The sequence below is a fragment of the Gallinula chloropus genome, assembly GCF_964237585.1.
Source record: "Gallinula chloropus genome assembly, chromosome: 12".
NCBI classification, from domain to species: Eukaryota; Metazoa; Chordata; class Aves; order Gruiformes; family Rallidae; genus Gallinula; species Gallinula chloropus.
The window spans coordinates 19,562,321-19,684,331 of record NC_140097.1 but is presented as its reverse complement, the minus strand read 5'-3'; the positions used below and the strand labels follow the sequence as shown (position 1 = coordinate 19,684,331).

Below are 122,011 nucleotides of genomic sequence, written 5' to 3'. Positions count from 1 at the left end.
CTAAAAAAAAAACCTGATTAAATTCAAGGGACTTTCTGAAGTCGATGTTTTAAGTTTTTATGTTTAATCTGCTCTTTTACCCAAACTGGGGTATGTAGTTTGGCGGGGGGGGGAGGGGGGGAGGGGGAGAGGGCAGTGCTGTGCTGCAGGTGAGCTTCGGGGTGGGGGGATTCGGGGCTGGTTGGGGTGGCCAGCGGCCTCCTCCTGCTTCTCGGTTTTGGGGTTGGATCCTTTTTCTATTATCTGTTTTAATCCAGGAAACCCCGTTTTTCTCACGCATCCTCGGCAGCTGCGGGTACCTTTGGCTATGCGGGGGGAGCTGTGGTTGGGGCGGTGGGAGGCCACGCTGAGCCCCCACACCTGGGTGCTGGGCTCGGGTTGCGCTTTTTCAGCAGACCCCCCTCCCCAGAGAGCGTTTTGGGGAGGGGGGCGGGTCTCCCTCCATGGCACCGGGGTGTCTCTGTGCCTGCGCGGTGCCACGACGGCCCCGCCGCGCCCGCTCCGGGCGGCTGTGACGGGAAAGAGGGAGGAACGGGCCGTGGCGAGCCCGGAGGGTGAACGGCTGCGCGCTCGGGTCCCTCTCGCTCTCCCTCCACTGGGTTTTTGGGTCGATTAAAAGCCGCTGAGATCCCCTGGCAGCAGCTCGGGGCCGCCGGCCCCGCTCTCCTCCTGCCCCCGGCAGCGCCCGCCCGGGGCCCCGCGCCGGGCTGCTGGGGGAGCCGCTGCCCCCTCCCCTCCCCGCGCCAGGGGCTGGTAGCGGGCGGGGCTCCCCGGGTGCTCCGTGCTGGCCGGGCCGGAGGCGAGGGGCCGCGGTCCGCGAACCCCGTTCCCAGCCCGGCGGGAGCCCCGGGCTCCTCCCGCCGCTCCACCCGGGAAACGCGTCCCGCCGCCCCCCCGGGCCCGGGGCGGGGTGAGCGGGAGCGCGGCGCCCCCTGGCGGCGGCGCGGGGAGGGGATCCCGCTTCCGGTCGGGTGCGGGGGCGTGACGCCGCTGCGCGCGGGCCGGCCCCGCCCAGGAGGGGCGGCCGCGCGGCGCCGCCATGTCGGGAGCGGCGGGGCCGGGGCAGGGGCCGCCCGCGGGGCCGGGCCGCTCCCCGCTGCCCTGCGCCCCCCGCCCCGCCGCCGCGCTCCAGTTGGGCGGGGGGGCCGAGCCGGCGCGGCCCGGCGTCGTCGTCATCGATCTCCGCTTCCCCCGCGGCGCCGCAGCCGACGTGAGTGCGGCCCGTGCCCGGCCGGGGCGGCGGCTGCGGTACCGGCCTGGGCAGGGGAGGGGCGGGGAAGGGGTGGCGGGGCAGTGCCGGGGCGGCGGGGGGGACGCCGGTGCCGGGGGGATGCCGGGGCAGTGCCGGGGCGGCGGGGGGGACGCCGGTGCCGGCGGGATGCCGGGGCACCACCCGTACGGGTGTGGGCGGGGCGCTGGGGGCGGCCCCGCTGGGGCGGGGAGGGGTGGCAGGGCGGGCCCTGGGGGCGTGGGCGCACGGGGGATGCCGGTGCCGGTACCGGTACCGCTATGGGTATGGGTATGGGGGGGTGGAGCGGTGATGCCAGTGCCGGTACCACTATGGGCAAAGGAGGGATGTCGGTGCCGGTATAGGCGGAGGGGGGATACCGGTACCGGCATAGGTGGAGGGGGGATGTCGGTGCCGGTACCGCTACGGGCAAAGGAGAGATGCCGGTGCCGGTACAGGCGGAGGGGGGATGCCGGTACCGGTACCGGTACCGGTGCGGTGGGGGCTGAGGCCGCCGGTCCCGCAGGTGCAGGAGATCGTCTTCAGGAACTTCTACACGGCTTTCCTGAGCGTGCGGGTGCAGCGCCCCGGGCCCACCGGCTCCCGCCGCTGGGTGACCTGCCTGCGGGACTACCGCCTGATGCCCTGCCCGCACACCGAGGAGGGCTCCCAGGACTACTTCTCCCTCCACCGACACCAGGTCGGCATGGCCAGACGCTGCCCGCGGCTCCGGGACTTGCCCCTCTTTGCCCCCACCCCAGGAGGGTTCCCGGTCCCTGGGGCCCAATGCTGACGCCCCGCCGTACCCCCACTTGCGGCGCCTCTCCCAGTCCCCCTCGCCCTTCTCAGTACTGATGGTGCCTGTGGCGGTCCGGCTCGTGCCCCACTTTGTCCCCACAGCCCCCACGAGGTGACATTTCCCCGGGGCTCCTTTCATCTGGGGTGGGGTTGGGTGTTCCTGAGCAGCGCCGGCCTGGCCAGCCCCTGCGGTACCCCCGGCGGTGACGCCTTCCCCCCATCCCCGTTCCTTGCCCCGGCAGATGCTGTGTGACATGGACCAGGTGACGGCACTCCGGTTCATCCTGCGGCAGCCGTCCCCAGTCTGGCTGCACTTCACCATCGAGGAGCTGCAGATTTTCCCCCCTGGACAGAAGGTGAGCAAGTGCCAGTGCTGCCCAACCTGCCAGGCGCAGGCAGGGGTTCCCCATCCCTGTGCCTGGCATTGCTCCCTGCAGCTCCAAGAGCCTCAGGCACCCTCTAGAGGACACAGGGCTGTGGGTTCAAGTCCTCATCTTTTGCTGGCACATTTGGGGTCCCCTTGTGTGCTGAGGGCTGGGAATGGGACTGCTCTGGTCAGCCCTGGCCTGTATGCCTGAGCAGTGGGATGGAGCTGGAGGTTGCAACACCTAATTCCGGGTTGCTCACACTCACCCTATACACAAAATTCCCTCTGACAATGGTAAAGTGGTATTTATATCTACAGCAATGTAAACACGGGTGGGGTCCAAACCACAGCACAAGGGATGGAGGTGGGGCTGGGGACACCCCTCGTGTGACCCTCAGGATCTGTTTCAGAGCCCCCAGAAGGATTTCCCCTCCTGGCTCTCCCAGCTGACCCCTCCGGAGCAGCCAGCCAGCCTGCATGGGGTGAGTGAGCCCCGCCGAGGTATGACAGGGAAGGAGGGGGGACCTGTGCGAGGTGCTGGATGCAGACACCCTCTGTGAGGCTGTCAGCCCCATTGCTGCCCTGTCAGCTCCAAGCCTTGGGCAGGAATAGCTGTGGAGCCCCAGAAATCCCCCACCTTGTGCTGGGAGGAGTTTGCAGCGTTCAGAAGACAGACATCTCCATAGGGATCTGTGATTTGAGGTGACGGATCTACCTGCCCTCTAGTCTGGGTCCGGGAAGGTCCCTGTGGGAGTGGAGGGTGCTCAGCATTGCTGGCAGGACACATGGGGACGGGGTGGCACGGTGGTCCCCGGCACTTTGCAGAGGATGCACCCTGGGGAGCCATTGCCCAGCCAGAGCAGCATGTGGGCAGAGGGAGGTCGCAGCCACAACACGTGTTTACAGCTTGTGAGCCACATTTGCCCAGCCGGCAGCATTTGGTGAGCAAAGTCCAGGCAGAGCAGGGCAGGGGTGGGCAGCTGGCTCCCCACAGAAACCTGCTGAATCAGCTGCTGGAGCTGCCTGTAGGAGCAAGGCCGCAGAGCCACAGTGCCCAGCGCCTCAGGGGCCGTTCTTGCTCCTGGGCTTTGGAGTTTATGTCACCACTGTGGCAAAGCTTCATCCAGCCCCAGCACATCAGGGAGCTCCGGTCTGGGGAGGACACCCCGGTCCCTTGCTGGTCACTTGGATCGCGTCCCCCTCGGCGAGGGGTGCTTTGAGCTTGGCTGCTCCCAGCATCACCACGAGGCACCCAGCAGTGGCCTGGTGCTGCTGGCGGGGTCAGGCAGGGGAGAAGCGGCACAGAGCTTTGCCCCCGGTCTGAGAGCCGCCGCTGAGCCTGCGAGTCCCGCCTGGCTAAAGGTCCCGGGGTAGGGAGGGGGGAACCGAGTGCTGGCAGTGGGGTTTCCGTCGCCGGGCCCGGGGAGCGCTGTGGAGGGAGGCTGTTGGGAAACTCTGGACTGTGCGATTAGGTTTTTAATCATTAGCCAGCGCTCTGCTGCTCTGTCCATGCCCTGGCTGCCTGCCAGCAGAGATGGGCTATCGGCGCTGCGGCACCAGGGCTCAGGGTCACCCGTCCCCTCGGTTCCGTGTTTTCCTAGAGCGGGGCCCTGCTCGCCCTGTGTTGGGAAACCATCTGCACGTCAGGAGTGTGGGCGCTGTCGTGGTAGTGCCTGGCTCCCCAGGGGCCACAGCCATGGAGCCACACCGCTGCCCAAGCCCAGGGTGATCCAGGCCATCCACAGCACCCTCCATCCCTGCTTCTTTCCAGGAGCTCCCCGACCCAGAGAAGGTGTCAACCGAGGTCCAGCAAATGTGGGTGCTGACGGAGGTGATCCGTGCTCGCCAGGCAGCTGCTCGCATCGGGCGCTTCGATGTGAGTCCCACCACCCAGCGCCTGGGGGCTCTGGCCTTGCTGCATCACTGGAGGGATGGGGGGGCTTTTGGGGAGCCCTGGTAAAGTGATGGACCAACGGTTGCTCTTTTCCAGGTGGATGGCTGCTACGATATCAACCTGCTTTCCTACACATGAGCCCCATCGGAGCCGTCTGGTGGGAGCCAGCACCTCTGTGCTCCTGGGGCTGAAGCAGACGCCTGCGCTCCTGCATGGGCCTTGTCTCTGCAGCCCCGGAGGGGTTCCAGGCCCTCCCCACACCCCTTCCCTGTTCCCTCCTGCGCTGGCTGGCAACGGTGGGCAGAGCCATGGCAACGGTGAGCGGAGCCATGGCCCCGGAGTACCCCCGGGAGCCGCTGCCGGGGCTCTGCCCGTGGCACAGCCCGGCTCGCCGCCCTACCTGTGCCCGGGTGAGCGGCCCTGGCCCTGCCTCGCTGCCCGCGGGACGGGGCTCCGGCGGACAAGGGCGCTGGGGCCGCTGCTGGGGGCCGGGGGCGGGCGGGATGTGCGGCGGGAAGAGCCTCGGTCACGACTAAAAGCTGCTACCGTGTCCTGCCTGTGCCTGTCGGTCTCTCGGGGCTGGGGCGCAGCGGGACGGCCGTGCCCGGGCAGCCCCGCACCCAGCATCCCCCCGGGCCGGCGGCCGGAGGCGGGGGAGGCGGTGCCGGGGCGCGGGGCGGGGCGGGGGCCGGGCGGACTCCATGTCCCAGGGGCCCCGGGGCCGGGCCGAGCCGGGGAGGGAGGAAGGATGCTGCGGGTGGGCTGCCGCGCCGTGCTGCCCCGCCGGCCCCCGGGCTCCGCGCCGCTGAGCGGGGCCGGGGGGCCCGAAGCGGCCTCGGGGGGGCTGAGGCGGACGCCGCTGGACGCCCTGCACCGGTCCCGCGGCGGGCGGATGGTGCCGTTCGCCGGCTGGAGCCTCCCGCTGCACTACGGGCAGGGCCACCTCCAGTCCCACCTGCACACCCGCCGCCGCTGCTCCCTCTTCGACGTCTCCCACATGCTACAGGTAGCCGGGGCGGGCTGGAGGGGTTGTGCAGGGCCGGGGGGGCCACCCACACCGCCTCACACAGGCTCCCGGCCCCTTCCAGACCCGCGTGTACGGCCGGGACCGCGTCAGGTTCATGGAGAGCCTGGTGGTGGGGGACATCGCCGAGCTGAAGCCGGGACAGGTACCGGGCACCGGGGAGGGGTGCGGGGGGGCAGGGGGTGTCCGGTGGGGTCTGAGGGCCCCAGGGGTGCCCCGAGCTCGCAGGGTGGGGCCAGGAAGCCTGGCTGCACCCCCGGGGCTGCGTTCACAGGGCACCCTGACGCTGCTTACCAATGAGAGGGGCGGCATCGTGGATGACCTCATCGTCACCAACACGTCTGAAGATCACCTCTACGTGGTGTCCAACGCTGGCTGTGCCGACAAGGACTTGGCCATCTTGAGGGTACGGGGCTGCCCAGTCCCCACGAGAGGTGGGGACGCATGGCAGGAATGACCCTCCCTGCTATCCCCACGCCTTCTGGTGACGTCCATGGCTGTGGGGTGTGAGGTGGCCACAGCCACGTGATGGGGCTGGCACCAGCCCAGCACCCTGTCACAAGCAGCCCGCTGTCACCCTGGCAGGGCAGAGAGGCAGAGCTGCAGGCTGCCGGGGGTGACATCCACCTGGAAGTGTCAGACAACGCGCTGCTGGCTCTGCAAGGTAGCAGGGGTCCCATGTGGGGGTCTCACCCTCAGCTGGTGCTGAGCTGTGCTCCCCTCTGAGTTCTTGCCCGACAGACTTCTGTGCCCCTTCCCACATCCCCCCCTTCCCCGGACACCACCACCCCCCAGAGCCACCTGCCTCCCCAGGTCCCTCCATGGCCCAGGTGCTGCAGGCAGGGCTGTCCGATGACCTGGCCAAGCTGTCCTTCATGAACAGCATCACCACAACCGTCTTCGGCGTGCAGGGCTGCCGGGTCACGCGCTGCGGCTACACCGGCGAGGATGGAGTAGAGGTACCCTGGGAGCTGTGCCAGCACCCCACCCCCCAAACCACAGTACCCAGGAGAAGGCTGCTCCCCGCTGACCCTGCCCATGTCCCCCTGCAGATCTCGGTGCCCGCAGGGCGGGCAGTGGAGCTGGCGGAGCAGCTGCTGGGTGTCCCCGAGGTGTGGCCGGCAGGGCTGGCAGCCAGGGACAGCCTGCGCCTGGAAGCTGGGCTCTGCCTCTACGGCAATGACATCGACGAGACCACCACGCCTGCTGAGGCTGGGCTGCTGTGGACCTTGGGTAGGTCAGGGCCATGTCTGCCCTGCACCCCCCTCCTCGGGGCGGGCAGAGGGGCGAGGCAGCCACACAGGCCCAACAGGGCCTAAGGGGACCAGATGGGCATCGCTGATGTTTGCCCATCTCTGCCTTGTAGGGAAGCGCCGGCGTGCGGCCATGGACTTCCCCGGCGCGGCCATCATCATGGCACAAGTGAAAGAGAAGCCCAAGCGCAAGCGTGTGGGGCTGACATCGGTGGGACCCCCCATCCGTCCCCAGATGGCCATCCTGGGCCCCGAGGGCACGCCTGTGGGTAGGTGGAGGTAGTGGGGCTGGTGTGGGCACAGCCCCCCAAACTGCGCTCAGGGCAAGGGAGGGGCCTGGGGCTGCCAGCCCCCTGCTCACCTCCCTGCATCCCCATGTGCCCAGGCACGGTGACCAGTGGCTGCCCCTCGCCCTCCCTGGGCAAGAACATCGCCATGGGCTACGTGGAAACGACACACAGCCGCACTGGCACCGCGCTTGATGTTGAGGTGCGGAAGAAGCGGCACCCGGCTCTCATCACCAAGATGCCCTTTGTGCCCACCCAGTACTATGTGGCCAAGTGAGGCCAAGTGTGACCCACCGTGGGCACAGTGCCCTGGCCCCAATAAAAGCAACTGCCCCACTCTCCCTTGCCTCCTCCCTGGTGCCGGTGGTGGGTGCCAAAGACATGGGCAGCAGCCAGGGAACAGAACTTTAATGGTGTGGTCAGTGCCCAGTGGGTCCTGGTGCTTCTCACTCCCGGTGCGTCTTCGCCGGCTCTGCTGCCAGGCCCTCCCTGCAAAAGAGGGGCAGCGTGAGCCGGGCTGGGGGGAGCCCTGTACAGCCCCAGGGCACTGGAGCGGGCACCCACCCACCTGTGCGGGGCAGGCATGGCTGGGGCTGTGCTCCCTGGGATGTGGGGGTCTGAGGGCACGGCTGGGAGGGTGCTCACTGGGGTGCAGGGGTCTGAGGGCACGGCTGGGGCTGTGCTCCCTGGGATGCGGGGGTCTGAGGGCACGGCTTAGGAGGATGCTCACTGGGGTGCGGGGGTCTAGCAGGGGTCGCTCACTGGGGTGCGCCGGCTCGGTGTCACGACCGGTCGGGCGCCCGGGGACACACCGGTCCGGGGGGCACCGGCTGGGGTACGCTGGGCCGGGGGTGCAGCCGGTAGTGCGGGATCCGCCCCGGGACAGGCCGGGACCCGAGCAGGGGAGGCCGGGGCGGGGGAGGAGCGGGGGGGTGGGGGGGAGTAGCGGTTGCGGGCCCGGCAACGGTCGGGACTCACCGGGGCGGGCAGTGCCGCTCCGCGGCGCCGTTGCGTCCGGCCGGGCCGGCGGGGGAGAGGGAGTGTGCGCGGGGCCGGGCGGGCGCGGGGCCGGAGGCGGCGCCGGGGCCCAGGCCGGGACTGGGGGACTGGCGGGCGGAGGTCCCGGTGCGGTAGCAGAGCGTGGCCACCGCCTCGCCGTAGGCGCGCCAGGCCAGGTAGATGCCCAGCAAGCTGAGGCCCAGCCAGAGCAGCAGCAGCTGGCAGAGCGCGGCCCGCATGTCCTGCGCCGCCCACTCGGCCGCCAGCTCCCGGCCCAGCGCGCCCAGGCCCTGCCAGACCGCCGCCATGGCTGCGCCGGCTGGGCGGGGGCCTGCGGGCCGGGCGGGGCTTAACCGGGCCGGGCCGGGGCTCGGGTGGGCGGGGCCTGCGCGGGCGGCGGGGCCTGCGCGGGCGGCGAGGCCATGGCGGGAAGTGTCCCGGAGGAGCTGTATTCGCGGCAGCTGTGAGTGTGCGGCCGGGAGCCGGGGGCCGGGAGCTGGGCGCTGGGCGCCGGGCGCCGGGCGGGGGGCAATTCCCGGGGCCCCGCTGACGGTTCTGCCCCGCAGGTACGTGCTGGGCGACGGCGCGCAGCGTTTGGCCGGGGCGAAGGTGCTGGTGTCGGGGCTGCGCGGGACGGGAGCGCAGGTGGCGGCGGCGCTGGTGCTGGTGGGGGCCGGGCGGGTCGTCCTGCACGACAGCGGCGCCGCCTGCATCGCCGACCGCTCCCACCAGGTACTGGCGAGCGGGCGGAGGCCCGTAACGGGTGCGGCTGAGTGGGCGGGAGGAGGTGCTGGTACGTACAGGTACGGGCAGGGCTCCCGGCAGTGCGGCTGCCGGTACCGGCTGCAAGCGGAGGTCACGGTAAGGGGTGGACGTGCGGCTGGGGTACCCCTGCTCCAGGTACGGATGCGGGGTGGGGGGCTGCCAGTACGGGGTGCCGGCCGGGGGTCCCGGTGAGGGCTGTGGAAGGGGAGATCCCTGTCGCGGCAACGGCCCGGGGTGTCCCCCTTGTCATGGGTGGGGTGTGGCGTGGCGTGGGTGTGGTCCCCAGCAGAGCACCCCACCAGCGCGGGCAGGGCCGTGCAGAGCACCCTGCTGCAGCGGGCAGCACCCCAAACCCAGGGGGTGTCCCACCATGTGCCCACCCCGCAGTTCCTCCTGCGGGAGAGCGATGTGGGCCGGAACCGCGCCGAGGCATCCCAGGAGGCCCTGGCTGAGCTGAACCCCCGGGTGGCCGTGGCAGCTCACACCGGGGAGCTGTCGGAGGCCTTCCTCGCCTCCTTCCAGGTAAGCCCGTGTCCCCACGCCCTGGGGGTCCCCCGGGCCGGTGGCACCAGCTGACAGCCCCGGTACAGGTGGTAGTGCTGACCGAGTCCCCGCTGGAGGAGCAGCTCCGCATCGGGGATTACTGCCATGCCCAGGGAATCTGCTTCATTGTGGCCGACACCAAGGGGCTGGCAGGGTAAGGGGTCTCTGCCGCATTGTTTCCCCCCTGGCTCTGTCACGCCTCGTCCCCGCAGCCCATGTCCCCATCCCACTGGCGGGGCTGCTTGGCCCCTGTGGGACCTGGCAGTGCTTGGGCAGCTTGGCGAGGCAGCTCCTCCAGTAAAACCCCCTTGGGCCTGTCCAGGCAGCTCTTCTGTGACTTTGGGGAGCACTTTGTTGTTGAAGACTCAGCAGAAGGGGACCCGGTGTATGCCACTGTGCAGCACATCTCCCAGGTGGGGGGGCAGACTCAAGAGACTTCCCCAAAAATGCTGCTGCCTCCTCTGATAGTTTTATGCCACCTGGGTCTGGTCCCCTGCCTTTGCTTCTCTTCCTCAGGGCAACCCGGGCGTGGTGACATGCACGGGGGTAGAGAACCTCTTCAGCGACGGTGACCTGGTGACATTTTCCGGCATCCAGGGGATGACAGAGCTGAACGGCCAGGAGCCCATCGCCGTGCGCGTGCTGGGTGAGTCACCCAGGGGGTCAGGGAACTTGCCGGGTCCTTGGCAGTGACATGACTTCTGTCCCCGTCTCATTCCCAGATGCCTCCAGGCTGGAGATTGGGGACACCAGCTCCTTCTCGCCCTACCGCTGCGGGGGCCTGGTCTCGCAGGTTCGGACATCCCAGGTGCACTCCTATGTAAGTCCCTGTCGGCCTCATGGCACTGCCAGCCAGGGCACCTCTGTGCCACGCCGTGCCCATCCCAGCCCTGGGGAAGCGCTCACCCCATGTCCCGGCACCGGCAGGAGCCCCTACGCTGGTCGCTGTTGATGCCCAAGATCCCAGGGAAAAGTGGTGAGGAGCTTTCCCGCAGCCGCAGCCTGCACGCCGCCTTCCAGGCCCTGCATGCATTCCGTGGGGAGCAGGGCCGCCTGCCCCGGCCTCGGGCACCCGTGAGTCCCCGTCCTGCCCCTGTCTGGACCGCCCCAGACCCCTCCGTCCTGCCCAGGGCTGCCCTTGTCTCTCTGCCCGCAGGCGGACGCGGAGCGTGTCCTGGAGCTGGCGCGGAGCCTGGAGGCACAGCAGGGTCCCCTAGACGAGGATGTCGTGCGAGCCTTCGCCAGCGTGAGCGCGGGGTACCTCTGCCCCATGGCCTCTGTCGTCGGGGCCCTGGCAGCCCAGGAGGCGCTGAAGGTGAGTGGGACAGGGGTCCGGGGGTCCCAGCGGGCCGGGATGCCGCTGTCCGGCAGCGTTGGGTGACCACGAGAGGGCACTTGCTACCTGCCTGGGGACACGGGGCCAGGCTGCGCGGGACCTGCCGGCCACGGAGCTGACCGGACCCCTGCTCGCTCCAGGCCATCACTAGAAAGTTCCAGCCCCTGGACCAATGGTTGTACTTCGATGCCCTGGAGTGCCTGGCGCTGGAGGGGGTCGCGCAGCTGACGGAGGAGGACTGTGAGCCGGTGAGAGCGCGGGATGAGCCCTTCCCGGGTGCCGGGGGTGCCGCAGCTGCCCGTGCTCATGCGGCTCCTCCGTCCCGGCAGAGGGGGTCTCGCTACGACAGCCAGATCGCCGTCTTTGGGGACGCCTTCCAGGAGCTGCTGGGCCGCCAGAAGTACTTTGTGGTGAGCTGGGGCGGGCGTGACGGTGCCAGGAGAAGCTGCGGAGCAGCTGGTCAGCGTACAGGGGGCTGCAGCGGCTCTGCCCCGGCAGGTGGGAGCTGGTGCTATCGGCTGCGAGCTGCTGAAGAACTTTGCCATGATGGGGCTGGCAGCAGGGCCAGATGGCAACATCACCGTCACTGACATGGACACCATCGCCCTCTCCAACCTCCATCGGCAGCTCCTCTACCGCTCGGCAGATATATCGGTGAGGCACTGCGAGGTGGGGGCTGAGCTCCCCCTGAAAGGCACCTCTGCCATCCCAGGGGTTTCCCAGGGGATGTGGCGCAGAAGAGAGGTGCCTACCCCCTCTCTGCCCTGGCAGAAGCCAAAGTCGGCGGTGGCCGCGGCAGCCGTGCGGCGCATGAACCCCAGCATCAAGGTGACAGCTCACCAGAACCAGGTGGGACATGACACTGAGCTGCTCTACGGGGACGACTTCTTCCAGCACCTGGATGGCGTTGCCAGTGCCGTGGACACAATGCAGGCCCGTGAGTGCTTGGGAAGGGGAAAGGGGACAAGCCCCTGGACAAGCCCCCAGCACCCCTCACTCCCACAGGCAACTACTTGGAGAGCCGCTGCTGCCGCTTCCTCACACCGCTGCTGGACTCGGGCACAGAGGGGCTGCGGGGGAACGTTTCAGTCATGGTGCCCCCCCTGACCAAGCCACTGGGGCCAGCCAGCACCTCTGAGGATGGCACCTTCCCCCTCTGCACCCTGCGGTACTTCCCCCACGCCATCCAGCACACGCTGCAGGTAGGCTGTGCAGTGCCGGCACCCGGCGAGGAAGCCCTGGCACCGTTGTCTTCCTTTCCTGTTTCCCCTTTCGGCAGCGAGCCACAGGCAGGATACAGCCCCGGCTGCTTCCTGCTGGCAGCCCCAGCCCTGCTGCCCCAGCACAGCCTCTTCCTCCCCCTGGGTTTGGACTGGGGGTCCTGGGAACAAGAAGGGGGGGTCCCAATGCTCAATCCTTGCTCCCCTTCTGCAGTGGGCCCGTGATGAGTTTGAGGGGCTCTTCCAGCTGCCCGCGGAGTACGTCAACCGGTTCATGCAGTGAGTGAGCTTGGTGGAGCAGCACTGGGAGAGCAGCAGCCGTCCCTGCCAGGGCACTGCCCACTGCTGCCAGGGTGGGGGATAGGGGCAGAGTGCTGCATCCCACCTGGGGTGTCCCGTGGGATTGCTTCCAGTCCATCATCATCAGCGCCTGGTTTTGCAGAGACCCAGTTTTCCTGGAGCAGCTGCCATCAGGAAAGGCTCTGGAAGTCCTGGATCAAGTGCGGGCCAGCTTGTGGGAGCAGCCACGGGAGTGGCAGGACTGTGTGCGCTGGGCCCGGCGCCGCTGGCAGAGCTGCTACCATGATGCCATTGTCCAGCTGCTGCACACCTACCCCCCGGAGCACGTGAGCCTGGCACCCACGGGACTGGCACCCTCAGCACCCTCTCCCCTCTGCCAGCTGCCCCACCACAGCAGGGGTGGGTGGCAGCCCTGGGCCTGACTCTGCTTTCCCTGCACCAGGAAACCAGCCCGGGTGTCCCCTTCTGGTCAGGGGACAGGATCTGTCCCCATCCGCTGACGTTCGACCCCGACAATGTGAGCGTGGGGGAGAGCTGCGGGGTGTCCTGCTGGGGACAGGGTGGGCAGGGGGGAGAGTGGAGTCTGTGCTGGGGGGTACGGTGGACACCAAACCCTCCATTGGCCTAACTGGGGCTGCCCGGTGCTGGGCTCAGTCTGTCCCTGTGCCCTGGTCAGCCAGGATGCTGCTGGGGACAGTCCACGCTTGCTCTGCGTGGTGGAGGAGAGGCGCCTCCGTCTCCTCCATGGGGCAGAGTGGGCATCCCGAGGCGCTGTGGGCTCAAGGACCCCCCTGGCTGACCCCTCAGGACACCCACCTGGACTACATCCTGGCTGCTGCCCTCCTCTTCGCCCAAGTGCACAAGGTGCCACCATGCACAGACCGTGCGACCACCCAGACCATCCTCCGCAGCGTGGTCCTGCTGCCCTTCACGCCCCAGGATGGGCTCCAGATCCCCCTCACGGATGAGGCGGCAGCTGTGCAGGCACCTGAGGGTGAGGGTCCCTGGGCCCCCCCGGGTGCATCCCCAGGTCCAGCCTGCTGTTGATGGAGCTGTGGCTCTGCTAGTCCCTGCCCCAGCACCCAGGAGGACCCAGTCTCAGGGCCAGGGTGAGGGAGTATGGAAGGGGGCCATGCTGTGCTCCCTGCAGTGTCGGGGTACCATCCTGGGTGTTTCTGTGTCCCCCAGATGGTGAGCAGCTGGTGCAGCTCACCCAGGCCCTGCTGCAGAAGAAACAGGAGCTGGCAGCAGGGGACGAGGCACAAGTGCCCCTGATGGAGCCCATCCACTTTGAGAAGGTACCCAGGGCTGGAAAGGCAGCCCCACTCAGCTTGGGGGGGCTGACATGCCCATGGGGCCATGACGTTCCCATGTTCTTCCCCCACAGGACGATGACATCCACACTGACTTTATCACAGCAGCGTCCAATCTGCGTGCAGAGAACTACAGCATCCCCCCTGCCAAACGGCTGACAGTGAGAGGGGCAGCCTGTGGGGTCAGGGGTGCCCATCCTGTGTGGGGCAGCCAGTGACCCCCCCCATCCTGTCTTCAGAGCAAGCAGATTGCTGGGCGGATCATACCTGCCATCATCACCACCACCGCAGCCGTGGCGGGGCTGGCATGCCTGGAGGTCTACAAGCTGGTGTGGGGGTGCCAGGACCACAGCTGCTACCGCCACAGCAACCTCTTCCTGTCCAACTGTGTGCTGCTCCGCTTCCAGCCCCAGCCGTCCCACACCTATTGGGTAGGACCTTCTTCCCCAGGGCAGAGCAAGTGGGGGACCCCCTGGGGTTTCAGGGCACCCCAGCTCCTGGTGACAGCCACTGTGGGGGGTGATGCTGGTGACCCGGGAGGTGGCCACGCAGGAGGGGCAGCACTGGCTGTGGGACTCTGGAAATGGATCCCGGTGCTGCAGTGGCCCAAGCGTGGGGCCAGGCAAGGAACCAGCTCCTTCCTGCAGCTGCCCCCCTGGCACTGAGGCCCCACTGCTATCCCACTTACCCCCATCTCGGACCCAGCCGGGCTGCTCTAGGGTGCCTGTGGGGTTGAGACAGCCTGGCTGCCCAACAGCGGGCCCCACGGCAAGCCCCGCAGCCGGAGCATGGGGGCTGCAGCAGCCGTGTACGTCTGGCTTATGGAAACCAGCTGCAGCAGCCGTAGAGCAGCTGGCACCGGGCCGGGAAGGACTGCCTGGGGGGAGCGGGACAGGGGGTCCTAGTGGTGGGGGGCTGAGCCGCGGCCGTTCTGACAGGGAGGGAAGAGCGGGGGCGGGGGCAGGCCCAGATTGGGACCGTCTGGGCGATAGAGGCCCCTTTGTCTGGGGGTTTATGGCGTGCGAGGCAGCCCTTCCGGCATGGCAGGAAGCGCCGATTGGAACCAGATTGGCCTGGGGGGCCCAGGGCCGGGGGCAGGAAGAGGGGGAGGGAGGCGCTTCCACTGCCTTGCGCCGGCTTTGGGCTGCTTGGCTGCTCCACAGGCTCCTCACAGGCTGCCCAGCCCTGTGTCGCCCTGGCTGTGGTGCCCCCAGGTTGGCACTGTCCCCCCACATGCCCTTGGCTCCCCCCAGCATAGCCAGTGCCTCCACATCCTATGACGAGGACATGTCTGGCTGCTTGGCTATGGTGGCAGCATGTGTGCCACAGGCCCACAGGGCATGACCCGCAGGGACCTGGGGAGCAGCCCACCTTGGGGGGCAGCCTTATCCAGGGGGACAGGCGTGCTGGGATGAGCAGTGGCGTCTTCTTGGTGCTGGGTCCATGCCACCCCGGTGAGGATGGGGTTAAAGCCCTTTCCACCCTGGTGGGATCGGTGCAGGGAGCAGAAGGCAGGAGGGGAGAAGGCAGCAGAAGGCAGGAGGGGAGGGCAGCCAGGTGCGAATGTCCTTTCCTGATCGGGGCCGGGGCCAGCGCCGGGCAGGGGCTGGTGCTGCCTGCGGTGAGGGCAGATGGTAGGACAGCCATGCCAGACAGCATGGGGCCACATCCGGCACTCGGCCCCAAGGCCGGCTCTTTGCCGGCCCCCTCAGCCAAGAGCTGGGGTCAGGGGGCCATGGGTGTGAGAAGAGGCGATTGTGCGGGGCTGGGCAGCACTTCAATGGCCCTTTGTGTGCCCTTTCCGGCCTGGGGCTGGGGGCTGCACTGGCTCCACGCTGCCCCTGGACCCCAGCAGTGCCTGGGGGTGGTGGTGCCCTGCATTGGCCCTGGACCACTGTGGTGCCCCCGTTCCCCTGCACCCAGACTGTTCTCTCTCCCTGCCCTGCTGTACCCCAGCCCTTGTGCCCCACCGGTCCCTGCTCCATGGGGCCAGGCTGCTGGGCACCGGTGCCAACTGCTGCACCCTGCTCCCCCTTGCAGTACGGCGGCCGGGAGTGGAGCTGCTGGGACCGGCTGGAAATGCAGGCGGTCAGCGCCGATGGGCAGGAGATGACGGTGCAGGAGGTGCTGGACTGGCTGCAGGTGAGCCTGGCGTGGGCAGCACCCAGCTGGGTCACCCTGGGGGTTGCAGCACCGGATCCTGACACCCACCTCTTGTAGAGGACGTACGGCTGGACTGTGACCATGCTTCTGTGCGGCCATATCACGCTGTATGACTGGAATGAGGACGAAGAGACACGGACCCAGCAGCGGGCACAGAGGTAGGTCCCTGCTTTTGGGGCCTAATCCTGCCCCGAAGGGGTTGCCAGACCCCTCTCCCTCTATCCTGAGCTACTCCAGCTGCAGTGCAGCTCCCAGCCAGCTGCTGGATAAACATCCTGCCGGCAGCGCTTCCCGTGGCAGGACCCCTGCCCGGCCCCTCACAGCCGGCGCCTGTGTCCCCCCAGCCTGGTCGGGCATCCTGGGGGGTGGGGGTGGTGTGTGTAGTGCTTAATGTCCAAGCTAGTGTCCCCAAAGCCCTCTTTCCCCACTACAGGTTATCAGAGAAGCTGCAGAAATCTGGGGGGCCACGACAGCAGGAGCTGGAGCTGTGCTACGTGTGCGAGGAAGAGGATGCTGAGGATGGAGATGACCGTCCCCCTCTCCTCTGCTACCTACCCTGAATGGGGGCCCAGCACCCCCCCACCTTGTGCAATGAAAGATGTGGGATGAGCAACAAAGCATTGACCCTCATTCACAAAAAAACCCTGCCTGCCCCTGCCCAGAGTTGGGGCGCAGGCACCCCCTGTGCCCCCATAAATGCTGCTGCGCCCACACCGTACAAAACCAGGGTTTATTTACAGTGGAGGAGGGGGCAGGCAGGGGCGGGCACGGCTAAATGTAGCCGATAACATCGTTGCAGATGATGGGCTGGCGGCTGCGGCTGTTCATGAGGGCGGTGAAGCGGTGGAAGTCCGTGGCCAGCTGGGCGATGTTGCTGTGGGACTGGTGGAAGCAGGCACCCTTGGGCTGCCCCCCCAGCCCCAGCGGGCAGGAGAAACGCTTGGTGGCTTCGCGATTCCCCGGCCGGCTGCTCTCGGCCGCCCGGGGCCGGGCCATATTGGCCAGTTTACGGCGTACGTTGCCCGAGAGGCTGAGCAGGAAGGCGGGGGGCTTGGCCAGGCGGCGGGAGGGCTCGGTGGGGGTTCGGCGCCGGGGTTCGGCCCCGACCTCGGGCAGGTCCATCCAGTTCTCCACCAGGTCGGCAAAGCAGTTGTCACCCAGCACCAGGGGCTGCCGGTTCCGACTCTGTGACAGCAGTGCCACTGTCCAGTCCCGCGTGTCGGCTGGCTCCAGCACCCGCCACTGCTCCAGGCAGGCGTCCGAGGTGGATTTGGGGCGGGCGCGGCGGGCGGGGGCAGGCGGCGGGGCGGCAGGGCCGGCGGAGAGCCGGTGCGCCCGCTGGCAGGGCGGGGGGTGCCGGCGGCGCACGGGCACCTCTTCTTCCCGCCACGTGCCCCCCGACGCCTCCGAGTACCCCGAGTCAAACTCCAGGCTGCGCTCGCTGGCTGGGGGGGAGCGGGCGGCTGAGCCCCCCCCACCTTCCTCCTCCTCACCCCCCGGGTCCAGGCTGCAGGCCGAGTCCGCTGCCGAGCTGGGACGAGGGGGACATGGGGCCGGCCCCGGCACCCCTCCGGGGTGATGTGACACCTGCCGCGGGCCGTGCATGTGCGCCCGCAGCGCAGCCCCTGCCTCCTGCCGGCACCGCTGTGGAGAAAGGCCAGGTCACCACAGCCATCCCCGCTCCCCACGGCCAACACCCCGAATCCCCACCACCACCACCACCCCCGGCCCTCCTGGCACCCCGCAGCCCCCTGTCCCGGCTCTGGGTGGGGGGGTTTGGCTCACAGGGCCGGGCATGCAGCGAGGTGCGGGGAGTGGGGCGCAGGTCCCAGCCTGCCTGCAGCCCCGGGCCCCGCTTTCCCGCAGCTCCTGCGCGGAGCCAGCCGGCGTGCAGCAGCATGTCGGGTGAGCAAGCAGGCACCCAGCCCTGGCCGTGCCTGCGGGAAATGACACAGGGCCGCGGCACGTAGCAGCCGGGTACCCCTCTGCCCCCCTCCCTCTCACCCCCCCCCCGCCCCATCCCCTCATTTCCCCTTCGCCTCGGTGGGACGGCAGCTGGGACGCCCGGTTGGCGGGACCCTGCTCCGTGGCACGGGGCCGGCTGCGGCCCCAGGGTACCCGCAGGGGCTGGGGTGCGGCGCTCCCCCCACGCGTTGGCGAGGCCACCCCACCCACCCTCTGCCCTCCAGCCGGGGACACCCCGGGTGACGTCAGGGTGCAGCCAGGCCTGTGCTCAGCGCTGGGCCCCCCCAAAGCGCTGGGGAGGGCAGGGTGCTGGGCCAGACGGGGCTGGATGGAACGTGGCTGGGCGGGCGCTGTAGGGGCGGTTGGCTCCCAAAGCCGGGGCCGCTCCTTCGCTCCTGAATTCCTATTGTCTGGACCCAAAAGCAGGGTGTTATGTCCGCTTTCCTTTCCGCGTTACAGCCATGGGAAGCGGAGCGAGCAGGAGGGATCACTCCCCCGCTCCGGCCAGCCCTGACAGCACCACTGGTCAGCCAGTCCCACCCCGGTCCCCAGCCTGCCCCGACCCGGTCCCCGTCCCCGCCGGCCGGGACCCTCTTGTCCCTCTCTGCTGGCGACGTGCCACCGCTTCGAACTGCCCCGTCCCGGCGCCGGCCGGGGACTCCGTGCGGCAGGCCCGGAGAAGCCGGCCGGGCCACCCTGTCATCGCCGGTCCCCGCGGGGCGGCCCAGGGGGCGGCGGAGTGGCAGCTCCGGTGTGGCGGTGCCACCGGCGCCCCGACGGATGGGCACTGCGGCCCCTGGCTCCCCGCAGCCCCTCGCGCCCCCACCGACACCCGCGTCCCAACCGGGCACCCGCGTCCCACCGGATGCCCACGTCCCCCGCGCCGCCTTGGCCTTGTGCGTGATGTCAGGGCACTGGCAGTGACATCAGCGCCCTGATATCACGGCAATGCCCCGGCGGAGCAGCGGGACGTGGGCAGGGTGGTCCCGTCCCGTCCCGGTTCCCGCGGCAGCACTCACCCGCTCGGCGCCGAGCTGGCCCGGGCAGGCGTCCGGGCGGGCGCTGTGCATGCCCGGCCCGGTTCCGCTCCGCTCCCGGCCGCTCTCCCGGTCCCGCCGGTGCCGGCGGCGGAGCAGCAGCGGAGCGGAGCGCGGCGCAGCCCCCGGCCGTTGCCCGCCGCCTCCCGGCCCTGCCTGGGCGGCACCGCCCCGCCCAGCCGCAGCCAATGGGGCCGCCGTAACGTGAGCCCGGTCCGCACCGGCACCGGCACCGCCGCCCCGGGGCCCCGCCCCGCCGCCCCGGGGCCCCGCGTCGGGCACCGCCCGGGTACCGCTGGGCGAGGCGGCACCCGGGGCGCCAAGGGGGAGAACGGGACCCCCGGCGCCCCGGTCGGCAGCGCTCCGGCCCCGCCGGCGCTGGGAGTCCCGGGGCCGGGACGCCGTAGAAGGGGGGAGCGAGCAGCCCCGTTACCGGGCCCCGGCGGAGGCTCCCGCGGCCCCCGGGCTGCCGGGATAAGTTGGAGCACTGGGGGAGGGGAGGTGACCCCGGGCACAGGGGCCAGCGCTTATTAATTAGGAGCTAATAGGGCTTAATAGGGATTCCGGGAGCAGCGGCTCTGGTTTGCAAATGAAGGAGAATACGGCCAAAAAATTACCTCCCAGCTAATTTTCCCGGCTCCCGAGTGTGCAGCGTGGCCCAGGCAGTGAAACCCCCAGAGCATCGCTGCCCGCCTGCCCTGCACTGCCCGGGCACGGCGAGCAGCTGGACCGGACCGGAGGCGTGAGGGACATGGGTGCACGGGGGACGTGCCCGGGGACATGCCCCGTCCCCTCCCTGGGCTGCGGATGGCCTGCGTGACGCTGGGCTGGGGTGGTGCCCAGCACCCCTGGCAACGGGCACCAGCTTGTCCCAAACAGCCGGCCAGCCATGGGCACGCACAGAAGCCTCACCTTCCTCCTCTTCCTCGGCCTCTGTGCCCCAGGTAGGCACGTCAGGCTTGCAGCATCAGGGGCACACTGGGCGGGGGACTGAGGGGAGTGGGACAGGGGTCAGGGTCCCTGCCCTTGTCCCCATGCGCCTGGGGATGGCCCCAGGATGGGCCAGAGGGGCCAGCAGCTTCCTGGCTGAGTTTGGGCAAGGAGGTGATGTTGCTGGGGTATGGCCAGGGCATTGCTAGGGTGTCCTCAGGGCATCACTGGGCCATCCTGGGGGGCATTGCTGGGACATGTCCTGGTATCACAGGGGCATGGCTGGAGCCTCCCCTGGGCATTGCCAAGGTACACCTGGCTGCCTGGGGTGACACTCTCCTCTTTTCAGGGACTTTCATCACAGCAACAGGTAAGAGCGGGGTGCCCTGGGCATCACTGTGCCTGGCAGGGACACCCATGCCCACGTGGGTGCTGGGGTGCAGGAGCGGGGCTCCTGAAGCACGGCTGGGAGAGCTGTGAGTGGCACTGGGGGTGAGGCTGGTCTGGGGGTCTCACACCAGCCTTGCCTGACCTGCCACGTGTGGTGACCCTGAGCGAGGATGCCATGCCGGGCACCCGTGTGGCCGAGGTGACCGTGTCCTGCAGCAATGCGAGTGGCAGCCCCAACGTCACCCTGCAGAGCGCTGAGCCTGGCCACCCCTTCAACCCTATTGCCATCAGCGCTGACCCTACGGACGCCAACACGTTTTTGGCAGAGGTGCTGCTGGGGGATGGGGAGCTAGTGGGGGTAAGGAGCCCACTGGTGTCCCACTGAGTGCCGCATCCCTATGGCAGGTGACACTGCGTGCCGGTGCTGAGCTCAATGCCCACGAGGTGAACCTGTACTCCCTGACCCTGTGGGCTGCCTGTCCCGGTGAGGGGGAGGTGGAGGAGCGGTTCTTTGTCCTGGTGATGGCGGGGCAGGTGCTGCGCTGTGACGCACCCTTTGCCAGCGCAGGTCAGAGCAGGGGGGCCGTGGGTGCAGGGAGGTGGGGGCCACAAGTGCCAGCTGGCACTGGGCTTCAATGGCCATGCTGTGCCGTAGAGGGGGACGTGGTGTCGGTGCTGGCGGACGTGGCGCCTTGGACGCCCTTGTACGTGGTGCTGCCACAGCCGCTTGGTGGGCTGACGGTGAGTGGCATTTGTCCTGGGGTCCCATGGCCCCCACAAGCAGGAGCAGCCTTGGGGATGGCAGGGCCCCAGGCATGAAGGGGGACAGAGAGGTTCCCTCCCTCCTCCCACTGCCATTTTCTGTGCAGTTCAGGCTCCGAAACCACAACACGCCACTCACGCTCACCCAGCGGGGCCTGGTGCTGGCACCTGCCAGCGGCTTTGACCGCAGCAAGGACACCCAGGTGGGCAGCAGTGTCCCCAGGTTGTCACAGCCTGCCTGGGCTTAGCCCCTCGCTAGCACTGGCCCTCCCATCAGGCTCCAGTCCCACCCCTGTTCCCAGCTCCATCCCCTCCTGCATCTCGAGTCCTGTCCCAGTCCTCATCCCTGTTCCTTTTCCCATCCCCTGTCTCCAGCTCATCCCTCCTCCCCATCTCCATCCCTATGCCCACCCCTGCTCCAAGCCCTGTCCTCCCCATTCCTGTCCCCATCCTGCCCTTATTCCTGTCCCCATCCTTGTTAGTATCCTCATCCCCATCCTTACCCATCCGCATCCCTGTCCCTGGTGCCACTTGGGGCTGTCCCACGGCTGCTTGGGCACTGCCCCACAGACATTCAGGCTGGAGATTGAGGTGATGGACCGCCACGGACACAACTGCAGTGGGACTGTGAGGGTGGAGGTGCTGCCACCCCACCGTACCACTGTCACCTTCCTGTGAGTGGGCCAGGGCTGGGTGGGGGGTTCTGGTGACACCAGGCTATGCCATGCTGTGTGTCTGTGCTGCAGCGAGCCGCAGCGGGCCGTGGTAGTGCCAGCGGGCACCCGTCCCTTGGAGGTGATCACACAGGTCTACGCCAGTGGTGACAACGTCCGCTACACCATCCTGGCTCCTACGGCTCCCGCGCTCTTCACCATCAATGAGAGTGAGGAGGGCAGTGGGGGTCCCCGGAGCCACCCCGTGCCCATCCCTGTGCGTGGCACGATGCTGTGCTGTCTCCCACAGTGACGGGTGAGATCCGCAGCACCCGCCAGCTGGAGGTGACCCAGGTGCAGCTCCGTGTCCGGGCTTACAACGCGCTGCGCCCTGCCGACCAGGACATCGCGACACTAAACGTCACTGTGCAGGGCACAGACCAGCGAGCGCCGAGCTGCGTCCCGGCCATCTCCGTGTACAGTTTTGAGGGAAAGAGGGGTGTGGGGACACAGAGAATGGGAGCTGAGCTGACAGCCACCCCACCGCAGGTTCCAGGTGCCTGAGACGATGTCCCCTGGCAGCACCCTGGTGACACTGAGGTGCACCGACCCCGTCAGCACCGAGGGGAACCTGCAGTACAGCCTTGAGGGGCCCCTCGCCTCCCGCTCCCGCTTCCGCATGGAGGGGCCACAGCTGCAGGTAAACGGGGCCACGGGCAGAGCCCCAGATCTGGGGGAGGCCAGCAGGGTGGTGGGGACCTTCCGACATGACCTGTCACAAGGGTCCTGCACTGGGGGTCCCCAGGGATCTCTGCCTGTCCCTGGCCTGCCCATTCTCCCCCCTCACTGCCTCCTGCTCCCCTGGTGTCACAGCTTTTTGGGGTTCCCTGGCTTTGTGGGGTGCCCCAGATCTGCCTGAAACATCCCCCCACCTCCTGCCCTGTCTTGGCAGGTCAACACCACCCTGGACTATGACTCAGAGGCAGCATACGCTGTGGGTTTCCAGTTCACAGCCACCATCGTGGTGACGGCAGGAGGGCAGCCTCCACGGAGCAGTGAGTGCCTGTGTCAGTGGGTGCAACAGGGTAGCTCATAGGCAAGGTGTGAGAAGCCCCTTCCCCACCCCAAAAGTGGCTAGTGACAAGGGATGCATTCAAGGTGCTGGCTGCGAGGGTGGTGCCTCCAGGCCCGTGTCCCCCAGCCTGGCTGGGGGGTGCAGGCCCAGCCAGGCGTGGGCTGAGCCGCCCTGTGCCGCACAGCCCGCGTGCCTGTGCTCGTGTCGGTGACGCCCGTCAATGAATTCACACCGGCGTGCCCCAACGGTGCCGCATTCACCGTGCTGGAGACAGCTTTCGGCAGCGCCGTGGGCCGCGTGGCTGGCACCGACCGTGACTACCCACGGGACAGCCTTGAGTATAGACTGGAGCAGGGGCCTGGCCCCACACAGCCCTTCGCCATCGACACACGCACGGGTGAGAGCCCAGCCCCTTCCCCAACCCCCCCCCACCGCACCCTGTGGGTGCCCACCCAGCAGCTCACACTGCCTCGCAGGCGAGATCCGCGTGGTGGGACCCCTCGAGCCCCAGCAGCGGAAGAGCTACAGGCTGACGGTGCGGCTGACGGACACCCACAACGACCTGGACCCGGAAAAGCGGCGGAGCTGCCTCTGTGATGTGACCGTGCGTCTGCAGGTACAGGTGGAAGCCCGATGGGAGAACCACGGTGGGTGCAAGCACGGTGGGTGCCATACTGCTTCCCCCATCTCCCGGCAGCCCACCCTGGACCAGGCACCGGTGTGTAGCCCAGAAGTGCAGGAGCTGCAGATCAGAGCTGGGTTGGGTGGCCGCCAGCCTGTCACCCGCCTGGCGTGCCAGGGCAGACCCGATGGCGTCATGCTGGCTTACGCCATCGCTGGAGGTGAGGAGTGGCCAAGCTACAGCACAACCCAGCTGTGCACTGCAGGTGACACTGAGCAGACCCTCTTAACCAGGCAATGAGGATGGGCGCTTCCGGCTGGAGGGGAACACCCTCTTCTACCTCCCTGATGACCTATCCGAGCCTAAAACCTTCGTGCTGCTGGTAGAGGTGTGGAGCAGCCCTGCTGTTCCCCGCCGCAGCACCGTGGTGGCATTGGTGGTGCATGTCACTCCCCGGAGCACCCCAGTGCCACCCAGCACCACCACCCAGCGCACGGTAAGCAGAGCCCACTGACCAGGAGTGCTGGAGGGTCTGCCAGGCCCCCCAGCCATTGCGTGCCCTGTCACCCTGCTGCCTCTGCAGACGCTGCTGAAGGAGCCACTGGTTGTCACGCGGACCGAGGCGTCGTGGCGCCCGACAGCCTGGTTTGTGGTTGTGCTGACCGCCTCCGGTGCCCTGCTGCTGGCCACTCTGGGCTGTGTGGCCCGGCGCCTGCTGTGCTGGTAAGACCCGATGCCATGGCCCGGTCTGACATAGCACGGCACAGCACAGCAAGGCCAGGAGCTCATGGCTGCTTCTGCCTCTCCTCCATCCAGGAAAAGAGCCCCTGGCAAGCTGCTTCTGCCCAAGAGGTGGGTGCAGGGTGGCTGGGGAGGTTGTATTGGCATCGAGGGGCAGCTCTGTGTGTTGGCAGAGGCTCCTGTCTCACAGGCAGCTGGGAAGATGCACTGTGTGTGGAGTGCTCGATGTACCCCACATTCAGCTGTGGTCTGGGGATCACTGTACCAGGGACCTGTCTCTGCCCCAGGGCGAGGGGCAGTGCTGCTGGGAGCCGTGGGTGTGGAGAGAGTGACTGGCTGGGGAACAGCTGGGTCAGTGGCTGGGCTGGGGCAGAAACTCTGCCGTGGGCAGGGTGGGATGGCACAGGGTTGGTGCTGCTGCCTGCTGCAGGGCTGGGGCATGGTGCTGGGACTGGGGCCACTGTGCCTGACTGGGGGAGCCCTGATTTGCTGGGGAAGGTGCCCTGGGAGGAGGTGAGGAGGCTACACCACCCCCAAAGATGAAGCAGGGGTGAGAGGTGGCAGAGCGGAGAGCTGGAGGCAACAGTGGAGCTGGCCCAGCCTGCACCAGGCATCTGTGTGGTGAGGAGGAGGAGGCATGGGAGCCTGTGGGGAGGATAACAGCCGCCTCTGGCAGCATAACCACCCCAGGGTGGTGCACAGCTGGGTCCACTGGTGAGGCTGGGGACACGGTGCTTGGTGGCACTGGGACTGTAGTGACCATGAAAGAGAGGAGACTAGGGCTCAGCCCCAGCAGGCAGTGCTGGCATCAGGGGTCTCAGGGGCTGCAGCTCTCCTGGCACAGCATCCTCAGAACATGGGAACGGTTTGCACTGGCACATGGTGAAACAGGCAGGCATGGTGGCCGCCCAGCTTGCTGCTCCCCGGCATTGCTGAAAGCTGGCAGTGCTTGGGGAAACATGGCTCCCTCTGCCATCCCCTTTGGCACCCAGGGCTGTGCCAGGGACACAGGGGCTGGTCAAGGGAATGATCAGGTAGGTGGAACTCAGCTGGGACAACGGGCTTGATCGGGATGCAGCCAGCACTTCAAAGCCTGGCTGGCACTCCCGGCAGCATCCCTCGGGTTAGAGACCTGGGGTCCATCATTGACAGCATGCCCTCCCCTCGCCCTGGCTTCCCTCTGCAGCTCCTGGGATGTGGTGGAGCAGAAGGGCGGCAAGGAGGAGCAGGGCTTCCCCCCAGCAGGCAGCCTGGTAAGTATGTGCAGCAGTGGTGAAGGTGGGGGTGGGCACTTGGGGGGCCCTCAGCACCCTCACCTGTCTGTCCTCCTGCACAGGGGCAGTTTGATGGCCGTGCCCAGGACCCACGTGAGTGTCTGTCCCTCCCACAGCTCCTGCAGCCTTGGGCTGCGTTCCTCAGGGCAGAGTGTCTGGGGGATGGTAGGGATGGGAACCAGACAGGAGCACCCAGACAGCACCCATGGGGCGAGGGCTGAGTGCTGCCTCCCACTGCAGGCACTGGCAGGGACTACCTCTTCAACAGCATCACAGGGGCACGGCGCTGGATCTGAGTGGCTTGACCCAGCAAGAGACTCCCCGCGACCCACAGCTCCCCAGGGCTGCTGGCCCACACCCAGCGTGGCTCTTGGGCTGGAAGGAGGGCAAGATTCCTCCTCCACCCATCGCCCAACATGCTGCCCAGGCAGTGCAGCCAGCCCTGAGCCACCCTGGGGCCAATAAACGCGTGCAGAGGTTGCCCCTGCTGCAGTGGTTGCTGCGAGGAGCGCGGTGGCTGAGCTGTCCCACCGTGGCCACTGGCAGGGATGTGGGTGGTACAACCCAGGACCAGGATGGTGGTTATGGCAGCACCAGTCCTGGGGCTGGGGTCGGGGTCAAGGGCTTGGGTAGGGTCTGCTCGGGTGATGGCAGCACCTCTGCAGGGTGTGACCCAGGCAGGGCAACGCTCCACAGGGTGCGACTTGGGGCCGGGAAACTCAGTCGTGGGGAATTCGGACAAACTTGCACCCTGTGTCCCACGTCCCCCCCGTTTCCCTCGCTGGAGGGGCACTCCCCGGCCAGCAGAAGGGACGCCCCCTTAATCGGGGAGGAGAGTGAATCGCTGCGCTCCGGTGAGCGGGGCAGGCCTGACAGGAGCCAGCGGGGCCCAGCGAGGCGGCCAGAGGGCCGGGAGCGCTCGGAAGGGCTCCGGCAGCGCCGCGGGGCGAGAGACCCGGGGCTTCCAAGGGGAGCAGGCGGCGCGGAGGCCGGAAGAGGCGGGCGGGAGCCAGCCTGGCAATCAGGAGGGGCCGCTCGGCCGGAGGGTCCCCGAGCCCGCGGGGTGCTGAGCCTGGGTGGCACCGGGCCGGTGCGCGCCGCCTGGGGCCGGGCCGCGGGCGGAGGAGCCACGTTCACCCCGGCTGAGCCCCGCCGGCTGCGCCGCACCCGCTCCAGCCCCCGCCGCCCGGCCCCCGCGCTCCCGCTGCGCACCGCCCCGGCCCGTACCCATTGGCCGAGCGCCCCCGCCGCGGGTAGCCAATGAGGCGGCGCAGCCCGCGGGGAGGCGGGGCACTGGGAGGCGTCACGTGTGCCTAACGTGCGCCGGTCTCCGAATGCAGTTCGCTCACGGAGACGGGGCAGGGCGGCGCTGCAGTGGAGTGACGGAGGTTTTGACCTATCAGCGTTTCCAGAGCGCCCCTTGGGGGCGGGACTCGGCTTTGGATTGCCGCAAGCGGCGGCGGGGCGGGCTTTGGACGGCGCGGTTGCTATGACGGCCAGCGCCGGGGCTCCGCCCCTCCGGCCGCCGCCATCTTGTTGTTGATTCGAACGGCGGGCAGCGGGCGGCGGTGCTGTTGGGTGTCGGGGTCGCCAGCCCCTGGCTGGGCAGGCAGGGCCGGCCCCGGTGAGCCATAGCAGGCGAGGGCCCGGGGCAGGCTGCGGGGCGGGCGGGGGCGAGAGGAGGGCAGGGCAGAGCTGGGCACGCCGCTGGAGGGGAGGGAGCGTGAGCCGGGCGCGGCTCCGTGAGGGGAATGGGCGAGGGGAGAGCGCGGCGCGGTCCGAGCGAGGGGTTGGGGGAGAGCCCGGGCCCGGGGCGAGGCACAGGCGCCCTGAGGGGTCGGGGTGAGCTGGAGCACCGAGCGCCGTGCCGGGGGCGGGGGGACAAGGACGGACCCGGGGAGGTGGGGAAGGGAGGGGAGGAGAGGTGAGGGGGGGGGGTCCAGACGCGGTCCCGTGGGGCGGGGAGGGGGGGAGCCGATGGCGTGCGCGGGGGGTGAGCCCCGTGCGAGGCCCGTTTGGGGCAGGGCTGGGGCGGGCGGAAGGAGGGCAGCACCGTGGGCAGCGCGGTGCCGGGGCAGGGCTGCGCTGCCCCTCCCGGGGACCGGCGTGCAGATGGAGCATCCCTCCCTTTGTGCCCTTCCCCTCTGCAGGAGCAGCGCGCAGGAGGGAGCCCGGCGAAGCACGGCGGTAACATGAAGCCGACATGGTGAGGAAGCTCGGTGGGGTTTGTGGTCCGTCGCTGCGTCCCGAGGTGCTGCCAGCCCTGCGGAGGAGGGGGTGTGGGCAGTGCCGGCTGCCCTGATGCTTACCGGATGCCTGGCAGTCCCCGGAGGCGGATGTGCTCGTGGGGCTGCAGATCTGGACCGTAACCAACAACCTTCCCCCGGGTTTCCAAGTGGGACTTGATTAGGAGAGGTGGTAACTGACTCCTGGCTGGGTTCTCAGCCGCTCTGGATTTAAACCGGTGCTGGGCTGAGTGTCCCTCCATCTTAAAGCTCTGCATCAGCAAGGCCCCCATTTTTCTTCCCAGTGATATGCTTTACTGTGTGCTGCCTTTCTCGTTTCAGCCTGCCTTGCTGCCTTTCTGCTCCATCTGCTTTTCCTCCCTTCAGGTTCACCTGGCTTAACTTGGTATTCAGAGCTTCCAAAGCTGAATTCCAAGATTGGCTTTTGCTAACGAAATGCCGAACGGCGCCAGAACGGTGTGGGCTTGGGTCTCTGTTCATTCTTAATGCAATATTTCCATAGTCGGTAGGCATATTTGTGTAAACTTGGTAGCTTGTCTCACAAAATAATCTACTATAATGTCTCATGCAACTCTCCTTGTATTGAGCCATCGTCTACAGCTGATATACTGACATATGGTTAGTTTTTCTGATGGAGAAGAGCCCTGTGTTCTTGTTATGTGTCACTGAACCAAGACTTGGATTTCCTTTTTTATAGAAATTCTGTCAGGAGCTTGTAATTAGTGATGTCAGTTATTAGATGTTGTGGCTGTAACCCTAAATGGGTCTGTCGGGGGCATCCTAATCCTTGTTGTTGGGATTGAGAAATACTTTTCCATGGCTGTGGTAGAGTAGTGCTGACTGAAGGTAAGTGCTTTGTTTTTGGAGCTAGAAGGGAAGTGGTACGTCGTGAAAAGATTAAGGGTGAGATCTGTATATAGTAAGGTGACCTTGGCTTGCTGTTTCAACTGCATAAAACTCTTGTTTTGACAATGTTTTGAATTGTCCTAATGCTAACTTTTCCCCTGCTCACGTCAGGGCGTGTTTCATACCCTCCCCAGCTCTGTCAGCACAACCATTTGCAGGTGTCCAGACGAACAGCCTGTGCCATCCTGGTTAGAGCCACTTAGGTGGGTCTGAAGTGTCCTTTTCATGGCACTGCCTTTCTTTTCTGTCTGATAAGGACTTTTGGCAGAGCAGAAATGATCCTTGGCTCCTTGAGGAGGACATTGATATGTACAAGGTCGTTACTAGGAATCTCTGATGCCCACAGGGGTGGAAAGAGGAGGCAGGGCCTTCTTCTGAATGGTGCATGGCTTTCCTAGGTTAGTTTTTTTCCTTCTGGTTATCTGGTAGGCAGTGGTAGTTCTGTGTGTTTGTTGTATGGAAAAAGAGCAAGTGAGCACAATTCACTGTGGAGATGATAAAGGGGACAGTTTCTGGGATCTGCTTCCAGTCACCAAGAGATTCTTACTGCGCCGCCTTCTATAGCTTCACAGTGACTCCAGGCTCATGTAAGTACAGACAGCAGCCAAGGGGAGGTTCTTGCCCCATCGCTGGTGCCTGCTGGGCTGTTTGTGCAGATGGGAATCAGAGCTCCCTGCCTTACCAACTGATCAAATGTGACTTTTTCTGAGTCCACAGTGTTGTGGGTGCTGGAATGATTTTGTTGGTGCAAGGGCCGTGGTGGGAGCATGGAGCTGGTGGTGGAATAGAGCCTTGTTCAGGGGAACCAGCTCTGACTGTAACACTGCAATGATGTGTTTCTTATATGCTTAGTTATATAAACCCAGAATTTTTAAATACATATTTACATGTAGTTAGAACCTAAATGGCACGGTCGCATCCACGCATCTTTCCTGCTGCATCTGTAAGTAGTATCATCGTGTGCTGCTTTGTCAGCACTGGGCATTTCCCTATAGAGACGTTCTAGGAGGCAGCATTAGATGTGCTTTGGGATCCCCTCTTGTTGTGGAATGTGCCAGTCAACTGACTGGCGAGTTGCTCCGTGTTACATTGCACGTAGTGAGAAGTCAAGGTTAGAATAGTAAGCTCTGAGGTCGAAGAATGCCCAGGCTGACGTAGTACCTGCACACTTAATCAGTTAATTAGCCATCTGAACAAGCATTATGATTTCTTCTTAATCATGTGGTTGCCCACTATTCTCATCCCATCTGAGCTGTGTAGTTTGCTGCTTCTTTCCCTCCCCAATGTGTGGATCTTACTCATTTCATGTAGAATTATCAGACTCTGAAAATGTGACCTCGTTGAGCTTGACCAGCAGGAGACAACCAGCCCTGTACAAGCTTGGAGCTTCTTGTTGACCACCTGCTTAGGGACATGGTCTCCTTGGGTCAATGGATCACTGAGTATCTGATTGCTTGTCGCTTCAGATTTCAGTTTTTAGTTGATTTCTCCGTGTTTAAAGGTTGCAGTGGGTCTGGTGAGTCGTGACTGGCACGCTTGGGGTTTCAGTGGAACGAGGAATGTAGGTGGTTAAGTTTGAAGTTGAATTTGCACAGCTTGTGCTCTAGAGGAGGTACGTTTCCTTCAGATGCTGAAGCTGTAGAAGACCTGACAGAGGCCTCGTTGGGGCCATTGCTTGGGCATGGCGTTGGGACTCAGGCACTTCACTTGCTGCCATCAGATTTCCCTGATCAGCCCGTCAGGGAGTCAGCGTGTGATGTGCTTGAGATGCACGTCGCAGTTGAGTGTTGATGCTGGGATTTGTAGTCCCAGCAGTTAGTAGTGACCAGGAACTGCAGGCTGCTTTTACTCTCATGTGTGACAGTGTTACACCGTCAGACTTGGTGCTGAGCAGGGTTTGGGCTTGAACTTGATTTGCAGAGTGTGTGTGGCAGCTCAGCAGAGCCGTGTCTCTGCACTTGCTCGTTTATATAATGCTCCTTGCCTAGGAACTTGCCTCTCTGATGTGATTTGCCTCACTTTTATTTCCAACCTCTCGCTCTTTGAGAGGGGACTTAGTAAAACCAAACCTAGTGAGTACAGAGGGGTCCCTCATGAGCTCTGAAACTGGTGAGCCAGAGAGGGGGAGTGAAAGGAAAGAAGGAAACACGGCAGAAACCTCTGCAGGAATCGTGTCAAGTATTTGTATTACTCCTGTAAACTGAAGGAAGCCTTCAGATGTATGGAGGCGCAGCAAGCAGTCTCCTTTCGTGTTCCTGATGTGACAGGAATGCAGAGCAGGATGCCGGCCGGTGTTTAATCTCAGGTTTGCTGCTGCTGTCGTAGGGGTGGAAGGAGGAGGAAGAGGAAGTGTTTGTGCATGGCTGCCCTTAGTTTCTGTTTTGCAGGCATCGCCTGCCCTCAGTGCCTGTGCTGTTCTGATGTGGCAGCAGCTGTTATTTTTGGCTTTCCCAGCGTGCCTTTCGGGTAAATGTACTTTCTGATAGATGCAGTTCTCTTAATTGGTGTGTTGGGGTGCTTCCTATACACTCCCCTTTGGTGCAAGCTACGGTGCAAGCTACTCTGCAGATAGCACTGAGGTGCAAGTCACTTGCTTCAGTGTATTTCCATAGGCTTCTCAGTGCTGTTTTTGAGTGGTGATAGCTGCATATAAAGGCCAAGCTTATTTAGGCTTTCTTTGACTTTGCATAACCCCTGTCAGTGTGTGGTCAGTTCTGTTCACAAATGATTTTATCCCCTTCTCTGGGAGTAAATGAATAAGCTTTGCTATTACAGGGTGCCTCTCTCTCTCTGCGTAATGAAACCCACAGCAGTTATTTGTTTCTGTTCAAAAATAACATGGGCGTAGCTGCCATAATGATATTAGTAGGTCTGTGTCAACCAAATCTGATAAAAGCAGTAAAAAAGGTTATGAGACCTAATATGCCTGTCCTGGTAGGATGTTACTGCACGTGGCTGAGATCTCCGTTAGATAAGTTCATTGTGATTTGGCTTTTGTAGCTGGAAAGGTTCTCTCTGCCGTGGGCTGCTTCTGTCCTGCGTCTCTGCCAAACGCTGCCTCCCTGGCGTTAGGGAACGGTGCTTGTTCAGCTGCCACAGGTTAACTTCTTCATTGATACCCATCAGTGTCTTGCAAACCAGGCCAGATGAAGACCAGGCACACATCCCATGCTACCCAGTGGTCAGCAGTCTGTGGCTGAGGGGCAGAGGAGGCAGTTGGGGACAGTGGTCCCCGTAGCATTTGGGAAAGAGCATCTGTCAGGCTGGATGAATGAGTGAGAGTCTCTGCATCCTGGTAGGAGTTTGCTGTTAATTCTGGTCCCAGGCTCGAGGGAAAGCGTGATCGCAGTCGTTGTGAATTGATGAGCAAGTAAAGAGCTAAATAAAAGGTAACGTGGCACTTCCTAACTTGTTTTCATACAACATCTTCCAGGCTGACTTGCTTCTGGCATCCTGCTCCCTCTTGATTGTGAGAGGTTGGCTCCATATTCCACTGACTGCTCAGCAGAGAGAGCTTGGGTGACGTCTCTAAGGTAACTCTTTTCTGTTTTGCCCAGAATACACGAGCAGCCACCCAAAACATTGTCCAGAGAGACACAAGCTGCTTGCTTTTTGCCTCTCACTTTGTAATTTTACTCTTTGAGCATACGTAGATATTGTTTGTGGGAGGTATGCTCTCTCTTTGGAGGATACTACAGGACCATCCAGGTAAGTGCAGCAGCACAGAGTGAAAAGCTCAGTCCTGTTTTGTATTTGTTAACTTTCAACCCAGTTGGTGTCAGCTCTTTGTAATGAGCACTAAGTTTCTGGGATCTGGAGGCTAACTCATGCTCTAGCAATTCTGGCCATTTAGGTAGCTGAATTGGTTGGGTTGTTTTTTTTTTTTTACTTTCTATTCTGACATCAGCTTGCTGAAAGGTGATAGGCTGGATTGATAGCCTTCTGGGCTGAAAGGGTTTAGAAGAACATCTAGCAGGCCTGTTTCCCCCAGTTCTTTGTATTAACAAAGACAGGGCTCGTTATTTCACCTGTGGTACAAGGCGTTTGTCTGCCAGCAGACTTGGATGACCTTGTTTCCGTGAGAGACCGTGAGTTAAATAGCAGCTGTGTTGCAGAGTTCCTTTTCTGGTGGGAAGGCCCCTGGCTTGTGTGACTAATGGTCTTGGGTAGCTTGAAGCACAGCGGGTGCTGAAGGCCCACAGCTACCTTCCTGGCGTAGGGAGAGGAGCAATGCGGTGCCTCCTCTTCAGGGGATGCTCTGGTGTCTTTGTCACATCTGACTTCAGTGCTGATCTGAAGGCATAGCTCGTACTTTCTGCTCTGAGATTGTTCTTGCCCACCCCTCTGCCCAAACATCTAGGCTGAATTGCGTTTTTCCCTGTGTTTCTAAACTGCCAGAGTGGGTTTATAGAAAATATCATGTAATCTTTAGTGGGGATTAGCATTGTCTGCTGTTGGTATCAAAGTATTGCCAAGCATTTCAAAAAGCGACTCCAGAAATCTCAGTGAGGCACAAGAAGATAGGGCTGGCTGTTTGTTCCCTGTCCTTTGACAGTACTGTCTAAGCAGCTTAAGCACGTGTGGGGAGGCAGTCGTGATCTCATTACAGCTAACTATAGGCGATAAGCAGCTTCGAGCACCAAAATCAGTGTGCCAGTGAATGCAGATGTCAGGGAGTTATTTAAAGCAGGAAGGATTTGGGAAGAGAAGCCTGGGGGGTGTTACGTAGTCCTGCGTCTTAGTGGCTGAATCAAACGAAAGAACTTTGGTGAAAACATTGGAGCTGTTGCAGAAGATGAGATAGAATTGTGCTCTTTTCTTGGCTTGAATACTGGTGTGGATTGGAAGTAGAACTGGTCAAGTCCTGAAGCTTTGGAAGGCCCTCACAGCATGTGTGAAATACACACCATGCTGTGGTCTGTGCTAAAGCTGTGTGGCAGTGCTGAGGGCAGTATACCTGGCAAACTCATGGGGATTGATTCTTTCATCCCAGGGGCAAAAAGACCTTCAGACATCTAAGTCTGTCCCAAAGAGATTGCTGAAGGAGCCTGCAGCTCACTTTGTGTTGAAACGCTACATATGCAGGGGGTTTTTTTAGATATTTTCTTAAACACCCCCACACTTCCCACAATAAAACCTACATCAGGTTAATCTTGAATTTGCTTAGATTTGCTTAGATTAAATGTGACCATATACAAAATGATTATGATCCCCTGGCTTTGGCAAATCATGGCATGGTTTGCTTTATTTCCCTTTTGGACCAAATGTGGGTTTTCTTGGGCTGTGCAGGTGGCATTTTCTTTGGTTGGGTACAAATTCTCTTTATGTAATTGAAGTCTTAAATATTTCGCAGTTCTTAACCACAAGTGTTGACCTGAATACACTTATTAAAATTTCAAGGTAAGCTAAATCCGAGCCATAGGCATTACCAGGCACGTTTTATGCATCCTTTATTTTTACAGAGCTGAGAGGAAACCTCTAACACTGTTAGTCAGACCAAGTACTGCTGCTCCGTGCGGTGCGGGATCCGAATAGCTTTCACTCTTTCTTCCTGAGGTGCTACACACACTGGTAGCTGGAGGTTTTTTTGCCTGTAATAGCAGCACTGGGGGTTTCCCTGTTTCCCCTTAATTATTCTTAGCTTTAGTTAAGTAAAATGACAGGTATTTCTGTTCACTAGTCACGTAGCATCCTTAGGACTGACATTTCCGTGTGTGTTTCAGCAGCTGAGAGTACAGTGAGCCTGTTGACAGCTTGGCTTACCAAATAATGATACCCAGTAATCTTAAAAAATGCATTCTGGTTTGTAAATGCAGCTCTGCTCAAATACTCTTCAGTAAGGGCATTGTACCATTCACCAGGCAAAAGTAAAGCAAGCTTTTTACTCGCTGCAGTTAAAACATCTTCCGAAGACATGGCAATTGCAAAGTGCTCTTGTGTATTTTCTTTGTTCTTCATTCTAGTATGGCATGACAACCAGAAGAAAAATCAAAACCCTGTAAAAATTCTGATAAGGTCAGTGTCTTGTAGTGGTGAGCGTGGCAGGTTGACTGTTGTGTCAGGCTTACTATCACTTGCTGTTTTCTTCCCATCTTCCAAGAGAACCGCATGTTGTTTTCTACCTGTGGTGCTTGTTAGTTTATGTCCCTCAGCCTGAGAGGCTTCTGGCTCCTGGTACTGCACCGTGTTGAACTGGAAAAGAAAATTAAAGAGTAAACTTGCTTTCCCTAATTATGTATGGCATGTGATATATTGTATCCCAGATGGCTGTGAGAGTGCATCTGATTTAGCAGACTGATGCTTTGTAGGAGCTACAACATGGTCTTCTAGTATCTTTAGAGGAACTGGAGCAACCAAAAGGTATAGAGGACTTTTACAAGGAGCGACTGAGGGAGCTGGAGATGTTTAGCCTGGAGGAGAGGAGGCTGAAGGGAGATCTTACCTCTCTACAACTAGATGCTAAGGTGTGAAAAGGTAGCTTTTATACATTTGAGACTGACCTGCTATTAAAAGCAAACTTGCTGCAGTCTGTGTGTCTTCTGAATGAATGTGTACTGTGCTTTTTTTAGCATATGGGGCAAAAGAAATTTACTTTATATACACACACATAGACACAGATGCTGCACTTAATAATCACATGCAAGCCAATTTGACTGTAGATCAGGTTTAAGAAATTTCCTTTTTGCTTTGGCTTTACAGCTCTGTTGCTCAACCACTGGGCTCCTTGGTTGTTTTGAGTGGTGCTCTGGAAAGCCTGTTGGAAAGAGCTTTGAGCTCTACTTCAGCAGCTTAACATCTAGATGAGATGTTGGAAATTTGTGGCTTGTAGAGTGTTTACAAGAACTTTCTTGCTACTGCTGCAGTGAATAGGAAGTTAAATATAGGCTTTATTTGTCCAATCCTTCATTTGAGAAGGAGGAGTTTTGTGTTTCGAGCCATCAGAATGGAACTGGCTGGTGTGGTAGAGTATTCCCAGAGGCCTCCTGCCCAGTGTCAGAAAGCAGCAATAAAGACTTGGGAGTATTAAAGGTCCCTTTCCTTTGGAAGTAGATTTAGTAGTACAGTAGGGTGGGTTGTGTTGGGGGACTGCTGCTTTGGCATCTAGAAGCTCCTTTCTCTTTGGGTGTTTCTTTTTTTGCCTAGCCAGAGTTACGTTGGATGCTTTGGAGGTATGTGGTTTGCTAGCAGGTGACACCAAAGGGTGGCAGTGCTGGCTCCTGGGCTGGTAAAATGATGTTGCAGACATTTTTTAAATCCCAAGTTTTGTTCTTTGCCCTTCAGAAAGCATGGCATCTTGCCAAGCTTGAAGAAGCTGTGCCTGGTCGTCCAATTCATGTACCTTCTGAGAAGACAGCCTCTGGTTCAGGTTGCCTTTCCTTTTCACTCAAGTGCCTGGGGATGTCTCTGCTAATTCCTTGCCCTTTACCTTCTGGAGAATACTGCAAACCACAAAGTACCCTGAGGTATTTTAACAGCTTGAAGATTTTCAGTGTGAGAGATTGGGAGTCTTGCAGATTATGCTGATCCCCAGAAGAGTAACAGGATAACAAAGGGCCCAGATCAGAATCCCTTCCGTGTCCCCGAACTGTGTGTCGTGTATGTTCTGCTGTATTGGATTTTCTCAATGTCACAAGGGATCTGAGAGTATCCTGGTATGAAATTCTCTTTAGAATTGTAGCTGGTGCCAAACAAAATCTGCTACCTGAGCTTTAGGGCCATCAGACACTATATAATGTATTTTACTTAAATTATGCACTAGCTTTAGTGCACTGTCTTTGTCTAACATAGATTTGTTGCGACAGGAACTCTCCAGTTATTCACTATTCAGAACCACAAACCCAAAATATCACACTTTATCCCTGTATTTCCAGGGCATTGTCTGGTTTCTTGCAGCACCTGCAAGTTGAATTGTGTGTTTTCATTGTTTCTCTCTTTTATCGTGGAGCTCAGACTTTCCTCTTTCCCCTCCTCCTTTTTGTGTTTGGTTTTGCTTTTTAAAGTTGTTTTTTTTTTTTTTAGTGGGTTGACAGTACAACAAAACACGCCATGTATGAGAATGCACCTTCATTTGGTACTTTCTGATGGAAAAAGCATCACAATGAAGTGTCAGGTTGGGGAGTTGTAACTCACGTTTTCTTGCCTGTGACCCTTAAGGGTCACCTGCTTAGGAAAATTAAACTGATAGCGAGTTGGGGGCATGGATTTGCAACGTGATTATGTGGCTTTAACTCCCTGTGGACGTGCTTATAAGGTCATTTCTGCCACAAATGCTTGGGACAGCTGCATTAATCGGCACGTTCATCCTTGCCCAGTGCAGCTCTGCCAGTGGAATCCTTTAATGTAGATACAGTTACAGGGGCAAAACCACACTTTTAAAATAAATCTTGTTTTGCTGGAGGTATTGAGAAGGTAGACAGTGATGTGAGTGCTTTTTTTGTCACTGTGACTAGCATGTGAGCTGTCAGTGCTTTTTTTCAAGGAAAGAAGGATTAGGTAGAAAAGTAGGGCCCCAAAACATGATTTTTTTTTTTCCAGCTGAATTAATTTTTTTTTAAGTCAGTGGCATAAAAATAGAAGGGGGTGCAGCAGGAGAGGAGGGCATACTCTGTCAGTTGGCCTCAGGAAATATTTTTACCAGTCCCTACAAGCCTTGTTACGTTTTTTCCTGAATGGGTGTCAGCTCCCACTGTTCTGAGTATGGGAAACTGAACTGGGTCCTGAGCATTGATGCAATCTGGGTACTGTACATCTGGCTGCTTTGGGCTTCTTTGCCTCTCAGACCTTTCTCAGATGCATAAGAAGGCCCCAAATTTTGTTTAGTATCAGTGTCTCAGAGCGATGTTAGCAGAAGAAACCACTAGATAACAGCTGCTGCTTGTGCTTTTGGCACAAGAATTTGTTTACCAGGGCGAAGTGAATTTATTTGGATAATCTTGCTTTCATGTTCTCCAGTCTTTCTGTGGAACTGATGTGCTCCTAGATTGTCCTTTTTGGTTTGTCTTTTGAGCAGCAAAGTTGCTAAAGGGGGGGAGGGGGGAATGGTTCTTCAGCCCAACACAGCAGCAAGTTTACTTGAGAAAGGCACTCTAATTTATTCATAAACTCAATTCAAATGTTGATGGACTAGGACACAAATTCTTAAAATCTCAAGAATTTAATTATCAAGTAAGAATTGGAGCACAGTGGGATCAGGGAAAATAAAACAGTCACCAAACTGCAGTCCTGAAATGCCATTTTTTCCATGGCTAAAGTACCCCAGGGCTGAAGGGTTTGACTGAGGTCATCGAAACATTTAATGGAAGCACCCAAACACATAGTAGCTTATTCCTAGTGCTCTTACTTCCATTTAGATGGTAGATTAGGATTATCTAAAGAATCTCTTCACCAAATGAAGTGGGCACTTTGCTGACCTGTGGAACGTCACTGGAGAGGCGTAGGAACTGCTGTATTTCTCTTGGCTTTCAATGTTTTAACAGCACTCAGAGGAAAGCTGGGCTCTCCGGTAAACCCGCGTGATGCCGTTTGGGGCCTGCCAAACCTAAGTGATGTCAGCTTCCCCATGCAGAAGAAAGGCAAATGTAGCTGAAGCAGGAGGTTTGTTCAGCTTTATCTTCACAGTGAGAGAAAGAGAAAGTTCTAATGCACGTGCCCCTCTCTGCTCAGAATCACTCCGGCTGCCGAAATGCCCTGGTGTGTCTCTGCCCACACGTGTGAGATTGAAGCTGGGAAGCTCACTGTCCCCGCCTTGCTGTCTGTGCAGGGCAGGTGGAGCTTGTGCAGACAATGTCTTAAGTCACCGTGTTAATCCTCTGTTCAGAGCTGCTGGTGGTGTATCGCCTCCAGTTTTGGCAGGACTTCCTCAGGTCAGGATGCCCCTCTGACGTGGTCTAGGGGTGATGGGAGGCAGAGGTAGGACCCACACTGTGGCTAAGCATGTGTTTGTTTCTGGCCACAAGCGTGAAGATGGGTGCAGTACTGGTGTTTGGTTGCTGGGATCTTCAGCTCATTCTCACAGCACAAGTTGTGCTGAACGGGCATTGCTACAGATGTCTGTAAGGCAGAGATCCTGTAGTCCTCAGCTCCTTTAAGGGAGCCAAGTGCTTGGAATCCTTTTATCAAACACTGCTCATTTCTATATAATTAATTCTCAGACGGCTCAGCAAAAGGGCAATGTATAGATCTGAGGAGGAGGTGGATCAGAGTGGTGTCACAGCCCACAGCATACTGTAATAATTGTAAAGTTGCTTTACAGCGAGTTTGAAGTGAACCAAATTAAATGCTGCTTTTGCAAGGCCCTAAGGGTGAGATTAGCTTGCTTGTGATGGTTCTTCATGGCAAGTTTGGGTTTGGCTTTGCACAGCTCTCAGACTGGATAGATTTAAATCTAGATGTTGTCCTAATTCCTAGGAAACAAAACATTTGTGCTGCTTCCTGAGTACTGGAGCCAGCGCCTGCTCCTTATACCAGCTGACTTTGCAAAGGGAGGGGAGAGCAGGGAACATGTCTTTGCTCACAATGTGCTCTTTGGATAGAGTTCCTGGATCTCTACCGAGGGGTCAGTCTCCTCAAAATGAGAAACACATCTCTTCACAGACCCTAAATGGCTCCTTAAAGGTAGCTGTGCTCCATTCCTTTGGAAATTCCCTTCCCCTTGTCACAGCTGGGAGTGGTACATGGGGTCTTTTGCTTAGGTTTCTTCCTCAGCAGCCCATAGGAAAAGCCAGAGACAGGGGAAGAGCATTTGAGTATGCTGAAGGTCTCTGAGCAGCAGAGTGTTGCAGGACTGCACTCTGGAGGTGAAGATGAAAGTGCAACTCCTTTGGTCTGCTGTGAAACACGAAAACGCCCAAGGAGCAGTGGAAGGAAGAGGCAAGCAGGGGAATTGTTCTCCTCTGGCCTTGATGCCTGTGTATTTTCTGCATTCAAGATTAAACAGGCAAGGTGGCAAGTCGCTGCAAAGGGATTTTTTTTGCTTAAGTCAGGTCTTAGTCAGCAGCTTAACAGAATGTGGTTTCCGTAACTTGCGGAGGTTTATAAGCGGTTAACACACATTATGCAAGTTTTGCTCTAGTTGCAATATTTTCTTTGTTGTTATTACTTTAATTTGGGGAAGTGAGCTGTGGAGATAGCGGGGTAAAGGACAGGGAGCCTGCATTGCGCATCTGCATCGTGACTCGGGAAACGAATCGGCTTAGTCATAACAGTTGAGCTGTGGTGAATTGTCAGGCTGTTTCCTGGCAGGCGTGAGTTCCTGTCCGTGGGACAGGGTTCAGGTAAAGGAAATCCAGCGTGAGCCTGTCTGTGCTGCTGCAGGAGCTGCGCTTAGTAACACCCGTGTCTTTGCTGGAGGACCTCCTCCTTGAGGTGAAAGCTCTTTCTGGTTTGCTTTTGGTTGTTTACCCAAGCAAACCATTTTATCGCTGGAAAGAGGTGCCCAAGCTTCAAACCCACCTTGTTCCCAGAAGGGGGCAGGGGAGACTTGCAAGACTCTGATAAAATGAACTTGTGTTCCCCTTGCCTTGCCTTCCACGCTGGGTTTTGGACACAGCGGGCACTGCCGTCGCTGTGGCAGCGTGAGCGTGGCACACTGAGATGGCTGCTCAGCGCCAGAAGCCTGCAGCAGTGACCCAGGCAGCGAGTGGTTTGTATCCTTTGGCTCTCTTTTTTCCTGGGGAGCATTAGAACAGCTTCCACTTTCCTCCTACTGTCCCCCCTTGTCTAATAGAGTGAGATACTGTGTGTGTAAAATCTGTGAGAATGTGGAGTCGTCACAAGGCGTCTCCTTTTCTATACCTAGAGCAGTCTGGCTGGTTGGCATCTAACTGGGTAAAAATCTTCAGTCCTTCTCCCAAAACTGAAAAGAAGCTGTTCCATGAAATTTTCTTAGGGATTTTCAGGGTGGCTGTGGTTTGCTTCTCACAGAGCCGAGCCGCCCTTGCTAAATTCACTCAGCCTGGCCGACAGTGAGAGGGAGGCTTTTTTGCCAAACCTTTTAGAAATGGGGTCATGCAACTCTCTAGCAAGTTGTTTTTGCATCCTGCAAAGAGACCTGTGGTTTCTCTGACAACCTGGAATCCAGACAACAAACTCAGCGGTGTTAGCTTGCATTTCAGTCTCTTGAATTGTGGAAACAGCTACTTTCTCTAAGGACAGTGTGTATTACAACATCCCTGATGATTATTGAGGTAGCTTCTACCTCTACATCAGCAGTAAAAGGCTAAACAAAGACTCTTGCTGAATGAGGTAGCCTAATGAGTGATGGCTGGCACAGGCTTGCTTGAGGTATTCAGTGCTTTTTATGCCGAAGTCTGCAGTGGTAAGGTCTCCCAGGCCCCTGTGTTTAGAGCCAGGGTTCAAAGAGGAGACAGCAATCAGAAGCAAATGAAAACAAGGTGAGGGATTACTTGAGAGAATTTGAACCGTGTGAGTCTGTGAGATCTGATGGACTGTACCCAAAGGTGCTGAGCCCACTGTGTCATAGTGATGCCAGTTTGGGTCATCTTTGAAAAGTCAGAGGTGCTGGCAGGTCTCTGATCACTTGTCAAAGGCAAAGGTTGCACTTGTCTTCAAAGTAGGCCTGAAGGATAATCCCACAGACTGGTCATCTTTGCTTCAGTCCTGGGAACAGTCGTGGGTGACGTCCTTTTGGTACACCTTTCTGGGCATGTGAAGTCACTCAGTGTGGATTTACCAAAGGTAAGTTGTGTCTGACATGCCTCATTGTCTTCTGCGAGAAAATAATCGGATTTGTGGGTGAAGAAGAGCACTGGAGGCCATTCAGCTTAAGTTTGCTGGGTGTTTTGATGCTCTCTCCCACAGTATTCCCTTATGCCAGTTGGGACATGATGGTCTGGATGGGTGGAGTGTGAATTCAAGCACATTAGGGAATTTAGAAAAGTAAATGGAGTCAGAGGAGGATGAACTGGTGAGTCAGAGTGAGCTCTTTCCATACAGTGGGATCATGGCTTCTGGAAGTTGGCTCTTCATTGGTCTTTGTTTTCTTCCTGAATGTCATTCTTTGCCACAATGTGATGAGAATGGATGGGAGACAGTATGTAAGAGACTGTGGCTGAAATTTGTCAGGTTTGCTTATTGTTGTAGAAGATTAATCTGTTAGGTTTTTTTCCTTGAAGGGGGTCTGACATGGATGTTCTTCAAGACTACCTTGTTCTGTTTTCCCTCAGCTGTGTGAGGTATGATAGCCACTGGACTGCAGCTAAGCACAAGACGTGGCAGTTTTGGAGATGTTAGTCATACCTGACTTAAACTGCTGTGGGGATTGTGGTTGGAACGCTGGGAGGTTGGTTTGTAAAGAAGAACCATTGCTCAAAACATAAAGTAACTTATTTTTCAGCAGGTTATGGCCTCTCTGGGTTTGACCCACTTTCTGGTATAAAAGGCAGAGGTTTTCTGTCAGTGCAGATCTACTGGGTACTTTGATTTCTCTTCAGTGTTCCTAAAATACTAGGGAGGATCTCATAGTATTTTTTGTGATTATCAGTCTGGAAACAATACTGTTTCTTTAGAGCTGGGCAGGCTCAGGTAGATAAACTTGTGCCCAGGGAACTGCAGTTGCAAATTTCAGTGTGTGATGCTTGCTTTGGGATACCTTTTTCCTTTCCATTATTGCTATTACTGCCTTGCTGCAGCCAGTGGTACACTCTGGCATTAAGTATTCAGTTTAAGCTATTTAGTGTGGTAGCATGCTAAATTAAGGTGCCAGTTATGAGCAAAGAGGTTAATGGTCTTACATAACGTTTGTCTTGAGGTTTTTTGTCACTGCAGAATTAAAAATAGCAATTAGAAATCCTGTTTTTGTCCCAGTTGTGGATTTATTTTTTCTGTTGGAAATCAATTATCTGCACCAACTGGCATTTTTTTAATCAAAGGGGTTTTTTTTTCCTGTTTTAAAAGCATCATAATTCACAAGTTCAGATACTACAAATTCAAGTTCACCACAAGCTGCTTATGTTTGTCTTTCAGTTAGGGATCTCTTGGAAAGCTGTAGATCATTCTTATTTTATCAAAGCTACTTAAGGAATGTAATTTGAACTCCTCTGCAGTTACAGCTTTTGCAATGATTCTTCCTGGGTTCAACTCCTTGTGGCTTTGGGCTCCTGCAGTTAACCCTGTAGCTTCTCTGTACAGGTACAGCTGGTTAAAATGCTCAACTCTTGGCTTCTCTCAGCTGCATAGTCTGAAGCAGCCAGAAATGTGGAGTGTTCTCATAGATGCAGCTGGGTTTTTTCTGTTGGGTTAGCTGCATACTCTTCTCTTTCCTTCTGAGAATGCTTTACCCTTTGTCTGAAATGAGAACTGACTGGAGCCTTTGGGATTAACTCGTCTGCGTGTCCAATCTCATCCTCAGTGCCCGTTCACAGAGATTCTGCATCCCTGCTAGCAGTGTGCTGCTCCTGCCTGTTAAGGTTTCTCTTCAGGCTTGGTCTTTGCATTTTCTGAACTGTGTAATTCCTGATGTGTTTTAGCTTTGATTGCTTTATGGAGGAAGACAGGCAGGTGCTCACCTGCGTGGCAGCACAGGTTGCTTCATGTCTGCACGCTGCTAAGTGGTGAGGGAGATGATTTCCTGGTCACTGCTTGTCTAGGGATCGTTCAGGACTTGCTTCAGAGACTCCATGCACAAATGTCCAAACATTGTCATCATGGAATTTGTGAAAACCAGAAGATGGGGGGAAGAATTGTCCTTAAATTCATGGTGTCTGAGAAAAGCCCCAAAGATTTATGTAACTGAATTTGCTGCAGTCTGCTCCTTGGCTTTCTGTTTGACATGCCAGTGTGTGCTGCTCCTCAAAAAAGCTCCTGGGCTTAGTGCTTGCTGAGACTTCCTCTCTGGTTTGGTACAGTCTGTGCACAGCACGAGCTGTGAACTGCATCCACTAGATTTGGCCTCTTTTTTATAGCATATGTTGCTCTCTGGTTTTTTGTTGCTCCTTGATGAAATGTCTTTTTTCAAGGGTGGTTGCTGGCTGGCATGTGTCAGCAAGCTGACTTGGTCCCACTGAGCAGACCTGGGCTTATGGCAGCTGCAGAACAGGGTCCCCACCAACCACTGCTGACTGCTTGCTTTGCAGGTTCATTTAGCCTGATCCTTGAGTGATGACCTTAGAAATTCTTCCAATACCTCCGCTGCTAAGAGTGAAGAGACAAGACATTGGGCTAATGTGTCCTATCAGTGGGCTCCTGCAGGTGGGATTCATAATCCCCTTACAGGAGAGGAAAGCCAAAGAGGCTTGGAGAGGTCACCTTTTTTGCGAGGTGAGAAACAATCCCTGCGTGAAGCTCTGCCTCTCTGTGATCAGCTTCTCTCCCTGTTTCATGTTCCATCTCACAGCAGTGGCAAATAGCTCGAGGAGAATCCTGCAAGAGTCTTGACCTCTGTAAAACTACTGCCTCAGGTTTGCTTGGGCAGACGCTACCTGCCAGGAGACAGCAGTGTGTGTGCGGGTTGATAATCGTACATGACAGCGTTATGAAGTCCCACACTCTGCAGATACTACTCTGTTACTCGTGAGGCACTTGGGAGTGTGCTTTGATCTAATGGGACCGTGTGTTTCTGCTTCTCTGAGCTTTTACCTTTGCCTTATTTTGTTGCACCTCTATTTTACTTGTGTTGGAGAGGCACGAGAAATGCAGGTCTCTAAATGCAGTGCTAAATGACAGCTTTACTGCATTTTCTTAATGTTTTAACAATCCTTTAATATGTGTATTTGATATTAAAGGAGAACTACTTCCAGTATTAGTGAGTGTCAGCAGTGAAGAATTTAATAATTTAATTTTGCTTCTGATTTATCATATTCCAGAGGTCTGTTGGGACAGAGATGTTGTAGCACTTGCTCATGAACCTTTCTTTGGAAAGACCTACATTTTTTCCCCAAGATTATCCAAATACAGTAGTGTCAGAGTCTTGCTGCATATTCAAGAGGCAGCCATAGCTTCAACTCTGACTTTGAGGAGTGAATTGTCTCTGGAAGTAGCCCAGCCTGTCCTTTGAGTGTGCTACCCTCCCAGGTGGCAGCCAGATGACAAGCAGAAACCGAGTTTGGTGCATCTCAGAGGCAAAGCTCAGCCTTCCAGGAATCCACCATTTGATCAGCGCCGTGTCCGGAGTCGGGCGTTACAAGCAGTGACACGAGCACACAGGGAGCTCTGGTGTACTGATTGACAGCTGCTCTGGGTAGTACCTGGGTTTAACCTGAGCAAGTTACTGCTGAAACCAGTTTGATGTGGGATGTCTTCACGGTAACTGTCGGGGTGGTTTCCTGCATAAAGCCCTTCAGATGCATCAGCTCTTGCTTTCAGAAAAGCTTGGTTGTGCAGGAGCGGTCAGCTTTCTGAAGTGACTTTCTTAGTAGTTTAACTAAGGTAAAGAGAGCCTTGGACATAACCTGGGCAGCAGTTTCTAAGAATCCTTTGTTGTTTTGTGAATCAGTGGTGTTTGTATAATGTTGTTGTCACTGTTCCTCCTGGCTTTGCTCCCCGGTACCGCGTGCCTGTGCTGCTGCTGTTCGTCATGCCCTAGTTAAACACAACAGGCTGTGTCTCTCTCTCTCTCCCCTATAGCTCTGAAAGTAACACTGATAGCAAATAAATAATTTTTTGAGGAAATAGGATTTTTTAAGTATTAACTCTGTGTTGTGGAAAATTAAAAATTAAGAATTTCATTTGCTGAATTTTTTATATGCAGTTTAAATCTTTTGTACACATGGTACATGGTCCTGTTGTGATATTTTCTCTATTTTGAGTAAGAGTTCAGCTTTGCAGTCACTTGAAGCTGAGCTTTAGCCTTTAGTCACAGGTTCTCACCATCTCCCTGCTTTTGAATGCTGGGGGATTGTTGAACCACAAGTCAGATCTGCTAGGGACCCAATGTGACTGAAAACTAAGGGCTTTGTGGTTGTTTTATAAGTTGTTGGTTTAGTTTTCTCCTAGGTCAGGTACTTAATCTAGCTGTCTGGGAAGATGCTGGTGTAAAGGCAACTCAGGAGAGAGGTGAAAAACTTGATAGATCTTTCTGCTGGGAGCAGCAGCTCTGTCTCTCTAGTGAGACTGTTCTCTGAGCACCCGGGTGCCGGACCCCTGAAGCTGAATGGAATTGGCACTGCCACCCTTCTGCCTGCCCTTCCACTGCTGGATGCTGCTCCCCTTTTACTTTCGTTGGGCACTGGCACTAAACCAATTCAGGAAGCCACATTGGCAAAAACAACTTCTTTCCCCCTGGTTTAATGCTTTTTGCCAGGCCAGTTTCCGAGCAGGATCAGGTGAATGCCAGTGCTGACTCAGGGGAGAGGGGATGGCTTTGGAGAGCGCTGACTTAGATTTATTGAATCAGTCATGGAACTAAACCCTGAAATACATGTTAGGGAATGAAGGGTAGGATTTGCCAAGTACCAATTTTGTTACTTTTCCTGCATCCTTGTGGATTGATTCAATGACAAGACAAGGCTGCTGCAATTCCTGCCTTCCAGAGCAGGCATAACAGAAACTGTAGAAATATTGTTTCCTGAAGTGGTTTCATTAGCATGCCTCCTACCCTGTTCCAGAAGTCAAATTCAGCCTTTTGTGCCTTGTTTTCAATGAGAAGGCCTTACATAATGGTGTGTGTCTGATGCAGATACCTGTCAGTAGCTGAAAGCAGAGAACTGAGGACCAGGCGCGTTCGAGCAGGTTGCCAGGCAGCCATCAAATAGGAAGCATTTTCAGTTGGTTTTCTTTCAAACAGTATTTGAGCCAGCAATTTGGGGAAAGAACCTTCAGTCTGTTTGTCTCATGGGCATTTCTAAAGCGTGGTAGCATTTCATCATTGCTTAGTGCTTACTTTCTGTCTGTGTTTTTGTATTTCTGTATTTTAATTCAACTGCAATTGAAGAGTTGGCTAAACTACAGGTAGAGTCCCTGCTCTGTGAATGAGAGTCCTCCAGTCGGTGGGAATCTGTGTGCCACGAAGGCCTGAGGTTTTTTTCAATGGAAGAGCATCACAGTGGTTAATGGTTACGCAATCTCTAGGAGAGTTTTGTTTCAGAGCTTGGCCCAAAGCTGTTCGTTCGCATCAGTGGCTTCGTTAGTCATGTTTGGATGTTTATTTCAGTGTGTGGACTGCAGAAATGACATATAAGTCAGGACAAGCAACAGCTCAAGGGAGCTCAGTAGCTGTGCCTTACTTGTAGGATACTCGTCAGTGTGACCTCATTTTGTCTCATTCGAGAGACCCTCCGTGTGGCTGCGAGCTGCAGCAGTGGAAGGACTCTACGTGTTCAGTTTGGCAAGTAACCCTCCTCTGCAGCAGCCACGAAATATGAGGTGAGCCGGGAACGCAGGCGCTGGCTTTGGGCACCAGGATAACCATCAGCAATTCAGGCACCTCGTGCTGATACAACTGTTTGTACAGCTGCACAATGGATTGGGGATCTGGCCTGGGTTGAAAAGTAATCCTTAAAAAAACCAAAACAAAGCTCTGGTTTATTTTTAACTGCGATCAGTTCCCTAATTTGATTCCCAGTGAGGCTGCAAACAGTTGTAGCGGCACGGCAGAGCCGAGTGGGAGGGTGCTGCTCATGCTGGTGCAGCTGGCAGAGGATTGCCCCTGCAACCATGGGCTGAAGAAATAACTGAAGGAGGAATCAGAAACCGATTAGGCTCGATAAGTGCTAAAAGAAATCTGAACATGGTATTTTTTGCCCCAAGTCAGGCATTTGGAAGGAGTTGGTTTCATTGGGGGGAATCACTTGTAAAGAGCAACCAAGACACGCAGTTGTCTCCACCCCAAAATCTGTCCTGTTTCACCAAACTAGAGAGAATGTAGTATCACAGAATCACTAAGTTGGAAAAGACCTTTGAGATAGAGTCCATATATAAAGTATCAACATGTACTTTGTCCTGGTGCAGACCGAGCTTTTGCTGTATGTTTTTCTTTTGCTGTCGTGTTGTGATGAGAGACCTGGAGGCCCAGCTGTTTTCCTTGGTTTTATTCCTTTTACACATTCCATGGTTTTTATTCATTCTGGAAGCTGAAACAAATGACAGTGTGCAGGTAGATGAAACCTTTTTCCTTGGGGTTTAATTTCAGATAGATTTTGTATTTTGTGTTTCTGGGTAGGTTTTGTTTTTTCTCTTTTGTGTTGCCCATCTGAGGATTTCTTGTGAGATGATGGCAGGTAAGGAGCCAGAAAGCACCCCTTCTTCCTGTGCCAGCCCCATATGAGCTGAGTGGAGTGTACGTGTGCCCTTGCTCTTGAGTCGGGGGAGTTGGCTGCTCTTCCTGTCCCAGAATCCCCGCTTTGGCCTCTGCCTTTCTCTGTGATTTCACTCAGGTTCCTCTGTGTGTGGCAGGCACAAGATATGGAGCACCAACTGTTACTTTCAGTTCCTGTCCTCCACCTTCTCAAGTCTGGAAGCTGGTTTTATTGCTGCACAAGCACTTCCCTTCTCTGGGATTGTGGTGCTTTCACTGGTGGTTCCCTCTTGTTCTCCTAGCTGGGAGGATCTTCTCCCATCTTCCCACCAGCCTTCCAGGTGTCTGTACTGGCTAGGAGCCTGAGGGACATCAGCATAACTGTTCCTGTTGAGGCTGTGTGAAGGTGTGAGTGGGAGCTCAAGCTCCAGAGGTCCTTGCACAAGTGTATGTTGACGTTCTGGGAGCCAGCAGTTGCTCTGCAGGTGATTAGGCCAAACTGATGTCCTTAGCTCTGGCCTTGACACCCCCAAAGGACTTCTGGGGCATGTTTAACCAGGAGGGGATGAGGTAGGAACTTAACCTGTGAGGTGCCATCATTCTTTTTGCCCATGTTGTGACACAGACCTGAGACCACTGCTCACCTGACTGCGGCAGATTCTCATCAGGTGGGGCTGAGCGCTCTGCGTGTCACCGCAAAATTGCACCTTCCCTTCCTCTGCCAGCAGTGCCTCGCTCTGTGGTGTGTTTGTCCTCAGGTTCAGCACAAGCATCACCAGCTCGGACTCATTTTTTGTGCCAGCAGATGAGTGTGGTGCCTTTACCTACCTGTCTGTCCCCCCTCCTGGTGCTGGTGAGGCTGTAGAACGTGTGTGGTGTTCCCGAGCACACGCCTCCTCGCTGAACTCCGTGTCGTTGTTCCATTGTCTTCCTGCCGGGGCCGCTTTGGGTGGAGTTAACCTTGGATGATCCTGCATCCTTCAGGACTTCCTTAGGGATCCGGCCTGCTTGCTGAAGCCTTGCTCTTGGGAAGGAGGCCGAAGGCTGTGACTGAAGAGCAGGTAGGCTCTGTCACCAGCGTTAATGAAAACTCAGCGTAAGGTTTTGAGGCATGTTGTTCCTTCTGCTTATTCAGTCTAGAAGCTGAGTTGCAGATTGTTTCCAAGTCAGTCTTTGAGCAAAACCTCTTCATTGGGACCAATGTGGATTCCTCCTCACGCCTCCCACGAGTGCCAGGACTGCAGTTCTCTGCTAGGAGCCCCTTCACTAGTGTGGACTCAAGAAATGCCTTTTTGTAGAGGGTTAGGTTGGTTCCTTATGGTTTTTGGCTGTTGCAGAAGTGCGTGCCTTCCTGATTGTCAGTTGGATCTGGGAGTTGGGCTGCACAGCAGTGTTTGCATTGGACTAGTTTAAAAGTAACCTGTATCCAGCAGAGACTTTTTTTTTACCTCTTTGTAAATGAGATGAAGAGGAGCCAGAAATTAGTTCACAGAAAGCTCAGCAGTGAGGCCTCAGGAGCATTCATCTTCCCTAAGCTCTTCTCTAGAAAGCATGTGTCATATCCACATCTCCTATAAAATGCAAAGCTGATATTAAATGACCCTGCTCTCCTAGACAGAAGCTTGGAAGAAAATCTTCTGGGCTGGTACTGATAAAGCAACCTTTTGTTAATGTAGGGATTCGATCAGTTCTTGCTGCTATGGAAACTCCAGGTTTGGGCTGAAGCCAGTGCTTCTGAACAGGGAGGGAAGGTGCCCTTTGCTGCTGAGGTGGGGTATGTTTGTGGTGAGATGCGGATGGATTTGGCAGCTCAGCTCCCTCTCGCTCTTCCTCCCTGCCTGCTGGAGAGGAAAGAGTGGTGATGGCCTGACCATGGCTGGACCTTCCTCCATCCTCCCCTTTGCAGTGACACTGATAGCAGTGACAAGGACTGACAGGCCCCCAGGCAGCCTGTGCCCTCCTGCCAACACGCTGCGTTTCTCCAGTGAAGAAGGGGAAGCCTGGAGAAAAGAGCAGTGAGGGAATTAAATCAGCTTCTGTCATCCCTGTTCCATGCTGTCCTCTCCTGCTCCCCAGCCTGGAGTCATCACAGTGGTGCCAGCTCTTCTTTAACCCCACATCTCAGTGCTGGTTTTACCCAGTGGTGTAGGCATTCCAGCCTGTCCTCCTTCAGGAAGAGCTGGAAAGGCTTGGCTTCTGCTCCTTTCTTACAGAGAAGATTCTCGGTCTTGCAGGCAACTGGCAGAAGAGCTGAAGCTTTGTAAGTAGTGTGATACACTCACAGCACAGCCTTCCTTCAGATCTCCAGGAGAAGGATCGGTGAAGGAAGTGTGCTTTCGCTCAGCTGGTGGCACAGGGTGGTACACACCTATTCCTGCCATTGTGGTGGCATTGTTTACTGTGGTTCCTCCACCAGCCTCACTGCTGGGAGTTGTTCCCTCTGCTGCCATTCTTCAGCTTTCCCTAGAGCTTCAGCTTCGCTTTTGATGTGTCCCTAAGGATCGGAGGAGCGGCTCTTGCCTCGGTGAGGGCAGCGTGCCCAAGGAGGGCTGTATTTTGTAGTAGTTTGATCATTGGATAAGAGATAGAGGGGGATGCTCAGGATTCAAAGCTGTGTGCTCAAGCAGGCTGGGGAAGTCTGTAGCTTCCTGGATACCCAGCTGTCCGGATGCTTCTGGTGACGTCCTAAATGTTGCCGCAGGTTCTTGCAGAGATGTTCTCTGCCCAGGTCCCGGGGTTGTCTCCACAAGCAGGCATGTCTTGGGCTGTGGGCCAGCTCTTCTGCTGGGAAGCCACTTGCAGAGCACAGCAGGAGAAGCTCTTTTCTCAGAATGAATTTTGTTCTGTAGACATTGGGTCACCCAGTCCACCACGACTAGAAAACACCCTGCTTTTCAGTGTGTGTGCTTCTGCTCTTTGCTAGCAAGCTCATAAGAAGTAGTCACCAGGCACCTGTTGACCAGATGCTGTAGTCCTTTTTCCTGGTATGCTGGTATTTTTTATCCTCCTGCTTGGCTTCTGCCTGCTCGGGTGGTGTTCTGGAGAGTCCAGTGTCTGTCAGTGTGACCTTGAGGTCAGCATTTTATCTCTCTCCTGTGGTCCAGCTCCAGAATCTTCAGTGGCCATTGGCTGTAGTCTTCAGCACTGCAGGTCCTGAGGGCTGGCCAGGGTGCTGGGAGCTGTGGCAAGGCGATGCTGGAAAGGTGGCTGTGCAAGCTGCTTACAACGAAGGCGAGAGTCAGCAGTGCTTAACGCAGCCTCACTGTGTAATGCACCACAGCTCAAAATGGTTTATTTGGGAAAAGGGCTTCATGAGGGAGTCGTGGAGCATAGCCAGTTGTCCTGTGCAAGACAGCCTGTGGAGAGTGGGAACTTCAGCACTGTGGTGTGACCTGCAGTGCAAGTCTCACCCATTGTATCGTGGCTCTGTGCCCCTGCCTCTCGATCGTGTGGTGACCTCCAAGACGAAGCTTCCCTGTCACCTTAAGTGACACCATTAAAGAGGGACATCTCTGCTCTTCCCAATCCCTCATTCCTGAGCTGGCACCATCAGGTGCTGGTGCTCTGCCTTGTCCTTCTGTAACTCTCCTCCTGAACCTCAGCCTCACCTCTGGCGAGCCTGGCTTGATGGTTGGTCTGTCTGTTGGAAGGAGGGGTGCTGAGCTAGCCTCAGTGTTTTACAGCTGTTGGAGCTGGAGTGGCTGTGTTGGAGGCTACCAGAGGAGCTGCTGGAGGCAAACTGGTCTCCCTCAAGCTGTTGTGTGGGTAGAGTGCTGCATTTCACAGGGCAGTTGGAAGGACTCTGCATTTCACAAGCCAGCTAAAATAGTTGAACCCGTGCCTTTGTTTAACAGAGGAAGGATGAATAATATTTAGGCCTTCAAATAGTTTTCTGCTTTATATTTGTTTGAAAGAGCTGAGATTCTTCTGCCTTTATTTGCGAATAGTGCCCATGTTTAGTAACAGCCCTTCACTTGGAGTCAGGCTGGCAAAAGCCATTAAGCTGTATCTGAGCTGTCAAGTGCCTGTCTCACAAGCCTGAATTTCCAAGAGGAGGGTGGCTTCCTCTTTAAAAACAACGTTGTCTCTGAAATGCCACTCGCTGCAGTGTGGTGTGAGCGTGTGGATGAATGTGTGGGGCTGTTGTAACTGAGGTTGTTGGACTCTTTCTCTTCTCTGGTACCAGACCTGAGCATCACATACGTGTCTCCTGAGTATGGCGACTGCAGTTGTCACACAGGCCACAGAATATACTGAGTTGGAAGGGCCCAGGAGGATCACCAAGATGATCTCTTACTTCTCTTGTCCCGTGAAGTTTAAACTACAGGAAGGTGTGATGCTAAACTTGTCCCCTGTGGTGTGTGGAATAGCTGAAAACTCTGCGTTAGTCACTGGCAAAATAAAAGAAACTGGACCCAAGAAAAAGCTGTTTCAGCAAGGGGGGGGTTTGGGCCTGTGAAACGTTTGTCTGGGATGTGTGAGGAGCTGATCTGTTGCAGATGCCAGCACCTCACGTCTTCTCACTAAGCTGAACTAGAACATGGATGATGAAAGCAAGCCTCTCCTCCTGAAGTTTTCTTCCTGTTGATATAACAAGAGGGAGGAGAGAAATCCACAGCATGTTTTTGTCTTTGTGATGTAACTTAGGCTCTGAGTTTAGGAGACAGAGGCTTTGCAGCCTGCCGTGAAGAGGCTGATTTGAGTTGCCACAGAGAGAGAGAAGCCTTCTTTGGTTTTGGTTTTTCCCCCCTCCTATTCCCTGCCTCCCACCCTAAAAGCCAGCTAAATACTCACACTGTTCCCCTTACACTGAGTGCAGTTGTGTGATCCTGTGGTCATGTAACCACAAAAGGAAATGTTTTCCATCAGATCAGGGAGATGATTCAACTCAAATGTACGTACGCTCCTACTATCCCAAAATCCAGTGCGAGGGGGCGAGCGGGAAGGTGCAGGCAGGGAGGGAGAAGTGCTGCCCTGTCGCAGGGAGCTTTTGGGTTAGAGTGGGTTAACCATGTTAGGACGTATCGCCCCTCCTCTTGAATCTCTTGAGCTTCATCTCTTGCATGATTGAATTGGCAGGGGGAGAAGAGCCCATCTTCATCCAGACCTTCCCCTGCCCGGCAGAGCTGTATAGCTGCGGAGACACCCCGTGGCTGGATGAGGAACAGCCTGAGCCGTGTCCCTTGCTGAGATCCCTGTTTTTCACTTACGGCCCTCGGATGTGGCTGTGCTAAAGGACTGGAAACTTGATGAGTTCAGAAACTGCAGTAGCCATATGGTGACATATTTTGGGTAACTCCTTGTTGTGAGGCAATCCTGTGGTGTCTTCCCCAGCAGCCTCTGGAGCAGTGATGGTCTGAACTGGAAAGGGCAAATTGTCCTGAGAGCATTTGGATGGCATTACTTACTGTCCCATGCCTCTGCAAACATTAGAAGAGCATCTGTCTTCTCCAAAGCACTCCTAATCCCGTTTGGATTTAGCAATCCCTCGTGCCTGTTCCTGGGGATCAGGGGCCTGTTGTGTGCGTGGGTGCTGTAAAAGCACCGGGAAGTCCCTGTTGTCCTAAAGGGCTCAGAGCAACAAAGGAGAGAACCCGAGAGGAATCCATCCAGTTACAAGGGAGAGACTCTGGTGTCACAGCCGGACGAGGAACAGGTCAGGAGAGGGGGGAACAGTGTTGGGGTGGGAGGTGAACATGAATTATTTAGATGTTTGGATGTTAAGAATGCAGAGGCATGAGGAGTGGAGTTCAGACTCCTGAAAGGTTCGTTCTGCCTGGGTTAGTGCTGTGGCTGCTCTGGTGGGCAGGCGTGGGCTTGGTTTGGATCTGGCTGTCACTCACCGTTCGTGCTCCATTATCACGTTGCCTTAACTGATCAAAGGAACTAGAAGGAAAGAAATAGTATTTTCTAAAGATGGGAGGCATAAAATCTTCCTGCCTCCTCCTTTCCCTGTCTCCTGCCAACCCTATTGGAGAAGCTGTGGGTGAGACTGCCTCCCAGTTAGTGCGTGTTTACCTGTAAGCTTAACGAGGTGGCGAGGAGTGCGCTGGGATGTTTACACGTGGGATGTAAACAGTGAGCAGAAGAGGAGTGGATCTAAATAAATACCTAAAGCTTTTCCAGGGAAATCAGGAGTGAATGCAAGTGGCCCTCCTGTTCATGGGAGCCTCGTTGTTCTTTCAGATCACCGTGAGGAAGCAGATTGCTGCCTGACTGCTGCTGAGCTGCCCCTCCCAGCCCATGTGGCTCTCCCTGTGCTTCAGGAGCGCAACTGGTGCCCAACGCAATGTGTGTTTGTCAAACCATGGAAGTGGGCAAGTATGGCAAGAACGCCACTCGATCCGGAGACCGGGGGGTCCTGCTGGAGCCTTTCATTCACCAGGTGGGCGGCCACAGCAGCATGATGCGCTACGATGACCACACAGTCTGCAAGCCCCTCATCACCAGAGAGCAGCGCTTCTACGAATCCCTGCCCCCGGAGATGAAGGAGTTCACGCCTGAGTACAAAGGTGAGGCCTCCTTGTCATTCCAGGAGGCAGTAACGTGCTTCCAGCAGCTGCCCTCACGTTCTCCTGGCACTGCAGAAGCCTTGCTGCTCTCTTCTGGTGTCACTTGGTTCATTTTTAGGTCTTCTGCAGTTGCTAACAGCTTGATGGGGGCACTCAGAAAGGAGGAAGTCTTGATTGTGGGCACAGGGAGTTTCACGTTCCTCTTTGTAGCTGGAGAACCTGCAGCGTGGCAGTTGCAGCCTGAACCTTCGGGATGGGGGTGTGTAACTGAAGCAGTTTTACTGCCAAGTTGTTGCCAACCACAGCCTCGACCTTGACCATGCAGCAAGTGCAGTTCGGTCACACGCTGAGCACTTGCCCCTTTCAGTCCTGGTTTATTGCTTCCCTGTCCTGTTCATGGACCTGTACCAGGAAGCCTCTTCCCCAGCACTGAGGTGAAGCCTTGTCCCCAGCCATGTTGAAGGGTTTTTCAGTATCTCTATGGCTGTAGGAGGTGGGCAGCTCACCTGTGTCTTTCCAAAGCTTGGTATGCTTTTGGCCACATGCGTGTTGTAGTTGGGATGGTGGTACTGGCAGGTAGACTCTGCGTGCCCATCACCTCTGCGTCTTGGTCGCCGTGGGGAGGACGGTGCCTCTTAGACAGCTGGGCCCACCATCTGTTCAGGGTCTTGCTGTTTGACCTGCCCACAGCCTGAGCATCTCAAAGTGGTGTCAGCTTACCTGCCTGTGTCTGTATGCACATCGTGAATGGAAGCTGCAGTCCCAACAGATGGGTCCTCCTGTACCCTCAAACTGCTCAGGGGCCTTATAGTGCTGAATGCCCCTTGAGAAAGCCCAGCTGAAGCCTACCTGGGTACGAGCATCGATACAGTATCGAGCTTTCCTTGGGGGATGTGCCTGAAACAGATGAACTGGTAACTGATAGTCCAGGTGGACAACACATGTCTCCTTGAAGTCGGATACTTCCTGGTAGCCTAAAGGCACCTCCACCCCAGCGTGAGATTTCATCTGAGAGTCTTACAGTTGCCTCGTCCCAGAAATTGTTCCTGCTGATCTGGGGAGAGGAATATTAGGGGTGACATCTGTCTGAGCGCTCAGATCTCACTGCAAGATTGCCCTTTCACAGAGGTGTTTTGAGGAGTGTGTCCTGGCAGCCAGAGCACTTGCAGCAGCATTTATTATGTAGCAGTGTGCTGGAGTCCTGAACTGCTCTGAAGTTGTGTTGAGCTGCCTGAACCTTGCTAGCAGTGTCACATGCAGATAAGGAACAAGGAAGGACAGGACTGTGATGGGCTGCATCGACCGAGCAGTGAGAGGTTTCCTCAGTTTGTGATGAATCACTGGATTTGGTGCAGCTAGCATCTGATACCCCTGGCAGCTCTTCAATGCTGGTGACAAGCTAATGAAAGATTTTTGTCATTGCAAGTTAGGAGATGGGCTGAGAGCCTTGATTTCAGGGCTGGAGGAGTCCCAAGGATGATTATGTCAACCCTAACTAGATATGTCAGCTGTCCTGCTCTGGGTGGCCAGCTAGATACATTCAGAACCCATGCTGTGAAAGGTCTGTACCTCCCCTTGGACTGTGGTGCTTTCCAGGAGCCTTCAGAAGGGAAAAGCGGGCGGGACACAAGTGGTCCTGCTTGCCTGTGCCTGGCTGAGGTCGTTTTACTCCCAGGGCCTCCTGGTTTTATCACCAGGAAGCCCCAAGACCTTGCAGATCCTTTTTCTGTGAGAAAAGTGGCAGGTATCACCTCAGCCTCCGATCTCTGTACGTCATAGCTCACATGCTGTGGAGAAAGCATGCTCCTCCTTGGCCTGCAGCATCCTTGTCAACAGCAGGATGCAGACACTTCCCCAGATAACCAGCTAGGTACTGTACGTGCTTTGCCCCTTGAATGGCTCAGTAGGCTGTGCTCAGCAGCTTCTAGTTGGACACCATTTGCTGCAAGGCTGATTGGAAGGAAATTATCACACTCAGCCTGCTGCTTTTGTCCTTAACTTCCTGTGGGTGCCAGAGCCCCTGCTGCCACGCAGGTACGGACATGAGGTGCTGCTGTTTGGGGGATTTCTCCTCTGTGCTGTGCTAGCAACACTCAGGTCCTTGTAGTCTTAAATGTCCTTCTGTTGCTCTGGGTTTGCTTTGCAGCTCTGAGCTCTGTTTTCCCTCTGTCATCCCTCCCCAGGAAACAGAACTGAATGTGTTGCTTCTCTCTGGCAGGTGTGGTATCTGTCTGTTTTGAGGGGGACAGCGACGGCTACATTAACCTGGTGGCCTATCCCTATGTGGAGAATGAGGCTCTGGAGCAGGACGATATGCCAGAGAGGGACCAGCCGCGACGCAAGCACTCGCGTCGGAGCCTTCACAGGTCCAGCAGCGGCACTGAGCACAAGGAGGAGAAACCTGGCCTGGCCAGTGACAGCTCTGAAAGGTAAAAGCTTTGAGGGGCTTGTTGATGACGTGATGAGCAGGAAATATCCCTCCCCCTTTCAGCTCTGGCACCGCTTTTGTTGAGAGCGATTTGTGCTTCCGCACAGCTGGCAGGCTGCCTTGCTCTTGCTGCCCCAGCAAACTGTCAGGGGTTCTGCTGGGCTCAGGACAAACTCATCTGTGCAAAGTGCTTCTGATGCAGGATGACCCTTGGCAGTGGAACAGATTCAAACGCTCCTCACTCCACCTGGTTGTTAACCCAGAGGCTCTTCGAGGGTACTTAGAGCACAGGTCTCTGCCTGCTCCCACCAGCCAGGGCTCTCTGAGAGCTTACTCTTATCAATTCCAACGTCTGTTAGGCCAGATCATAGCCCTGGGTTTTAGTGAGGATTAGCTGCTGAGAAGGTTTGTGTTGTGTGAAGTGTGCAGCAGGAGAAGGAACAGCAGTGTCTTGGGTGCAAGGGGGGTGGTCCAGTCGTGAGCCTCTGAAGAACACGTGGATTCTAACGGGCAAGTTTGTTCTGTCTTTATACCAGCAGCATCCAAGAAACGAAGAGTCCCAGGGTGGACTTGCACATCCATTCAGATGTTCCATTTCAGATGTTGGATGGGAACAGTGGCCTGAGCTCTGAAAAGATCAGCTACAACCCCTGGAGCCTGCGCTGTCATAAGCAGCAGCTGAGCCGTATGCGGTCAGAGTCCAAGGACAGAAAACTCTACAGTATCCTTTGGGAAGCGGAACCGGAGTGTGTGGGGCGGTGCTGCTGCTCTGGCCTGTGTGTCTGTGCCTGAGGTGGCTTCATTTCCTTATTCTCCTTTGACTTTCCCATCGTTGACATGAGCAAAGCTCTCTGTGTTTCTTTTTACTACTCCTGCTTCCTGTACAGTGACACTAATGTCTGACACGGCTGGGAGAAGCCGTGTTTCTGGGCAGGGTTCCATGTCTTCTTGCCTTGGCTTTTCTCTTTGCAGACTTGTAACTGCACTTTCTCATGTCAGGCTTCGCCCAGCAGCAGATGCAGGTCCACCCTGTTCAGTAACCCCTCTGGAGGGAGCTGTGTTTGGCCTTGTCACCTTTCTTGAGTCTCTTCCAGTTCCACTGTATCCTTCCAGAAGCAGTGACCAGAACTGCACGCGATACGGAAGATGAGGTGAACCAGAGACTTCCACCACTGTGTAATGCCATTGTATCTCCTCTCCCTCATAATTCTCCCACCACACTGACCTGTTCTAAATGGTGTTTTGAGACCCCCAGGTCTCTCTCCTGACTGCTGACAGTTGTCTCAGAATGCTCTGGTTTATGCTTTAAGATGGTAGATGTGAGGGGAAAAATATTCTTGAGTCCAAACCAGAGAGAATTTTCCCTTCTAACAGCCAGGTCTGTCTCTGAAGAGTCTCAGGGAGGTTTTCCATGACAATTCTTCATCTTTGCAACCTTGAGTAACTGGGTACTAGGAGCAGATGTGTCATCTCTCCGTTGGCTGTTTGGGATGAGCTGCTGAATGGCACAGATCTCTGCAGAAATGCCCAGAGGTGACTCTGGCTGTGGGACCAGCCGGATTAGGTTGTGATTTCCCCAGGTCTCTGTAGATCGGTGTTGCCATAGCCCCGCTCCGGCCCCTGGCCCAGGGCAGCGTTAGATGAGGTACAGGCCTCTATTTTCCGTTTGACCTGTGACCGCTTCTCTTGGCGCCTCAGTCTGAGAACTCTGAGTTCTGGCTTGGCAATTCCCTGAGCTCTTCCCCAGCAAACAAAGCAGCAAACATGCGAATCTCAGTTCTCTTTTGGGGGGGGTCTCTCCCCACCTCCCCGTTCCACCCCCCTCCCCTGTAGCTCCGTCTGTTCTTTGCCTTCAGACCCTGTGGGCAGCCTGACTTGTTTCTTCACAAGGTCCAAGAAAGATTTAGTGAATGCCTCCCCATGCTTTTGTCTTGAACTTGCTGGGTGGTGGGGCTTTTTTGTTTGAGCTTAATGCTCTTTTTTTCCTCACACAGAAACACTCTTCCCTTTAATAGCTGCATTCTTCTTCACTAATGCTGTGGGCTTCCTTTTCCTATCCTCAAATGTGTGCTTTGAGCCTCCAGTTTTTATTTTTAAATAACCTGTACTGCTCAGAGAAGTAATTCTCTGGCTGTCTGATTCTTTTAATCCCACTTCCTTATGTTTTGGAAGTTCCCCTTGCCAAATCAAGCTTGGCTGATTGTGGATTCTTCTAAATCTTGAACTTCCTCGTGGTTAAACTCGCTGCACTCCAGTTGCAGTTTTGGCACAGCACGCTGAGCTGTGCCCTGCAGAGCTGCAACTCAGAGGTGGTTTGTTCCAGCCAGGCCCAGCTGCTGTGCTGGTGCCAGGGGTTTGGGCTCAGCGCTGTGCTGGTTATCACAGGCTCTGGTGCCGCTCGGTTTCCTGCCTTTGTAGCCGTTCTGGTTTCCCCCCATGTGTCAGGCTGAGCTGCTGTTCTGGGTGGGCTGATAGCAGAGCTGTGCTATTACTTGAGCTGTGAGTTTCCAGCCTGTGGGGATTGTACTGTTTGCCTGTGTGGTTAAATCGCTGATTTGATAAGACTGGAAGCTCTCCCTTAATGCACTTGAAGGTCTTACTGGTGTGCTCTACCTTTCCCCACACTAGCCCATCACTCTTTGGTTCCCCACTGAGTTCCCAGTACGCCTGCATGCGATCTCCTTACTCCCCATCCCACTTTCCAGGCTGATTTCTTCTACCATCAAAACCCGAGCGCGGTCGTTTGTGTTTCATCCTCTTCCCCACCTCCCCAAACAGTTCGTTCTGCCTGTTGTCTGGTTCCTCTCTGTGTGGTGCCCAAGCCTGTGTCACGCTGGCCCCAGTCCCTGTCTGTGGTGGCCCGGGGAGCGGTGTGTCTCTCACAGGTGAGCTCTCCTTGATGTGTGTCTCCCAGAGTTCCTTTTGCTGGAGAACGTGGTGCATCACTTCAAGCTCCCCTGTGTGCTTGATCTGAAGATGGGGACCAGGCAGCACGGAGACGATGCGTCTGAGGAGAAGGCTGCTCGGCAGATGAAGAAGTGTGAACAGAGCACCTCTGCCACCCTGGGTGTGCGTGTGTGTGGGATGCAGGTAGGGATGCCTGAGGCTGCAGGTGCTGCACGTTGTTTTTTGCAGCCTAGTTATGCCTCCCAGTTAGTGGTAGGAGCACTGAATTAGTCTCCTCCTTGAGGTAAGTATGCAGTGTTCATGGTGGGTGCTTTTTGTCTTCATTTCTCAGCCTAGAATGGAGGAACATACTCTCCTGACATGGCCTGCTTTATCCAAGGCTGGTTTGTTCACAGCAATTAGGGGGTTTTCTAATAGAATTATTTTTTTGTGGCTTAAGTGTTCTGCCATTATCGTGGTGCCTGGGGCAGGAGGTGTCCCTGTGTCCCACATTAGCTGACACTTTTGCTTCTCTGGGGTATTGAGAGTTAAAAAGCTGCTGTCCTCCTGCAGCCAGGCACATGGGCTGTGCTGTTGTGCAACAGTCTCTCCTTTCCCTGCCCGCAGAAGGATCTCATGATCCAGATTTCTGCCCAGACTCTGAAGCAACGAGGGCCCCTCGTTAGTCACACCCCATGGTGTAAGGGCAATGCATGCTGGCAGCTCCTGCTGCCAGGGACTGATGCGTGGCTGTAAGGCTTGGCTTTCCCACCGCTGGGCTGTGTTGTGCCCTTGGGGATGCTGGGGCTGCTGAGCTGGGTGCCCTGACTCTGCCTGCGAGATGCACCCTCGAGCTGCTTTGAGGTTCGGGGAACAGGCAGAGCTGTTTCCTGCTCCCTCTTGGGTGGTGGGGACAGGAGGAGTTCCCTCCACCCTGTCAGCGTGGGATGGCTTGGGGCGCTCTGTGTGTGGCCTTCACTGGGCGCTCCTGCTTGACGCGCGTTTCCCGCGGTGTTGTAGGTCTATCAGCTGGACACGGGGCATTACTTGTGCAGGAACAAATACTATGGACGCGGCCTTTCCATCGAGGGCTTCCGCAATGCCCTCTACCAGTATCTCCACAACGGCATCGAGCTGCGCAAGGACCTCTTTGAGCCTGTCCTGGCCAAACTGCGAAGCCTGAAGGCGGTTTTGGAGAGACAGGCCTCCTACCGCTTCTACTCCAGCTCCCTCCTCATCATTTACGACGGGAAGGACAGCAGGGCGGGGATGTTTGTGGAGCGCCGGCCCGAGATGCGGCTGAAGCGGGTGGACAGCGCTCTCCCCGAGGGCCTTCAGGATGGCGGCAGCACGGAGCCTGGCTCCTCGGCCCAGCCCAAGGTGGACGTGCGTATGATTGACTTCGCGCACAGCACGTTCAAAGGCTTCCGCGATGACCCCACTGTGCATGACGGGCCCGACATGGGGTACGTGTTTGGGCTGGAAAGCCTCATCAACATCATGGAACAGATGCGTGAGGAGAACCAGTAGCCCCGGGCTACGGCCTCTTATTCTTGTCCTGGTGGCAGGAGCAGACAAGACCACCTACTACCACAGGCAAAAAACAGACAGCTTCGGTTTTAAACAATTGTATTGCTCCATTGTTTTTAAATGTACTTGGATAGAAGAGCTGAGGGGAGGCAGGATGGAAGAGCTCCTCGTGCTGACCAGATGGTGACCGTGCTAGCTCTGTCTCCTAGAGGAGGCTCTCCAGATGCCTGCTGGGTGTTGGGTGTCCTGGTTCTTTGCTTGTTGCTTGTGTGTTCTAGAGGGGAGGATCTGGATATAGGGAAGAGAAAGCAGGAGAGCCTGGGGCTCTTCGGGAAGCTGGAGCTGGGGTGTGAGGAGCCTCCTGCCTCAGGAGCCTTCAGGAAAGCCTTCCCTTTAAATCTCCTGAGGTGTTTGGAAAGGGCACTCGACTAAATTGGCAGCATCTGTGGGGCTGGCAGTGAGCAGCGCAGGTGCTGGGCCCTGCGTTTGGTGTCGTTAGCTCTGCCCCAGGCTTTACCGATGGGGCTTTGCTTCTGATGCTGCCTCTTTCTGCTGTTTGGGCACTGTGAATAACCAACCCAAACACAGAAATAAAATGACCAAATGCCCCTGGGAGGGAATGCCACATGCCGTGCTCGAGCCCGGGGGCTGCACGCTCCCCAACAGGGCGGCACGGGCAGGCGCGGGGCCGGGTGAGTGTCATCTGCCCTGGACCACTGACTGAGCAAGGCCTCAGCTCCTGGGCTAGCAATAGTACCTGTAGCAGTTCACGTGAGCCCAGCCCTGCAGTGGGGCCTTGCGGACCATTTCAGCCCTTCCCCTTGTGTAACGTTCGTCCCACGGGTTGTACGTGTGTATGTCGCTCCTGGGGGCTGCCCTCTTCCCCCAGTGGGGCCTCTGCCCTGCAGCCCCTGCTCTTCTGGCAGGTCCGTGGAGGAGGGGGAGGTTGGGACTTTGGGCTGACTCCCCTTCTCCTCCCCAAGGGTCTCCAGGGAGGTGGGTGAGGGGGAACCTGGCTCAGTATCAGCGCCTGACTGTTCAGTTTTACTTCACAGTGTCAGTCTTTCCCCCTCCCTGATCTCTCTGCAGGTGAGGCAGCCAGCAGGGCTCCACGCTGCTGCCCAGGCTCCCTCCTGGTGCCAGGGATTCCCATGTTGAGGGCATTAACGTTTGATACTGTGGCCCGGGGGTGCCAAACTGTACCCCTCTCTGCATCACCCCCGTGTTTCTGTGCTGGGGCCCCCCCATTGCTCCCCCCAGGTGTCACTGACTCGTTCCATGGCATCACCCTCACTGGCTGAGAAACAGCCGGGTGCCTGCAAGGCCAGGGTTGGGGTGAGGGGGATTCTCTTTCAAGAGTTTTGGGGTTTGTTTTGTTTTTGTTTACTTCAGGAACGCTTGTTTGGGCACTACCTGCCCTGCATGTAGCATGTGTGCACAGTCTGCTTGGAACCTGTTGGGGCTGGGCTGGGCAGCCAGCCAGCAGTGCTGCCCCAGCTCTGTGGCATTGGGTGCAAAGGGGACAGGGAAGAGCCAGCTTTGTCCTCCCTCTCCCCCTCTGCCTGTCTCCCGGCTCCTCCAAAGCTTGCCTGAGCCCCTGCTCCCCCCCAGCTCTCCGGCTGAGGCCCTTCAGTGCTCTGCCGGGCGCTGGGTTACTGTCCCAGGCAGGGCACGGGGTTTTCAGGGAACGGCTGGGGGAGGGAGTGGGGCTGGTTGGGCAGCAGCTGCCCTGGTACCTGCAGCTCCCTGGCCTGACCCCCACCATGTGTGTGGCCTTGGCCAGCTGTGCTCGGGTAGGTGCAGGGGCCGCGGTCCTTCCTCGTGGGGAGCACCTCTGTGTCCCCCCACGCCCATGCTCCCCCTTCCCTTTGGACCACCGCGGTGGGACCCCACAGCTTGTACATAGCCTTGGTCCCCTTTGTTTTTACATGAGTACTCACCCTGTTTGTGCTTCACGGAGAACCAAAAACCATTAAAGGCTCTGGTTTTGTCCCTTGTGTGCTGTCCCTGCCTTGCCCCGCCGGCTGAGCCCGGGGACGGGGGTGGGGGGAGGCAGAGCTGGGCTGGGGCAGGGCTCGGGGGCGTTAGAGGCACGGGATGCTTTAGGCTTCGTCCCTGTCCTCTGTGGGGTCTGGCCCTTACCCCTTGCTTCCTCTTGTCCTGGGGCGCCCCGGGCAGCGTACTATGGGCTGCGGGCAGCGGGGCGCCTCTGCCCTTCGCTTCCATTGTTCCAGCCTCGGGCGGGCGGCAGGACCCGGGGCGGGCGGCAGGACCCGGGGCCGGGCGCTAGGACCCGGGGCGGGCGGCGGGACCCGGGGCCGGGCGCTAGGACCCGGGGCGGGCGGCGGGACCCGGGGCCGGGCGCTAGGACCCGGGGCGGGCGGTGACGCGGAAGGCGCGCGCGGCGCTGACGTGTCGGTGCGGGCGCGGGCGGCGGGGGGATGCGGGCGCTGATCCTGGTGGGCGGCTTCGGGACGCGGCTGCGGCCGCTGACCCTGAGTCGGCCGAAGCCGCTGGTGGAATTCTGCAACAAGGCGCTGCTGCTGCACCAGCTGGAGGCCCTCCGGCAGGTGTGGGGCGGCGGCGGGGCGCGGGGGGGGGGGGGGGGAGGGCGAGAGGAACGGGGGCCGCCCCGCCGCCGGCTGACCCGTCGCTCCCGCAGGCCGGTGTCAGCCATGTGGTGCTGGCGGTGAGCTACATGTCGGAGGCGCTGGAGGCCGCCATGCGGGAACAGGAGCAGCGGGTAAGGGTCTCCCCGCCACCCCCCGCCACTCCCCGCAACCCGTCCCGCACCCGCCGCTCACCCTGTGCCCGCAGCTCGGCATCCGCATCTCCCTGTCCCACGAGAAGGAGCCGCTGGGCACCGGTAGGTCCCGGGCAGGCAGGGCGGGATGCGGCGGGGTAATGGGTGGCGAGCTCGGGGGGCGGGGGGACGCCGGGATGGGCACGGAGGGGCTGGGGTCGCTGGGAGGAGGACGCCACGGGCAGCGGGGGTCGCTGGGAGGAGGACGTCACGGGCAGAGAGTGGGGAGGGCTGGGCGATGCTGGGGGGTACCGGGAGGGAGGGCTGGGCCGGGCTGGGCACAGGTGGGAGGAGGGGGACTGGGCGCACCGGGACAGTCACAGGAAGGGCCAGGGACAGCAGGGCTGGGTGAGGATCTGGGGGCTGGGGTGGGGGGCAGTGGGGAGCAGAGATGCTGGGACAGGCACAGGTGGGGCCAGGAGAACCAGGGCACTGGCCTCACCCTGTCCTTGCGCCATCACTCGCGGCCGGGCAGCGGGGCCGCTGGCGCTGGCGCGGGACCTGCTGGCCGAGGGCGGGGAGCCCTTCTTTGTCCTCAACAGCGACGTGATCTGCGAGTTCCCCTTCGCGGCGCTGGCCCGTTTCCACCGGCAGCACGGCGGGGAGGGCTCACTGGTGGTCACCCGCGTGGAAGAGCCGGCCAAGTACGGCGTGGTGGTGAGCGAGGCTGACACCGGCCGCATCTGCCGCTTCGTGGAGAAGCCGCGTGTCTTCGTGTCCAACAAGATCAACGCCGGGCTCTACATCTTCAGCCCCGGCATCCTGCAGCGCATCCAGGTAGGGGCTGGGGCGTCAGGCAGGGCCAAGGCAGGGGGGCTGGGTCCCCCGCTCACCCTGCACCCTGTTCCTGCAGCTGCGCCCCACCTCTATCGAGAAGGAAATCTTCCCGGCGATGGCACAGGAAGGGCAGCTCTATGCCATGGAGCTGCAGGGTAGGGCCCTGTGCACGGTGCGGGCAGCACTAGGGGGGGTGGCAAATGGAGGGGATGGGGGGGAGCTCTTGCCTGTGCTGTTGACCCTGCGCTGGGGCTGTCACCATGGCTCTGTCCCCCCCCAGGCTTCTGGATGGACATCGGGCAGCCGAAAGACTTCCTCACGGGCATGTGCATGTACCTGCAGGCACTGCGGGCTCAGCACCCCGAGAAGCTGCACTCGGGGCCGGGTGTCGTAGGGAACGTGATGGTGGTAAGTGCCAGCCCCAACACGCATCACGCCTCCAGCGCTGTCCTTGTGGCCATCCTTAAGCTGTGCCCCTCCTGTCCCTGCACTGGCCAAGTGGCATGAGCCATGCCGAGCGCTCAGGCTGCCCTCCCGGCCCCAGCGCATCCCCTCTTCCTGCCAGGACCCCAGCGCCAAGATCGGGGCAAACTGTGTCATCGGCCCTAACGTGACCATCGGAGCTGGCGTGGTGGTGGAGGACGGGGTGCGCATCAAGCGCTGCACCGTGCTGAAGGGGGCCCGCATCCGTTCCCACTCCTGGCTGGAGTCCTGCATCGTGGGCTGGAGCTGCTCTGTGGGCCAGTGGGTGAGGACATGGATGTCTCCACAGGGAATCAAAGCTCAGCTGTTGCCCTCCCGCCTCCTTGGGCTGTGCCCGAAGGGATGGAGGGGGTGTGCTGGCAGGGATACCTGTGGGCAGGAGCGTGGCACTGAGCCCTGAGCTGGGCCAGGCATGACAGGGCCTCTCTGGGGCAGGTACGCATGGAGAACGTGACGGTGCTGGGCGAGGACGTCATCGTCAACGACGAGCTCTACCTCAACGGGGCCAACGTGCTGCCGCACAAGTCCATCGCCGAGTCAGTGCCAGAGCCGCGGATCATCATGTAGGAGCCCCTGGTGGGCCCTGTGCTCCCAGCTCTGCTTGGATTAAATATTTATATTTCCATCTACTGCTGAGCATCCTCTGACCATGGCCCGAGGGCTGGGTCATCACCAGGACCAGCCTGGCTTCCCCTCCCCGGCTCTCAGGGCACCACATAAGGAAGAATAATTTAATGCTGCATTTCATGAAGTCACCCCCCAGCCAGGGGTGACTGAAAAGCCCGAACCCCCAGCCCCTCTGCCTGGCACTGGGGCTGCTGCGTGTCCCCAGGGCTGCTGCAGAGCTGAAGCCTTGGGCTCCCCTACCTGAGATCAGCCGGCAGGGCAGAGGGGCTGCCATGGTCCAGGTGTGGGGCGAGGGGGACGCTGACCTCAGAGCCTGGTGTTGGGCCTCCTCCCCGCCGGCCTCTCCCTCCCTGCAGAGCCCGACCCCACGCTGCAGTCCCGTGCTGGGTCCTGGCCCTGTGGGCAGGGCGAGCATTTGGGGAGAAGTCAGCGTGTGGTGGTGGTGGGGGGATGACTGCCTGTCTCTGCTGGGGGAGCCTGTGGTGCGGGGCTGGGTGCTATGAGCTGGCTGGTTTGGTGAAATCATCCACCCCTGTGATGGTGGCCTTGCAGAAGAAGCAGTCCTTGTTGTTCATCAGGTGCTGGTTGATGCAGGCTCTGGGAGAGAGGAGGAAAGAGCATGAGCTCCTCCCCGTGTTGCATGGCAGGGTGTCAGGGATTGGCACTTGCCCTGGTTGGGGTTGAACATGTGAGCTACTCACTTGCATGACTTGTGGGAGCAGGGTCTGAAGATGGCCGAGATGGGGTGTGCGTAGCAGATGGGGCACAGGTCTTCCTCGCTGGTGGGCTGTGGGAGGGGCATGAGGCAGTTAGCAGTGGCAGCAAACCCCCGTGTCCCAGAGCAGCTGTGCTGTGACGAGTTTGGGCACTGGGCTGGGGGGACTCACCAGTGTGGTGGCAGCTGCCTGCTTGGACTCCTCGCTCAGGTGGCTCAACATCTTGTCCACCTTTGCCAGCTCCTCGGTACTGATGTACTCTGTGTCTGTGGGGACAAACAGGGTGTCTGTGCGGTGAGTGTGACTGTAGGGGTGCCCCCAGGCTGCTGGGCAATGCGAGGGGGGGGCTGCAGCTGCTCTTGGGGACCAGCCAGGAAGGGGAGCTGGGTGCTGGGGCCAGCGAGCTGGACGGACACTGGGCACCGAGGGGGCAAGACTGCTAAAAATGAGTGCTGGACACAGCCCCATCCCAAGAGCAGAACTGTGGACCCCTGTCCGCAGGGCTAAGGGGTCTGGGAGATGCCACAGGGGATAACGTGATGCCAGCAGCCCCATCGCTGCATACCAGCTGCAGCCAGGGACTGGGGGTGAGCACAACCTCCCAGCTCCCAGCCAACGCCAACACTTACAGGTGTGCAGGGAGAAGTGGCGCTTGTCCGTGGCCGGAGCAGCAGCTGCCAGGGCCGAGGGCTCCGCATGGCCCAGCAGGTACTGGATGGAGCGCAGCTGGAAGCAGGGGTCTGCCAGCAGCACCGCTGTCGCGCGCTCAGCCCTGCAAAGGGACACAGTCAGGCCTCTGCCCTATGTACTGCACACCCCGTGTCCCAAACCAGTGCCCCCCTGCACCTCCCCCAGCCTTCTGGCAGCACTGAGCTGGGGGAACATGCTGAAACGCTGCTGAAGGGCAGCAGCTCTCTTCCTCCTCCTCTGCCGTGCCCTGCTCCCAGGCTCCAGGGATCGATACGGTGCATTAGCACTTGCTGAGGCTGCAGCCCTTGCGCTCTGCTGCCTGGCCGAGCCTGGGGAGCTGCGGGGGAGCTGAAGCAGCTCCCACACTTCCCAGCCCCGTAGGGGTGCAAGGAGAGGTGCTACGCAGCAGCCTCGTGTGGGGGGCTGTGCCCCCCCAGCCCACACCAAGCGGGCAGCTGAAGGTGCCCCCCCCCCCCCCCCCCACCAAGGGAGGGGGGAGCAGCATGGCTCTCCCTGGCTTCAAGCATCATTACGAACAGGGAGGACAGATGAAGGGCACCTTAACGAGCAGCTCCCTCAGGTGCTGCTGCCGTGGCCTGTTCAGGAGCCCCTGGCAAGAAGCAAAGCTGTCTCGGGGCTGGTGGTCCTGGGCAAGCACAGCTCCCGGGGGCCGGCGGTGAGGGAGAAGCCCGGCAGCGCAGGCGGAGCCTGGACGGGGCGCAGGGGGTTAACAGCCCCTTGATGCGTGGCAGCCACAGCTGCCAAATTAGCTTTTTGCTGCCCTAATGGAAAGCAATTCCCCAGCCCGGCTTTCCACTTCCCACTAGCTGGGTAATGACATTCCTGCACGTCCTTCTCCCTCTGGCCGCCCCTCCCCGCCGGCAGCCCCCGGTAACCCCCCACTCCCAGTTGCCGAAGGGTCCCCCCAGGCTCAGCCAGCCCTGCCGCGCTGGGAGATCTGCCGGCTCATGCTGGGGGCGGGGGAGGGGGGCGCGGGGATGATCGCCAACCCCGCTCCCAGCCGGGTGCAGGCCTGGGCACAAGGGGCTCCCAAGGGTTTAGCCCAGCATCCTCCCAGCTGCGGGGCAGTCACGGAGCAGCCAGCGTGGCCACCTTACGGATTACAGCCGGTGGAGCTTGCTGCTCTCCAGCGGGAAGGACAGCGACTGCGCAGCAGTAAGGCCGGAGGGTCGGGGAAGTGGCCCCGAGCACCCCTGGGGACAAGCCACCATGCAGGGATGATGCCGGCTGCGCATCGCCCTGCCCACTCGCAGGACGGCAAGGGAGGGCCACAGCCACGGCCACCACCGCGGCCACCACTCCCCGCGCCGGGACCAATGGGATCCTGCCCGGCCCACTCGTCGCGCACCGCCAGCGCGTAAATAGGGGCAGGAGCGGGACGGCGTTCCCGCAGCGAGCCTGGCTCCCCGGGAGATGCTGACCGGGAGGCAGCCGGATGCCAGACGGGGGTCACCGGGGGCCGGAGCATGGGGCTGTGCCACAGCGGCACCGAGCCATGAGAAACTTCACGCTCCAGGGATGTGCGGCGCTGGGATGCAGCGAGGCGTTCGCCCGACCCGAAACACAGCCCTGAACCGCCGGAGCAGCTCAGCCCCCTGATGCGGGACCCCGGCTCCCATCCGCCCTCCCCGCAGCCGGGTGCTGGGCAGCCCGCGGCCGGCCGGAGCACAGGTACGCAGCAGCCTCTCCTGCGACGCGGCACAGCTGGGCAGGGCAATGCCACCTTTTAACTCTTTTCAAGCCCCACAGCTGGAATCGGGATCGTCCTTTGTGGGGTGCAAAGGGGCATCTGCAGATGCTTGGTAGAGCCCCACCTCCCCGCCCCCTCCTCCTTCCCCCAAGACAGCCCAGGGGAGACCAGAGAGGACCGCGGCACGTTTTTCTCTCAAGTCTTGTCGAGTTTGACCGAGCTCCCGGGCTGCACAGAGGCTCCTGCCTGGCACAATGTCCCTGCAGGCACCCACCGACACGCTCTGGGCGCGGGTGGCAAAGCTGCTGCTGCTGCTCCAGCTGTGCACCCCCGGCCACGCTCCCCATGCCTCCCTGCTGCCCCACAGCTGCCCCACTGCCTGTATCTGCACCTCCGACCTGCTGAGCTGCAGCCGACAGACGCTGCAGCATGTGCCCCGGGCACTGCCGCCCACTGCCACCACGCTGGACCTCAGCCATAACGCCCTCACCCAGCTCCACGACCGCTGGCTGGCCGCCCTCCCGCACCTCGAGGCCCTCCACATCAGCCACAACCAGATTAAGGACCTCTCTCGGCAGGCTTTCCACAACGCCTCCTACCTGCGGCACCTGGACATGTCCTCCAACCACCTGCACGCCGTGGAGACGCACTACTTCGATGCGCTGGTGAGCCTGGAGGAGCTGCTCCTCTACAACAACCGCATCACGCGAGTGGATGAAAATGCCTTTGCCAAGCTGAGCGGCCTGCGGAAAGTCTACCTGAGCTGGAACAAGCTGACCACCTTCCCCTTCCGCTCGGTGCAAGGGCTGGGCAACTACAGCCTCCGCACGCTGGACCTCTCCTCCAACAGCCTGAGCAGCATCCCTGTGGAGGAGTTGGCAGCTCTGCCTGAGAACATCAGGAACGGCTTGTACCTGCACAACAACCCCATCATGTGCAGCTGCCCGCTCTACCTGATGCTCCAGCGCTGGAGGCAGCGAGGTTTCAGCTCCGTGAACGACTTCTTTGAGGAACACACCTGCAAGGTGTCTGAAAGCGTGCCCCGCTCCTTGATCAAGTTCCTCAAGTACAGCCACATGTTTGAGAACTGCTCGGTGGGCCCTGAGGACGTGCACCCTGTGCCCTTCCCTGTGATGGTGGGCCAGAGTGTTCTGCTCACCTGCAACACCAGCCTGCCAGCTACGGCCACCACCTACATGTGGATCTCCCCTCACCACGAGCCCATCAAACACCCCGGGAACAGCAACCGCTCCCTGGAGGTCTATCACAATGGCAGCCTGAAGATTGCAGCAGCCAAGCCTTGGCACTCGGGGGTCTACGTGGGCTTGGCCATCAACAGCCCCCACAACTTCAGCAGGTTGTGTGAAGTCAACGTGACGGTTCACTACCCCAAGCCAGACGGGGAGACCTTCAGCACCGGGCTCACGACTCTGCTGGGCTGCATCGTGAGCCTGCTGCTTGTGCTCGTCTACTTGTACCTCACGCCCTGCCGCTGCCTGAGCTGCTGCAAGAAGCCGGCTCCTCTCAGCCCACCGCAGGAGTGCAGCGCCCAGTCCTCCATCCTCAGCACCACCCCCCCTGCCACCGACGGGCCGAACCGCAAGGTCAGTGCCAACAAGCACGTGGTGTTCCTCGAGCCCGTCCGGGAGACGCAGAACGGCAAGATCCGCCTGGCTCTCGGTGAGGACTTCCCCGACCCCAAGCACCCCAAGGTCCTGCAGCTCAAGTCGGACTCGGAGTCCATCAGCTCTGTCTTTTCAGACACCCCCATCGTGTCGTAGCGGGGCAGAGCTGGGAGCAGAGCTGGGGTCTCCCAAGGACTCTTCTCCCTCCTCCATCGCTGCTAAAAGCAGGATTATTGGGCACCCTGAATTCCCGGCTTGACCACGACCCACCGGGGTGATTGGCATCAACCCCCCCAACCACTTCAGCCACAGCTCCCGGTGGGTTTTGGGCACATTGGTCCCTGGCAAGAGCTTTGCATAAGCTACTGGCAACAGCCTTGTTAGCACAAGGGGAATGCTGGTGAACCCAGCAAGCCTGAGAAACCCCTACTTCATCTCAGCAGCCAAACTGTCACCAAATGGTGACATTAGAGCTGCTGGGCTGGGCCCAGCCCAGTGTCACCGCCACAGTGGACCCCCAGGCCAAGGAATACTGTCCTTGCTTGTGCCATGGCCCCTGGAGATGGCAATGCCACTGTTCTCTCCTAGCCTGTGCTGGTCCCTGTCAGCATGCCATGGCCGGGAGGGAGCATGGGGGTGTGTGACTCCATCATAAGGAGCACAAGCAGGAGTTATGCACACCCCAACCCCCCAAATGTAGCCACGCAGGAGGGATGGAGCTCAGCACCTGCCCAGCCCCACAGCCAAGCAAACATTACAAGCTTTTGCTTCCTGAGAAGCTGTAAATAGTCCAGGCAGGATTAGGTGATGCGACGCAGCGCCCCGGCCCGCATTGCTCAGAGCTCCCCGTGCCACCAAGGACGACGAGGGCTCAGCGGCACCACCCTCCCTCGCCGCTTCTCCTTCAGGCGGACAAGCGCACTGCTGAAGCACGGCTGTTCAGGCAGTAATCTAATAAGCCTATCGATAAATGTGAGTAATCCTCTCTTGGGTCGTCATTCTCTAGTTACATTGGAATAAAAATGCCTATTTTTTTAAGCTCACACGGGGCTGAGTGTGTCCTTGCCCTTGCCCGGCAGCGGCGTGCAGCCACCCTGCCGCCCGCAGAGGCAGCGGTGGGAGCCGGGGGACCTGGAAGAAGAGCCCTGAATTCCCACTGGCCCAGCACACTGAGCTGGGTGATTTACACTGGGCTTGTGCTCTACTCCCATAAGGGTGGCCTTGGAGAGGGGGGTTCAGTGTCCTGAGGCAGCTGGTGGCCTGGGGCTGGGTGGAGAGGAGCATCCAGTGGCTTGTCCTTGGGAGGGGATGTCTCCAGCCTGGGAGCTGGAGAGGGAGTAGCCACACAAGGGCACAGCTAGACTCCAAAAGGGCCAGTCAGAGCCAGAGAGGCATGCTGGGGTGACCCACTTTGGTGGGGACTGGCCCTGCCTTTGGCTGAGTCCTGGTGTGCTCTGTGAACAGACCCCCCACCTCACTGGACTCCTGCATTGCTTTCCCCAGCACTCAGCCCTGGCACAGGGAGCAACTCCTCCCACCCCATAATGCCCACCCAATCCTACAGAGGGATGAGGGTGTACCCCCATCTGCCACCATCACTCCAACTACAGCTGGAGCAGGAGGGTACAGCCACCACTGCAGCACAGGAGGGGCCAGAGCCACCCTGCAGGCAGGAGCACAGCTCAGACACAACCTGGGCGGCACAAATGGGGACCAGGACCCTTCACAGACCATCCCCCAAAGCCACAACACCCCACAGCCATATGCCTGGCCCCAAGAGCTGCTGGCAGCCCTGCAATGGGTGGGAGGGGAAGATGCCCGTGGCATCAGGACAATGCTAGCACCCATCCCCCAACTTTCACAGCAGGGACCAAGCAGCTTCTTCCCCACCAAAACTCAGCCATGCCCAATGCACTCATTAGATGCTCCCCCCAGCCCCATCCAAGGAGGGTAGAGCGTTTGGGGGAGCCACTGTCCTGAGACAACCCCAACCTCCCAGTGCCCCCTCCTGACACCAACCTCGCACGTAGCCTCACGCGACGCGTGCCCCATCACTGTGTGCCCTGTGCCTGCGTCTCAGGGGCTGGTGATGGGATGGGGAGTGACAGGCCCTGCTGGCCTCTGCTCCCCCCGTGCCCACCGCTGCCAGCCCTGCCACCTTGCGTGAAGTGCAGCACCCCTGAAGAGCCCAGGATGCTGAGCTGGCCACGCCAGGGTGCTGCTGGGGGGCTGCTGGGGGTGGTGAAGAGGTGCTTTGGTGTGGGTGGGTGAGTGGCTCCCCGCCCCTTGAGGCAGGAATCCTATGGGACGGATAGTTTGAGCTCGTTCTGGGAATGTCTGGGGAAGGGAAGAGGCCCAGCTGAGAGGGCCCAGGTCCAACCCTAAAAAGGCCACTGGTCCAAGCCCACCTGCTGGGATGGTGCCAAGCCCATGCTAGAGCACATGCCACATCTTCCCCCAGCAGGAGAGGCGAAGGGCCGCTCCAGGCTCCAGCACCCAGAGCTCCTCTGTCACCAGCCCGTGACACTTCTACCTCCCTGGTGCCAACACCAGCGTCCCACCCTGCATTAGTGTTCCAGCAACCCCCTGTCCACAGCTGATGACTGAAGCCTGGGGAAAGCTCAGGCCAACGGGAGCACAAGAAAAGCCCCCCAGGCCTCTCTGGGGACACAGCAGCCTGGAGAAGCCCAGGAGAGCTCTCCGAGGCTGGCTGCATGTGTCCTGTCCCTGTGGGAAGGCTGAGCCCCACTGTGGCAGGGACACGCTCCCCAAGGTCTGTATCAGTGCTACCTTCACCCAGGAAGATCCTGGGGCTGCATTTCACCCCTTTCTGGTGCTCAGAAAGGACCCTGCACCACACCACTGCTCCAAGGGGCAAGGAGAGGCTGTCTGAACTCGTGAAGCAGTTCATGAAGCAGTCTGAAAGGCAAATCATCTCAGCAAGGAAGAACATGGGCAGGACCACAGCCTTCCTGACAGGCAGGAGCTGGGAAACATAATGGATGGTCCCCAAGGAATACACCGTCCTCTCTCAGCAGACATCTGTGCCATTACAGCCCAGGCTGGCTGCCAAGCTGGCCTCCCACTCCTTGACTCGGCAGGGTAAAGCAACGGGTCAGCGCAAGGCGCAGCACCCCCGGCACGCAGGGGTAAGGACTGGCTTTGGGCACCGCCCTCCAGCGCTGCCTCCTTCACGTTTCAGCCAGGGCAACGGGAGCACACTGCATGCCAGTTCCTCCCTGGGGTTGGACACGGTTAGACCTGCATCCTTTCCTGAGGATGCTCACGGATTTCCAAAGAGCTGGGAGGGGTGAAGCCTGGTGCTGGCTGGCACAGCGCCTGCTCCTGCCTCCCAGCGTGTTCCTCTCAGCCCTGGGGGGCTGGGTGAGCCCAGCGTGGCAGTCCCACTGCTCAGGGGACAGCACTTGGGGCTGTCAGCCTGTACAAACTGTAAGATCAGTAAGGCCAGGCTCCTTTTTTAACCGTGACACCTAGGCCTGACTTAGTCACTCCTCTGGCTCGAGCTTACACTCCTCATGCTGCAAAATTTGAGTCCCACTGATGTTCTGAGTTCTTAGAGCAAGGAAGCAAGGACCCACTTCAACTGAGGAGTCCATGAAAGGTCTCCTCCACAGCTCTCTCATCAATATGTGTTGACAATTAGTGGTTAAGTGGTCAGTAATTAGCGTCCTATGGGACTGCAGAGACCTGCCATGTGCAGTGGGGACCAGCCACGTCCCCAGGGTCCCAGCAGTGCTCGAGCAGGCAGGTGAGTGTGGCCAGGCTGAGTTTCAGAACACGCAGACTGGGATCTCCTGTAACTTTCCCACTGGAGGTGATCCTGCAGTCATCTAGCAATTGAACAGAGTCTGCTTAACCTGGCTTCTCCATCTGCCCTCATGCCTCCTCACCTTCCTGATCACTATGGCTTTACTTCTGCTCAGGGCACCTCCCCATCTCCTCTCTCCTGCTGGTCCATCCTTCTGCACCCATCCATACTGTGCAAAGGACAGGACTGAGGAGATCCAGTCAGAATGACCCCAAAGCCAAGTCAGCCCAGCACCACTTCTCCTGGCAGGTCCTGCTGGCTTGTGCTCAGCATCCCATGGGCACAGCATGGTTGCTGCTGGCTCAGGATCCCAACCCTGTGCTCTGCTGGTGGTACCATGATGTTCCAGGTGACCCCAGTGCTCTGCCCTCTCCATCTTTCAAGAAGCTCCAGGGAGGTGCACCTTGAAGGCAGCTCAGGTGTCTTCCTGTACAGTTGTACTGCAGAGGTTGGCTGGCTCCTGGCACATGCCCTAACCCTCCAGACACACACTGAATATCAGCTACAGCAGAGCTGGGGAACGTGCTGCCCAGCCTTGCTCCCCTCACCTCCGAGGGGATGGTGTCCATGGGGCATGGGGGAGCCCAAGGGGCAGAGCAGCGATCGAGCCCCGGCACAGCACAGCTCACCAAAGCTCTGGCGTGGTCACTCCATTTCCACAAAGCCTGTTCCAAGCTATTGGCTCAGTCCTAATTACAAGTGTCGTCACACGCAGGGGACCACCAGCCTCACCTTGGGGCCTCACCCCTTCCCCTGCAGCTCGCTCTGGCCGGGATCCTTACCAAGCTCTGGCCAGCACCGCTCCATTAGCTCACTCCAAAGGAGGCTTAATAGGAGCTCTGCTCAATTATTTAGCAGGCAAGTGGGGGGATGATACCGGCTGATGGCAGCCAGGGTCTCTGGCGCGGTCCCAGAGATTCAGCCCAGCTCCTGGCTCAGCCTGCCAGATCCTGCTTCCCCCTCTCCTCCCCACAAAACCAAGGCGTGGGGTCTGGCAAAGAGGCAGCACATGGGCATCCCTGGTTCCTCGGCCCTGCCAGGCGCTAAGACTCCCCACAGTGAAGGTGCTGCTGTCAGACCTGAGGGTGGGCAGCGCGTCAGGAGGCCGGAGCAGTCCCAAAACAATGCTGCAGAGGCCAAAACAGTTTTAAATCAAGGAGCTGCTGCCTGTTGGCCAGACAGCCCAGCCTCCAGCGCCAGGCTGCCCTGCACTCGCCGGCCGATGAGGCTGAGCTCCCGAACGGCAAGCCCTTGAGGGACAGGCAGCTGCTCTGCTGGGAAACACAGCTCCTGTTTGGGAACCAGAAGACCCTCTTCTGAGGGACCCCAATCTGAGCTAGCAGCCCCCTCACCTGTGACCTGCTCTAATGCTCCTCTGCCTCTGTTTGCAAGACTCGTTACGTCCTCTGAGGGAGCTGTGTCATGAAATCCCCAGGCCTCACTCTTTTGTTCAAGCCCTCCGCCCTCCAAGAATGCTCTGGTTATCAACAAAAGCTTTTCCTTTCCACCCTCCAGCCCCCAGCAAGCATTTGGGAGTTGCAGTAAATGACCCATGGAGGCTTTATAAAGACCAGTAAGGCCAGATGGGGAGAGCACTGAAGCTTTCATTTACCAGCACCAGCTGCCCTGTCAGACCCACTGAGGCCTCTCGTCTCTCTCACAAGCAGGGCCTGCTCCACCCAGGGACTGAGGTGTGCAACGTACCAACCGTCTCATCACATCCCCGCCTGGGCAACGGTCCCTTCCCTGTGCTTAATGGCTCTGTCTGGTGCCAAGAGCACACAGCAAGAGGACTTGATGCCTGGCTGAGCATCCTGTGCTGGGCAAAGAGCAGCTGAGGCATCCAACTGCATCCTGATACCACGGCTGGATGAGTCGGCAGGGCCCCAGCCCTCCTTACTCCCACCCTTCCCGGCTGAAATGTTTTAGTCCCATAAATGGGATGTAACTCCTCCACCACCAGACACGCCTGTCCTCCCTGTCCCATGGCAGAGCAGCACCTTCCGATGAGATACTGGCACGGCCTGTGCTTGCTGGGTTAGAAGCAACCAGAAAAGCCACAGCCAAGCCAAGGAAATCATCCAGGCTCCTGACAGAGCCTCTTATCAGGGAACCAGTCAGGGCAACAGCTAATGTCCTGGGTGCTCCCACTCAGGAGTTCCTACAAGCAAACTCCTAATGAAATCTGGCAATCTGGGAGTTGCCAGCTGGGACCTGAAGAGGTTTCTACCTGCTTCCAGCACTGCCTAGGCAGAGTGCTTCACCACAGGGACATGATGCTTTTCTCGCATCATTCCCCTGTTTCATATTTATTCCTGCTTCCCAGTGCCCAAGGAGGTGACCACAAAGCTTTTAAAGATCAGCAATTGCCCCTTCCCAACTGTACACCATAGGATAGGGCACCTGTGGTTTGCAACCACGCAGCCTGCCGGTGCTCGAGGCGTGGAGGATGCTGCTGGCAGACAGGGGATAGTGCTGCTTGGCCATGCAGAGCCCCTCTGACACTAGCTGACTGTGTTTTCACTAACCAAAAGCACAGTTTGCTTTCTGGGCAAGGGAGACAGAACCTGGAAGCTTTTTGTCTCCCCAGAACTCCCCACACACTGTCCTAGGGCTCCTCAGTTTGCCACACCGAGGGCCAGAGGAAGAGGTTTATCCCTGTGCTGCTTTGTCTCTACGAGCGACCTGGCCTGGGACAGATGTTCAAGGGACAGGGAGCCACAGAAGGACTTCTCATCCTGCCTGGCATGCAGGGAACTGCTTTATCACCTCCCCCTCCTTTCCAGGAAGAAATGTCTAGTTGTGGCATCAAATTCACAATGTTTGCCCTTTCCAGGGAGCAGGATTCATTCAGAGTCCAGAAAGGCCACCAATCAGTGACCTTGTGCTAAGCTCTTGGCACTGTCACGCTTGGGGCTGTGAGACTGGTACAGCGGCCACGGGAGGCAGGATATAATTAGATATATTTGTGTACAATGTTGAGTCCTTGAGAGAAGCAGCTGAAAGACTGGCTGCAGGGCTGAGCCGCTCGGCCAGATGGGGCTCCGCTCTCTGCAAAGCCAGAGACTATCACGTTCAGCAACCGTGAAAACGAGCAGGGTGGGCAGCGCAGACAGAAGAGCCCCAATTCCCACAGCACCCTACACAGCACCGTGGCTGGGCAAGACACCTACAAATGCCTCTGGGAGAGAGCGAAGGCCGGGCTGCAGAGGGCATCAGCATGAGCCTATCTGCAGGACTTGGTACAAGCAGGTGGACACAGACTTTGTCCAGCCACATCTCCCCCTCCAGCGCTGTCTCTCTGAATAACTGGGTACCGTAAGGACAGGATTTATCTTCATTCAAAAACCAGCATCACATAAGCACCTGGGCAGGACCTGTCTCACCCTTGTGCTACAGATCTGGGCAGCCAGAGAGCTCTGTGCATGTTTTGATGAACCCCCGAGACGCACACATAGCTCCAGTGAACCCCCCTGCATCCAGCACAGTGTGTGGAAGCACTTTGTGTCACCACATCAACCCCACTCTTTCACATCAGCACACACAACCCCTGAGAGCAGCCAGCATCACACAAGGGCTTTCCTGCACCACAGAAAGGAGTTTTGGGCCCAGCAGTAGCACTGGGAGGCAGCTCTGTCTCTCCTCACTCTGGTCCCCACGCCTCACATCGCTCCTGCGACATGTCCCATGGCACTGACTGCTGCAGCACCCAAAGCAATGCCTCATGCAGCAACTCAGTGGTTCAGAAGTCAAAAGCCACTCACCCCTGAACATCAGTGTCCACAAGCAGCCGGACCAGTATCCCTGTCACAGCCACAAGGATTGGGTAATGGTCCACGCTCTCCAGCCCTATGGAAGCAAAAAGAAACATGAGAGCCGCAGGCAGAGTGGGGCTGCACCACAGGCTTGGTGGTGGAGCAGTCCAGGAGGGAGGGACTATGACTTGGTCTCTCTGGTGGGGCTGTGGATTTCATCACAGACAGAAGAGCCCCCAGACTTGGGCACTGCTTTCACAGTGGAGCACACCCAAACAGCTTCCCCTAGCAATTCAGGGTGCAGTTTTTTCAATGCAAGCACAGCAACCAGGCTGCTCCCCAAACTGCAACCTGCCCAGGGCTTTGAGCCTTTCCCCACCCAAGCACAGCACAGCTACCACTTCCACTGTGGACAACCAGACACATGCATCAGCTGTCTTATGAGGACATGGATCCTAGAGGGAACTGGAGCTGTTGGGCAGAGAGGCCAAGGGCCTAGGAAGAGCACTGATGTTCACATCCACCTGGAGAATTTACTTGGCTTCTGAAGACAGCACCACCATGGCAGTCTGTGGGCCCAGAGTGGCTCCCAGGCAGGGAACCACTGACCCCAGTACAGCTCTGCACTGACACTCAGTACAGACCATCCCTCACTCCCAAGGGCACATTTCCAATGGAGAGGGACAGAGAGTTAACACAGGGACTCACCTGGCAGGCGGAGGTTGACCACTCTGTCAAACAAGTTCCTTTCAGCTGTCACACGGTTCAGCACCTGGTTCAAGAGCTGTGTAGGGAAAAGCAGAGAGGGTTTGTGTTTTCGGGATGGGGCTCCCTGTGAGCAGCATCCAAAGGGCATGCTCTGGAGCAGCATGTTCTGTGTGCCCAGGAGCTGGTGGACATGCAGAGGGAGGCTCACAGCACCATCCTAACTTGGCCGTGGCAAGCGGGGAGGTGACACCACACCACAGTGGTTGTGCCACCAAGGGAAGAGTCAGTCTGAGGTCAAGACACCTGAATCTCAGCACCTTCTGCCTAAATCTGAATCTCACGTACAGATGCCAAGCTACATCTGTGGATAAAAGCTCTTGGCAAGCAGAAGCTGCAGTCCCTAGGACAGCCACAGCCTGTGAAGAGCAAGCTGGTACCTGCTGCTGGGCAAAGCAGTGTCAGCGGGGTGAAGCACGACCCAGGTCCTGCCCTGCCTGGAGCTGGCAGCAGGACAGCCCTGAAGCACAGGATGAGTGCAGAGAGAAATCTGCGTCTCTGCTTGACAGATCATCACCACAGGCAGAAATTTCTGCTTATGACCAGCACAGAAAGAAGCAACTCTAAAGACACTTAATTAGCCATTGTTAGCTCTCACCCAAACCCCTGGTGGGGTGAGCAGGGGGCTTGACCGCCCCATGCTTGACACAGCTGCTGCAGGCTGTGCACCATGCCTCAGATGCAGCACCCCTCCTCCTTCTGCCCTCATGCACAAAGAGCAGAGCTCTGCACGCCTCTGGAGGCGCTGGCAGCGGTGGGGCACAGCTTGGTAGCAGCACCAGGATGGGAGGGGGATGCTGCAGCACCCTGGCTAGCCCCCTGCTTGCCCAAACCACCTGTTCAGGCTCCCCTGCCCAGGGAAAATCCCAGGATCCTAGGCTAAGTACTACCCCAAGATGGTGGACTAGACCCCAGTGTGTTTTGCTCTGACCACGTGCTTGGACCCCTAAGCCTCAACCCTTGGAGCATCCCTTGCAGTGTAGGTAAGGTTTCTCTGACTGCTCCCCACCTGACTCCTAGCTGGACAAGCAGCCTGTACTCAGGGCTTTCCAGAGCTGATCATGCTTTAGGATAGAAACTAGTTTACTGCAGCCTAAGGGGCACTGTGGGTGGCAACGGGGCTGTCCTGGTCACCCTAGCAGGAAAGTGGAGGTGTCTGGTACCACAGTCTAAGACTTATGGATAAAGGACCAAGATGCCTGCTAAAACACTGGGACATGCTCCCTCTGAAGCCAGCTACACCCCCACCAGCGCTCTGTTCAGACGTAGCACATCTCCTCTTCAGATTTCATGGCACTGCTTGTGCCAGGAACATTTGGTAAGTGGAAGAATCTGGCCCTACCATACCTCTCCCAAGGAGGATTTAAATAGCTGTGGCCAGACTACTTGCAAGGGTGGGGGAGCAGCTGACATGTAGATACTTTAGGAAATACCACTTGTTCTGCAGCAACTGGGTTTGCGGCAGCAGCTTTAAGTATTACAGCACTTGCATCAGGAGCCCCCACTTCACAGCACATCTGGAGGGAGCGCAGAGGGGCCCCCACGTCCCTCAGAGCGGGACTGTGTGCTTTTCCAACCCTGCTGAAGGGTGATACCTGGGCAAGCCTCCGAAGCAGCAGCTCTGAGGAAGGGCGATTCCAGTCGAGAAAGATCTCCGGCGCCAGCGTGACGGTCATTTCCAGCACCCTGAGCAAGCTCACGGACAGGTCGAAGCAGGTGGCACACACCTTCAGCTGGCGGCTGTCCACAAAATTCCTCTCCAAGCGCTCTGCTGCCTGCTGGATCTGCCAAGCAATGGAGACAGCTTAACAAGGTGCCCCTTCCCAGAAGGAGGGACACAACCCCCCAGCCCAGTTTGGCTCACAAGTGCACACAGGAATCACTGTGCTCTCACCCCCAGGAGTCATGTCTTGAACCTCGCTGTATGCAGGACAGAGGCACTCACTGAGTGCTGGACCCCTCAGCCCCCAGCAGCACACTCACCTCTTGAATCATGCCAATGAACTCGGAGAAAGCCCAGTTCAGCTGGTTGAGGACACTGTTGAGAAAGCTGGGGGCCAAGTCGCGGTCGCTGCGGAGCAGGACTGCCATGTGCTGCTGCAGCAGGGTGGAGGGACACGGTTCTGAAATCAGATGGTGACAGGTTCAGTGGCCTGGTCCCCTGCAGTGGGGTGCAAAAGGACTGTTCTGAGCAGAGATCTCCCCTGTCAGCCCTCTAAGCACTTTTTCGCTACGCCAGCCTGAATTAACTAGGGAAGAGCCCTGCGTGCTCACTGCTGCCCACGTGCATGGGAGCACTGCCCTGCAGCTCAGCATCCCTCCTGCTCGGCTCCACACAATGCCCACAGTCAGCTCAGCATTAATTTCTCTTGATACCAGCGTGGCAGCAGCTGCCCCAAACCAGCACTGTCACCCCTGGCCTCATGTGGCCATGCCTGCTCATGTCTGGGGAGGAAGGAACCAAGCAAGTCCCACTCCTGAGAAGCTTCTGCCTGGAGCTGGGGCTGGTTCTGCCCTCAGCAGGCTCAGGCAGGCAGGGCTGGCTATGCTACCCGGCCAGGTGAAGCCCCAGAACAGACACATCCCCATCTCATTTCTGGGGTTTTCCACTATCAAAAGCACAGGCAGGGTCAAACCCAGCAGCTGGGAAACACAGTCAGGGCTGCATGGGGTACTGGTCCCCACAGGCGGGCAGGGAAAGGAGGGCAGCACAAATGGGATGGGTGCTTCTCACCGGTAGAAGGACCCGCTGTCAGCAAGAAGCTCACAAAAGCATTCTACACTACAAGGGAAAGGTATGAGAGTTCAACCCACAGGCTAAAATTCAGGGCTTAGACAAAGAATCTTGAGCAGATATACTAAATACAGGGAAAAAACCTCCAATCTAACTACTTTTCCCTCCACTCAAAGCCGTTAGTAAGAGCAGTTGGTCAACTCTGGCAGCACCAGCACTGTGGTGCTCAGAGGACCAAGCCACGCTATGACTACAGCAGGTGACTACAGCAGCCTGCTCCAAAGGCCAGCATGGACCTCTATCACATCCCTACGGCTCCAGGCATAACTACAGACAGATTGCTAGCTGGGATTAGCAAAGCCAGAGAGGCACAGCAGGACCCCATCAGCTCAACCAGGAACAGGAGAAATTATTCTGTAAATACCCACTAACAAGTGCAACGAGCTTCTGTTGTTATGGAGGACACGTGCTAACATCTCACAGTGCAAATCACTCCAGGCAGGCCTGTGCCCTGGTTTTGATCCTGCCTAAAAGCACATCTTTGGGAGGGATTTCATCACAACAGACGTTTTTGATGTCCTACTCCCACCTGCAAGTACCTTCCCATCCCTATGGCTCAGGGACTGCCCAGGGCAGATGTTTTTTTCACGTATTTAGTGGTCCTCAGTGATTTCTTGCCTTTGTCATCAAATGTGTCCTGGAGCAAGATTTCACAGCTGTGCGTGCAGCAGGAGGAACTGGGATTTGAGCTTGGCTCCTACTCTCTGTATTTGATAATATTTAGTCTCTGCAACCCTCTCTTTCCGGTGGGAGAGACATTGGGATGCTGCTCTCCAACCACTTCCTCCAGTTAGCCATGATTTCAGCCTGTTAGGATAGTCTTTGACATGGGAACAGCTCCAGCCTGTGCGGTTTCTCATATACAAACTGTCACATCTTTGTCCTCCTTACCATTCCTCCCTCAGCCTCAATGGTTCTCCCAGATTTTCTTTGGAGAGGTGGAATCAGGAGCACACAGCACAAGCACAAGCATGTGGCAGATCTGTGCAAGGGCAACTGTGTTTTTGTTCCATTCTGTTTTCCTTTCCTCATAACCACTGGTGTGTAATTCGTTCCTTTGACTGGGCATCAAGATGGTCTTTTCCAAAAGGTTACAACAGGATGACAATGCAAGGACAGACAGCCCTTTTATGAGAGTAAAGAACCTCAAGAACAGCAAAAGGTTGTAAGATGCAAGTGGAGAAGCCTGGGAGTCAACACTGGAGCCCATCTCATTGTCTTCTCTGTCAGTGATGGACAATGAGGCACAGCACACCCTTAATAACTTTGCAGATGACACCAAACAAGGGGCTTTGTCTGACATGCCAGAGGCACCCTGAGAAACTTGAGGATTAGGAAATAACCCTGGTCATGTTCAATAAGAAGGAGAAAATTCTACATCTGGGGTAGGATCACTCTAAACGTCAGTCCTGGCTGGGAAAACAAGGGTCTGGGCACCATTGCATAAAGGGATGTTGTATTTTTGAACAGGGGCCAGGTGAGGGCTCTCCCTACAACTAAGAGGTGGGTGACAGTAGGAGGATGTGCTCAGCAGATCAAGGAAAGGTGCCACCTCTTTGCTTGGCCCTGGGGAGGTCACACCCAGAATACCCAGGCTTTTTTCTCAGGAGGGTGCATAGAGAGGTCCAAGGGACCCACCCTGCAATCCTGTCTCTGAGGGTCATGCTCAGCTCACTGCCCACTGCTTTTGCATCTCATTTTCCCTCTGCATTCACCACTTCACAGCTGGCAGTGCTGAACTCCAGCTATGTTTCATCTCCTGGACATTTGGAAGTGGAAGGTGCTTTCACAGGCGAGAGCTTTTGTGTTTGTCTTTTCTCCAACCTCCTTTCATCATGTGAAAAGTGTTTTTTCCCCTTAAAACTGCTGACAGATCAGCCTCCTTCCAGCCCTCGAGTGCCAGAGCAGTTCTAGACAGGGATCACCACTCCTCAGAGCTGAGCTCTGCAAGACGTGACGTTCCGTTGGTCTGTGGCCAAAGCCTCTTTCACCAAGGGAGCTTTGGCTTCTTGAAGGATGCTCCTATGCTTGTAATAACTTGCTTTGCCCTGACTTTTAGCCAATGACTATTTCCTCATGGTCTTTTTCCAATAAGTGGTGTGAATTTGCTCCAAACCTCCAAGTCCAGGTTCTTAAATGCTTTCTCTGCTGCTGTCAAAGACCGTGCCAGCCTCTAAATGCATTAAGAAGTGGTGCCTCTTGTCAAAACATCTCCACAGTTATCTAGGGTTTTTTTTTTTGTTTTGTTTTAAGGTAACACCACAGAGCAGTGTTGCTCCTAAGAGGATTCTGAATCTAGAGACGCTGTGATCACTGCTGGTCTTTGAAATCAACATAAGGAACCAGCCCTGAGCTACAGCAAGACCAGCTTTGTTCCTTGCCTGAGTTCCCAGATCAGATTCCCCAGGGGGCAGTCAGTAGTGGTATCTACAAACCTAGCATGGTGTTAGACCCTGGCCCTGCATTCATCTTCCTCTGCAAGAAATCTACCTTTGCTGAGGTATTTCCACTTACGTCCCAGTTACCACTGCCCTCCTGGGTAATGCAAGAGCCCTCATGTGCACCATTTCAGACAGGGACATCATTTCCCAAGGAGCCTGTGGATACTGATGTGGTTATTTTCTTGATCTAGACAGCAGTATGTTGCTAGCATTTCTAAGACTTCTAACTTCTTACTACAAAAGCCACTCAATCTTGGCTTAGCCTTCAGTACAACAGACAAAGATCAGTCATTGGAATAGGAATCAGTGGTTTTCCAAGGCCAGAAATTATGACCTCAATACATTCAATGTGGGCAACAGAGCATGGCCCCAAGTGGTTATAGATACAGCTGATGTTTCCACAACAGAAACTTCCCTACAACAACATAAACAAAATAGTCAGAGGAGGAAAAAAAAGCCCCAAATCTAGGTGGAGGGAAAATAGTGAATAAAAACAGAGTGTTCTTTAAGAAGATTATTGGGCAGCCAAAAATCCCCAGTGCTGCAGCAAGCACCTTAGGTTAAAAGGTTCACCAAGGCCAGGATGAAGTTCAAATGTAAAGTGAACATAATAAACAACAAATGGTGGCAGATGAAAGCAAGAAGAGGGGTAATAGAAGGAGAAGAGGTGAAAGAAACACAGGCCCATTAATAGAGTTAAAAATTAATAAAGCAGATGAAGCGGAAGCCTTCAATAAGTGCTCCTACTAGATAACTATGAAGAAGCAGGGTCATGTGCGTTCATCACAGGAAGATAATTATGTACTTTACAGTTTGTTAATGACCTAGGAAGATTTATAACAGGGCTATTCTGTGAGACTTCTTGGCCAGCAGCCCAAAGGGGTCTCTGGATGCTGCAGCATTTACAGTAGAGCTGGGAGCACAGAGGAGGAAAGACCCAGATGGACCAGACTCAAGATGCAGAGGGGTTCCACCCACTGCTCATCTGAGTTTCTGCGAGGATCCGGGTGTGGATGTGAAGCAGCTGCTGCTCAGAGGCTGCTGGACTGATGAAACAGCGGTTAAAGAGGTAAGCTGGGCATGCAGCGATCCACATCACCAGTAAACTCCCCCTGTTCAAAGGTGTGTTTGGAAGGGACCCAAGTGAACATTGCATGGTGAAATGCAATGGAAAGCAAGTGGCATTCAGGGGATGAGATATCAATAAGGCTGAGTGCAAGGCATCAGGATGCCCCAGCACACGCCTGGGACTCCCCTGTGCCTCCAAAGCAAAGCACTGGCACACAGGCTAATGCAAGTTTTGGCTCCATGAGCAGCAGATGAGGGAGGTGTTCCAGCCAGCATGACACTGGCACCTCCAGGGCTGCTAAAAACAAGGGAAGGGGGAACAGAAAAGCAAACCCCCTGCCTCAGCAAGACAGAGGCTGCAGTTTATTTTTACCTTTAAAAAGGCCCAAGAAGTGTTGACCCCAGTACACAACACTTTGTTTTGTACCACAGAGTTTAACACAGCCAGGAATGGCAGAGCAGCAGCAGTGGGAGACAGCAGATGAGGTTAGACACGTTCCCATCAGGAAAAAGCAATGTATTCATTTCCAAGAGTAAGGAACCACCATCAGAAGGCCTTGCACATTTCAACTGCCACCAGCTGACAATTTGGTGTTGTCAGATCGAGACTGGATTTCTTCCTGAGAGACTTCTTTAGCTTAGGCAATTTGCTGGACTTGGGAAGGAGGAGTGGGTGAATCCTCTGGCCCACATTGCATAACAGCTCAGGCAGATGATCTCACGGTTTCATCCACCTACCCTTCATCACTTGATGCAGATGTGGGTGGAAGACCTGGGGCAGAGGAACCCTGTGCTGCAACCTCAAGCCACCCTGCAGCTCAGTAAAAGCAAAACCAGCTGGGCCTGGCACAGGGCCACTGCTGCTGCTCAGCGGGTGCGTGCCGTAACAGCACCCGGCCCGGCCCACAAGCCACGATGAAAGCCAAACACGTTCCTACAGCAGCCGACGACCAGAGCTGCCCCCGCCTCTGAACGGAGCCTCTGTATCTCCAGAGGCAGAGCCCTGCCTGCCTGAGAGCTGTTCGGTGCCAGCGGGGCTACGGCGCAGCCCGGGGAGCGGGCAGGAACACACGCGGCCTCTCCGAGCCGCTCCCGTCCGCGGGCTGTAGGAACCCCGGCAGATGGTGAGCGCAGGCAAAAGGCAGCGCAGGGGATCAGGTGCCCTGCGTGTCTCATGGACCCTCTGAGGCAGGCCAGCCCACTCTGCAGCCTGTGCAGTCCTCCAGGGAAGCATCCCCAAAGCAGGACAGGGCTGGAGCACCAGAGAAGAGCTGGTTGCCCAAGGTCCTTTCAGGCTGGCTGGTGGAAGCAGAGTGACAATCAGGGATTTCCCTCAGCTCAGCAGTTTGTCCCCTTGTCCCTGCCAACGCTTAAACTGCAACAAGGTGAAGACTGATGGGTGAGAAGTCAGGGAGGTCATCTCCTCCTCCTTCCCTGGACAGCATCTCAAGGACACCTCTGAGTCCCCTGTCCCTCTTCAATTAAGTCAGCATTCATTATTGATTTGGTTGCACCTTAAAATAGCAATCCCAGGAGCCAGCCCAGACCACTCCAGGCTCAGACTGTGCGGAGCCACCCGGAGATGAGTGGAAAGAGGCCTCAAACACTGAGGACCTCTGGCTCCTGCCACAGAGCTCCCTGGGATGGGGGAAGCTTGGTCACCATCTCACAGGACTGGTGGCAGCCACCTGGGGCTTTGCTTGTGCAGCAGGAGGGCAAAGGGGCAGTCAGAAGGTCCCTTCTCCATGGGCACCAGGGGTTCCCCATACTCCAAGGAGAGATGAACCCACGGCTGGCACAGCCTGCAGCAGGGCTCTGACTCCAGGGGTAACCCTGATTAAATAGGTGCAAAAGCGGGTCCATGACACAGCTTCAGAGGCTGCCATGTGGGCACCAGCCTGCCTGGCATCTCTCCAGGGTGTAACTGTAAACAATGATCACTGTGTAAAGCCCTCTGCCCCCCAGATAAAGGTCTCTCTAAACAGAGGGGGTAAGGAGGGAGGTCTCTAAAGCTACTTCACCAGACACAAGAGGGTCACACAACAAACTTACTCTGGAAACTAGCAACAGAGAGATCTCCTGGGCACTCACAGGGGAGAGAGAAAGAGAACAAGAATGCTGTTAAAACAGAGACAGGCCGCTCTCCCCACTGGATGGGGCTCAGTACGCACCTCCACATGGCACCTGCCCGTTTCAGGCTGCAGCACCCTATCCTCCATTCCCATGCAGCTCTCCAAGAGCAAGGTCTGGCACAAACCCTTTTCCAAGCAGGGCAGGAGGGGTTGGGGGTCAGGAATGTATCTGGACAAGCCCAGACACTGCAAGGGTGAAGCTGGGGATGTGCTCTTCAACTCAAGAAAGGTACCTTCTCCTCCCAACATCTTTCTCTGCCACAACAGAGACAAGGAATCCCTCAGTGTGGTGACAGTGCTGAGAACCAATCTGCAGTGCCAAAGCCAGGACAGGCTCTGCCAGGCTCCAAGACAGATGCCTGCTTGTGATCTTGTCCAGGGCCCTGCCTCCTTGGGCACCCACCCCCTCTCACAGGGTACCCACTGCTTGGCATACTCGCCAACTCTTCCCCACAGCAGCTGCTTGCTGTGGACATCAGAGAGCCCTCTTCCAAGCTTACACTTTGGTGTCAAGCTCTAGTAAGGATGGAGCCCTGGGCCTCTCTCCTCTCCCTTGAAGGGCAGAACCCCTCCTTACAATGGATCTAACCCATCGCCCTGCAAACAGAAGGGTCACCAGTCAGTTCAGAGGCTGGGCGTGTCCAGGAAAGGAAATGCTAGCTGTGAAGGTCCAGCCTGGGTATTCGGCCAGAATCCCCCTACTTCAACAGCTCTCACAAGCTGGCCTGGCCTACAGTAGAGACAGCTGCTAGGGAAGAGGCTAGTTATCCCTCACCACCCCTCATAATCCTGAGTGGCCATCCCCTGCCCCACTCACTCTGCAGGCTGGGCAGGCTGGCATCCTCAGGCTTGGTTTTCAGCAGGTGTGGGAGCCGGGTGTATCTGTACCCAAAGCCACAGCCCTGGTAAAAGAGGTAAGGAAAGAACTTAGAGGCTGGAAAACAGCTGGATTTTGCTGCTACTGGAAAGAGAAATGCTCTGTGTCCAACCAGGCTGAGAGGGGCAGGGATGCAGGATGCTTACCCGCCACAGCCTGACGAGGATCCAGTTGGTCTGCGCCCAGGGTCGCTGCTCATAGGGAGCCAGGAGGTTCTTCATCATGGAGATCCGCCTGCCAGACAAGGCCATAGGTCAGCCCAGAAGGTCTGGGGACAGGGGATCAAATAGCAGCAGGACCCACGGAGGTGGCACAGAGCAAAGCTGCTGGTGTAAGGGTGATACAAGGCTCCCAAATCAACTCAAGCACCCTGCTGCATCTCCTGGACCCTCAGCAGTGCTCGGCAGCCCGTCCGCTCCCCCACCCAGGTTTGCCACCACCCCAGCCCTGCCCCAGGTCCCCAGGAACACCCAGGGCAGCACTTACTGCTCTTCTGGAATCCTCTCCACAGCACGCAGCGAGTGGGGGTAGCAGACGTAGCTGGCCAACGCCTGCATCAGGGAGTCCCGGATGTCTGAGAAGGAACGAGAAGGAACTAGGCCAGGCACCCTACGACACCAGGGAGCACCCAAACACCAGCGCCTGGGAGGGATTGACCCTCACTTAGAGAGACACATTGTCCTGGCTGATGCAGAGAGCATGCTTGTGCTCAGGCAGGTAAGGAATAACCCCAGACTGAACAGAACCCCAAAGCAGAGGGGTGCAGCTTTACCTGTGCCCACAATCCTCGAGTCAGCAAAATGCTTGGCCAGGATGGCAGCGAGGCGCATCAGGGTCTCTTCGTAGCCTGCAAAGAGAAGGAGGGAGCAGGGGTCATGCCAACAGCCTCACAGGTAGCCCTGTGTTCCCAGCATTCCTGTGGACAGGGCACAGGCCATGGAATTCATTCCTGCTACAGCTATCTGCAGCTTTGCCGTGCGTCTACTTGTCCAAACAGACACCTGGGAAGACACGATCAGCTCAGCCTGCGGAGCCTGAAGCAGATACTCAGAAAGATAGAACCTTGCAGTTGAGTTGGATGGTGAGGGAGAGAAGCCTGAGGCAGAAGAGGCTGAGCAACACAAATAACACCCAAGACCTATGCAGAAAAGCTATGTCCAGCCTGCAAGCCCTCAAGGAATCTGCTACCGCTCAAACCTGCTGCTCCCTGAACAGCAGGCACAGCCCCTGCTTAATGGAGGTGAACACTTTAGCTGTGTCTTGGTGGGAGCAGAAGCTCTTTTTACCTTCGTGGGTTCTGGAAAGCACAGAACTGTTTGCCAAGGGCTCAGTGGGATCACTTAGCCAGGAAAAGCACAGAACGCGCACAGAGGGAATCCACCTAAACACAGCCTCTTGCCACCAAGTGGGTGCTCATCTCCATAGGAACATATCAAATCCCAGGGGGCGGGGAGGGGATTTGAAAGCAGTCCCAAATCCTGCTCTCACAGCGTATCTCCTCCCACCCAGAAACCAGCAGGCAGTAGTGGCATGTGTTGCCAGGGCAATCACATCTTCCAGCATTCCAGCCCATTCCTGGTACCTTCTTGGAAATAAAATCCATAGCTGGCAGTGATTTTCACTACAGCCAACACTGCAATAGGCTTGGGCAAGGCACGGGCTCCCTGCCTGAGCCAGCGAGTACCTCCTCAGGGAGCAGCATTCAGCACCTACCCCAGAGCACACAGACCATAATATACCAGTGCAGCACATCACAACCAGGAAGGGACACAGAAGGAATGACACAGAAGGGATGATGCCCAACTACCACAACCTCACCGTAAGGGCATGACTTGCTTCAGGCTGTACCAGGCAGGAGTCAGCAAGGCGTCCCCATGCCCTTACCCGGCAGCTCCTCCATGCTGTTCACGGGGCTGAAGTAGTTCTTGAGGGCGCTGTAGCTGTTCATGGCCACGCTGAGGTAGAACTCCGGCATGAACGCGAACAGCGAGCCCGTCCTGTCCCCATGCTCGATGGTGCGGATGCACACTCGCAGCAGCCAGTATATATCCTGCATTTTCTCCTGGCCAGAGAGAACACAGCAATCTTCATTCAGTTTTGTCCAGCTTGGAGAAACACCACATCAGCACCACACTCAGGCCCTAGAAATATCTCCATGTCTGAGATGTTCCTCAGACCACTGCTCTGAGTTCATGAGCCACATCTGTGCCATTCAGACTTTTCATCAAGGCACAGAAGTGTCAGGTGGAAAGAACAATCATGGATCTCTACACCAACCTCAACCCAGAGCACAACATACTGCAGCTTTATCTCACTGAGCTTTGAAAGCCTCCAAGAACTACTCCTTGGAAGGGCATGTCTGATCACACAGGCCTGACTGCAAAGAAGTCCCACATACACTGCCCCAAGGGAGGCAGCACTAGCAAACCCAGCACACATCTGCTGGGAAGCAAGCTGGTCCTTTGCAGGCGTTAAATGGGAACAGGCTGAAAGCTTGTACCAACTGGGATCTTTGCAAGAGGCAGTCACAGCCTTTCAGATTCTGTGCCAGCCATTCAACCAGATTTACTGTCCTGAGGAACATCAGCCTCTTGCTCCTCCAAGCAGAAAGCAGGGGGTCCTAAATTAACCCCAGGAAATTTAAGGACATCTGTGTAACTGTAAGCTATAAAAATCAGCACCAACAAAGCCACAAACAGAAGAAATATTTTTTCATATGCCAAGAAATAGCACAAGCAACAGCAATTTGCATAAAAATAGATGGAGGAAGGTTATATTTCTAATTAAAAAGCCCCACAAACCAAGAGTTCTGTAAATCAGACTGAACTAGTGCAACTCCACTGACTAAAAAAACATCTTTATCTTGACACTGACACACATCTCAACTGTTGCTATCAGGATAAAAAGCAGTTGTACAGACACTCTTAAGGTAAAGAAAGCTGCATTTGGTTTTACTAAGGCTTGATAACCTCAAAACATAATTTCAGGTATTGCCAAGCTAGAAGCAAGCCTACACCAAGAAGATACAAAGATGTGATTACCCACAGTGTGATGGATAAATACAGTGTTGTAATAAAATAAGCTGAAATTATCTTCCCACGGGGATGTTTTGAAGGCTGGATGATCCACTTTAAAACTAAGGGTGTTCTTAAGATGTAGCACTCCCTTTCATATCCCTCAGCTCAGAATAATCCAGTGACTAATGCCCCTGAGGAAGGAGCAGCCTCCCCAGTGCTCTGACATCTCAGCATAGAGCAGGACGTCACCTCTAGACAGAACCGGTCCCTCTCTCTCCAGCAGCACTTGCCACACTCATACAGACGTGCCCCTCCATGGCACACAGGTCCCAGGGATGGATGCAGGAGCCTGCTGGGTGGATGTCTCCATTGGGAACCAGTGGGGACGTGTGATGACTGAAGGTACAGGCAGCATGGATAAACTCCTCCACGCAGTCACATTCCTCTCCAGAACAAGCTCACTCGGTTCCTGGGGCAGCCTCCCAGCCTGAGCCAGGGAGAGAATGCTGCCCATGCAGGCCAGGCCAGCAGCACAAGCCGGGATGGCTGCAACCTTCAGTCCCAGTCGCTGCTGATTCACCCAGAAAGGTGACACCGCTCTCCCGGCGGGAGGCGGCACCTGCCCTTAATGTGACAATAGATCATCTAGAGACAGGAACAGCGTTTCTGCCTGGGTCACTGCGGCGGTACCTGCAATGCACACTGGCGATGCCTCTGGCCCTCCCGGAGCAGGCTGGGAGGAAAGGTTTGTTTCCTGGCAAGCATGGGCTGCGCTGATGCGGGGGGAGAGCTTGCGCAGCGCCGAGCCTGCGGTCCCGCAAGTACAGCAGGGGATGAGCAAAGAGCCTGAGTCAGGGTGAGACGCTGCGGCTCTGCCAGCCGCCTTCACAGGAACCGCTGCTCTTCCCCTCTCTGCTTACACCCTGGGACACGTGCAGCGACCCTGCTGCCACTCCACTGTCACTCCACTCACAGGGAAAAGTGTCTTCCTTCCTGGCACAAAAAATGAGGCAGAAGGCACTTCTCTATGGAAAGAAAGTGAAGAAGGGGAGAACCCCTGAACAGAACCTCCTAGACTTGCATCCTGCAGATCCCGGGAAGAGCAGCATTAGTGAAAGCTCCTTGTGACACAGGGAAGCAGTTCACCAAAGCCTCTGTCCTCTAGAGCCCTGAGAACTCACCCTCACTCTGACCTGCACTCTTCTGTCCGTGGTGCAGAGGCCTGATCACAGAATCACTGAATCACCTGGGTTGGAAGAGACCCCTCAGATCAAGGCCAACCACAGCCTGACCCTGACTAGCCCACCTCTAGATCATGTCCTCAAGCACTTCATCCACATGCCTTTTAAATACCTCCAGGGATGGTGGATGTTGACTCCACCACCTCCCTGGGCAGCCTGTTCCAACGCCTGACAACCCTTTCGGTAAAGAAACTCTTCCCGATGATTAACATAAATCTCCTCTGGACAGGCTCCAGCATCTCAATGTCCTTCCTGTAGTGAGGGGCCCAAAACTGAACACAGTACTCGAGATGTGGCCTCACCAGAGCTGAGTACAACAGAACTATCACTTCCCTACTCCTGCAGGTCACATTATTCCTGACAAAGGCCAGGATGCCACTGGCTTTCTTGGCCACCCAGGCACACTGCTGGCCCGTGTTCAGCTGGCTGTTGACCAACACCCCCAGGTCCTTCTCCTCCAGGCAGCTCTCCAGCCACCCTGCCCCAAGCCTGTAGCGCTGCCTGGGGTTACTGTGACCAAAGTGCAGGACCCAGCACTTGGCCTTGTTGAACCCCATACAGCTGGTCTCTGCCAACCCAGCCTGTGCAGGTCCCTCTGCAGAGCCATCCTGCCTTCCAACAGATCCACACTCCCACACAATTTGGTGTTGTCTGCAAACTTACTGAGGGTGCACTCAATCCCCTCGTCCAGATCGTTCATGAAGAAGCCCCCAGGGAAAGCCTACAGCACCACATGCAGCTCAGAACAGACTGGGCTGTGTCTACTAATGGGACCAAGCCTGGGACAGGAGGGCTCCAGGCAGAGGAAGGAGTCTCTGATGCTCAAGAAGGGAAAAATAAGCCCCAGAGATCACCGGCATCGCTCCAACACTAGAGACAACAACACACAACACGTGAGCCAAGCAGCACGGTGCAGAGGGTGACTTGCTGGGTCTCCTCTGAGCTGCTCACGTGATGCTCCTGCCCACCTTTGAATAAATGGTGACATTTATCCAGGCGAGGCGTCGACTTAGGTGATTGAGCTTCTCTGAGAAGACCTTCTGGCTCTTCAGCAGTTCCTCGTGGATGTCTCTCCTCTGAAAAGAGTGCAGAGATGTGAGGGAGGATGTCACTGCTGTTTATAGTATCCTTGTTCAGAGCTGGACAAACAATGCAAAAGCAAATACCACCTTGGGGCTAGGCAGGGAGTGCTGGCAGGAGGGAAAGGGGTCAGCAGCCTTTCTGTGGAGGGAGAGGGAATCAGTGCTGTACAGAGCATTTGGCAGTCTCAGCTGCAGCCCACAAGGCCTGAGGCAGACGGTTGTCCAGTGTGGGCAGCAGCTTTAGGGTCAACTACTGTCAGATACTTTAATACATCATCAGAGACACTCAGCCTCTGGCAGCTGTAAGAGCACAGATGTGTGCCCAGTCCAGCACGGAAGGTGCCCACCCCAGATCGGCTCTGAGGTGTCTGCAGCACACAGAGGTGTGCAAGGTGTCATGGCTTGTCTTGGAGAAGACAAAGCAGCCGCTTCAGTCCCTCTGTTCCTTGAGGCAGTGGTACAATGGGTTCAATCACAGAATACACTGAGTTGGAAGGGACCCATAAGGATCACTGAGTCCAACTCCTAGGTTGGCACAGTATGGTAAGTGGTTGGCAGTTCCAGGCATGGGTTACTACCCCATTCAGGACACTGGCTGCTCCAAGGCTGGATATCACCCACTGTGCTTCATCCTTTTTGCCAGATACTGAAGTTCTACCTAAGAAGTGAGTCCAGAGACACTTACCCTCTTTGGGCAGCGGCTGATTTTTTCCTCTGTGTCTTTCAGTGCCATGGCATATTCATTCACATCATCTGACACACCAACCATCTGAAAAACACATTCCAGCAATAAACAAGGGTATTGTTTCCCTAGACACATAATGCAGCATGCAAACAGATCCCACATGAGGGTTCAGAGGAGGAGGGAAGGGCACACACAGTTACTAAACAAGCAGAACACAGTGATTCAGCATAGAAGCATGGAGACTGGGGAAGCAGTTTCCTGCACAGCACGTGCCGCTTACCTTTCCAAGCTGCTGGTGGACACTGAGGTTGTACATCATCACTATCCCATCCAGGACTTCCAGTAAGGAGTTCTCTGTGATGGGCTGGTCCGGCTCCTCTGGGGGTCTGCCCAGTAAAAGCCCCTCATTTCCATGGCTGCCTTCAACTGCAGATGGGAAGAAGCAAGGCTGGCAGTAAATAGATTGCTTTCCTCTTGTGAGTACTGGGAGCTGGAAGACTCAACTCTCCCAGAGACCATCTGGGCCACGCTAGCACACAGCAGAACTACTCACTGTCCTCCTCTGTCCGCTGCTCCACGCTTAGCGTGCGCACTTTAATCTTCTCCAGGTTGCCCAGAGGCCGCCGCGGGTTCATCAGGCTGACGGCTGCCGTGCTGAGGAAGCGGTTGGCACGGCCCAGGGTGGGGGAGCTGAGCCAGCCAGGTCTAGCAAGAGCTCCACCAATGGCCAGGGCAGCAGAGGGGCGCTGAGACTGAGAAGAAATTAAGGGAGAAACGGTTCTAGCTGTCTGGCTGCCTGCTATTCCTCCCTTGTTCCTGCAAGGGTGTTGGTACAGATGCTGGGTGGCCCCCGGGAGGTGAGCAGATGCCCTTCCCATCATGACTGGGCCAGCAGTGCCTGGTTACCAAATGGATATTCCTTTCTCCTAGGGCATATCCCAGGTACAAGCAGCAGATCTGCAGAGCAATAAGCTGCTCTATCTGCAGTTGTCTCACACCCTTTCAAACACAAGCACCAAGAGCTGCCGTGGAGGGGAGGGGTCATGTTCAGATCAGTGAGTAGTGTGTGAGCAGAGGAAAGAAAAGTTTGCTGCTCAAACTCGGTGCATCCAGGTCTCCAGTGACCTTCCTTCTTCCAGCTGTACTTCCTGCAAGTACAGCTGTTGGCCTGACCACCCATGGGCTGGTTACAGTCCTGGCCCAGACACTGCCTTCCTCTAAAGCAAAGCTCTTCTAACCAGAGGCTGAGCTTGCTGCCCTGGCACCAGGGCCCCCACAGGTGAGTAACAGCAGGTGACTCACCTGTGCTGTCGATGTTGCTGATTCTTCATCTTCATCGAGATCATCCATAGTCACTGCCTGCAGCTCTGCAGGGTCGATGAGGACATTGGCTTTTGCAGCCAGGTCATCTGCACAGAGCACACCAAAGGACCTGTGAATGCAGGAGTCACCCTTTGCTTCCCATGAGGCATCCCTAGGCTCAGCACTTATCCTGCTTCTCAGCAGGAGAGAAGTCAGTGAAGTTGGATGCTGCATCAGAACATGCTCACCTTTCCCCCAACTTCCTTATGTGGAATATCTGCCATTGCTAAGGCAGCAGAGACCAAGCAGTGGCAGGTGTTGTTCATCCAGGACCCATTTTTGTTCTTGGTCCTACCAGTTACAAATAGGATAACTGAGGAAGCAGGAGACAACCACCAGGGCCAAACTGGACTAGTGTAGGGAAGGAAACTCAAGGCCTGAGACCATTTTTTAAACTTCAAGTTCTTCTATGCTGTTCCATGGTATGTTCTCAAGTCACTAGGACTGAGACTCAGACCTGAAACCACTCTCAGGCAGAGGCAGACTGTGCTGACAGCTATGCTGTATAAAGCCTGACCAACATGTTCTCTGGTCCACAGCCCTATCTTTAAAGCTGGCCAGGAAAACCTTGGTCCAGAGGAGATGACATGGTTCTTAAGTCAGGTAATCTAATTCTGAACAGCCAGGGATCAGCTTGAGACAGGGAAAATGGTCCCAATCTTGCAAACACACTGAGGAAGGAGAAGAGAGATCTCAGTCAAGGGCAAGTGGGACATTAGCCAGAAGCCAGAGACAAACCAAGCCTGACTGAATGGCAATGGGTTTCTAAGGCTTTGCAAGTCTCATGCCAGAGCAGTGTGCTGCATACAAACACACAGCTGCAGCACATACACAGGGCTGCTATTGCTTGCCCAAAGTGGTACAGGAAGGAAATCCTGGACATCCTTCACCCAGCAGAGCCAGGCTGACGATCAATGCTCTGTCAGCTCCCACCCCTCAGCAAAAGCACTGCACCAAAGGGTGTTCCCAGACAACCTCCTTCCCTCCACCAGCCACAGACCCCATTCAGCAATATAAACAGTAAACTGTTAACTTAAAGGAGGTTCTACCCAAGAGGGTAATGTGCATCTCATTAAAATTCAAGTCTCAACCCCTTCAATTTAACCACAACTCATTACCCATGGCTCTCTCCCTGGGACATCTCTTGGGGGAACTCCAGCCAGGACCTGGATGCAGGTAGTGAGAACTCTTACCTTTCAGAGTCTTCTTAAGATGAGACAGGAGCCCTCCAAGTCGCTGAAGATCAAAGTAATCCACCTTCCCATTATAGAAGAGTTGAGGAGGGATATACGCGTCTAAGGCAGAGAAGGAGATTTGTTTTTTCCACAAGCCCCATGCACAGGACCCAGACAGACACATAAAACCTCTTAAGAGGGACTCCAGGGTCCAGGCTGGACTTAGTTAGTGACAATTTTTGTTGTCATAAGAGCACAAACTCTTAAGGCAGAGGTGATCTCCACAATGAAGCAAGCATTAGATCCACATGGGAATGGGATCAACCGATGGCCACTGACAGCAAGCCTCCCAGTACCCCCCCATCCCAGCCAGTCAGTGGAGTGGGGCAAACGGGATCACCAGAAAGCTCAGCAGGTTTCCCTGTGCCTACTTCAGCTCTGCCTCTTAGTCTCACAAAGACCATAAGGTGCTTACTGAGTCTAGAGAAAGGGTCAGCCTGAAGTAAGATCATGACAGGACCAGCAAGGTGGCACATGAGGGTGGGAAAGCAACTGGAACTGACTTGGTTTCTGCTTAATCCCACAGTCTGGTATTAAAACATACAAATATCTTCCCTTAAACTTTGACTATGGGATCACTGAGCTGCCCTCCTGCAGACCCATCATCAATACTGGACTCTGCTCCAGAGCAGACAGGTGCCACAGCACAGGTGCCTCTTACCAAGGCTTGGGCTTGGATGTTAACTGGAACAGGTCTGCACACAGGAATTTCACAGGGAGGGTGACTGGGGGGAGCTACAGACATGGCATGACAGAAAGCCCACAAGAAACACACATTTCCCAGCATCCCAGAGGGCACTGCCATGAGAGAAACCTTGTCCTAACCACAGAAATGTCCTCAAAAGCTTCCCCAACAGGCCTTACCTTCGCTGCTCAGCGCAGCAGGGGACTTTGCCTTGTGGCCATCCCAGAAGAAACGCAGGGCAGCAATAAGGCGGTGCAGGAAGCACACCATGTACTCTGGTGGGCACAGCACAGTCAAGTTCTAGGGCAAGTGCAAAGGTGTGTCTTAGTGCCAGTGGCCACATGGGGTGGGCAGAAACTTTGTCCTCTCCACCTTGCTATTATCCCTTGCTTCCAGGATGTGGAGGGAGCCCAGCCCTGATGGTAGGCAGCAGTTTCCACTTCTAGAAAGTCCTGGGCATTGAAACAACAAGCTGGTCTGCCACAGGAGGATGGATACCATGTGCTCCACCATGAAAGCTGAGACTCATCAGGAACAAAGAGATGGAGGTGAAGAAAACGTTTCTTGCTACAGCAGATGCCTACCTCCCAAAGCTGCAGGACAACAGCCTGATCCAGGGCCAAAAGAACAGTACCCATCCAAGCAATGAAGAGGATGCCAAAGCCAGCAGGTCAGCTGTGGCAGAGCACTCCACTGGCTGCGGTACCCAAGGGGTTTTAGGAGGATGTTCAGTTCCCACCCAAGGCTGTTCCCAAGGACAACTGCCCCATTATTCACTGCACAGGACTTGGATAAGCTGCCTGGTTTCTAGCCTCATATCTTCTCCCTCCTCTCCAATCCCTGATGTATCTAGTCCACCAGAAGCAGAGTTCCTGGTCTCAAGGTGCCAGAGTGCTCTCAGGGTAAGGCTTGAGGGAAGGCTGGCTACATGGACTTACCCCTCTGTTGCTAGCATTCTCCTGAAGAAACTTGCGGAATTTGTTCAGGAAGATGTATCTGGAGGCTTCCCCCTGGCAGGAAGAAAAGCAGGTGGTAAACCTATAGAAGTCCTGTGATGTAAAGATGCTGTACATGTAGATCCAAAGAGCACTTACCCCTCCTCTGTCCTTGTTGTTCAGCAGCAGCTTCAGAATCTGAACCTGGAGACCTTCCACCACTAAAATGGGGACACGTTTGCCATCAGAAAACAAGCCCTGGAGTGCAACTACCCCTATTGAGCCCAAGTGCAGTAGCCTGTCTCCAGGAGAACGGCTGCCTGCTGAGCAGAGGGGGCCCGGGGAGAACCGGTGCCAGGACAATCCCAATCCCACCACTGTGAGAACTGTCTCCTCTGCCATCTAGCAATAAATTCATCCAGAGCTGACAAACAGTGCCTCTGCACGGGAACTGCGCTCTGCTCGTGTGCCGTGGTGAGATGCTGCAGGTCCGGGCAGTGGGGTCCCAGCACTCACACCCCTCCACCACATAACGGCACGGCTGGCCCCCGCCTCTGCAGGACAGCCTGTCCTGGCAGGAACACAGCCGGGCTTCAGGTGGTGAAGGGGATTTGGAAACAGCTCAAGGGTTGGTCCCCCTGGCCGCACAAAAGGTATGGGATCTTGGCAGTTCCTCTCCTTCCCCACAGACCTTCAATGCGTTTCTTGAGCCGCTGGCAGCCTCTTTCATACGCCCGTCGCCTCAGTCTCTCCTCAGCACTCTCTTCCTTCACCTCCTTGCTCTCCTTACCCTGGTTGGGGGACAGACACTGATTGGTAGGAGATCGTTGCATGGGGACAACGTCTTGCCAAAGGGAGAGCATAAATCCTCTGACACAACGAGTCAGTGTGTGACCACAGCTGGCAACACACCTAAACAGGCCTTCCCTGGCATTGTAACAAGTGAGGGCAGGAGATATTTTGAGGACACCCAAGTCAACTTGAAACTCTTTAGATGCTGTGATATTCCCTTCCAAATCTGTTGCCACAGGAAACTCCACCTGTCCTGTACTGAGCAACAAACTCCAAACCCTTTTAAGGGATAATAAAGATGACAAGGCAACAGAGAGGCTACAACTCTCTCACAGCTCTGCAGAGTCCACCAGTGCTAATACAGCTGGAGACATGGGGATCCTTCTCCCTCCAGAAAACGATGAGGACAGCAGGCAGTAAGAGCTCTCCAGCCTCCTTAGTGGATGTGCTCTCACTGATACTCACCTCCTTGGTGAAGCGGTTTGGCCACCATGTGGTGGGAATGAGCTCCTGCAAACCCGCCTCTTCCACACGCAGCGGGCTCTTAATGTAGAAGAACACAACGGAACGGAGCACATCAAAGCTGCACATCGAAGTTAAAGCAAGCACCGTGGCTATGCTGGGAGGAGGGACAGGGCACCTTTCCAGAGCTCTAGTGAGATCTCTTTACAAACAAGCACTCAAAGCGCTGTGAGATCCAGAGCCCCCTTCTCCTGGGAGAAGCCCCACACAGCTAACACAGCAGCTGCCCAAATGCTGGACTGCTCTGAAAGTGGTTCTGCTCCAAGCACATTAGAGAAGTCAGTCAGGAAGAATTGAAGTCCTCTGTGTTAACAGGAAGTGAACTACACAACACTGCTTCCCCTGCTCAACTCAGGACTTCGTAGAGAACGGTGTCAGGCAGACAGAGGAGAGCTCAGGAATTAGAAATGACATCTCAAAGAGAGGGTGGCTTCTGCAGCCCAGGACCTGCAGAACCTTGAAGTCTCCTTGGCTGTATTATTGACAGCAGGGACAACTGAGACTAGAGGAGGTACAAAGGATACAGAACATTGCTGAGTAGGTATTTTCTGGATTTCTCATGCTTCAAGACTGCAATGGTGAGACGGAGGTAGTGAATCTAGGGAAACAGAGAAGCAGGAGTGACTTCACCTACAGAAGAGGATACAGCTCTCCAATAGGTACAATGTAACAGAACTGCCACCTCTGCATCAAACAATGGAAAAATCCAAGGCTTTGTGTACTTTTGGACAAGGGGGCAGAACAGAAGCTGGCTAGTCACAGATCCCTGCAGATTTAGAAGCATAACTCACTTGTAATCCCAGGTCTGGGATGATGGGGGAGAACCTGTAAGCCCGCAGCAGGGACATCAGTAGCTGCTTGAGGCACTCGTGGACTTCATACTCCTGAGAAAATAAGAAACACATTGAATGACAACAGCTTGGAGTCAGGAACAGCTTTAGTCCCCAAAGCGTGACCTTGGAAGGAAGTATTCACTTCTGAACTGAAAAAGCAGGTCCTCTGAACACACAGTTCACACAGAGTCCAAGCAGAAGTTGGTGCCATCGTTTTGCTACAGGGAAACAAATTTCTGCACTAGCAAAATGAACCCAAAAGTCATCTACAGAAAGCCAAAGTCTGTTTAGTTGGGCTGAGTCACCCATCCTCAGTTGCTCTGACCTACCCAGCACACAGGGCTGGCAGAACCGACCCAGGAAAGAAAGAAGTTATTCTGGTGTCAATGGCATGATGGAAGAGCTGTCTCGTTGAGTCCAACTCACAGCCAACCAGCAGGCTGAGAGCCAACTCTTCCACAAAAACAACCCTATCAGGGTGTTCAGCTTCACTTCTGAGATGATGGGCCCTGAGGGGGTCATGACATTTTTCAATTAGACTTTTCATGACAGCTGTCTGGGCCAGTGCCTGTACCTGTTAATGGTCACCCCAAAGGACAGACATGCTGTCTCCAAGGAGATCTCTGGAAGCGACTGGCTCCACGTAACCACTTCAGCAGCAGCTTCCCAGTGGCTAGCAAAGGCTGCCTCAAACAAGTGTCCCAGGAAGGAGTGGCATCATGCAGTCTGGACAGGAAGAGGCATGGGAAGTTGCAGGAGGTTCTTCCCCCAGCAGGGCCAGTTGTGGAGAGAGGGCAGTGGCTATTTGCACCCCAGTCCTGCACACTCTGACCAATCTCCTGGGGCAGACAGCAGCATTTACGACCTCCAAGTTCCATAAGCATTAACAGCATCCAAAAGACCAACTCATTTCTTATTGATGAATTTGATCCCAGAAGTAGGAAGCTACTCAGCTTCATTAGTTCTTTTAGCAGTAGGAGAAAACTAGAAATGCCTTGTTAGCCCAATTGGCAGTGTCACCATTACAAATTACTCTGCATTCATCCCTCATTCCCTGTGTGTGAAGCAGCAGCCAGATGAACTACGTGACAGAGTGGTCTACCATGAAAGAAATTTTGTCACCAGGAAGGGGAAGAAGCTGATCACTACCAGTATTTCTAGGGCAGGCTCCTGTTCTCAGCAGCTCCCAAGGTCTCCCTGTGATCCCTGAAGGGGAACCTGAGCCCTAGCAACTCACCTCCATAAGAAGCCACATGAGATCCAGCAGCTGCTGAATAAGTGGATGGGCCTCCACTGATCCTCCCCTCTCCAGGATGCTCAACAGGAAGGTCATGAGCACATCTTCCACCAGGTACACCTTGCACTGGAGACAGACAGCCAGGTCAATAGTCCTCCAAGCCACTTCCCAGCCACAGATCAGGTTTACCTCCCTACCTTGCAAGCACAATAATGTTCCCCTACAGAAGTTTTTCAATGGGCAGGCAAAGCTCACCATGAGAGGAGAGAAATAATTGAAGATGTGGGCTAATGTAATCAACACTGTGGGTTCTCCCTGCAGCTGCCACGTGGATGTGTCCTTCTCCACCAGCTTCCCCTCCTGCAATGACAAACCCAGAAAGACACATGGTTTGGATCCAGCCCAATCCACCCATACACCAGAGCCTGAACGAACCAGAGGCCTGGACCAGCCACTGACTACTGTACCATGCCTGACTGCAGCAAAAACCTTGCATGTAGGAATTTAGGATGGGGAAGCAGCCAGGTCCTTGCCCTGGCACAGCTGCAATGCAGTCAGATGTCAGCTACCTGCAAGCACCCTGACAATCTGTGCTTCCAAAAGGGCTCCAGTGTACACAGTAATTTGTAAAAGGGAATCCCTACAGAGGAGGTCAACTAGTAAAGCAGGTTTCCATTCAAGCCAAGACCGGAGCAGATGGTGTTCCTTATGCTTTGGGCATAAACAGATCATCTCTCACCCTAGCTAAAAAACCCCCAGTTTCTAGCAAACAGTGCCTCAGCCAAACCAGTCTTTAAGGCAGACCTGCCAGCCTTTCACCACACTGCTGCACCAGGACACCAGCAAAACGTTTAAGATATGACCAAGCTTCTTTCAAGGCTACAAAAATCAAATCCTGCAGTTCTGACCCTGACAAATATCCCCTCTTACAGGTCAAAGGAGGTGATCCTGCCCCTCTACTCTGCCCTGGTCAGGCCCCACCTGGAGTATTGTGTCCAGTTCTGGGCTCCCTGGGATAAAAAAGACACGGATCTCCTGGAGAGAGTCCAGAGAAGGCTACGGAGATGATGAAGGGCCTGGAGCATCTCCCCTGTGAGGAAAGGCTGAGTGAGCTGGGACTGTTCAGCCTGGAGAAAAGAATACTAAGGGGGGACCTAATTAATGTTTATAAATACCTTAAGCATGGGATGCAGGGGGAATTGGCCAGCCCCTTTTCAGTGTCTGTGGAGACAGGACAAGGGGCAATGGCTGCAAGTTGGAGCACAGGAAGTTCCCCACCAACATGGGGAAGAACTTTTCCCCAGTGAGGGTGATGGACCCCTGGGACAGGCTGCCCAGGTGGTGTGGAGTCTCCATCTCTGGAGATATTTCAGCCCCATCTGGACCCCAACCTGTGCAATATGAGCTGGGGAGCTCCTTTGGCAGGGGGGTTGGACCTGATGGGCTCTCTAGGTCCCTTCCAACCCCTACAATTCTATGATTCTATACCAGGAATGGAGCTTCAAAGGACTGAGAACAACAAAGCCCAGTATGATTTAACTTAAGTCCTGGAACTATCAGGAATCCTATTTTGCAAGCCAAAGACCTCCAGGGCCATGCATTTCCCATGCAAAAGCATGCAAGGGTTGAGACCCTGAGGTGTATGGAAACGTGGGAGCTGAGCAGTGCAGACCCACACCTCCCAGCAGGATCCACCCAGCACCATTAGCCTACCGCCACATCTATCCCGGTATGGATCACGTTCTTCAGGTAGCCCAGCAGCTTGCGAGCCTTCACTAAGTCTGCAGCTGGAGGGTCCTGCAAGGGCCGGTAACCTTCCACTGGATAAGTAGGGGAGTGTTAAGGTAAAATGCAATCTGATCCTTTCAGGACCTCTTTTGTTTGTGCAAGAAAAAGACTGTGTCTCTAATCTACTTTACCCTTGTGCACACCTCAGTCGCAGCTCAAACCGCAGCGCCTTCTAAACAGACGATAACCACACGTGCTTATCCCCACTTCCTCAATATTGCAACCAGTGAGTATCTCACACCACACTTGTGCTCTTATCAGAAAGCCTGACAGGAGCCTCCACTGCAGCTATCAACAGGCACACCCAGGAGCTGCAAGTCTCAGCGTCTGCACAGGAAGGTGGCAGGCCACACTCCTACCATGTCAGAGGTCCTGCATGGCTGGGAGGTAGAAGGGACCAGAGGCCAAGAGGCTCAGCAGCACAGCACCACGGGGGTTTCCAAACCTGGAGGATAAGATCTTTGCAATACCTGAGTGCCAGGGAACAGGCAGCTGCCATCTGAATCGGCTGATTCAGAGCTGAAAGCAAATCTCACTTCAGAAACTGGCAGGGACCTGCACTGACATTGGCGTGCCCTGCAGCTCTGCTCCAGCTAAGGGGGTATCTGGTTCTTCTCTCCTTGACCCCACTCTGCACCCAAATGCTGACAAAAGAAAGTGAAATGCACTCAGGTACATATATTCTACACCCTCCAAGGATTGTTTCTGTACAGGCTATTCTCTCCTCAGACCTCCTCCCCCACAGCCAAAGGATATCGGAGTGGACGGCTCCCAAAGTTAAAAGCAACGGACTCTTTGAAGGAGAGGCTGATGGCAGGGAAGTAAGCCATTCCAGCACCCCTTGTGATGTTATCAAAAGCAGTTCCCAGAGATATGCCATTCCTGAAAGAAGAAAAACACAAGGACATTTTAACAAGTGACATTTCTGGCCTCATCCATTTGATGCTGGTTGAAACAGGAGGAAAATGCTCTCTCTCCATCTACTCTTCTCCAAAAGGAGCGTGTAAACAGTGTTTAATTCTGGCTGACTTGTCTCAGGTTGTGGTTTAGGGCCAGGAAACAACTGTTAGTTGGGCTGGTCTCTGCTCCTTGTGCACAGGAGTTGGAGGCTGAAGATTTATCAGCCTCTCCAGAGCTCCTAGTGAATTTAGGACAGGCAAGGTCTACACTGACCACAAAAGCAATCCGTGTGGCTCAGCCAACTGCAGAATTAGGCATGATGAGAGATGCCCATCCCTCCAAAACCACAGCAAACTTTACACAGACTTTGTAGCTTGAACACCTTTCTGACAACTGCTCTCACCTGAACGTAGAAGACTCAACAGCCCATTTAGGTGCTTTCTGAACACAACAGAAAAGCAAAGGCTGGAACTACCAAGGAACTTAAAGAGAAGAGGGCAGAAATATGGCTCAGCAACCTGCTGAGCAATGAGAAAACCTTTATGTTACACACAGACATCAACAAAGCAGGGAACTGGACAAAGATGCTTACAAGCAGAAAGCAATGGTGCCCTCATCAAGGTCTATCAGACAGCTGACGATGTCTCCTGCTGCCCAAGACTGCAGAAAAGGGAGAGAAAAGGTTAAATATACATCCAGGGTGTTCCCACATCAGAAGAAAGGTTGTAACCCAACCAACCCCTTGTGATTCAGGGTTGAAGAAGGGAGAGTTCCTTCTCACAGCAGCTCATGTAGCACTTTTACATACTTCTGGAAGCTGTACATAAGCCACTGATCAGGACCTTTTTCCCCTCCAGCACTAGGGACATGCAAAGGAGCAAATGAGTATTAATCCCAACATTGCATCACCTTCTGACGTGCTACAGAGAACCAAAGCCTTCTAGAGACCAACAGCAGCACTATGCTGGGAATCAGTCTGCTGGGGCTGCAAAACAAAGCACTCACATAGCATGTCCAGCACCCCTAGAGTAAAACAGGTGCAGGCACACAGCCTCCCCAAGAGCAGACTGAAGCAGAGAGGGCATTTCACGGAGCCCAGCAGAATCCAGCGAGCAGCAGGAGGAGCCACCTGCTTTCTTCTCCTTACCCAATACCCTGCTCCTGGGAGGACAGCTACTCACTTTGCCATAGTTGGTAGTAGTCACGTTCCACTTGCGCACCCTGTTGCCATCATATGCGTATGAATCTGGTGTATCTCCCACTCCTTCCTGCACCAAGACATGAAAGAGGAGACTCAGACCAGACTGAGCACAGAGGATCCTTCTCATTGCAAAAGCAGCTTTGAGAGATCAGCTGCCAGCACACACGCTCTGCCTGGGAAAAGCCCTCATTCTAGAAGTGAACACGGTGGCCTGTGATCTTTGGTTCAGAGAAATACACCACTCCCTGCTTGTTTTGGGGTCAGAAAAAGAGCACTGGCATCCTACACTTCCAATTTGTGTCAGAGCAGCCCCCCAGGAGGCCCATCACCTCCCCCCTCACATGCTGCATCATGGTAAGTTAGTGAAACTCTGCAGCTGGCATCTCTTCCCAGCATCAAACATCCCACCCAAGGCCTGAGAAGAGCTGGCCTGGGCCTGCCTCTCCAGGGCAAACAAAGCCCCACAGCAGCAGCTGCCATGGGCCACCCTGAGCGACCGGCCACCAGCAGTGCCGACCAACACATCCTCTGGAGATGATGTCAGCTGAAAATCAACCTGTAGCAGTGGCCACGTGCAGCAGAGCACAGCAACACACCCAGCATGCAAGACTTCACACCGTACACCTTCTGTGAACACAGACCAAAGAGTCCAGTAAAGACTTGAAAACCCACAGACCCAGTACTTCCAGTGTGTGCTGGGCACAAGACGTTAGCAGGGCAGGAGCGCAGCACCAGTGTGCTGCTCCACACTGACCTTACAAGCAGTGGAGGAGCACAGAGCAGGCCTCTGCCACGTGAAGCAGTTACACTACCTCCTGATTAAACCTGCAGTTGAGAGTACACCAGCCAATCTGCATGAGTCCCTGGGAGGAGATGAGCACCTCGTAAATCCATTTCCCTGCAAGGAAAAGAGATGCCACAGAGTAAACCTCCTGGCTCATTGTTAGAGAAGCAGAGCCTGACACTGCTCCCACAGAAACAAACATGGCACACAAAGGACATTCCCCTCCCACCTCTTCAGTCCAGCATCACACATTCCTTCCTGGAAAGCCAGTAGATGAACTGGGGAGGAAGGGACTCTAGATCTCGAACATATTCAAGATTTCCTGAGCTATCTAAGTTGTGTAACTCTCTGTACACAATTCCAAGGGTCTTCCCCTCAAAGCATCACTGGTTTATCTCCTTACCTTTATACACACACGTCGTGGCCCTGATGGACCCAAAGTTACTGTGGCCAATCACCTGCACCAACAAACAGAAGATACTTTAGTCAGACAAATCAGAGTTCTGCTCAGCCCTATGTGTTCCCTCCATCCTAGCCCTCAAAAGCACAGCAAGTTGTAGAGCTATTCACAAGCACAGTGTGGGGAAGAGAGGGGACCTCTTCCCCATGCCAGCAGCTGTACTCAGAGCCGACAGGCCCATGGGAATGATCCAGGTCCTCCTCACAGCTCATCTGTGTTCTTGATAAACCCCAGTGAGGCGTGCAGCACAGCAGCAGTGCAAGGGCAATGTGGTGACAGAGAGGTTCCCAAGGGATTGTGACAGGTGATGCTCAAGTGTCTATTCCATGGGAAAGGCGTCTGAATCCCGGACAAGTTAAAAGTGTAGATCCAGGGCATCCAGACTAAAGCCCAGGACTGGTGCTCAGGACATGCTGCCCAGAAACTGAACCCTGTTAACTCCTGGCTAAATCTCCTAACTCTCCATTCTCAGGACAATGAAGAACAGATGAAGGCAGCAGCAAGGAATTCACAGGCAAGCCAGTCTGATCCAATAGGAGAATACACTCTAGGTACAGCCAAAGTAACCTACAGCAGGTCTTAAGAGGAAAGGGGAGGCCAGGGCAGCCTTCCTTGCTAGAGGTAAAAAGGGCTACATAGATCAAGGAGGGAATGAGCACAGGAGCATGGGACAGGCGTGCACAGTGAAGGGATGAAGGGAGTGATGAAATTACTGCAGTAGGAAAGGATTAAATTCCAGTGGATTCTTCCAGCTGATCTTCTGCATGAGGAACATCAGCTAAGGAGCAAGTGGAAACAAAGGAGAAAGGAAAGCCTCAGCTTCAGCCTCTTGCCACCATTAGAGAAGACCAGAAGGAAGGAAGGAAGGGGCAGTCTGCTGGAGGGAGGGACAGGAAAGCTGGCTGCTGGTCTCTCCTCTGCTTAGCCAAGCTCTTCAGTAAGCCCCTGGGCCAGAGGCTCACTTCCTCACAGCTCCACTCAGAGCTTGCTGGGACTCAGGGGTACTGCTAGACCTTTTCCCAGGAGAGCTCATTTCCTCCAGGATCCTGCAGCTTTCTGCGCAGACTCCATTTACAACACACTACAAAGCCAGTGACAGGGATCTGTTATGAAGAACAAACCAAGAAGCCCAAAGCACTTTTAGTCTCACAATACCATTTTCCACTACACCAGGCATCACACTCACCCCCAGTAAGTCATCATCGACCAGCAGGAGCCCCTCAAAACCGCTCGTGTGGTCCAACACCACAGTGGAGGGGCCAAGCCGTCCCTCTGCTACCTGATCTGAAACAAGAGTTGCAAAGAGCCTGTGAGGCAAAGCTGTGCAGAATTTAACAGTAAGCTTGATGAGTGTCTCCACCTAGACTCCAGCAGCTCCTGGATTCTGCTACAGTGGAAGAAGAATAAAATAGAGTTCCTCACGTTAGACCATTGAGAAACTCAGGAAAGGAGACACCACTGAGATTTAAAAGGAACACACAAGGTGTTAGCTGTGCAGTGTTCAGGTTTTTTCTACATTGCCTGAAAATTTAATTTTGGCAAATTTCAAAGACAGAACTAAACTCTGAGCCAAATGTTTGGCCAACACATCACACTTCAATTGCAGCCAGCAAGAAAAAAATTCTTCTTTTTTAGGAGCGGAGCCAGGTTGTATCCTGCCACATCCTGACTCACTCAGGGAAACAGATGCTAGCAGGAATACAAGGCAACAGCCTGAGGCCCAAAGCAAATACCTACAGTGGAGACCAGTACATGAAAACTGTCAGGAAGCCTTTGCACTGCACACTGCAGGTCACAGCAATGGCTCTGCCTGTCATTATCAGCAAAACACCTCCAGCATTTGCCTCCAAACTGCTTTTCTAGGCATTTTAGGCCTCCTCCATCTGCAAGCAGAACTGTTTCAAGGCTGGCTGATGAGCCCCTCACAGGCAGGAAGGTAGAATGATGCTCATTCAGGAGACTGCCTTTCATGATACAACTTGTCCTCCCAATTAGGCAGCACAAGCAGAAGCACAGATGGGACAGACACTCAGTATCTCCTACCTCGACTGTCTTCAGAGCCGTTGTCTTCTGCTAGCAGCCTGTCAAGGTGCTCCTGCAGGTTCTGGAACGTCAGGTGCTTTCTAGGGAATAAACATGCATAGGAGCTCTTCAGAAAACTCTGTTGTCAAGTGTGAGAGAGTTGCAGCCTAGACACATGGATCCACACAGTCCTGCACCGGGAGCCGGGAAGTTCTGTCAGGTTTCTTGTCAGGAATCAGAGGAATTTGCTGCCCAGCACGGTGGGGCAATGAATGAACCACAGAACAAGTACAGCAGAAACAAGTGGTTAACAAAGGATCTTAAAGTCTTCAGTCTTTATTTTGTGGCAGTAAGAAAACTGGACTCTGGTAGAGCGGCAGCGAGAGACCATCTGTGCTACCAACAACTGTGGGCCATGGCTTTGCCTGGTCAGCATCACACACACATGGTTTGGGAAGTGAATTTCCCCCTCTCCAGTATTTCATAATACAAAGGCAGCTGTTCAGACAAAGGTCAGGCTAGCCCAGCATCCTCTCTCTGACAACAGCCAAAACCATTCTGTTTTCATACAGAGGAGAAGACTCTCATGCATCCCTTCTGGGCCATAATTTTAGAGAACTTTCTCATACTGCCTTCTCTTAGTTCTCTCTTTTCAAGGCTAACTTAGCTGTTCCTTACAGAAGAGCCATTCCAGGCATCTGACTTGCTTTTACCCTTCCTCAAAATCTCTGCAGCTCTAAAATACCTTTTTGGACTTGGTGAGCCCAGAACCATGTGTTACTCAAGATGAGGTAAACCACAATGCTTTTTCTCAGTGGCATAATGATTTTCCTTACCCTCTACCTCTTCCCTAACAAATCCTAACTTTCTACTTTATTTTTCTGACTTACTAAAGACTTAGTATTCCCAGCTCAATCTCATTACTGTGCAATAACAATCAGCCCAGGGTTGGTCATTTTGTGGGCAACACTGAGGCTGTTCCCCTTTCAAGACATCACTTTGCATTTCCTTACATTGAGGAAGAAAAAAAAAAAAAAGGACTGAGAGACCAGTCCAACAAGCTATCAGTTCTATGCTTTCAAGTCATTAATCACCAGGTGAATAAATTAGAAATACTGAAAAACAAAATGCTCAGACAGATGGAATATTCCAAGGCATGTTGGCAGGAGAGCTCGTGGCAAAGTAACATGACCCACTTTGCCTTCCTCCCGCCATAACCCTAGCTCAGCAAGCCTGGAGAGAGGGCCAGAGGCTATTTTTAGCAGCTCTGAGCTCACATTTGAGCTGGCAGTACTAAGTATAGCCTGTGGAATGTGACCCCAGCCACTTTGCAGCACTGCCAACCAGCAGAAGCTCCATGTGCCTGCCTTGCTCTACCTGCCCTGAACCGGTCTGACTGGCCTCTGGCAAAAGAGCTAAACAGAAGGGAAGATTTTCTTATCCAAAGTTACAAGTTTCTGGGCTACAAGGTGAGGAGAACTGAAGCCAAACAGAAGCAAGCAGACACTAAACAGGAATTTTATGCTGCTTTTCCTCTGCTGCCTCCTAATAATAATAAAAGTACCCACAGTTCCACAGCCTGAGCAATAAATGTATGGTATGTCCTACATCACTAATTGCCTTGCCTTTAGTTTACAGGGCACTGACAAGGCATTTTTCATTCCTGTACCTAAACCCTGTGCATTCTGCACCTCCTCAGAAGTAGAGAGGGAAGAGAAGCAATAAGGTGAATGCCTACTTGCCAACTTATTTCAGAAATATTGCCTGGTGCTTTTGCACATGGGGTTTTTCATGCAAAAACAATTCTGAGGACTCCTTCCTCTGCAAACTGAAAAAGCCACTGAAGGACAGGCCCTCAGAGTCGTTTCTATAACATGATGCTGCTGTGCTTTTAACAAAGATCACTGTGTGGCACTAAAGGATCTTTCCTTTCACCGCAGTGCTGTACACCTGGGGAGTGATACAGCATCACTTGCCATCTAGTGAATGAGAAGTCTGATACCTGTAAGCAGCTGCAGGCTGGTTCCCATCAGCATTGGTAAAGACACGATGCAGATAATCATTCAGCAGCCTGCTGTTCACGATCCCTTGTGAAAAACAGAAAGGCAATAAGCTCAGGGATTCAGGAGGTAACTGCAAACTTTAATTTCACATACAAGCAAGAAAGTGGTAACTGTGGGAATATGTTCGACTTTGCAGATCAACACAGTGGAAAAGGCAGCTTCAAAGAGTCACTCACAGTCTTACTGCCTTCACTTCGCAGCCCTAGAGCCCAGTGTCAAGGGTATATCTCTGCAACAAGGGCTGTTTCCAACTTCAGCTGCTCAAATGAGAGCCTATAAATTGGTCCCCACAGATCCCCTATATCCTCAGGAATCCTGCTGTACTACTACCAGACAAAGTGACTTCAAAACCCAGAGGAGGGAATCCAATTTAATTTTTAAAAAAATAAATAAAAGTAAAAATCTTATCACTATTGCAACTGCTGATGTCCTATCCATGCTTTGGGAATGTTAAGTACTTACATCTCTTAACTGCACCAGAAGATGCTGAAATAGAAAGGCTTGCAGATGCAGTTCATCTCACCTAACCCACAGACCTCTTCAATGATGTATGCCTCACTTAAGCTTTCACTGTGCAAAACAATCCCTAGTGTCACATTGATGCAGGATGCTTCATTTCTGGGTGCAACAGTGCCCTCAGATGCCAGAGTCGTGGTCTCATAAGCACATACTTCTGCTGGACTGGTGAGTCCCAGAGAAAACAGAAGGCCTAGCAGGTACCAAAACTTCTCAGAAAAGGATTAACCTGGGAATCTGACAAGCTGTTCTTCCTGGAAGGGGAATTCCCTGAACCAGATGGGACAGAGACAGGCAACACGACATTCTCCAGCCTCATGAGGCAGGGCTGTGTGCTGAGGAAAGGTCACTGTGACATGAGCTTCTGGAGTCCTTAGCACTAGAGGAAAATCCCTCTCAAAATCTCCTCTTGGTTCAGGAATTTACTCAGTTTCAGCCCCACCACACCTCACATCACCAAGGGAACCGCAACTGGAAGGCAGCTGATCTCGGCGAGGCAAGGGGCACTCACTCGATCCACAGTGGCTCTGCTTTTACACAGCACCTACAGCCTCATACCTGTGACCTTGGACTTCTCTGGCTCGGTGCTCAGCCTGTAGTTCTTCCTTGAGAAAGCAGTCCCAGCACCTCTTGAAGTCATTCTTCCCAGGCACCACTTCCAGAGCAGACATAAGATGGACAGATGTCTGTAACAAACCTTGCTGGGGAGGATGCTGCCTTTAGACTCCTCCCTTTCTCAGAGATTAATGTACCTGGATTGAACAACAGGGATAAGCCAAAAAACAGCCAAAATCCTTGTACTAATGACATCATACAAGAGCCCAAAGCCAACCTCCAACAGTCCCTGCCAACAGTCCCACCTATCCAACAGCACAAAATCTTCCCAAAGCAGTCAAGGCATTAAGTCACACTCCAGACAGCCACACAGACCCCACTCCAACCACAGGCACTGGCAGAACCAAGCCAGAAACACAGGCAACCTTTGCACCGAGCTTGAGCCCGAAGCCCTGAGCCAGCACAGGGCTGCTAAACACTGCTGAAACAGGCTTCTGCTCATGTCCCAAGAAGACACTCTGCCTTTCTCTCCCACACTGTATTCTTTAAAACAGGAGTACACACCCAGTTAACCTTCTGTTTAACAGGCCACTGGATTATTCTATGATCTAAAACAGAGAGAGAGGGAGAAGGAAGAGACAAATGCATATGAACTGGACCACAAAAGAATGTCACTGACTACAGAAGAATATCATTGACTACAAAGAAAAAGACCCAGTTGTCAGTTTTACAGGGATGAAGGCATACACAGGTAGAAGTACACAGAGGCATTTACAGGTTAAAACCTACCACGAGGCTAAAGATTCCTGACCCTTCCTAGCACCACTAGGATGCAAAGCAGGCTATTGGAGCTGATCTGACATATGCCAGGACAAAAGGAATAAATTCAAGCTGCTACTTCCATCCAGCTTCCAAACGTTAGGTTACAGTCCTCTCCTGTTTCCAGTTACCCCGAGAGCTGACTGTCACTGGAAGTCTCTCTCTTGTTCAGCTGCCTGACAAAGCGCTTTGTGACACACAGAGCAACAGGAAGATGGCAATTCTGCTGGCAGTCTCACACAGAGCAGGAACGAAGGTGAACCCTGAAAAAGTTAGTGAACTTGCCAAGTGATGCAAGTACCGCAGCAACTCCACTGGCAGAAGATCACTTGAGCTTTGGCTAGACTTGGGAAAGGATTTCCTAAAGGTCCTAAAGCTGCTTTCCTTGGGGCAACCCCAGATACAGCAGTGGAGCAGCACTGCCTGGTGTCCCTCCTGCAGCACTGCTAAGCAAAACCACGGGAACAAAGGAAAAACCACCCTGGGTAAACGGCCCTCGACAATCTGCATCAAAGACTCAAACCAAGAAATACTCCCCCCTCCCCAAACCTATAAACAGGTGCACTGTAATTTATGACCAAAAAAGAACAAACAGCACAGCGTGAGAGACATAATTTTATCTCTATCAGGACAATCTAAACACACACAAGAGTGGCAGAGTGCCCTTGGTTCTTGCCAGGGGTGGCTGGCCCAGAACCCACACTGCCGAAAGAGCCTGAATGCCCAGCCAGAGAGCACAGCATGACCAGCACTGTACAACATGCTCTGCTGCAGTGACATGGTTTGTTTTGTTGGGTTTGTTTTGGTGGGGGTTTTTTTGGAGCAGATGCTGCTTTCAACAGGTCAGAGAAAGGGCAGGGGGACAGACATCTACCCCTCTGCTGATCCCAAGTGCGATTCACAAAACCGGCCCCAGCAGCTTTGGCAAAGCCACCCTGTGCTTTGAGCCTGGCCACCGGTTAAACTCCTCTCTGGGCAATGGCAAGCAGCTTCCAGCAGAAGGGCAGAATAAACAACGCAGGGTAAACCAGATCTTAAAGCGAGCCGACGGGAGGCAGGCCGAGAGGCTGGGCCAGCAGACACAGCTTTGTCTGGCAGCTGCCGACCCGGCCCCCCTGCTCTGCCAGGGCAGCGGGGCTGAGGCGGGCAGAGAGGCGGCCGGGCGGCAGAGCCCCCATGCGCTTGGAAAACTGCTCTGCATTAATCCAAGCGCGGGTCTCTGTGGCACCCCCAAACCCAGAAACACCAGGCAGCACTGCCCAAATCCAGGCACTGACCCTACACCCAGGCACACCCCGCTGCTGGCGGCACCCCCAAGCACAGCAACACCCCCAAACCCAGAGCCAGCCCTAAGCAGGGCAGCACTGCCGCGGTCACAGACACCCCCCCAAGCCCGGCTCCACTATCGTTGCTGGCAAACACCCCCAACCCCGGGGGCACCCCTACGCCTGCCAAAAAGCCCCGCAAACCCCAGCCAGGCGCGGAAGCACCCCCCAGGCGGGCACCCCCACCACCACACAGGACGACACTCCCTAGGACCGGCCGCACCCGAGAGCTCCCCGACCGGCCCCCAGCCCCGCGGCGGCAAGGGCAGAACCCAGACCGGACCCTCTCACAGCCGGGGCCAGGCGCGGGGGTACCCGCAGGCAGCCAGGCCCCGGCAACGGCAGCCGCCGCCCTCGCCGCAACCGCCACTCTCACCGTCACCGCCGCTCTCACCGTGGCCGCCGCGCTACGGCGAGCCGCGAGGGCCATGCCGGGCGGGCGCGGCCTGCGTTGCTGGGAGACAGGCGGCGGCGCCGGGCGGGCCGCGAGGCGGGAGCTGCTCAGCGCCAAAGGCCGCGGCGGGTCGAGCCGCCTTCCCGGGGTCGCGGGGCAAGGCCCTTTGCCACATTTTGAACGAGAAAAATTCGCCACTCCTCAGCTCTGCTCAGTACACGTTCCTGTCCTTATTTCGAATTCCTCCTGCTACACATCTGGCCTAAAAACCACTGTGAAGGATTGATGCTGGCTGGAGGCCGGGTGCCCACAACCCAGCTGGGCAGGGGGAAGAGGATCTAAGGAAAACCTTGAAAGGCTCATGGGTCAAGATAAGGACAGGGAGAAATCAGTCAGATATTATTGTCATGGGTACAATAGATTCAACTAGGAAAATAATTAATCTCATTTATTACCCAAGCAGAACAGAGTAAGAAATAAACCCAAATCTTAAAACACGTCCCCCCCCCCCCACTGCTCCCTTCTTCCCAGACTCAACATCAGTCCCAATTCCTCTCCTTACACCCCCAGCAGCACACTCAACATAGAAATACATCCTCATAGCTCAAGATCACTGCACCTCGAAGAGTAGGGAATGAAGCAAAAGAGGAAGGAGATTGGTGATGATGGGAACATAAGTATTACATGGTCAGCAACAAGCGATGTAAAGGATGTGCGAAGTCTTGCCTAAAGGGATGCAATATAGGCACATTGTGTGCATTGTCATACCCCAGGACAAACAACTTGTCTCTGAGAAGGCAGTCACAAAGTGGAAGAGGGAGTAAGAGCAGGAGGGTCCTCAGGTCAGCAGAACCAGCTCCCTGGATTTGGTAGCAAAAAAACCACTAAAGCTCACAAAAAGGACTTGTAATAAAGAGTAAAGGAAGTAAATGGCTTTGAAGCCCAACAAGATATTACTCTTCTGGGGTAGGTGGGTGGGTGATAATGAGCTCTCATAATGCAAAAATTAATCATACCTTGGAATTCCTATGAATATGCATATATGTATTGTAAAAAAGCTGTGTGACTGACCACGGGAGAAGTGACCCCGGGGTGCAGTTCTGTCACCTTGCTCTGGGTAAACTGAGCTGTCCACTGGGCTAGTGAGGCCCAAAGCTCATGGCCATGGCACTGGGCAGCTGGGCAAGGCCAGTCTGCAGGGATGGATGTTGGTCTGGTGAAGGTGCTGCTACGCCCACAGGGAAGACCACCCCTGGGGCAAGCCCTAAAGCTAACCCCTTGAGAAGGGGAGAGCAGGAGAAGGAAGCTGACAAATGAGTGTGGAATCTCCCAGTGCAGAGAATTCAGGCAACTTTATTCTGGGGGAGAAGGGGGACGAGTGCCAGCGCTCTGGGTCGGCTCAGGGCTGGTCCTGCGCTGTCCTCTGGGCCGGCTGTAGGGATTTTGGGCCCGGTGTTGCAAGCGGGAGCGGCCTCGCAACCGCTTGGGCCCAGGGGCGCTGGAGCGGCTGCCGCTCTCAAGTACTGGGGAGCCAGAGCAGGACCCCGATGGCAGCTGGCTGGTGGTGCTGGGGCTGCTTGTCTCAGGTGCTGGGGAGCTGTGGGATGGCCCCAGTGCTGCCTGGCTGGGGGTGCTGGTCTCAGCACTCGGTGATCTTGCGCGGCTCCTCTGGCGACGTCCCCTGTGCTGGCTGTAGGGCTTTTTGACCCGCCGTTGCAAGCGGGAGCGGTCTCGCAGCCGCTCAGGCCCAGGGGTGTTGGAGTGGCTGCCGCTCTCAAGCACTGGGGAGCCCTGGGGTGGCTCTGACGCTGCCATGCTGCCAGTGCTGGGGCTGCTGGTCCCGGCTGCCTGTGCATCTTGGGAAGGCCCTGACGCTGGCTGGCTTGTGGTGCCGGGGCTGGTGAGCTCCACGCTGGCACTGGAGGCTGTAAGGGAATCAAGGAGGTGAAGGACATGGCCCTGCACGGCAACATGACCCAGTGCAGCGCTGCCAGATCTCCTGAAGCAGAGAGGCTCTGCCAGGCCTACCCCGGGCACTCGCTGCCAGGCCTTTCCAGTCCCTGGCCTCCGCCCAGGGGCACCCGGGTGCTTTGCCTCTTACCGATGGCTGGGCCTGCACAGCTGCTGCACTCCCAGCTGGCTGTGCTCTCCAAGCTGGAGCAGCCTCTGTGGGTGCCCTCAGCAGCGCAGGAGACACACAGCAGCAGTTGCCAGGGCCTGGGAAAGCAAGTGGGTTAATGGCCATGAGGACAAAACCACCACAGCATGGGAGGGACCGTCCAGCAGAGCTCTCGTTCTCGGTCCTTCTGCTTGGAGCCCTTGGCCAGACAGGGATGCCATGGAAAGCCCCGGGGCGCAGCTTTGGCAACTTACCCCTCGTCCTCTGCCTGCTCCCTGCCTCCTGGACAAAGGCACTCGCTGGCATCGCAGCGGCTGTGCCTCTCGCGCAGTGTTGGGTAGGTGTGTCTTCTCTCCAACAATGGCCCTCTGATGGAGAAAGGAAAGTTGATGAGCCCTTGCTGTCCCAGCCTCAGGTAGATGTGGGGCATTCCTGCTCTTCCCTCTGCCATTTTCCAGCTCTTGAAAGCTGAAGTGCACACTCAACGGGACAACGGAGGGCCCAGAGTGCTGGAGCTGCTCCTGGCATGGTACAAAGCTGGCAGCCTCCTATCTTGTGAGTTCAAACAAAAAGCACCCTACCTCCTTGGGATTCGGATCCCCATGGAGAGCATTTCCAGAAGAAATCTAAACACATTCTTACAATGTGGGCAGCTAAAGCAGTGGTAGCCAGTATAGATGGCGTGTTTCTGGATGCAGCTCCTGTGGAACCAGGCGTGCTTGCATGCTGGGCACACCATGGCGTCATATGACACGCTGTGCTCCACAGGTTCCAGGCAGATAAGGCAGGTGGTGTTCTCTGGAGTCTCCACCACTTTCTGCTTGGGACGGTGCTCCCAGCAGAAGGTCCTGGGGGAAGAGGCAAGGGATGGGTAAGCCCTGGGGGTTGCAACTTGTGACTGGTCTCCAGCTGGATTTTGTTCCATCTGGAGGCTAGTCACAAGTGGTGAGTGGCGTCCCCTAGGGCTCAGTCTTGGGTCCAGTTTTGCTCAACATCTTTATCAATAACCTCGATGAAGGGATTGAATGCTCCCTAAGTTTGCAGATGACACTAAACTAGAAGGAAGCGTTGATCTGCCTGAGGGCAGGGAGGCTCTTCAGAGGGATCTGAACAGACTGGACCGATGTCCTGAGACAATGGGATGAGGTTTAACAAGGCCAACTGCAGAGTGCTGCACATGGGATATAACCCCATGCAGTGCTACAGGCTTGGGGGAGACTGGCTGGAGAGCTGTCAGGCAGAGAAGGACCTGGGAGTGTTGGTTGACTGCAGGCTGAATATGAGGCAGCAGTGTGTCCAGGCGGCCAAGAAGGCCAATGGCATCTTGGCTTGTATCAAAAACAGTGTGGCCAGTAGGTCTGGGGAAGTAATTGTGTCCCTGTACGTGGCATTGGTGAGGCCACACATCTAGTGCTGTGTCCAGTTCTGGGCTTCCCACCATAAAAAGGGCATTGAGGTCCTTGAGCAAGTGCAGAGAAGGGCAACCAGGCTGGTGAATGGGCTGGAGGGCAAATCATATGAGGAACGGCTGACGGAGCTGGGGCTGTTCAGCTTGGAGAAGAGGAAGCTGAGGGGAGACCTTATCACCACCTACAACTATCTGAAGGGAGGTTGTAGAGACATGGGCGATGGTCTCTTCAGCCAGGTGACAGGAGATAGAACAAGGGGAAACAGCCTCAAGCTGTGCCAGGGCAGGGTTAGATTGGACATTAGAAAAAATTTTTTACTGAAAGAGTTGTCAGGGCCTGGAACAGGCTGCCCAGGGAGGGGGCTGAGTCACTGACCCTGGATGTGTTTAAAAATGGGTAGATGAGATACTTAGGGATATGGTTTACCATAGGATGGGATTGGTTGGACTTGATGATCTTCAAAGGTCTTTTCCAAACTTGTGATTCTGTGACTCTGTGGTGAGGTGGGAAGTACTTGAAGAAGGGTGATGTTTTATGCCTATACACGTTGCAAAGGCTGGGGAACCTCACCTGTATAGCCCAAAGTACTGGGTGATGCATTCACCCGCCACGGCACAGGGGAGATGGAACCTGCGGTCGCAGCCGCTCTCCCGGCAGGTGATGGTGGCCCCACTCAGGCCACAGACAAAGCAGACCTGGAAAGAGCACAGCAGCCCCCATCAGCGTCAGCCTCAGGGCCTCCATGGCCAACCCCACACCTCTGGGCAGGGAGCAGGATGTGGCCGCTGCTGGGCCACAGCCCGCAGATCCGCCTGGCCGACGAGGCTCCTGGGCTGCAACCCCTCTGGAGCTGCTGGGAGCAAGGTGTTTGCTCCAGAGCTGGTTGGAAGGGCTGGGCTTGCTTTCTCGGGCTCGGAGCTAAGTTACCACAACTTTGTGCCGGCGCAAAACTTGTTCTTATCAGGTCCTCACCTTGCAGGCTGCCTGCTGGATTATATCCCTTATATACTCAAGGCGAACGCCATCGTTACTCCGCTGCTGAGAAATACCATTTGCAAAATGCTGCAAAATAGAAGCTGATGAGCGGTGTGTGGCAGGGACTGCCCGTGAAAAGCTGGAGGGAGCCCTGGGGGAACTCACCAGGCAAAACAGATGGGCGCAGATCCCTTGATGCTCCAGTTTGGGCCCACAGATATCCGGGTCAGCCTCTGCCCGATGACACAGCATGCATGCTGGAGGGGAGAGAGCAAAGGCCACTGAGAATGAGCACTTCTGCAGGGCTGGGGGAAGCATCCCTGAGGTGTTGCCCCAAGGGCCTGCTCTGTCCCTGCCTAGCTGTTGGCTTGGCAGGGCTGGAGGCTTTGGAGAAGAAGGGGACACAGCAGGCACGGGTGTCCCAGCAGGTGCCCACTGCCTGGGCCCTGCTTGCTGAGGAAAGGCGGGGTTCTTCCCCAGGGCGGTCGGGGAGCTCCTGCCTGCCCCTGCCCCTGCTCTTGGTCCCATGCTGAATGTCCCCACGACCGCTGCCAGGCTATGGGAGGGACACTTTGCTCTCACCCAGATTCCTTGGGTCATAGGCCGCCTCCTCCTCGCTTGTGCTCATGGTGAGCGTGAGACAACTGTGAGCGTTTGGAGAGTCTCTGTCCCAGCAGTGCCGGGCTGTCTCCTCCAAATTCTCCTCTGCTGACTGTGAGGGAGAAGCGAGAGAAGCGGGTGAGCTGGCAGTAGAGGCCCAGAGCCCTGAGGTGTGGGGCCTCGCTCCTCCATTGCCAGCCCTGTCCCTCCCCTGCCCTCTCCTCACCCTCGCCGGGTCGCACTGACCCACGGCCTGGCCCGGTGAGCCTTTTTATAGGCTTGCCTTTGCGGGTCACAATGGCTACTGTGACATCAGCGCCGCTGACCTGTGCGCAGCCCAAACATGGGCAGAGACGCCATTGGCAGAAAGGTGCTCCTCGGGCAGCTCCATCCGGGCTGCGTCTCAAGTTCTGCCTGTGGGTCTGGGCTCCCCAGGACAGGGGGCAGAAGCCACCTTACAGCCTGGCCTGGGTTCATACCTCCCAACCACTCAGATATGGTGGAGTGGCCAGGGCACAGCACAGGACCTCAGGCCGGCACCTCAATGTCGCAGGAGCCCAGTGTCTTTCTCCTGATCCCCTTAGCGCTTTGGGGAGGTGCTGGGTGGGAGGCTTGATCAACTGGAGTGTAGCAAGGCTCAACAGAGGGATCTGGAGCGGCTGGATTGACGGGCCATGGGTTGTCAAGCACTGGAGACGGCTGCCCGGGGAAGTGGCTGACTAACCATCCTGGGAAGCATTTAATGTCCTGTAGATGTGGCACTCAGGGACGTGGTTTTGCGGTGGGCCCGATACTCTTAGGTTTAACAGTGCAATTTGCTGATCTTAAGGGTCTTTTCCAACCCACATCATCCGAGGATTCTGATGACCCTTCTGTTCTTGCCCCATCACTCTTTGACTTTCCTTCAGCCATCGATTGATTATCATTTAATCTGTGCTTAATGTAATAAACCTTGTGTAATCAATTTGTTAATCAAACCAGTAGGCAGTTAAACTATGTTAACCTTTTAACTAAGCTGTTATTAATCGCAATTGATGTAAGGGTATAGGATCAGGATATATAGGTAGTGTAGTTACGCAGTATAGTTATGGGAAGCAGCTCTGGGAACTAATGGCTTGTGAGGGACAAGAGTCTGTTTCTTTTTCTTTCTTTTACATAACAAAGGACTTATTTGTGAAAGTCTCACTCTATCTCTGGGAACAAGGATTTGGGGGATACATTGTTTATCCCCTTGCTACAGAAAAACTGACTAACAAGGACATAAATTAGCTCAGACTGATAAGAACACTACAAGCTTGCAAGACCCTCACATTCTAGGCAAAAGTTGAAAAGTACATTGTGAGGACAACTCATGGCTTTCTTCCAAGGACCACCAGAGACCCTTGCTCACAATTCTTGGAAGGATCTGCGCAAGCGCAAAGGACTGATAAGCTAATTAACATGTGAAGCGAGAGTAGGTGGGTTTAGGTAATAATTATGTATAGGCGTTAATAGAATATTCATTGTTTTTCTGCATAAATGTAGGGTTGGTCTGCTGCTTGGGTGTGCGCCGTTGGTGGAGCAGAGACCTGCTGTTTGGCCTGCTTCTTACTTGCTCAAATAAATTCTATTTGGATACTGTAAACTAGAGTGAACAATTTGTCACCACCGTTTATAAAACAGGGGCCTGTGATTTTGTAGGGCGAGGGGCAGGAGCTGTGCCAGGTGGGCGGGTGTGGCACACAGTGCCCAGGTGAACTTGCCCCAGTCAAACTGAGCTGTCCGCAGGGACAGCAAGACCCAAAGCTCATGGCCATGGCACTGGGCAGCTGGGCAAGGCCAGTCTGCAGGGATGGATGTTGGTCTGGTGAAGATGCTGCTGTGCCCATGGGGAAGACCACCCTCTGGGCCCAGCCCTAAAGCTAACCCCTTGAGAAGGGGAGAGCAGGAGAAGGAAGCTGACAAATGAGTGTGGAATCTCCCAGTGCAGAGAATTCAGGCAACTTTATTCTGGGGGAGAAGGGGGACGAGTGCCAGCGCTCTGGGTCGGCTCAGGGCTGGTCCTGCGCTGTCCTCTGGGCCGGCTGTAGGGATTTTGGGCCCGGTGTTGCAAGCGTGAGCGGCCTCGCAGCCGCTCGGGCCCAGGGGCGCTGGAGCAGTCCTGCAGTTCCTCAGGCCCAGGGATGCTGGAGCAGTCCTGCAGCTGCTCGGGCCCAGGGGCACTGGAGCGGTCCTGCAGCTGCTCGGGCCCAGGGGCACTGGAGCGGTCCTGCAGCTGCTCGGGCCCAGGGGCGCTGGATTGGCTGCCGCTCTCAAGTACTGGGGAGCCAGAGCAGGACCCCGATGGCAGCTGGCTGGTGGTGCTGGGGCTGCTTGTCTCAGGTGCTGGGGAGCTGTGGGATGGCCCCAGTGCTGCCTGGCTGGGGGTGCTGGTCTCAGCACTCGGTGATCTTGCGCGGCTCCTCTGGTGATGTCCCCTGTGCTGGCTGTAGGGCTTTTTGACCCGCCGTTGCAAGCGGGAGCGGTCTCGCAGCCGCTCAGGCCCAGGGGTGTTGGAGTGGCTGCCGCTCTCAAGCACTGGGGAGCCCTGGGGTGGCTCTGACGCTGCCATGCTGCCAGTGCTGGGGCTGCTGGTCCCGGCTGCCTGTGCATCTTGGGAAGGCCCTGACGCTGGCTGGCTTGTGGTGCCGGGGCTGGTGAGCTCCACGCTGGCACTGGAGGCTGTAAGGGAAGCAAGGAGGTGAAGG

At 56.2% G+C, this 122,011-nt stretch overlaps 10 protein-coding genes across 11 annotated transcripts; 7 read left to right on the top strand and 3 right to left on the bottom strand.

Annotated features, from left to right (window-relative positions):
* Positions 1–1,039: 1,039 nt before the first annotated feature.
* NICN1 (nicolin 1, tubulin polyglutamylase complex subunit) lies at positions 1,040–4,999 on the top strand (the record flags this gene model as incomplete). The annotated part of the gene is made up of 6 exons (XM_084269516.1): positions 1,040–1,210; positions 1,755–1,928; positions 2,269–2,382; positions 2,804–2,875; positions 4,165–4,269; positions 4,384–4,999. 6 exons carry the CDS (start codon positions 1,040–1,042, stop codon positions 4,423–4,425), a joined length of 678 nt encoding a protein of 225 aa, XP_084125642.1. The 3' UTR covers positions 4,426–4,999.
* Positions 5,000–5,025: 26 nt separating this feature from the next.
* Positions 5,026–7,206, top strand: AMT (aminomethyltransferase). 2 transcript variants are annotated; one of them, XM_084269515.1, is made up of 8 exons: positions 5,026–5,293; positions 5,376–5,456; positions 5,586–5,717; positions 5,897–5,975; positions 6,125–6,270; positions 6,364–6,544; positions 6,678–6,833; positions 6,950–7,206. In XM_084269515.1, exons 1-8 carry the CDS (start codon positions 5,036–5,038, stop codon positions 7,126–7,128), a joined length of 1,212 nt encoding a protein of 403 aa, XP_084125641.1. In that variant the 5' UTR covers positions 5,026–5,035; the 3' UTR covers positions 7,129–7,206. The 2 variants fall into 2 exon arrangements, with proteins under 2 accessions (XP_084125641.1, XP_084125640.1); XM_084269514.1 differs by having other exon boundaries at positions 6,107–6,270.
* A 10-nt stretch (positions 7,207–7,216) lies between these two features.
* TCTA (T cell leukemia translocation altered) lies at positions 7,217–8,162 on the bottom strand. The gene is made up of 2 exons (XM_084269518.1): positions 7,830–8,162; positions 7,217–7,340 (listed from the first exon to the last, which is right to left on the bottom strand). Exons 1-2 carry the CDS (start codon positions 8,156–8,158, stop codon positions 7,298–7,300), a joined length of 372 nt encoding a protein of 123 aa, XP_084125644.1. The 5' UTR covers positions 8,159–8,162; the 3' UTR covers positions 7,217–7,297.
* Positions 8,163–8,272: 110 nt separating this feature from the next.
* Positions 8,273–16,138, top strand: UBA7 (ubiquitin like modifier activating enzyme 7; the record flags this gene model as incomplete). The annotated part of the gene is made up of 24 exons (XM_084269473.1): positions 8,273–8,313; positions 8,417–8,582; positions 9,003–9,137; positions 9,206–9,312; positions 9,481–9,571; positions 9,675–9,804; positions 9,881–9,978; positions 10,086–10,232; positions 10,315–10,473; positions 10,635–10,742; positions 10,824–10,904; positions 10,993–11,148; positions 11,266–11,431; positions 11,500–11,696; positions 11,929–11,993; positions 12,157–12,340; positions 12,457–12,531; positions 12,822–13,008; positions 13,203–13,312; positions 13,402–13,488; positions 13,567–13,758; positions 15,368–15,469; positions 15,548–15,648; positions 15,924–16,138. The coding sequence occupies 24 exons, from the start codon at positions 8,273–8,275 to the stop codon at positions 16,048–16,050; spliced, it is 3,012 nt and encodes a 1,003-aa protein (XP_084125599.1). The 3' UTR covers positions 16,051–16,138.
* A 73-nt stretch (positions 16,139–16,211) lies between these two features.
* INKA1 (inka box actin regulator 1) lies at positions 16,212–18,573 on the bottom strand. The gene is made up of 2 exons (XM_084269690.1): positions 18,475–18,573; positions 16,212–17,134 (listed from the first exon to the last, which is right to left on the bottom strand). The coding sequence occupies exons 1-2, from the start codon at positions 18,523–18,525 to the stop codon at positions 16,262–16,264; spliced, it is 924 nt and encodes a 307-aa protein (XP_084125816.1). The 5' UTR covers positions 18,526–18,573; the 3' UTR covers positions 16,212–16,261.
* Positions 18,574–19,381: 808 nt separating this feature from the next.
* CDHR4 (cadherin related family member 4) lies at positions 19,382–25,235 on the top strand (the record flags this gene model as incomplete). Its single annotated transcript, XM_084269812.1, has 19 exons — positions 19,382–19,436; positions 19,944–20,140; positions 20,218–20,380; positions 20,468–20,553; positions 20,682–20,777; positions 21,145–21,248; positions 21,321–21,457; positions 21,538–21,703; positions 21,777–21,927; positions 22,180–22,282; positions 22,487–22,699; positions 22,779–22,918; positions 23,000–23,144; positions 23,218–23,420; positions 23,508–23,647; positions 23,741–23,776; positions 24,852–24,918; positions 25,002–25,032; positions 25,180–25,235. 19 exons carry the CDS (start codon positions 19,382–19,384, stop codon positions 25,233–25,235), a joined length of 2,289 nt encoding a protein of 762 aa, XP_084125938.1.
* A 28,251-nt stretch (positions 25,236–53,486) lies between these two features.
* Positions 53,487–62,633, top strand: IP6K1 (inositol hexakisphosphate kinase 1). Its single transcript, XM_084269628.1, has 5 exons — positions 53,487–53,792; positions 56,011–56,221; positions 56,757–56,941; positions 59,135–59,310; positions 60,127–62,633. The coding sequence occupies exons 1-5, from the start codon at positions 53,570–53,572 to the stop codon at positions 60,634–60,636; spliced, it is 1,305 nt and encodes a 434-aa protein (XP_084125754.1). The 5' UTR covers positions 53,487–53,569; the 3' UTR covers positions 60,637–62,633.
* Positions 62,634–63,065: 432 nt separating this feature from the next.
* GMPPB (GDP-mannose pyrophosphorylase B) lies at positions 63,066–65,329 on the top strand. The gene is made up of 8 exons (XM_084269691.1): positions 63,066–63,206; positions 63,299–63,379; positions 63,454–63,502; positions 63,915–64,216; positions 64,293–64,371; positions 64,497–64,624; positions 64,782–64,964; positions 65,135–65,329. The coding sequence occupies exons 1-8, from the start codon at positions 63,078–63,080 to the stop codon at positions 65,264–65,266; spliced, it is 1,083 nt and encodes a 360-aa protein (XP_084125817.1). The 5' UTR covers positions 63,066–63,077; the 3' UTR covers positions 65,267–65,329.
* Positions 65,330–65,416: 87 nt separating this feature from the next.
* Positions 65,417–112,234, bottom strand: RNF123 (ring finger protein 123). Its single transcript, XM_084269692.1, has 39 exons — positions 112,209–112,234; positions 111,648–111,841; positions 110,513–110,597; positions 108,532–108,611; positions 107,675–107,772; positions 106,432–106,486; positions 106,057–106,142; positions 105,225–105,311; positions 104,636–104,703; positions 103,900–104,025; positions 103,069–103,183; positions 101,611–101,715; positions 101,356–101,481; positions 100,077–100,169; positions 99,810–99,883; positions 99,229–99,346; positions 98,663–98,762; positions 98,131–98,192; positions 97,975–98,046; positions 97,216–97,336; positions 96,310–96,411; positions 95,057–95,163; positions 94,308–94,506; positions 94,035–94,180; positions 93,755–93,838; positions 92,956–93,063; positions 89,614–89,791; positions 88,502–88,576; positions 88,216–88,303; positions 87,876–87,963; positions 87,670–87,754; positions 80,401–80,540; positions 80,013–80,201; positions 78,361–78,436; positions 77,662–77,746; positions 66,672–66,814; positions 66,214–66,308; positions 66,028–66,113; positions 65,417–65,923 (listed from the first exon to the last, which is right to left on the bottom strand). Exons 2-39 carry the CDS (start codon positions 111,727–111,729, stop codon positions 65,824–65,826), a joined length of 3,927 nt encoding a protein of 1,308 aa, XP_084125818.1. The 5' UTR covers positions 111,730–111,841; positions 112,209–112,234; the 3' UTR covers positions 65,417–65,823.
* On the top strand, positions 68,698–70,224 carry AMIGO3 (adhesion molecule with Ig like domain 3; the record flags this gene model as incomplete). Its single annotated transcript, XM_084269576.1, has 1 exon — positions 68,698–70,224. One exon carries the CDS (start codon positions 68,698–68,700, stop codon positions 70,222–70,224), a length of 1,527 nt encoding a protein of 508 aa, XP_084125702.1.
* Positions 112,235–122,011: the final 9,777 nt, after the last annotated feature.

What these genes read in the sequence shown, in the direction of transcription:
- RNF123 (XM_084269692.1), bottom strand. Translation starts at nt 111,729, where the DNA reads ATGACTTCAAGAGGTGCTGGGACTGCTTTCTCAAGGAAGAACTACAGG. An exon ending in ATTATTTCTCTCCTCTCATG is followed by an intron (nt 101,482 to 101,610) that starts GTGAGCTTTGCC and finishes GTCTGTCTCCAG; the next exon opens with TGCAAGGTGTACCTGGTGGA. An exon ending in GTGGACACTGATGTTCAGGG is followed by an intron (nt 66,815 to 77,661) that starts GTGAGTGGCTTT and finishes GTCCCTTTGCAG; the next exon opens with GGCTGAGCGCGCGACAGCGG.
- AMT (XM_084269514.1), top strand. Translation starts at nt 5,036, where the DNA reads ATGCTGCGGGTGGGCTGCCGCGCCGTGCTGCCCCGCCGGCCCCCGGGC. An exon ending in AGGACTTGGCCATCTTGAGG is followed by an intron (nt 5,718 to 5,896) that starts GTACGGGGCTGC and finishes TCACCCTGGCAG; the next exon opens with GGCAGAGAGGCAGAGCTGCA. An exon ending in CCCCGAGGGCACGCCTGTGG is followed by an intron (nt 6,834 to 6,949) that starts GTAGGTGGAGGT and finishes CCATGTGCCCAG; the next exon opens with GCACGGTGACCAGTGGCTGC.
- GMPPB (XM_084269691.1), top strand. Translation starts at nt 63,078, where the DNA reads ATGCGGGCGCTGATCCTGGTGGGCGGCTTCGGGACGCGGCTGCGGCCG. An exon ending in AGCTGGAGGCCCTCCGGCAG is followed by an intron (nt 63,207 to 63,298) that starts GTGTGGGGCGGC and finishes TCGCTCCCGCAG; the next exon opens with GCCGGTGTCAGCCATGTGGT. An exon ending in TCGTAGGGAACGTGATGGTG is followed by an intron (nt 64,625 to 64,781) that starts GTAAGTGCCAGC and finishes TCTTCCTGCCAG; the next exon opens with GACCCCAGCGCCAAGATCGG.
- IP6K1 (XM_084269628.1), top strand. Translation starts at nt 53,570, where the DNA reads ATGTGTGTTTGTCAAACCATGGAAGTGGGCAAGTATGGCAAGAACGCC. An exon ending in GTTCACGCCTGAGTACAAAG is followed by an intron (nt 53,793 to 56,010) that starts GTGAGGCCTCCT and finishes TCTCTCTGGCAG; the next exon opens with GTGTGGTATCTGTCTGTTTT. An exon ending in GCCAGTGACAGCTCTGAAAG is followed by an intron (nt 56,222 to 56,756) that starts GTAAAAGCTTTG and finishes TCTTTATACCAG; the next exon opens with CAGCATCCAAGAAACGAAGA.
- INKA1 (XM_084269690.1), bottom strand. Translation starts at nt 18,525, where the DNA reads ATGCACAGCGCCCGCCCGGACGCCTGCCCGGGCCAGCTCGGCGCCGAG. An exon ending in GCCAGCTCGGCGCCGAGCGG is followed by an intron (nt 17,135 to 18,474) that starts GTGAGTGCTGCC and finishes CTTTCTCCACAG; the next exon opens with CGGTGCCGGCAGGAGGCAGG.
- TCTA (XM_084269518.1), bottom strand. Translation starts at nt 8,158, where the DNA reads ATGGCGGCGGTCTGGCAGGGCCTGGGCGCGCTGGGCCGGGAGCTGGCG. An exon ending in GAGCGGCACTGCCCGCCCCG is followed by an intron (nt 7,341 to 7,829) that starts GTGAGTCCCGAC and finishes CCTCTTTTGCAG; the next exon opens with GGAGGGCCTGGCAGCAGAGC.